The sequence below is a fragment of the Lithobates pipiens genome, unplaced genomic scaffold (genome assembly GCF_037356315.1).
Source record: "Lithobates pipiens isolate NorthernLeopardFrog02 unplaced genomic scaffold, aLitPip1_a1.2 Scaffold_13, whole genome shotgun sequence".
In the NCBI taxonomy this organism is placed as follows: domain Eukaryota; kingdom Metazoa; phylum Chordata; class Amphibia; order Anura; family Ranidae; genus Lithobates; species Lithobates pipiens.
In genome coordinates, this window is record NW_027507718.1 from 400,271,763 (window position 1) to 400,415,941 (window position 144,179).

Here is a 144,179-nt window from a genome sequence, read left to right on the forward strand (position 1 = left end):
AAAGCACCCTGATATCTATATCTAATGCCTAACCTGGCCCCAACATTTGACCCTAATTTTCATCTATACTGTAACACTAACCCAACACTATAATAAACTGATAAAATGCAATCTGACTGCTAACCTCTCACCCTATTTTTAAAATGAAAGTGCTACTAAACCCACAACAGTAAAATCAGTCTGTATATACAGTATAGCATGCTTGTTATACTGACCTAACCTAAGGGGTTTATCCTACACATTGCGTAAAAAGGCTGTTTGATACTGTCTTCTGTAAACCTCCCCTTCTTTTACTGTCTCCAATCCATCTGCTGATAGAACAGAGCCCTTGTACACACGGTCAGACATTCTGGCAACCAAATCTCCAGGTAGGCGGGGCCCGCGAAGGAGATGTCGCTGGCCCCGCCGTCTGGTATGGACTTAAAGGGGAACCCCAACGCCGAAAAAAATTGGCGTGGGGTCCCCCCCCAAGTCCACAACAGACCCTTGTCCGAGCACGCTACCCGGCCGGCCAGGAAAGGGGGGGCGAGCGAGCGCCCCCCCCCTCCTGAGCCGTACCAGGCCGCGTGCCCTCAACATGGGAGGTGCCTTGGGGAAGGGGGGGCCGCGCGGCCCCCCCACCCAAAAGCACCTTGTCCCCATGTTGATGAGGACAAGGACCTCTTCCCGACAACCCTGGCCGTTGGTTGCCGGGGTCTGCGGGCGGGGGGCTTATCGGAATCTGGGAGCCTCCTTTAATAAGGGGGCCCCCAGATACCGGCCCCCACCCTATGTGAATGAGTATGGGGTACAATGTACCCCTACCCATTCACCTGTAAAATAAAAGTACAAAAAAAAAACAACACACGAGATAAAATACTTTATTGCACAGCTCCGGGGGTCTTCCGTCTTCGGGGGTCTTCTCGCCGGACTCCTCCGCTATCTTCTTGTAGCTCTTTTGCTAGCGGAGGAGTCCGGCTTTCTTCCTCGCCGCCGGACTCTTCTTCTGACTTCGGGGATTTTGTCCCCCTCTTCGGTTCTTCTGCCGGGCCACCGTGCCTTCTTATAGCTCTTTTACAGGCGGTGGCCCGGTCTTCTGTCGCCGCCGCCGCCTTCCGTTCTTCTGTTCTTCTCTTCTTCTTCTTCTTCTTCAGATGTTGCCTTGCCGAGTCCTCCGCTCACAATGACAGGGAACGGGCACGCGGCGACTTATATAGGGACAAGGGGCGGGATCTTCGGTGGATGTCACATGGGTTCATGTCACATGAAGAGCCGGACCTCTAACTTTTTCGAAAACCAATCAATAAATGCTTATTGTGATATTTTTTTGCCAAAAATATGTAGAAGAATACATATCGGCCTAAACTGAGGGAAAACGTTTTTTTATATATTTTTGGGGGATATTTATTATAGCAAAAAATAAAAAATAATGTGTTTTTTTAAAAATTGTCGCTCTTTTTTTGTTTATAGCACAAAAAATAAAAAACGCAGAGGTTATCAAATACCACCAAAATAAATATCTATTTGTGGAGAAAAATGGACGCCAATTTTTGTTTGGAAGCCACGTTGCACGACCACGCAATTGTTAGTTAAAGTGATGCAGTGCTGAATCGCAAACAGTGCTCTGGTCTTTAGCCAGCCAAATCCTCCGGGGCTGAAGTGGTTACATTTTTTTTTTTTTTACTTTATTGTTAATTTTACTTTTAGTTTGACACTTTTTATTTATTTATTTTTTTAATCACTTTTATTCCTATTACAAGGAATGTAAACATCCCTTGTAATAGAATTATGGCAGGATCGGTCCCCTTTACAGTGAGGTATGGGGTCAATAAGACCCCACATCTCACCTCTAGGCTGGGAAGCCTGAAATTAAAAAAAGACAATTTTGGCTTCCCAGTCGAAGCGGCGCCATTAACATTAACATTGCGCCCAGCCTTCAAACGATCTTAGAGACTCTGGCGACCATCTCGTCCACCAGAAATCTGTATAGTAAACATCTGGGGCCAGCGGATCCTGTCTCCAACTCACCGGTGGAAGCGGTGAGCTGTTAGAAGCACCGGAGGGCAGCAGGAGGGGTGGACGTCCTCTGTTGCCGGCCGAAAATAACGATCATGCGGAACAGCCGATATGATCATTCTTATGGTGTAGGGAATCGCTGGCTGAAAAAGCAGATATCTGAATAATGCCGGTAGCTGTAGGCATCATTCAGATAAACCCGCACAAATTCAAGGACATAATATGATGGCCGTTGGGTGGGACATTTTTAAAAAATACCATAAAAAAATATTATTGGTATATAAAATTCTGTATGCCCAATTACTGTATATGCTTGCTTTTTACTCAGTTCTTCCTAAAAAAGAACCTGCATTCATCAAATTTTATGATTGAAATATGCTTTAGATTGCTAATATTATTTTTGATATATGGGAACGATCTATTCAAAACAGTGGCCTTTTCATAAATGCATATCTTACATTGATCATTAGTTTGAGGCCTTTACACATAATACAAATAATTAAAACTAGGAAAAAGTCAAAGTTAACTCTCAGCATGAGCTAAAAGCCATGCTGTTCCAAATTTACAACTGTACTTGTGAGTCAAGAAGCAGAGTCAAAGAACTACATGTTGCTCTGCTGCTCTCCCACTGTCTATTTTAAATAATAGCAGGGAATTATGAAAGGCAGATTTCTGCACATACATTTTTAATATGACTGATATAAGAAAATACATTGTAGGAACAATAAAGACATATGTATGTTTAATAAATCATAAGAATGCGAATAACTTGCTTTTTACCATACCAGATATGACTTTGTACCTACTATTCACAACAAAGAGACAGTGGGGGTTATTTATGAAAGGTAAATCCACTTTGCACTGCAAGTACACGTGGAAGTGCAGTCACCCTAAAGCTAAGGGGTAGATCTGAAATGAGTGGAAGCTCTGCTGATTTTCTCATCCAATCATGTGCAAGCTAAAATGCTGTTTTTTATTTTCCTTGCATATCCCCCTCGGATCTACAGTGCACTGCAAGTACACTTGAAAGTGCACTGAAAGTCAAAGTGGATTTGCCTTTAGTAAATAAACCCGAATGATATTTGGGTTTCTAAATATATTATGGTCAATAAAAAACATTTGTATCTACCTACATCTAAAATAACAGTGAGCCTTTTTTATTTATGTGTATTTTAAGACTCACCTCGTTCCAAAACCTTAGATGCAAGAAAGCCCACGTTACAGCATCTCATTCCAGGTCCAGCTGTGCAGCAGGTGTCGTGATTGATGATGGATCTACATCAGGGGACATTGTTTTTTTATTTTTAATGAAGGAATTGTCAAACTGTGTGTGTGGTTTTTTTTTTTTTTACTTCTTTTTGGACAAATTTTTTGGTGAATGAGTAAGGGTACAATGTACCCCATGCTCATTCACATAGGAGATTGCCAGGATCAAGGGGGCTTCCAGATTGAGATACGCCCCCTGCCTGCAGACCTACACAACCACTGCCCAGAGTTGTGGGAAAGCAACATAGGGCCAAAGCGCCCATCCCATATTGAGGGCACGTGGCCTGTTATAGTTAAGGAGTGGGGCGTTTGTTCAACCCCCCCCCTTTCCTGGCCTGCCAGGCTGCGTGCCCATCACTATGCACTGTCACTCTTCTAATGACAGTGGCTGGGAAGAGGTTAACATCTAGAGTTATCAAGGGGTTAAATGTGTGCCTAATTATGTGTAATATGTGTAATGTGTGCTGCTTTTACTATGAGATCTCTCAGTTTTTCATCTCTGCTTTGCAAGGATAAAAAACTGACAGATCGGTCCCTCTGTACAGAGCTCTGTGTTTACCAACACAGACTTCTGGGCAGTGATTGCACACAATCAGTAGGTCCCTGTCATGAATCTTTGGCCGGGACTTGCTAACAGGCTCCCGCTGTGTACAATCACAGCAGGTGCCAGGCAGGGGTGTGCATGCGTGTGCCCTAAACCCAGAATTAGGCAAGAATGTATGGATGTATTACTGCCTATAGCGGCCACTCGCCCGCAGTACATTGTGGGCCAGCAGATGTGAAGTGGTAAATAAAGTGGTGATAACCAGGTCATGGAAAGGGGTGAGTTGGTTACAGACAGAGTGGGCATTGCAAAGGGAGGGGAAAGGGAGTCTGGTCTTGGGAAGAAGAGGAATGGGAACTAAATTGTGTGAATTGCAGCTGCTGCCAGAAGGTGCAGGGGGATGGGTGCATTGGGTACAGTAGAATGATGGACACCTGACCTTTAAGGATTTATCTCCAGAGGTTAGGTGAGCTTTTTTTATTGTTAACCCCCCTGGTGGTATTCCCGAGTCTGGCTCGGGGTGAAAATTCAGAACCATTAGCGGTAACCCTGAGCCAGATTCGGGATCCAGGATGAGTATGCTTACCCTATCCCCTGGATCCAGTGATGTCCCCCCGCTGTGTGAGTGGCTCGTCCTCCGCTCAATCTATCATGGAGCCGAGCTCCATTCCCTGCGAGCGTTGCGACGCACGGGGGGGGGGGGGAAACGGCACCAAATTCAAAAAGTGAAACACACACATTACATACAGTATAATGTAATATTACAGATTGCATTGCTGTATGTACCGTATTTATCGGCGTATACCACGCACTTTTCCCCTTAAAATCAGGGGAAAATCATGGGTGCGTGTTATACGCCGATTCCCCGCAGTTCTGAGCCTCTGGGTGGCTTTCAGCCGCCTTCGGCTCTTCTGGGCGGCTGTCTGCGATTCTCGGCGGCTTTTGGCTGCCTTCGGCTCTTCTCGGTGGCTTTTGCCTGCCTTCCGCTCTTCTCGGCGGCTTCCGGCCACCTTCGGCCGTTCTCTGCAGTTTCTGCCCGCCTTCGGCCATTCTCGGCAGTTTCCGGTCGCCTTCCCGAGAAAGGCCGAAGGCGAGCGAAAGCTGCCGAGAATGGCCGAAGGCGAGCGAAAGCTGCCGAGAAGAGCCGAAGGCCGCCGAGAACTACCGCATGCTGCCGAGATACACAGGACATCCGGCTCTGTATCTTGGCGGCGGCATTTTTTAAAAAACACTGACACTGACAAGGCTGCAATGGTGGACAAGGCTGCATATGACACTGAAAAGGCTGCAATGGTGGACAAGGCTGCATATGACTCTGGTTTGGACAGATATAAGAGAGTTATTCCTAAGAATTACAGGACTACAATATAAATAAATCATACCGCCAGGGAGGTTAAGCTTGCATAATTGGGACCCTTGGACCCTTCTTGTTTTTCATTTATTTGCCTTCTTCAATGTTTCTGCTTGTATTTAAGTTCATTATTGGGTAACTATACACAGAACATTAGGCTGTATTCTATTATAGCTCAGATTGATCCCACCAAAATTCAAAAGGTATAACTTTCTGCTTCAACCAAAAAATGTTGCCTTAAGCATCAAGCACATTAGGTGTTCTGCTCTGGCATTGAGCCACCCCACTGCCAGCAGTCTGACCCTGGGTGCATACTGATCGAAGCTGAAGTACTACTGAGTAGGAATGAGCCAACGGTTTGGCTTGAGCATGAGTTCGGGGGCCAAACATTTGCCTGTTCCGCCGTTTGCTGAACACTGGAATGCTGCACAGTGCATTCTACTCGCTGATTTGGCAAAGCTTTGCTCAATCAGAGCACAGTATAAGCTGGTTGTTATGGTGGGGAGCCGGGGAGCCGGCCACGGCGTCTTTAAAAACCAATGAGTTATCAGCTGTCAATGAGTTTCCCCGCTGACAGCTGAATAAAAAAAAGCCCCGCTTAAAAAAAACTTTAAAAAACCCAGTGTGACATCATGTGATGTCATAAGGGGGCAGTAAAACAGGGTGATGTAACCGGGTGGCCCCGCCCCTTGCATATACAAGAACTGTCAAAGCACAGAGCAGGCAGATGGCAGGAGGCTTCCCATGACACAAGCCTTTTTTATTTTTTCTATTTTTCTGGTCCTGCTGTCGCCATCATTGACAATGGATTTACATGAAGGGACACAATTTTTTTATTTTATTTTTAAAGACAACACTTAAAGACCAAGCTTCTTTCTGAGATGTGTTGTTACTTAGAACCCCCAAACATTATACATTTTTTTCTAACACCCTAGAGAATAAAATGGCGGTCTTTACAATGCTTTCTGTCACACCATATTTGCGCAGCGGTCTTACAAGCGCACTTTTTTTGGAAACAATACACTTTTTTGAATTAAAAAATAAGACAACAGTAAAGTTAGCCCAATTTTTTTATATTGTCAAAGATAATGTCACATCGAGTAAATTGATACCCAACATGTCACGCTTCAAAATTGCGCCCGCTTGTGGAATGGTGACTTTTGGAACTTTTACCCTTAAAAATCTCCATAGGCGATGTTTAAAAAATTCTGTGGCGCATTTATAAAAACAATGTTTTCTTATTTATTTTACCTTTTTTTTACATTTTTACACAATTTTTTTTTTTAAATGGTGTCACTTTTGTGTAATAGAAAAAAGTATGACAGGACCACTTAAATATGAGATCTGGGGTCAAAAAGACCTCAGATCTCATATTTACATTAAAATGCAGTAAACAAAAAAAAAATTGTCATTTAAAAAAAAAAGGCCCTTTAAGAGCTATGGGCGGAAGTGACGCTGCGGTGAGATGGGGGGCCTCTTCCACCGCCAATAAACGTGATCTTGTGGTGAATCCACTACAGAGACCCCTTTTATCTTGTAGTGGACCGCCCGCTGAAGAAGAGGATACTGGGGTTATGGCAGCTCAATGGTGCCATAACAACGATATCCTCCTTCAAAGTCATCACATAAAATGACAGTGGGCGGTCCAGAAGTGGTTAATAAAGGACTTGTCAAAAACTGTTTCCTGTGGTTCTTACTTTTGACACTTTGTTGGTGAATGGGTAGGGGTACAATGTACCCGATACCCATTCACATGGGGGGGCGGGATCTGGGGGCCCCTTTGTTATGGAGGGCTTCCAGATTGTGATAAGCCCCCCACCCGCAGATCCCAACAACCACAGCCCAGGCCCTTATCCCCATCAACAAGGTGCCCCCTGCCCCAAAGCACCCACCCCCCATGTTGAGGGCATGTGGCCTGGTATGGTTCAGGAGGGGATTTGCTCACCCGTCCTCTCCCTTTTTCTGACCTGCTGGGCTGCATGATTGGATAAGGGTCTGGTATGGAATTTGGAAAGGACCCTCCGCCATATTTTTATTTTGGTGTGAGGTTCCCCTTAAAATCCATACCAGACCTGAAGGGCCTGGTATGGGCTGGCGGGGACCCCATGCTGTATTTTTCTTTATTTTTATAATAGCCGAGTGCCCGCAATTGTAACCGTGAGTCATTTTAAATGGGATTTGACTCATTTTTTTTTTTTTTTTTTTTTAGAAATGTCATTTTTGCTGTAGTATGTGTTATGCATGCTACAGATGCGCCACTTTACAGGCATATTTTTATTGTTGCACTTTAACCACTTCAGTTCCGGACCAATAAACACCTTAAGGACCAGAGGTCTTTTTGCAATTTCGCACTGCGCTGCTTTAACTGGTAATTGCGCGGTCATGCAATATTGCACCCAAACGAAATTTGCGTCCTTTTCTTCCCACAAATAGAGCTTTCTTTTGATGGTATTTGATTGCCTCTGCGATTTTTTTTTTTTGCGATATAAATGAAAAAAGAGCGAAAATTTTGAAAAAAAAAGATATTTTCTTCTTTTTGTTATAAGAAAAATCGAATAAACTAAATTTTAGTCATACATTGAGGGCAAAATTTATTCAGCCACATGTCTTTAGTAAAAAAAATGTCAATAAGCGTATATTTTTTGGTTTGCGCAAAAGTTATAGCGTCTACAAACTAGAGTACATTTTCTGAAATTTACACAGCTTTTAATTTATGACTGCCGATCTCATTTCTTGAGGTGCTAAAATGGCAGGGCAGTACAAATCCCCCCCAAATGACCCCATTTTGGAAAGTAGACACCCCAAGGAAATTGCTGATGGGTATGTTGAGCCCATTGAATATTTATTTTTTTTGTCCTAAGGGATTGAATAATGACAAAAAAAAAATAAAAAATTTTTTTTACAAAAAGTTGTCACTAAATGATATATTGCTCACACATGCCATGGTTATATGTGAAATGACACCCCAAAATACATTCTGCTGCTTCTCCCGAGTACGGGGATACCACATGTGTGGGACTTTTTGGGAGTCTAGTCGCGCACGGCACCCCGAAAACCAATCACCACCTTCAGGATTTCTAAGGGTGCAAATTTTTGATTTAACTCCTCACTACCTATCACAGTTTCGAAGGCCATAAAATGCCAAAATAGCACAAAACCCCCCCAAATGACCCCATTTTGGAAAGTAGACACCCCAAGCTATTTACTGAGAGGCATGTTGAGTCCATGGAATATTTTATATTTTGCCAAAAGTTGCGGGAATATTACAAACTTTTTTTTTTTTGCACAAAGTTGTCACTAAATGATATATTGCTCACACATGCTATGGGCAGAAGTCAAATTACACCCCAAAATAAATTCTGCTGCTTCTCCCGAGTACGGGGATACCACATGTGGGGGACTTTTTGGGAGCCTAGTTAACTAGCTACCTAGCGACACTAGCGACACTGATGCAGCGTTCAGAAAAATTATCGCTTAGTGACACTGGCAAAAGGGGGTGAAAGGGTTAACTAGCGGAAATCAGGGGGTTAAAACCATTATTGGGGGGGGGCGCATGCGCGAAGCTCGACATGGCAGACGTCCTTCCATAGAGCTCCGCACTCCCCGCTGCCTTAACGGATCATTTACATCACCCTGAATCGCAATTCTACCCTGCTATCCACGGGATCGCCTGAATAAAGCTCCGCTGTACCTCACGGTATGGTACTCACGGGTCCCAAGGGCAAGAACAAGCCAAAACCCATCAAAGAAGCTCTGGCCCGGGCCTCCTCCAAAATGGCGGCGAAGGCCCTGGCAAAACAGCACGTTGCTTCTCCGGCCTCGGACAGCGATGAGGAAGAAGACATGGACGCTAACGCTTGCGGCTCCCCTCCTCTACCCTCCACAGGTATGTCGCAAACTGCCTTTCTAAGCCACATGGAGTCTATGCTCCAGAAAGCACTAAAAACTACTTCTGAACAGATCACTGATACGCTTTCACGAGAAATTCGTGAAATAGGTCAGCGTACTGCTGACCTGGAAACGAGGGTGGATGATGTGGAACTCACCCTACGAGAACACTCTCAGGATCTCTCCATGCTCAGGGAAGAGAATCTCACCCTTTTATCCCGCTTAGAAGACGCTGAAAATAGATCTCGCAGATCCAATCTACGTCTACGTGGCATCCCCGAATCTATTGAAGACATTCAGTCGTTCACCACTGCTCTGTTCCAGGAACTATCACCCTCTCTCTCTATAGAACGTCTTGAGTTCGATCGGATCCACCGAGCTCTCACACGCCGCCAGCCAGACGGTCCCCCCAGGGATATCATCATAAAGCTGCACTTTTTCCGAACGAAAGAGCAATTGATCAACGCAGCCCGCAAGAAGGAAGACCTCACCTTCCAAACCCACAAATATCAACTATTCTCTGATCTGGCTCCCTTGACCATCGCAAAACGGCGTGCCATGAAACCCCAGCTCCAGATCCTATTGCAACATCAAATCAAATACACCTGGAGATTCCCCTTCGCCCTGCAATTTACCCACCTGGGTCAGCAACACTCGTGCTCATCCCCGGAATCCTTACAGCGGCTCCTGGAATCCCTTCGCCTGACCCCGTCGGCCCAACACCAAGAGACTGAGCTGCCCTGTACGCCAGCCCGAACGGCTGCCCACCCGTACTCGGCTACGCCTAAACGCAACGTCTCCATTCCACCTTCCGTTCGTAAGGGGACTCCGCAACGACGATATGATGACACCGTCGTCAGTCCGAAGGTCCGCACTCCGCGCTGATTAGTCTGCACTTGTCTTCTTTGTCTTCCTCCCGGTGCTCCCTGAGTGCCCCCACCGTGTCCCTATACTACGGGACTCTGTAGATACCTAGCTACGAAGATTTTTTCTCTTCGACTTCCTCAAGCTTCTTGTTACACTACATGCCCTTGCATTTTCGCTGCTTTTTTGCTAAAATTTATTGTTGTTTTTACTTTTTGCTTCCCTCCCTGCCTCTCATTTTTGATTCCCTTTTTTCATTTTTAAAAAAAAAAACATTTTTCTGTATGTTTAAAATTTTTGCTTCAAACTTTTTATTTTATACTTTTTGCTATCCCCTCTATGCATTGACAATGCCGTGCTGGTTTCAAATAATCCCTATTGTTTTGTGAACAACCAGCTCATATTTAAATATCTCCTGAAAAGCTTGTGCTCCGCACGGCACAGTTGATAGGGGCTAGTTTTATATTTGTGTTATTTTATTGGTTTTCCTTTATTACCTAATTGCCAGCTAATTCCGTTCTGGCCAATACCGTATACCCCTTCATCGGGGTTTCCTGGGCTGCTGCACTCCCCTCCCCCCCTTTTTTTCCCCTCCCCCTATTCCCTCCTTCTTGGCCCTTGTCCTCTATCTATCTTTCTTTTCCTCCCTGTTCTTGCTTGCCTTTTCCCTCTTCTTCTCTCTCACCTTCTACCAGCTATGTCTTCGCCACAGCCCCCCCTCCTTTCTACCCTCCCCCTTGCCCCCTTCCCCTTCCACCCTTCCTGTTACCCTTGCTTCAGCCCAGGGGTTAAAAATGTTAAGCCCATTCTAAGGGGCTCTATACTGACTCAAAACTGTTTAAGTTTACATACTTTGCTTACTTACCCTGGTGTTTTCAGGATTAATGTTTTGTTTTTCATGTTCGATCCTACAGCAGCGGGGAGTAGTCACTGCTCCCCCGCCTTACGGTGCTCTTTCTCTTGGGCCGCTCCTAGTTGCCCGCAGAGCAAGTGCGCTATTTAGTTGGGCACCATCAACTGTACACTACACTTCTCAAACTCAAGGATGTGCCCCACGCTGGTTTTACCATTCTCTCTTTCCCTCTGTCTTACTTTCTTTTCCTATCCCTTCTTTCCCTCCCTCTCCCCACTCCTCTTTTCTGCTCAGGTGGCCCCAATACCCTTATATCTATTTTTTATTGACCCCCCAAGTACACTCAGATGGCCCCCCTGAATATTCTCTCCCTTAATGTTAAGGGACTCAACTCCCCGCAAAAGAGGGTTAAAGCCTTTCGCACTTTCGCTTCCCTGAAGGCGGATGTGGTCGCCCTTCAGGAGACCCATTTCTCTGCCCATAACACCCCTAAATTTTTTGGCTCTCGCTACCATTTAGTCTACACTGCTTCCGCTGAATCTAAGCACAGGGGTGTCCTCCTGGCCTTCCACCATTCCTTACTCTTTACGGTTATTAAAGAAATTAAGGACCCTGCTGGCCGTTATCTTATCTTAACGGGTTTGCTTCAAGAAATGGAGACCACCTTCGTCTCCTACTATGCCCCTAATGTTAATCCAGTCCCGTTTTTTTCTCATCTTCTGAGGGTGGTTAAATCACATGTTAAGGGTACCCTAATCTTGTGCGGTGACTCTAATCTGATACTTCAACCGCACCGTGACAGATCACCCTACTCCCCGGGTCACTTCTCCCCTTCTTCACAATTATGTAACCTCCTACAGCAACATTCCTTGCTGGATACTTGGAGAGAGTGCAATCCGTTAAAGAGAAACTATACTTTTTACTCCCATCCACACAACTCTTTCTCCAGAATTGACCATATCTTTGTCCCAATCGCCTCCTCTCCCCTCTTGATGCATTCCGTTATACACCCCATTACGTGGTCGGACCACTGCGCTGTGATTACCACGCTTTCTTCACTAATACCCCGTCCTGACACTAAAACCTGGTGCATGAATGAAGCCCTCCTAACGAATCAGTCCTATTGCCTAGACATCCAAACGGCACTTAATGACTATCTTTCACATAACTTGATACCTGGTGTTTCATCGACCCTCTTGTGGGAGGCCCACAAGCCGGTGGTTAGGGGTACTTGTATTTCTGTTGCTACCCACATTAAAAGGGAGAAGAGGGCCAGGCTCCGACAGCTCGAGTCTGACTTTCAACTCCAGTTCTTACAATTTCAGGCTTCCCCCTCTAACACCAATAAGCAATTATTAGACAAAACCAGACTGGAACTTGACCTTCTTTTGGCCGAATCTGCGGAAAAATCCATCCGCCGGTCTGGCCACAAGATTTACACCAAGGCCAACAAGCCAGATACCTTTTTGGCACTCCGCCTTAGAAGACCAGACCATATCTACACTCCGGTTAAACTTCGACTGGCTAATAGTAACCATACCAGTAACCCTGTTAAAGTCCTTTCTGAATTTCGTAAGCACTTAGCCGATTTATATAAAGAACAGGGATCCTTCCCCTCCCGGGAGGCGGAAACACTATTTCGGGATTTATCTATACCTACGTTACCGGATGCCAGTCGAGAGTCTATCGACGAACCAATTTCGGTCGATGAAGTGCTCGGCGCCATTAAAACGCTCAAACCTCACAAACGCCCTGGTCCAGACGGTCTTCCCGGCTTATACTATAAAAAATTTGCAACCACCCTGGCCCCACTCCTTGCCAATTCTTTTAATGCCTTGTTAAATCAACAATCCCTTGGTCGTGATTCTTTGACAGCCATCATAGCTATGATCCCCAAACCCAACACCGACCACACAATATGTTCCAACTATAGGCCCATTTCCCTTTTAAATGTAGATGTAAAAATTCTAGCTAAAATCCTTGCTCTGCGACTAAACCCGATAATAGGCCGTATGATCCACAAAGACCAGGTAGGCTTCATTCCTAGACGTCAAGCCAGCGACAACATACGTCGAATTATTCTTTTACAGCACATAGCCAAGACCCGCAAAATCCCCATGCATCTCCTATCGCTCGATATTAAGAAAGCCTTCGACACAGTCTCCTGGCCCTATCTTCACTATATTTTAGGACGTTGGGGCTTTGGCCCCAATTTTCTATCTTGGATTAAATCACTGTACACACATCCACAAGCCTTTATAAAATACTCAGGTTTTAGCTCAGATCACTTCCCTATCGGTAGGGGGACGAGGCAAGGTTGCCCCTTATCCCCTTTATTATTTGCCCTAGTAATCGAACCCCTTGCCGCCCTCATTAGATCGAACCCCAACATCCATGGTCTTGATATAGCCTCCACATCCCATAAATTGTGTCTCTTTGCCGATGACGCCTTACTATTCATCACCTCCCCGCACATTTCCCTGCCCAATTTACTTCAGCTCCTCTCCCAATTTGCCAAGATATCAGGTTTGGAAGTTAATCAAGCGAAATCCAAAGCCCTAAACATATCCCTTCCCACGGCTGACCTTCATCTTATACAGGCGAACTTCCCTTTCCAATGGTCCACCGCCTCAATCCCTTACTTAGGAATTAAATTAACCAGTGACCCCACCCAATTGTTCCATTCTAACTACACCCCAATGCTGAAATACCTGTCCTCCCTACTCACTACTTGGCTGCCTCTCCACGTGTCCTGGCTTGGTCGCATAGCAGCGGTAAAAATGTCCCTATTGCCTAAGTTGCTTTACTTGTACAGGGTCCTCCCGGTCACCGTCCCGACCTACTTCCACAGAGTGATTCAGAGCAGGGTTTATAAATATATATGGGGTTCTAAAATCCCACGCATTTCCCGAACTACCCTGCTCCGTAGCAAACTCAATGGGGGTCTAGGAGTCCCTAACTTTCATCAATACTACCATGCTGCCCAACTTGCTCAACTCACTCTCTATCACGCTAGGACTGAAATCCCCTTGTGGGTCGTCCTTGAGGCTATAGATGCCCATCCAGTTTCTATTTCTAATCTCCTGTGGCTCCCTGCTCATACTCGGGGTCCTTTATCTAACCCTCTGACCCAACACTCCCTCAAGATCTGGGATAAGCTGAATAAACCGTTTCAATTAACCTCCCCACATTCACCTTTGCTTTCCTTATTTGGCCAACCGCTCTTTTACCCCGCCTTTGCCCAACCTATCTCTTTCCAGACGTGGTCTCGAGCTGGTTTGGAACGTATTCGCGATTTCTTCTCCAATGGCACTCTCAAACCCTTCTCAGTCCTTCAATCACAGTTGCGCATCCCCCCACGTGAACACTTTCGCTATATTCAAATCACCCATTTTATTCGTACCCTCCTAGGCTCTCGCAGAGCCTCGAATAGGTTATCTGTGTTTGAGGATATATGTGACTCTGATCCACACGCCCCAGGTATCATCTCCACTCTTTACGCTCATCTTACATCCCTCCCGTCATCCCTTCCTTCGTATGCTTCGGCCTGGTCTACAGACTTATCCCTCAATTTGGATGCAGGCGATTGGGCGGAGATATGGGCAACCACTAAAATATCATCACAGAATGTGATCGCGCTGGAGGCCAGCTATAAGGTGCTAATGAGATGGTACCTTGTACCGTCCAGGATCGCTAGATATACCCCAGCCCACTCTCCGAACTGTTTTCCTGGTTGTGATTCTAGGGGTACACACCTCCACACATGGTGGACGTGTCCAGTAGTAGCACACTTTTGGGTACTCATATTTCAAATGGCCTCTCTCCTGTTCAACACCACCTTCATTCCTGACCCGGCCATTGCCCTGCTTAACCTCCCTCCCCCCAATTTGTCTAGGGCGCAATTGCGTCTTCTCACTCAACTTACCACAGCTGCCAAACAGACCATAGCGAAGGCCTGGAGGACGCCACTGTTACATATTGCGGAAGTTAAATGTAGGATAACCCAAGCCATGATCCATAGTAAAATTGAAGCTACAATCTTGGACAAAATTCCCCAACACCTTAAAATTTGGCGCCCCTGGGCAGATCATTACCTCCCCCACGATTTTGATAAACACCTTTTGGAACCTTGATCCTGTGATATTCGGCCTTGTTAAGATTTAGGTCTTTTTTTTTTTTTTTTTTTTTTTTTTTTTTTTTTTTTTTAGGATCAGGAGTTTGTGATGTTCTCAGCTTCCTAAGCACCCGTGGACCACCTGGCCGGAACCAACTCTCCTTTTCTTTTCACCCACCTTCTTTCGTTACCCTCTCCTTCACTCCACTCTCCCCATTCTCTCTCTGCACTTTTTCCCCCTTTTTCCTTATCTCTTTTCTATCTCTTACTCCTCTTGTCTTATCCCTTAAAATCTGTTGATGATGTAGCTTTTTTATCCCTTTACTTCTCCGTTACTGTTGCCCAGCTTGCTCGGGCAGAGCCTCTCTTCTCTTTGGCTGGTCTAACAATTTCTGAACATGCAATCTGGTGTCAAGACCATGCTCGTTGTTTTGTTATACCTTTTTATTTCTCTTGTTATACGATTCTAATGTATGCCAATATCCAAATCACTCTGTAAGCACTAATGCACATTTTCTCTATTCTCCTTTATCTTCCTTTGTAATAGCTCTGCTACCACTGTTAGTTCCTTGCATACGATTGTAACAGTACCAAAACTGTCTGTATCTTTTTAGCTTGTTGTCAATAAAATTATTTGAACGTAAAACCATTATTGGGTAGTATATCGGGGTACCTAGCGCTATAAAAACCTGGCGGTGAACCTAAAAAAATAACTAGCTACCTAGCGACTGTAGCGACACTAATGCAGCGATCAGAAAAACGATCGCTTAGTGACACTGGCAAAAGGGGGTGAAAGGGTTAACTAGCGGCAATCAGGGGGTTAAAAACATTATTGGGTAGTATATCGGGGTACCTAGCGATATAAAAACCTGGCGGTGAACCTAAAAAAATAACTAGCTACCTAGCGACACATGCAGCGATCAGAAAAATGATCGCTTAGTGACACTGGCAAAAGGGGGTGAAAGGGTTAACTAGCGGCAATCAGGGGGTTAAAAACATTATTGGGTAGTATATCGGGGTACCTAGCGCTATAAAAACCTGGCGGTGAACCTAAAAAAATAACTAGCTACCTAGCGACTGTAGCGACACTAATGCAGCGATCAGAAAAACGATCGCTTAGTGACACTGGCAAAAGGGGGTGAAAGGGTTAACTAGCGGCAATCAGGGGGTTAAAAACATTATTGGGTAGTATATCGGGGTACCTAGCGATATAAAAACCTGGCGGTGAACCTAAAAAAATAACTAGCTACCTAGCGACACTAGCGACACATGCAGCGATCAGAAAAATGATCGCTTAGTGACACTGGCAAAAGGGGGTGAAAGGGTTAACTCTAGGGGCAATCAGGGGGTTAAATCTTTATTGGGGGGTGATAGGGGGCTACCCTGGACCTAACACTAACTGTCCTGACAGTTTTTACTGTCACAACTGACACTGAATGCATTGATCAGTAAAGAAATGATCAATGCAATCAGTGACACTGTGACTGGGGGGGGAGGGGGGGGCGGGGGGGGGATCGGGGGGCGATCGGGGGGGGGATCGGGGGGGGTTTGTGTGCCTGTGTGTACCTACATGTCAGTGTAGTGTTCGTGCAGACTTACTTTTACTCTTCTCCTCGTAGTCCGGTCAAAAAGACCGCCCCGAGGAGAATGACATCACTTCCTCCTTCCTGTGTAAACAATACACAGGGGAGGAAGCTTCTCATTGGCCAGGAGCGATCCAGAGGGGGTGGCCGAAAACGAACGGCCATCCCCTCATCACGGAGCGCTCCTGGACCGAATCGGACCGCCGTATCCAGCGGGAGGGGGTCCGATGGGACCCCCCACCCGCTGGAAGGCAATCACGTAGATGTACGTGATTCTGCCTGCCTGTGCCATTGTGCTGACGTACAATGGCAATACGGCGGTCCTGAAGTGGTTAAGCATAATTAAAATGACTGCTTGTGAAAAAACAGTTGTTTAAAAAAAGAAAATACATTTATTGATGCATGTCCCCCAGGGCAGTACCCAGACCTCTTTTATGGCCAATTACTTGAATATATGCCTTCAAAATGGGCACTCTTGCTTTTTTCCTATTCGGCTCCCATAGACTTCAATGAGGTTCGCCGTTCAGGTTAGAACATTTCCCCTGTTTGGGAGTTCTGCTGCAAACCCAACAGGGGGTGTTTGACCCGACCCTACGGCTGAGTTTATTGCCCAATCCCTGCCCAGGTGCAGCAGCTGACAACCTCTCACAGAGTTTGACAGGCTGCCAGAAGTAGAACTAAATGGCACACACTGACTGACAGAGCAAAGGGGTGGGTGAGGGGGGGGGGGGGGTTAAGTGATTGTCAGAGTAAAGGGGCATACTGACCACCAGAGTATGGGGGTCACAATGACTACCAGAGTGTGGGGGACACACTGACCCCACCTAAATAAGGGGAGCATGCTTACTATCATCAGGGACACACCAATTGAGATAAGGAGGCACATTTGCCAGCAGCGTAAGGGGGGCACACTGATCACCAGAAAAGAGGGTCACACTTGCTGCCAGAGTAAGGGGGTCACACTTGCTGCCAGAGTAAGGGAGTCACACTTGCTGCCAGAGTAAGGGGGTCACACTTGCTGCCAGAGTAAGGGGGCACACTGACTGCCTGAGTATAGGGGACATGCTGACCACTAGGCTAAGTGAGGTACACTGACCACCAAAGTAATGGGGCACACCAACCACCAGGATAAATGGGCACATTGACTGTCAGTGTAAGGGTGTAAAGGGGGCATACTGACCCCCAGCGTAAGAGTGCACACTGACCAGCAGAATATAGGGGGCACACTGACCACCAGGGTAAGGGGAGCACACTGTTCAGCAGGGTTGGGGGGCATAGTGACTGCCAGAATAAGGGGGGGGGGCACTGACCAGGAAGGAAGTTGCACTAAATTCCAGAGTAAGGGGGTACAATAAATGCCAGAGTAAGGGGGGAAATTGGATGCCAGAATTAGGGGGCACACTGACCAATTGATTAAGTGGGCACATTAATAAACAGGTTAAAGGGGCACATTGACCAGCAGGGTAAGATGGACCCAATGCCCACCAGAGTAAAGGGACACATTGACCACCACAGTAAAAGGTATACACTGACTACGCAGCGTACTGGGGCACCTTGACTACCAGAGTACGGGCAGGCACTAACCAACACATTAAAAGGGGGCACACTGACTAGCAGAATAGGGTTGGACATTGACCAGCAGTGTAAGGGGGCACATTGACCAAAAGTATAAAGGGGCTCACTAACCATCAGTGTAAGGGGACATGCTGACTTCTCACTACCAATATTAAGGGAAGCACTGGGCTCTGATCACCACTGTGAGGGGGAATGCTGATCCCCAATGTAAGGAGGATACTGATCACCAGTGTAAGGGACATGCTGACCACCAGTGTAAAGGGCATGCTGACCAACTGCTGTGTAAAGGGGCACGCTGACCACCAGTGTCAGGGGCATGTGGACCATCAGTGTACAGGGGGCATGCTGAGTGAAAGTATTGCATTGACCACCAACATTAGAGGACAATCAACCCCCGACCACTGCACTCTGCAAGATATGCTGTGCAATTGCATGGTCTTAACCTTTGCACACCAAATGCTGCATCATGTGTAGTGTTGTACATTACATAATCTTGACTGTTGCACTGTATACGCTACATAATCCTATTCTATCTACATTATCCTAAATATTGAAATCGTAGTGTCTATGGGTATAAACATTTATTTTTACTTTAGGAAAAGGGAAGTTTTTTGAAAGACCATTGGTCTAGAGGACTGCAGGAGGCGTGACAGCCAAGGTGCAGAGGAAGTGCCTGAATAACACTGGATGTCAACCAGCTGGATAGCTATGCAGAGCCCATAGAGCGAATAAAATATTTGTGAGGTGACAGGGAAGATCACAAGCAGAGGATCAGAAAGACAGTGGTTGTGATGTCACCAGGGGGGGCATCAAGTTTATACTTAAAAGTCATATGGTGAAGCAAGAGTTGAGCTTTAGGTACATTTAAATGGTGAGTCAAGAAAAAGTTTTATGTTAAAACATCAGTAACAACTCACTTTACATTTATTTACTTCCACAAATGGATACATTAACCTGTATAACAAAAAAGGAAAAAGTATATATTGACACAAGTTCTCCAGTACTTTCAAATCATTGCACTAAAATTATTATATAAATGTGTTTGTAATTAGTTAATTCACAACTCAAAAAGATCAAGGTACTAGAACAACAGATATGACCAAGCAACTAACTGTGGTTTTAAATAAAAATTTGTAAAGATTCCTGTAAGCGTTAAAAGCAAAATAAGACTGCCACATACCACAGCATGTGCTGTAGCTGCACAACAAGTTCTCTTAGGAGTCCAATACTTAAAAAGGGTTGTAAGGTTGTTTCAGCTTTACCAGTCAGGGTAATACGTTTTCAATGCCACAGTGGACATCAAAAGCCTAAAGATGCTACATGATGGCATAAAAGTAGGGGAGAAAATAGAGGCAGTGGAAGAGTGTTCTGTCAGTTATAGTAATTGAATTTCTGATTCTGAGTCTGAAGCTTTCTCAAAACAGTAAAAAAAAAAAAAAATGTTTTATTATGAATTGAAACAATAAGTGTTCAAAGCCCAATGCAGAGGGCAAAGAAGAGAAAGGATTTATTTATTTTTGTTCTGAGGGAATCTAATGTTGTATTTAGTAGTTTAAATGTATACTACTTCTATGTCCAACCAAACCTATATTTATTTTAAAAGACATTGAAGGACATTGAAGAAACAAAAACACATACACTATTTGGGTCATTCTAGTTTACCTGGTGTATGTAAACACTCCTCGACCCAATGATTGGGACAGGGCCCATAATCATTTGAAAGGTATTGCATACTGGCCAACACTTTTACCCTCACCTATGGCCCACACATTTCCTCGCCTTCCCCCTCCAGGTGTGCCCACCCAGGTCACACCTTTTTCTGAGTGGATCCATTTGTAATTATGTGGCAATTGCCCACTCACAGTTACCATTCCCTCAGAAAAAAATTACCTATTTGGCATTATTGAACATTTCTTTGCTCTGGTGTGATCTTCCTCTTACCTCAGAAACAAGGAGGGTATCTGTATACTTTCTGTTATGATCCTTATTAATTATGCAAACCCATTGCTGTAGCTTTTGAAAATTTGTATTTTTTTTCAGCATTGATCAAATAAGTGATGTTCATACTATATAATGGGGTTATAAAAATATTACAAGTGGAGATGTGGTGAAATTTCTGATGAACCAAGATTTTATCTAGTTTGCTGCAGTGCACATGCCTACAAGTACTATCATGTTCTTTTAAATTTTGCTACTTGCTACTGGCGATTAGTTGAACATACCTGGGTTTGGTTCATGGAAGGTATGATGAACATTACTAAAGTTTGAGTGCCAAATTCAAACCCCATTGAAGTCAATGGGTGTTAAATGTTAAAAAAACATTGATGGCCCTTTTCTATGCTAATAGGTATAGGATTGTCAAACAAATAGCATGGAGGACCGGGGCACTATCCTAGGAAACACATACCAAAGGGAAAACAAAGTAAAAAAAAGTAGGTTTGATGGGGAGCAGAAACGTTAATAATGCCAAAAATTAAACCTTAAAAGTGCAAAATTCCTTTAAACAAGATGGCTTAGAAATTACCTTAACTGGTTCCCGACCAACTCACGTAGATATACTGCAGCAGAATGGCTCTCCTGGGAGAAACCCCGTATGGGTATGACCTTCCCCTTTTCGGCCAACATAGGGCAGCGTGCATGCCCACTGCAAAAGTGGGACCTGATGCACGTGGCCGGCAGATGCGATTGTGGCCACGCATGGTCCCCTCCACGAGCGTCAGCACAGGGATTTGTGTGTGTAAACACACAAATCTCTGTGCTATCAGAGGAGAGTAGACATGTCATTTGTTCCTAGTAAGTACATAGTCCTAGCCCCATACAGTTATAACACACTGAGGGAACACACATTTAACCCCTTGTGTGCCCCCCCTAGAGTTAACCCCTTCCCTACCAGTGACATTTACACAGCAATCAGTGCATCTTTATAGCACTATTCGCTGTATAAGTGTCAATGGTCCCAAAAATGTGTAAAAAGTTTCCAATCTGTCCGTTGCAATGTCACAATACTGCTAAAAATCGCAGATCACCGCCATTACTAGTAAAAAATAAAAAAATAAAAATGCCATAAATCTTTCCCATAGTTTGTAGACGCTATAATATTTTGCGCAAACCAATCAAATCAATATACGCTTATTGCAATTTTTTTTTACTACAAATATGTAGAACAATACATATTGGCCTAAACTGATGAAGATTTTTTTTTTTTTTTTTATTGGGGGATATTTATTATAGCAAAATGTAAAAAATATTTTTTTTTCCAAAATTGTCAGTTTTTTTTGTTTATAGCGCAAAAAAAACCCTCAGAGATGATCAAATACCAAGCTCTATTTGTGGGAAAAAATGCAAATTTTGTTTGGTTATAGCATTGCATGACCACGCAATTTTTAGTTAAAGCAACAGACTAGTTAGCCTAACATCAATAGTATGCAAGCTCATTGAGGGGATGATAAGGGACTATATACAAGATTTTCGTAACGAGAACGGTATCATTAGCAGTAATCAGCATGGATTCATGAAGAAATATGGTCCGTTGGCATGGACCATAGGGTGAGTACATGAATTGAAAACTGGTTACAAGGGTGAGTTTAGAGGGTGGTGATAAATGGGGAGTACTCGGAATGGTCAGGGGTGGGTAGTGGGGTCCCCCAGGGTTTTGTGCTGGGACCAATCCTATTTATTTTGTTCATAAATGACCTTGAGGATGGGGTAAATAGTTCAATCCCTGTATTTGCGGACAATACTAAGCTAAGTAGGGCAATAACTTAAAAAAATGTTTCCAGAGTGCAGTTCCTCTTTAAATATACAGTTAAAAGCATTTTGTTATATCTGTTTAATGTTCAAAAAAATACCTGTTATTGTTACTAGAAATCTAGGTGCCTGTGCTCCCTACTTTGCCACTTACATTAATCCTAGATATCACTATGTACACCAAAACACCTCCCCATCTATGGTATGAAAAAAAGGAGAGGCAAAGGTGTTCTATATTTCTGTCCTAGACAACATTGCTCTTCTATAGATACAGCATGATGATTGTCACACTAAGTTGGTAAGTATGTTACTGGCAGTAGGGGGGATTAAAAAAAGAAGACAAATGTTGCCACCAAATCTAAAGACTGGTAAACAGCAATGTTGGGTATATATTCTTTTTTCTTCTAAATGTCAGTCAAATAACTAAACAACTAGATGAAATACCTACACTGGAACTTTTACCTATCAAATGATTTGCAATTTTGTCTTGTCAGACAGCATCACCAAATTGGTAGTCTGATTTTTTTTTTTACCTATTGGAGTTAAACATTACATTGTGATCACATCACATGGTTCTCTTTTGCCTTGACTATTGCAACGCCTAGACTAACTGGCCTACCTTTACATAAACTTCAGGGCCGCCATCAGGGGGGTACAGCCGTCACACCTGGAATTATTACAGAAACAATCTCACAACACGTGCTCTCTGTGGTATTGAGCTCAGATATCAAGCTCTTTACTGCCACCTCTGGCTACTATGTGCATGTGCTCCCTCATATACTGGGCTTTTCTGTGTCAGCAATATGTGTGGGGCTGATTATTTATATATATACCGGTGGCGGTGCACTTATTAAGCTCTCCAGCCTCCCACCTCTATGGTTCATGGATATATTCATGCATTGCATTGCATGAAGCTATCCATGCCCGCTGTAGCCACCTCCTATTCAGGCATCCAGGCCCTTTTCGGGCACCTAAATTACAGGGTCGGGCGTGTATTTTTGAAGTACCTGATTAGAGCCATAGGCTCTAATAGGCTTCAAAAATAGGTGAAGAGCATAGGTGAAGAGCATTGCAGTTCACTTGTTATGTTGTGTTAGAACAGCTAATGAATATTTGCTTTTCTAACACTGAACCACCTCTCCGCCATTATTAAAGTTTCTGCTTCCCATCAAACCTACTTTTTTTTCCCTTTGGTATATGTTTCCTAGGATAGTGCTCAGCCCTCCGTGCCATTTGTTTTACATTCCTTTACCTATTAGCCTAGAAAAAGGGCATAAATGTTTTTTTTTAACATTTAACAACCATTGACTTCAATGGGGTTTGAATTTGCAACCCAAACTTTTTTTTTTTTCTATTTTCTTCTTAGCCCCCCCCCCCCCCCCCCTTATCCTAGACTATTTTTTTAAATCACACTCTCTTCCTTGTTTAATTTATTTCTATGGGGCCTTCCTTGTTACTCCCCTATTTTTTTCCTTTCCCCTCATTCCCATGCTCTACATATGGTATCCCAGCCTCATCAACCAGGGTTTCCACATTTTTTCAAATTCCTTAAAATGTCCTCTCTTAGTATAAACAACTTTTTCCCTCCATACAGTTTCTGTAACTATCCTGGCCCAGTCTCTTACAGAGGGGGGTTTCTCTGATTGCCATCTCTGGGCTATTAATTTTCTTGCCTGGAAAAGACTACTTTGGTTATACTAGCCGCTCCACCTATTTCCTCCCCCAGACCTAAAATATAAAGTCTAGGGTCCATTTCCAACCTTATGTCATATGTCATATTTATGGTGTCAAGGATCTCTGACCAATATCAGAACAGTTTCGGGCACTTCCATATCATATGTAACAAGTCCCCGGTATCCCGACATCTAGGGCACTTAGCATCTACTCTCCACCCAAACTCGTACAGTCTCTTAGGTGTATAATATGTTCTATGAATCAACATCAAATATGAGACTTTCTGTGAGGGTGAAACCGATACCAAGTGTCCTCTCTCTAATATCCTCTTCCACTGCTCATCCAATATTGTCCCTAGATCCTCCTCCCATTTTCCCATACTTTTAAGCCGTCCGCACCCTCAATGCTTCCTCCACATATATGTGGACAAATTTCTGATATAAATCCCCCAGTTCTACCCATCTTTCTATTCTTTGCTAGATATGGGAATTAGTCCAAACCGGACTGTGCTTCTCAAATTGAACATTTAAAGCTTGTCTGATTTGCAAGTATTTATAAAATGAATGTTTGGGTATGTCATATTCCTCTCTCAATGCTGTAAATGTTTTTAACATACTTCCCTTGTACAGCTGGACCAACCTATCTATCCCCTTTGTTTCCCATTCTTTAATCTTCCCTATCGTCTCCCTGTCCCGCAGGTTCCTGTTGTTTCAAAGGGGGGTATTTTCTGTCAGACCACCTTGTCCCCTTAGTGACTTTACTGCCTTCCATGCCTTTAAGGCTACCTTTACCGTGGGGGTTCTATTAACGAAAGAATTTGCCTCCAATACCTCCACTACACCTCCTCCTAAGTCTTTACTCCTAAGTGCTGCAATTGAGCTGCTAGGAAAAAACTTGTGGGTGCGGCACCGACAAACCCCCCTCCCTTGTTGATAACTTTAGGGTTTGGAAACCTATCCTGGACTGGCGTCCTTTCCATAAGAGTTCTCTAAACAATGTATCAATTTTTTTAAAACCATTTCTTTTGTAACCATATCGGTGAGTTATGCAATAAGTATAGTATTTGTGGCATCCACAAAATTTTAATCAAATTGCATCTCCTTGCAACCGATAATGGGAGACGCTGCCAGATTACAATTTTACTTTTAAATTTAGCTAAAAGGGGCCTATATTGTTATTTATATATTTATTTGTATCCCTTGCTATGTGCATATTGGTATTTCATTATCTCAACTGCTTCCAGCTGGGGAATTTCTGATAATGTTTGATTCCCAATGGGATCCACTGGCATAAGTGCCGATTTCTCCCAGTTTATGACCAATTCCGAGAGTCTTCCGAATTCTATAAAGGTACTCATCGCCTGCCTAAAGGATTGCTCTGTATCCCCTAGGAAGAGGAGGACGTCATCTGCATATAATGTGATTCTCTCCTCGCCAGACCACCCAAACTTTAGTAATGTTCATCATGTTCAACTCATCCTCAGTAGCAAGTAGCAAAGTTTTAAAAATATGAAAGTACTTGTAGGCAAGTGCATTGCAGCAAACTAAATACAAAGCCAAACCAGTCTCCTTGCCTCTCCCAAGACCTCCTGCTTTCTATCTCCCTTGTTAGCTCCTCCCACACTAGCCTTCAGGAATTTTGCCGAGCCTCTCCCTTTCTCTGGAACTCCCTACCCTAATCTGTCTGACCATCTCCTACTCTGTCGATGTTTCCATCCAAAAAATCATCTCTTCAGAGAGGCTATCCTGGCTCTAATAAACTGTTCTTTTACTTTCTCCATCAGCTCATCCCCCTCACATATGTGACCTTTTGTATCCCTTTCCTATTCCTTTTAGATTGGAATCTCTTAGAAGCAGGGCCCTCTATTTCCATTTGTATTGAATTGTATTGTAACGGTACCGCCTCCACAATAATTTGTTGCCATTAGAGTATTTTCAATTACATGCATTATTTATTTATTGTGTACTGATTAATATGTCTCAATTACCAAGCATTTAAAGCTTAACTCCAGCTAAATAGAAAAAAATCTCTTACACTGGGGTTCCCCTCACACTACAAGGGTTAATTGCCCATTTTCATCCAAGGCCACATAAAAAAACTCTTTTATTTTATATAATTTATTCCTCAGTTTTATGGCAACCTGTGTTGTCCTCTTACCTTCAAGACTTTGGGTTATGGGCTGGCCCTTGGTCTTATCACTTTCAATGCAGAATGGTTGTTGTGCATTGTGCATTGCACATTATGACATCAAAGTGGCTTCAGTAAATTATTTTTCTTATGACTACTTTCATGGAGAGGAGAGAGCCTGTGGGAGCAATGGATAAAAACAAGTGTTTTTTTTTTTAAGGTACCCTAGGCAAAAAGCATTTAACCCATGTAGAGTAGGAGGGAGCCCCATTCCAAGAGAAGTTTTTTTTAATTCCTCTGAGTTTTGCTTTATTATACAGTTATTAAAATCACCATCTGCACCTTAGTTACATTAGTAAGCTTGGCACAGTAAAATATGATTTAAAAAAAATAAAAAAGTGACATCTATCTCCAGACATAACAAAGAAACAGGATTGCGTTAATCTATGCAGCTACTCTGCCTGCATGTGCATCTTCAACAGTATTTTATTATTGTCAAATACTCTACTGTGAGTAGGTGTTTTGTGCTAGTTTATTTTTAGACTTATCATTTCTGTAAGAAAACTACCTGTCTGCAGCAGCATTTCTCTTGGCTTGGAAAGATTTGGAATATTAAAAGTGTGCTATAATATGAATTGGACTGGAAAAGGAGCCTACATTATGCTTATACAAAAATCTATACGTAGATAACTGTTTTTTTTTTTTTTGCCTTATACACTATAATTACTTAAGCGTATTTCAACTTTTGTAGTCAATTTTAAGAACTACACTATGTTTGTTTTGTGTTCCCATTCATAAAGCAAGCCTATAAAAAATACATAAAAAAAAATCTTCCCTTTGGGATGCTTCTAAAGTCGAACTATAAAACAATAAATTTGCCTGACTATCCAGAACCAAATTAATTACAGGCTACTGTGTGGAAATTACAACTGATCAATAAATGCAAGAGCTGTGCATCAATCTGTCTGCAAACAGAACCCATGAAGCCCTAAACTATAAAGTTTATTCATACATATCTAAAAATAATGTATGTTGGCAAAAATTTAAAAATCATGAACCTGCAGGTGGAGGTAATATAAAATCTGGTAGGAGTATTCAAAATTAGTTTTCCATAGGGAGAAGCATTCCCTTACTTTTGCACAAAAACGGATCATAATAATAAGTGCTTCCCACAGCACACTATTTTTAAGTTATACCCTGCATATCCCGATAATATAAAGCACATCAAAAAGTGAGCAATCTAATCTTAAAACTCAACATGTTTCACCCATAAGAGGGCTTCATCATGAGTGATAAAAGTGTAATTTTAAATAAAAGCGTGCTCAAACACAGAACAATATGTGCAATGAAGGTGGCCGCCATCTATAACTCTTTACAGTATATATTTTAGTTACCACTAGGGGGCAGACAGTAAGACAGTTCAGACAGGAGCTTTATCATGTGAGCATCATAAGAGCCCCCCTCCCTGTGGTAAATTGGCAAATTACTGTCATACATGTTTAGATTCATGTCGCCAATATTCTTTGCATGTTATTACCAACTTTTAACTTTTTCAAGTGTATAACTTTATTTATTAGGGAATCATTAGGCCTTAATGAAGGTTTTACATTTCTGACATTTATTCAGATTCAGAACACTTTATTGATCCCAAAGGGAAATTATTGCAACACATGCCGCACTCAACAAAGACAACAAAAGATCACAATAACTAACATAACAAGACACAAACATTACATAATTTCCAATAACAGCCATTAGCACCAAATAAAACAAATTAAAACTACACTCTAATAAACACCCATACAATTAAAATACAACATAGAAAAATAACACCAAATAATTAACATAATACCACATACTATAAAAACTACATAAAAATCCTGATCATAAACCTTATTTTGATCTTCACCTCCAGCCCCCACAGGGAATAATTACATAACTTGATGGCCACAGGCAAAAATTATTTCCTGTATTGCTCTGTGGTGCATCATGGTTGTAGCAATCGGTCACTGATGGTACTCCGCAGACTGACCAGCCATTGTGGAGTGGGAGAAGTTTTCCAAGATTGAATGTACCTTCAACAACATTCTCCTCTCAAACACTGTTGTTAAAATGGAAGTAAACCCTTCCAAACAACTTTGACCTACAGGTAAGCCTAGATTAAGGCTTACCTGTAGGTCCAAGTAATATCTCCTAAACCTATATGGTTTAGGAGATATTTGCCCGAAAATGGGCACCGCTGTCTACGGCGCATGCGCCGTAGACAGCGGCGCGCATGCGCACTAAATGCGGCAAGTCCAAGAATGGATTTGCCAAATTTGTCGACTCCCGTGCGCATGCGCGGGAGTGACGTCATCGCGGCATCGCCGTATGACAGCGGCGGAGCTGCGAGGCGCGACTCCCGTGCGCATGCGCGGGAGTGACGTCATCGCGGCTTCGCCGCTGTCATTGGTCGGAGCTGCGAGACGCCACCAGCAAGATGGACGCGGCGGACTACAGGGATCAGCGGCGACTTCGCTGGCTCCTGTGTCAGGTAAGTGACACATAATGAGCTACTATGCGATGCATAGTAGTCCATTATGCTTTACCTTTGCAGGGAAAAAAAGAGGAAGTAAACCCATCAGGGTTTACTTCCTCTTTAAAGACTCCAGCTCCAATCCAACAACATCACTGGCCTTGTGAATCAGTTTGTTGAATCTTTTGGTGTCAGCCACCCTAAGCCTGCTTCCCCAGCACGCCCCTGCATACAGGAGAGCACTGGCCACCAAAGACTCATAAAACATTTTAAGCATCATTTGACAGATGTTAAAAGCTGTGTTCTTGCTCCAGTCCAGATTATTATCCAGTACAGATTATGTGCCCCCCCCCCCCCCCAGATACTTGTAACTCTACTACACCCACATCCACTTCCCAGATGGATATGGGGGTCACTGGTGCCTTTTTCCTTCTCAAGTCCACAACCAGCTCCTTTTGTCTTTGTCACATTTAGATACAGATAAACATCCTCACAGCATGTGACAAAGTTCTCTGCCACCATCCTATACTCAGTCTCCTCACCATCCCTGATATATCCCACTACCGCATAGTCATCAGAAAACTTCTGAAGATGGCAAGACTCTGTCTAAAATCAGTGGTATAGACAGTAAAAAGAAAGGGAGAGAGAACTGTCCCCTGTAGAACTCCCTGTCCGACACACAGTCTTGCAGTCTTCCTGTCAGGTAGTCTACAATCCATGATATGAGGGAAACATCAGCCTGTATCTCTACTAGCTTCTTGACCAAGAGATACAGCCTGATAGTATCAAAAGCACTGGAGAAGTAAAACGACATGACCCTCACAGTGCTTGCAGACTTACCAAGGTGTGCATTCAGGTAATTTAGAATGAAGATGATGGCAACCTCAACTCCCATTCTCAGCTGGAAGACAACCTGCAAAAGGTCTAAATATTTACTAACCTTTGGTCGTAACTGATGTAAAACAAGTCTCTCCGAGGTCTTCATAATGTGGGAGGTGAAAGCCACAGGTCAGTAATCCTTGGAACCACAAGTACCTTATATCTTTGGCACAGGGACAAGACAGGATGTCTCCCATAACCTAGGAACTTTTTGTAGACTCAGACTCAGGTAAAAGACTCATTGAAGGACACTACCCAGCCAGTCTGCACATGCCCTGAGTACCCTGAGGCTAATTCCATCTGGGACTGCTGATTTTCCTGCCTTAAGTCTCCTCCACTGTCTACTCACCTGATAAGCTGTAAAAGACATTGATGCACTTTCCCGTAAAGGAGGAGTAGATTTGTTCTTAACAACTAGTAAAAGTATCCAATAGGGGGAATCAGAAAACACACTAAAGGAGGAAGGACATCTAGTATGGTGAGTGGAAGATACTTTCCTCAACTCTACACTCCTACAACTTTGTTAAATCTCAAGGAATCAAACCTATTAATAATGGTTCAGTTAATTTGCCCTCCGCATATCTCCACTAGTCCCTCCACCAACTGGCTTAAGACCTGTAATGGTTCTTATGCCACTCCAGACCTCTCACTTTGTTTTGCTGGAGTTTACAGTCCAGCTTTCCCCTATATTTCTCCTTGACCTTGACTAATCATTATCCTCAGGTTCCTCTGAATCATTTTTAACTCCTCCTTATTACCCACTCTAAAAGCCATCTTCTTGAAGTTAAGATTATCCCTCATATCCCTAGTTACCCACAATTTATTATTCAAATAACAAAGAACATTTTTTGTTGAAACAACAGACTCTACACAGAAATGAATATAATGTGTTATGCACTCAGTAAGCCCATCAATGCCTCTCCCATGTGGCTCACAGAGTGCATTTCCTCAAATCAACCCCACTATAGTTCAAAGCACTCCTCAGACTATCGCTTCACAGATCTGGTAGTCACAGGTTGTCTCTTACCCTTGGGCACCTAACAAGGATTGAGGTAGATTAAATTATGATCTGATCTGCCCAAAGGTTGAAGAGGAGAAGGGCTGCATTCATTCTCCACACTGGCATACAGCAGATCCAGGGTCCTATTCTTTCTAGTTGGGCAGCTAACAAACTGTTTAACGTTAGTCAACATTTTCTCCATGGTGACATGATTAAAATCACCTGAGATTATGATAAGGGCACTGGGATTCTTTATTTTAAGTTTTGCAATAACACTGTGGATGGCATCAGAATATACACCACCATGACAATAACAGGTGGAATCTCCCTAGGCAAGTAATAAGGTTGAAGCCCTACAACCAATAATTCTATATCTAGGCAAAAAACACTTTCCTTAATAGTTATGTGCCCAGGGTTGCACCATCTATTGTTTACAAAAATAGCAAGCCCCCTCCCTTCCTCTTACCACTCCTTATCAAATGATAAAGTTGATTACGCTTGCTGTAGTCTGATGTTTCTCTCTGTATGCATCTGTGTTAGTGATTCACTAAAAAATAAAGCTATATACTTTAAGTGGTTAAAAGTTGGTAATAATGTGCAAAGAAATTTGGCGGCATGAATCTAAATATGCATTATACAATTGATACAATTGATAGTAATTTGCTAATTGACCACATGGGGGGACTCTCTTAGCTTAATTGAGCTCCTGCCTGAACTGTCTTACTGTTTTCCCCCTACTGGTGACTAAAATAAATAAATAAATAAGAATTAAAGATGGCGGCAACCTTCATTGCACATATTTGTGTCTGAGCACACTTTTATTTAAAATTACACTTTTTTTTACTCCTGATGAAGCCCCTTTATGGGTGAAACATGTTGGGGTTGGGATGCTCACTTTTTGATGTGCTTTATATTATCAGGGGATGCAGAGTAAAATGTAAATATATATGCCATTATTATGACCAGTTTTTGGACATAAGTAAGGGAATGTTTCGCCTTTTGGAAAACTGTGGAAGAAACAGAAGAAGCAGCACAAGGTTCCAATCGGTTGATATGCTGACAAAAAGTATGCTGATGGGAGGAGAAAGCAGAGTGGCAGAGGGATGAGCTCATCACTGTGCTGCTTCTCCTTTCACTGTCCAGTCACAGGCAAGGGCAGATCACCAACAGCCTGGGCTCAGAGGAGGTGGGTTTAATGAGGATGCATGTCAGACTGGGGACATCTTGGGGCAGAAATAGTAATACTGTGGGGTAAAGCTTTTGAATAAATGTAAATATTTTGGCAAAACCGTTTTTTAAATTGTACCCACTAATGGGCTATTCATTTTATCCTGTTATTTTTGGCTAAGGTTCTGGTTTAATTTGCATCTTTTATATCTGCATAAAAGTAATATTCAATTTTTGTGTCATAATGATGAAACCTTATGGGTTCACTCATGAATCCAGTATTAATACCAGTTAGATATGCAGATAAAAGACTAACAGATCTACACCACGTTCTTTTTAAAACGTGTGGAGAAGATAAAATAAAGCCTGTTTCAGTAGCTCAGTTATGGCTCACGCATTAACTATTTATTATGTAATTTCTTATCGCTGACTTGCATTAGCCAGGAAAAAGACTGACAGCTAAATCACTGGCAGTCACTATTAGATGACAAAGAGCAGTGCCTTTTTAAGCTCTGTCACACAGATGAAGATTGGTAGTCAGAGGAAAAATGGCAGCTCTCAAAAATAAGTACTGAATTACTATTTTATCTATAATATTTATAAGTTAACAGAGAATCCACTTTTATTAATATTGCTACCTTGTAAGCATGCCAGTCATGATAATGCTGTAACTATGACAACCAAAACAATCACATTTATTGCTCATGCAAGTTTCTCATTGCTATTCCCATCCACTTTTCTGTTATTAGAACACTGGGATTGGTCATGTTACTGCAGCTGACTGGCCCCCTGGAAATATAAATTAAGTGAAATACATGTATCAGTTTCAACAGAACAGAGGCAAGCAAAGCCCTGCAATAAAGTTTGCTAAAAAAAAAAAAATCCTGGCAATGTACATTACTGACCTGGATGGTTATGTAAAAGTGTTGTAGATCTAAAACTTGAATTGGAACTAAACCCTCATATGCTTTAAAGCCAAGGAAGCTGCCATCTTACCCTCTTTGTAATCTGTAATTGCAATGGTGCTGCACACATGAGAACAAGCAATTTTGAGAGTTATTGTTCATAGCAGGCCTTGAATGTAACTGTTTTGGAAAACAGTTAATTTGGAACTAAACGCCTTTAACCTTTTATAGCCAAGGAATCTGCCATCTTGGCCTCTGTTTGAACTGCAGTTACCATAGTGCTGCACATAGGTCACTTATGGTACCAGCCATTTGATAGCTTGACAGTTTGGTTAAGAGCACACACAACTGTGACAGAATATAACTGTTTTAGGAAACAACTAAATCAATGGGTTTAGTTATGCTTTAACCTTTTCGCTGCCAGAGACATTTTTGCACACATGTTTAAAAAAAAAATTTGGCCTGAAGATTACACAAAACCCCCAAACATTATACACCCTACAGAATAAAAAAGTTCCAATACCGCAAAGGTCTAGGGAATGCAAAATGTCAGTAGAAAATACACTAAAGTAAATTTTAGGGCAAACAAACGCAATAAATGACCCAAATGTACAACCTTAATCACTTGCTGACCAGGCCATAGCTGAAAGATGGCTACAGCGCAGTCGACTTATTCTGGGAGGGCGTCCATGGACATCCTCCCAGAATTGCACCCTCTGGGGCTCGTACCTGGGAATGTTTGTGACCGTTGAGTCCTCCGGACCCGGCGCATCACAGAACGGGGTAAAGGGCCAATGACAGCAGCCCTTTACCATGTGATCATTCCGTCCAATGAGCATGTTCAGTGCAGCCCCTCCCCTCTCCTCACACCGATTGGTACAGTGTGCGAGGAGAGGGGGGAGCCGGGTGCAACAGCATTGTGGGCTGTCTCTGGAGTGCCTACAGTGCTGATCTGTGCCCATCCATCCCTGGTTCATCCATGCTCCATCTGTGCCCATCCATCCCTGGCTCATCCATGCTCCATCTGTGCCCATCCATCCCTGGCTCATCCATGCTCCATCCATCCATCCCTGGCTCATCCATGCTCCATCTGTGCCCATCCATGCTCCATCTGTCCCTGGCTCATCCATGCTCCATCTGTGCCCATCCATGCTCCACGCATCACTGGCTTATCCATGCTCCATCCATCCCTGGCTCATTCATGCTCCATCCATCCCTGGCTCATCCTTGCTCCATCCATCCCTGGCTCATCTATCTATGCTCCATAAATCCCTGATGCAGAAGAGGTAGTCAAACATTTAATGTGTACTTTATGTCCCTAGAATGCCTGATGCTGCTCCCTGCATATTGGGTCACTGTATGTGGCCAGGCTGTGTAAACGTCTCCATCCATCCCTGGCTCATCAATACTCCATCCATCCCTGGCTCATCCATGCTCCATCCATCCCTGGCTCATCCATGCTACATCCATCCGTGGCTCATCCATGCTCCATCCGTACTCATCCGTGCTCATCCATGCTCCATTCGTGTTCCATCCATGCTCATCCATGCTCCATCCATGCTCATCTATGCTCCATCCGTGCTTATCCATGCTCCATTCATGCACATTCATGCTTCATCCATGCTCCATCCATGCCCCAGCCATGGCTTATCCATGCTCCATCCGTACTCTTCCATGGCTCATTCATGGCCATATACACCTCATCCATGGCCATCCATGGCACATTCATGCCCATCTACGGCTCATCCATGCCCATCCATGGCTCATTCATGGCTCATCCATGGCTCAATCATGCTCATCCATGTCACAGCAGTGCTCATCCATGCCACAGCAGTACTCATCCATGCCACAGCAGTGCTCATCAGTGCATATCCATGCTACATCAGTGCTCATCTGCGCCACATCCATGCTTCCTCAGTGCTCATTCATGCCACATCAGTGCTCATCAATGCCACATCAGTTCTCATCCATGCCACATCAGTACTCATCGGTGCCACATTCATGCCGCATCAGTACTCATCCATGCCACATTCATGCCACATCAGTACTCATCCATGCCACATTCATGCCACATCAGTACTCATCCATGCTGCATCCTTTCCACTACAGTGCCACTACAGTGCCCATCAGTTTCCCATAAAAGTGTAATAGGTAGTCAAATTAGATTTGAAATGTATGTCCTTGATGGTGCATCATACATCATACCCAGGAGGAGTAGTAGAATATATTTTGGGGGGTAATTTTTGCTATGTACAGTGGGGATCGTAAGTTTGGGCATCCTGCAGACTTTATAGCATGCACTGCCCCCTTTGCAAAGCTGAGACCTGCCACTGTCATGGATTGTTCTCAATCATTGTCTGGGAAGACCAGGTGATGTCAATCTCAAAGGTTTTAAATGGCCAGACTCATCTGACCTTGTCTAGAAAGCTGAAACTGAAAATAGTTGATACTCACAAAGCTGGAGAAGGCTATAAGAAGATAGCAAAGCGCTTTCAGATGTCAATATCCTCTGTTTGGAATGTAATTAAGAAATGGCAGTCATCAGGAACAGTGGAAGTTAAAGCAAGATCTGGAAGACCAAGAAAAATATCAGACAGAATAGCTCGCAGGATTGTGAGAAAAGCAATTCAAAACCCACGTTTGACTGCCCGATCCCTCCAGAAAGATCTGGCAGACACTGGAGTTGTGGTACACTATTCCACTATAAAGAGATACTTGTACAAATATGGTCTTCATAGAAGAGTCATCAGAAGAAAACCTATACTACGTCCTCACCACAAAAATCAGCGTTTGAACTTTGCAAATGAACATATAGACAAGCCTGAGGCATTTGGGAAACAAGTTTGTGGACCGATGAGGTTAAAATAGAACTTTTTGGCCGGAATGAGCAAAGGTACGTTTGGAGAAGAAAGGGCACAGAATTTAATGAAAAGAACCTCTGTCCAACTGTTAAGCATGGGGGTGGATCAATCATGCTCTGGGGTTGTATTGCAGCCAGTGACACAGGGAACATTTCACGAGTAGAAGGAAAAATGGATTCAATAAAATTTCAGCAAATTTTGGATAGTAACTTGATGCCATCTGTGAAAAAGCTGAAGTTAAAGAGAGGATGGCTTCTACAAATGGATAATGATCCTAAACACACCTCAAAATCCATGGGGGATTACATCAAGAGGCGTAAACAAAGGTTTTGCCATGGCCTTCACAATCTCCTGACCTCAACATTATTGAAAATCTATGGATAGACCTTAAAAGAGCAGTGCGTGACAGACAGCCCAGAAATCTCAAAGAACTGGAACACTTTTGTAAGGAAGAATGGGCAAAGATACCTCAAACAAGAATTGAAAGACTCTTGGCTGGCTACAGAAAGTGTTTACAAGCTGTGATACTTGCCAAAGGGGGCAGTACAAGATAATAACTCTGCAGGGTGCCCAAACTTTTGCAGACACCATTTTTTTGTTTTCTGTCATTTCGAAAGTATAAATGATGGAAATAAAATCTAATTTTTTTTTTTACATATTATAAGAATGTCTAATCTGTAATGTGATGCCATTTGGAGATTTGTCCATCTTTCCTTGGCTTCATTATGCACATTAATACACATTTTTACCTGGGGTGCCCAAACTTTCGATTCCCCACTGTACATGTTATGTGTTAGAAATATCTAATAAATTGCCAACTTTGTGTAAAAATAAAAATGTGTTTTCATTTTCTTTCCATGTTTTCCAAATCTTGTGGAAAAAAAATGACATGTTCAAAAGACTCATTGTGCCTCATAGAATATACGTTGGGGTGTTTACTTTCCAAAATCATTTTGTGGACGTTTCCATTGTCCTGGTGCTCCAGGGCCTTCAAAATTGTAAGAAGGGGTAGTCAAAAAATGAAATATGTCATTTATGTCCCTAGAATAGCTGATGCTGCTCCCTGCATATTGGGTCACTGTATGTGGCCAGGATGTGTAAAAGTCTCCATCCTTCCCTGGCTCATCCATGCTCCATCTGTGCCCACCCATGCTCCATCCATCGATGGCTCATCCTAGCTCCATCCATCCCTGGCTCATCTATGCTCCATACATCCCTGGCACAGAAGAGGTATGCAAAAAATTAACCACTTGCTTACTGGGCACTTAAACCCCCCTCAGTCCCAGACCAATTTTCAGCTTTCAGTGCTCTCACATTTTGAATGACTCAGTCATGCAACACTGTAACCAAATGATTTTTTTGTCCTTTTCTTCATACCAATAGAGCTTTCTTTTGGTGGTATTTGATCACCTCTCGGTTTTTTATTTTCTGCGCTATAAATGAAAAAAGACCGAAGATTTAAAAAAAAAAAGGAATTTTTCTTCGTTTCTGTGACAAAATTTAGCAAATTAGCAATTTTTCTTCATAAATTTTGGCCACAATTTATACTACTACACATCTTTGGTAAAAATAACCCAAATTGTAGCATATTATATGATCTGTGTGAAATTTATAAAGTCTACAAGCTATGGTGCAAATCATAAAGATTTGCAAAAAAGATCACATCTGATGTACTAAGGCCTATCTCCATTCTTGAGACCCTAACAAGCCAGGAAAGTACAAATGCCCCCCAAATGACCCCTTTTTGGAAAGTAGACATTCCAATGTATTTAGTAAGAGGCATGGTGAGTTATTTTAAGTTGTCATTTTTTCCCACAATTCTTTGCAAAATTACGATTTTTTTTTTCACAAAATTTTCATTGTAATAGCTTATTTCTCCCACACGGAATGTGCATACCACAAATAACACCCCAAAATACATACTCCTACTGCTCCTGAGTATAACAATACCACATGTGTGAGACTTTTACACAGCCTGACCACATACAGAGGCCTAATTTTGAAGTAGCACCTTCAGGCATTCTAGGAGCATAAATTACACATTTCATTTCTCAACCACCTATTACAGTTTTGAAGGCCCTGGAACACCAGGGCAATGGAAACATCCAGAAAATGACCCCATTTTGGAAAGCTAACACCCCAACATATAATCTATGAGGCATAATGAGTCTTTTCAATGGTTCATTTTTTTCCAGAAGTTTTCGGAAAATGTGGAAAAAAATGAAAACGCATTTTTTTTTACACAAAGTTGTCCGTTTATAAGATATTTCCAACACATAGCATTTACATAGCAAAAATAGCACCCCAAAATACATTCTCCTACTCCTCCTGAGTATAACGATACCACATGTGTGAGACTTTTATACAGCCTGACCACATACAGAGGCCTAATTTTGAAGTAGCACCTTCAGGCATTCTAGGAGCATAAATTACACATTTCATTTCTCAACCACCTATTACAGTTTTGAAGGCCCTGGAAAACCAGGGCAATGGAAACATCCAGAAAATGACCCCATTTTGGAAAGCTAACACCCCAACGTATAATCTATGAGGCATAATGAGTCTTTTCAATGGTTCATTTTTTTCCAAAAGTTTTCGGAAAATGTGGAAAAAAATGAAAACGCATTTTTTTTTACACAAAGTTGTCCGTTTATAAGATATTTCCAACACATAGCATTTACATAGCAAAAATAGCACCCCAAAATACATTCTCCTACTCCTCCTGAGTATAACGATACCACATGTGTGAGACTTTTACACAGCCTGACCACATACAGAGGCCTAATTTTGAAGTAGCACCTTCAGGCATTCTAGGAGCATAAATTACACATTTCATTTCTCAACCACCTATTACAGTTTTGAAGGCCCTGAAACACCAGGGCAATGGAAACATCCAGAAAATGACCCCATTTTGGAAAGCTAACACCCCAACGTATAATCTATGAGGCATAATGAGTCTTTTCAATGGTTCATTTTTTTCCAGAAGTTTTCGGAAAATGTGGAAAAAAATGAAAGCGCATTTTTTTTTACACAAAGTTGTCCGTTTATAAGATATTTCCAACACATAGCATTTACATAGCAAAAATAGCACCCCAAAATACATTCTCCTACTCCTCCTGAGTATAACGATACCACATGTGTGAGACTTTTACACAGCCTGACCACATACAGAGGCCTAATTTTGAAGTAGCACCTTCAGGCATTCTAGGAGCATAAATTACACATTTCATTTCTCAACCACCTATTACAGTTTTGAAGGCCCTGAAACACCAGGGCAATGGAAACATCCAGAAAATGACCCCATTTTGGAAAGCTAACACCCCAACGTATAATCTATGAGGCATAATGAGTCTTTTCACTGGTTAATTTTTTTCCAGAAGTTTTTGGAAAATGTGGAAAAAAATGAAAACGCATTTCTTTTTACACAAAGTTGTCCGTTTATAAGATATTTCCAACACATAGCATTTACATAGCAAAAATAACACCCCAAAATACATTCTACTACTCCTCCTGAGTATGGCAATACCACATGTGTGAGACGTTTACACAGCCTGGCCACATACAGAGGCGCAACATGCAAGAAACACCGTCGGCGTTCCAGGGACACATAGCCTGCACATACCAAGAATTACACCCCCAAATACATTATGCTGAGCAAAGGGTAAAGAAAAGATTACCTGTGGTTTTAGAAGCGCAGTTGTCCACAGGAGGATATCACTGGTCCAGGCAGCAGGCAGGGACTTGGTCAGCAACAGCGAACACAGTTTTTCAGGCAGCAGGCAGGGATACTGTCCATATTACAGTCCAGGGTCAGTGCAGAGATGTCAGCAGTGCCAAAAATATTGGTCCTGGTAGTAGGCAGGTCCTTGTGGTGTGGTCAGTGCGGCATGACGGCAGTAAGTCCTACAGGCAGCAGACAGAAGTAGAGCCTCGTTCAGGACAGAATGGGGATAGGGGTAGAGGCTTCTCCCTCCCAAATCTCTTTGAAGCCTCCGAGTCTCCAGACCCTAATCTAGGAACAAGAAAACAAAGAAAATAGTTTTCTTCTTCCAGAAAAACTATACTGGAGCCCCTCACATATGTGAGACCCCATGTTGAATCCCACTAGTCCAGTTGCAGAATACAAGATCAGTCCAAGAGGCAGGCAAATATCGTGGTCAAACAGTCCAAGGTCAGTTCCAGATCAGGCAGAGATATGTACAGAATCGTTAGACAGAAGCATGGTCGAATAACAGTCCAGGGTTAGTTCCAGATCAGGCAGAGATATGTACAGAATCGTTAGGCAGAAGCATGGTCGAATAACAGTCCAGGGTCAGTTCCAGATCAGGCAGCGGTATGTACAGAATCGGCAGGCATAAGAGTGGTCAAATAACAAGCCAGGGTCAGTTACAGAGCAGGCAGTGGCATAAGGGGTGTGAAGGTGTATGAAGGCAGGAACTGAGGATTATGTTTACCATACTTCACTAAAAATTTACTGAAGTATGGTAACGCCGAAAACAGTCGCCTATGCAGAGGCCTGGTTGGGAAGGACATTGTGCACAATAATAAGATGTGTCTCTTCTGACTCCTGCTCTGGTACACACCTTACATCTTTTTTGACGTCTTTGGCCTGTTGGTTTGGGAGGGATTTTATCGGGAAATTGGCGCTCGGAGAGTCGACTAATAACATATGATCGGATATTTTCTGGTGGGCCGTTTGGGAAAATAAGGGCAGTGAAAACTTCCTCCTGGTAGCCAAAGAAACGTTTGGGGTTTTGGGTGGAGTTGCGGTAAATGACATAGGAATTGTAAATGGCCAATTGAAAAAAATAAATTGCTACTTTTTTGTACCAATGGTATGTCCGTCTTGTGACAAGATATGGTTCCATCATTTGGTCGTTGAAGTCTACTCCCCCCATGAACAAATTGTATTCGGAAATGCATTTGGGTTTCTTTACGGGGCCATTCCTTCTGGGGATTTCCACGAAGGTATCATTGTGGATAGAAGACAACATATACACATCCCTTCTGTCCCTCCACTTCACTGCCAGAACCTCCCTGTTTCTCAGACTTGCGGTTTCTCCTTTCCGCAGCTTCTTATTCACAAGACTTTGAGGAAAGCCCTTCCGATTCCTTTTTACGGTGCCACATGCTGGCGTCTTCTTCCGGTGAAGGTTGTGGAACAGGGGCAGAGATGTGTAGAAGTTATCTACATACAGGTGGTAGCCTTTATCCAATAGTGGGTATATGAGGTCCCAAACAATTTTTCCGCTGGATCCCAAATAGTCCGGACAATTAGGGGGCTGCAGCTGGGTGTCCTTCCCTTCGTACACTATGAATGAATATGTGTACCCTGTAGCTCGGTCGCATAATTTGTAGACCTTCACCCCATAGCGGGCCCTTTTGCTGGGCATAAATTGCTTCATTCTAAGCCTGCCGCTAAATTTAATAAGGGACTCATCCACACATATGTGTTGGTCCGGGGTAAACAATTTGGGGAATGTTTCTGAAAAATAATTAAGTATTGGTCGAATTTTGTAAAGCCGGTCATAATTTGGATCATTTCGTGGAAGGCACTGGGAATTGTCGCTGAAATGTAAGAACCTCAGGATCATCCGATACCTGGTTCTGGGCATTACCGCGGAGAAGAGCGGTGAGTGGTAGAGGGGGTGGGTTGACCAGTAGGTACGCAATTGTTTTTTTTGTTGAGTCCCATATTAAATGTGAGGCCTAAAAAAACCTTGAACTCCTCCACCGTTAGGTCTCTCCATTCGTAGGGACGGGCATAATAAGAGGTCGAATTTTGCAAAATAAATTGTTGTGCATACAGGTTGCACTGGGCCACAATTGACGACAACATATCCTCTGTAAAAATTAAATTAAAAAAATCTATTGTGGTAAAATTCTCCGTGTCCACCTGGACTCCTGGCTGGGCAGTGAAAAGGGGAACATTGGCCTCTCCTGAATTAGGAGGAAGTCACAAGGGGTTCTGAAGGGCATAGGGAAGGCCGGCATGGCTCCTAACCCTTTGGGGCTGAGATGGCACCCCACTGGTACTTGGCCTTTTTTTGCCGGGGCACTGCGGTGCTGGTGGACGGCACTTTGGTGCTGGTGGACGGCACTGCCTCACTATAACGCCTTCGTTTGATGGGCCGGATATCTTCCTCCTCGGATTCAGTCAGTGTTTCACTGCTGAGGACTGGCTCATAATTTATGTCGGCTTCAGAATCCGAATCTGAAAAGGAATCTGAAGAGGAGAGCTCCCCGTTGCTCTATTCGGCCGTGGAAATAATTTGGTACGCCTCCTCAGCGGAAAAGACTTGTTTAGCCATGGGCACTGATGAGGTGGCACAGATGTGCACTGATGAGGTGGCACAGATGTGTACTGTTGAAGCAGCACAGAGGTGGCACAGATGGGCACTGATGAGTCGGCACAGATGTGCACTGATGAGTCGGCACAGATGTGCACTGATTATACAGATGGGCGCTTTTGAGGTGGCACAGATGGGCGCTTTTGAGGTGGCACAGATGGGCGCTTTTGAGGTGGCACAGATGGGTGCTTTTGAGGTGGCACAAATGGGCACTGATGGGTCGGCACAGATGTGCACTGATTTATTGCACAGATGTGCAGATTTATTGCACAAATGTGCACTGATGAGGCGGCAGATGGGCACAGATGGGCACTGCTGAGTCGGCACAGATGGGCACTGCTGAGTCGGCAGATGGGCACTGATGGGTCGGCACAGATGTGCACTGATTTATTGCACAGATGTGCAGATTTATTGCAGATGTGCACTGATGAGGCAGCAGATGGGCACAGATGGGCACTGCTGAGGTGGCACAGATGGGCACTGCTGAGGCGGCACAGATGGGCACCGATTGGTACAGATGGGCACTGATTGGCACTGGCGGGCACTGGCGGTGCACAGATGGGCACTGGCGGGCACTGGTGGGCACTGGCGGTGCACAGATGGGGCACTGGCGGTGCACAGGTGGGCACAGGTGGCCACAGGTAGGCACAGGTGGGCACAGGTGGGGTAGAGATGGGCACTGGCGGGGTAGATCTGGGCACTGGCGGGGTAGATCTGGGCACTGGCGGGGTAGATCTGGGCACAGGCAGGGTAAATATGGGCACAGATGGCACAAAAGACTTTTTTTTTCACACTCACAGTATCTCTCTCCTCACACGCTATCGCTGTGTGAGGAGACAGATTCGGCAATGGGTGATGATCTCATTTGTTTACATTTGAGATCATCACCCATTGGAGGCGGCGATCGCGCTGTAAACGGCCGCTGTGATTGGCCGTTTACAGCGATCTGTGATTGGCTGTGTCCAGGGGACACGGCCAACACAGATTTTCCCCGATGCGCACTCCCGGGAGCGCGCGGGGAGCCCTTAAAGGGGACAATGTCAATAGACGTAGTCCCGGAATTTGAGATCCACGATCTAGCCGTCATTTGACTATAGCGCGGATCTCAAGTGGTTAAATGTGTAATTTATGTCCCTAGAATGCCTGATGCTGCTCCCTGCATATTGGGTCACTGTATGTGGCCAAGCTGTGTAAAAGTCTCACACATGTGGTATCGCCATACTCAGGAGGAGAAACAGAATGTATGTTGGGGTGTAATTTGTGGTATTTATATGCTGTGTGAGAAATAACCTGTTAATATAACAATTCTGCGCAAAATAAAAGAAAAAAAAATCTTCATTTTGCAGAGAATTGTGGGACAAAATTACAACTTCAAAAAACTCACCATGCCTCTTACTAAATACTTTGGATTACCTACTTTCCAAAAAGGGGCAATTTGGGGGTTATCTTGTGCTGCCCTGGCTCTCAAGAAATGAGATAGGCCATCAGTACATCAGGCGAGATTAATTTTAATCTGGTGATTGGCACCATAGCTTGTAGACTCTATAACTTTCACAAAGACCAAATAATATACACTGGTTTATGTTGTTTTGTTATTATACATGATTTATCTAGCGCCACTGATGGGTCGGCACAGATGTGCACTGATTTATTGCACAGATGTGCAGATTTATTGCACAAATGTGCACTGATGAGGCGGCAGATGGGCACAGATGGGCACTGCTGAGTCGGCACAGATGGGCACTGCTGAGTCGGCAGATGGGCACTGATGGGTCGGCACAGATGTGCACTGATTTATTGCACAGATGTGCAGATTTATTGCAGATGTGCACTGATGAGGCAGCAGATGGGCACAGATGGGCACTGCTGAGGTGGCACAGATGGGCACTGCTGAGGCGGCACAGATGGGCACCGATTGGTACAGATGGGCACTGATTGGCACTGGCGGGCACTGGCGGTGCACAGATGGGCACTGGCGGGCACTGGTGGGCACTGGCGGTGCACAGATGGGGCACTGGCGGTGCACAGGTGGGCACAGGTGGCCACAGGTAGGCACAGGTGGGCACAGGTGGGGTAGAGATGGGCACTGGCGGGGTAGATCTGGGCACTGGCGGGGTAGATCTGGGCACTGGCGGGGTAGATCTGGGCACAGGCAGGGTAAATATGGGCACAGATGGCACAAAAGACTTTTTTTTTCACACTCACAGTATCTCTCTCCTCACACGCTATCGCTGTGTGAGGAGACAGATTCGGCAATGGGTGATGATCTCATTTGTTTACATTTGAGATCATCACCCATTGGAGGCGGCGATCGCGCTGTAAACGGCCGCTGTGATTGGCCGTTTACAGCGATCTGTGATTGGCTGTGTCCAGGGGACACGGCCAACACAGATTTTCCCCGATGCGCACTCCCGGGAGCGCGCGGGGAGCCCTTAAAGGGGACAATGTCAATAGACGTAGTCCCGGAATTTGAGATCCACGATCTAGCCGTCATTTGACTATAGCGCGGATCTCAAGTGGTTAAATGTGTAATTTATGTCCCTAGAATGCCTGATGTTGCTCCCTGCATATTGGGTCACTGTATGTGGCCAAGCTGTGTAAAAGTCTCACACATGTGGTATCGCCATACTCAGGAGGAGAAACAGAATGTATGTTGGGGTGTAATTTGTGGTATTTATATGCTGTGTGAGAAATAACCTGTTAATATAACAATTCTGCGCAAAATAAAAGAAAAAAAAATCTTCATTTTGCAGAGAATTGTGGGACAAAATTACAACTTCAAAAAACTCACCATGCCTCTTACTAAATACTTTGGATTACCTACTTTCCAAAAAGGGGCAATTTGGGGGTTATCTTGTGCTGCCCTGGCTCTCAAGAAATGAGATAGGCCATCAGTACATCAGGCGAGATTAATTTTAATCTGGTGATTGGCACCATAGCTTGTAGACTCTATAACTTTCACAAAGACCAAATAATATACACTGGTTTATGTTGTTTTGTTATTATACATGATTTATCTAGCGCCAGCAGTTTACGCAGTTCTTTACAATGTAGAGGGGGGACAGCACAATTACAGTACAGTTCAATACAGAAGGAACAGAAGGGCCCTGCTCGTAGAGCTTACATTCTAAAGAGAGGGGGTGGTGGTACAAAATGTAATAGATGCGGGGAATGATTTGATGGGGGGGCTCAGGGACAGTTTTTAGGTGGGTGTGGGATAGGCTTCCCTGAATAAGTGAGTTTTCAGGGATCTCCTAAAGGTGGACAGGTTAGAGGCTGATCGGACATACCGTGGCAGGGAGTTCCAGAGAATGGAAGAGGCTCTGCAGAAATCCTGAAGGCGAGCATGGGAGGAGGTAACAAGGGAGCTAGAGTGCAAGAGGTCCTGGGAGGAGCAAAGGGGACTATTTGGGTGATATCTGCAGATGAGGTTGGTGATACAGCTGGGGGCGATGTTGTGGATGGCCTTGTATGTTATGGTTAGCATTTTTAATTTTATACAGTGGAGTCGGGGAAGCCAGTGAAGGGATTGGCAGAGAAGAGCAGCAGTCAAGATCTGCAGGGAAGATCTATGCATTTACCAGAGGGTTTGAAGAGTCAGGTGGGAAATCGCAGACAGGTAGTGCGACATTTTGTGTTGCAGGGGAGATCTATGCAGTTACCAGAGGGTATGAAGAGTCAGGTCAGAAATTGCAGACTGGTACAGTGACTTTTTCACACGTATACGCCCCCAACACATGCGTTTACATTTGTATGTGCGTATATGTGGAGATGGGGGGGCCTCAAAATTTTTTGGGGGGGATGTGCTTGGGTGTAACTAAAACATTTTTGTTAACATTTTTTTCATTACATAGGGGAGAAAAAGTCCCCTATGTGATGTTTTTTAGGTGACAAGTTCTATTTAATGAGATATGCATGGTCTAAAAGACTCTGCATTTCTCCTTTGGGCTCCAAAGAATGTTTTATAATGTAGATCACATTGCAAAACATCTTTTCCTGGCTAAGCTAGCTGCTGAAACTGAGAGCTTGACCCAGAAGTAATGTCAGAGACGTTGCTTTTTGGGTCACAACAAGAAGGGGAGAAGAGCAGACGTGTATCTGCTCTTCTCCTTTCTCTCCAACCATGGGCAACCGCCATCTCGCTCCCAGGCCCACAGATGGGCAAGTGGCACCCGGAAAGCATGGCAGGGTGCCGTTACCGGGGGTGTGTGTGAGCAATTACAGTCCTCTGTATTAATAAGGAGGCCATCAGATACTGCCTTCCCCTATGCAAATGAGTAAGGGGTCATCTAGGATGTCCCCAAGAAATAGACACCCAAACTTTTGACAAGTTCTTTATTAAAAAAAAATTAACTCCCCAAAATGCCCTCATTATAAATACATCTTCAATCACGTTGGCTGCTGCCCACTCTGACAAAACAATGGCTCTGCATACATGACCAAACCCAAAGGTACAACTAGTCATAGTAACCTAGTTAGTATGGTTGAATAAAGACACCAGTCCATCCAGTACAACCTGAGTGTCTACAATTGTCCCTATCCCGGTACATTGCACACTCACATTGGTCCTTACCTTCAAGGAGCCCACAATCCAAGCTCCCCATTCATATACTAGGGCCAGTTTTGAACAGAAGCCAATTAACCTACCAGCATGTTTTTGGAGTGTGGGTGGAAACCGGAGTACCTGGAGGAAACCCACGCAGGCACAGGGAGAACATGCAAACTTCGGGCAGGTAGTGTCGTGGTTGGGATTTGTAACACGTGTTCCAGGGTGACAATGCACGAGAGTAATTGGGAGACAGGAGCAAAGCATTGTAACTTTATAACATGAAGTGCCTGACCAAGCCCCTTTAACAGAAGGATCACCTGGTAATATTTTATTAAAAACTAAAGATAAAAAAAAAACACTTTTCAAATCCTATTAGCATTTTTTTTTCTGTAGATTTTTATTAGAAATTTTCAAAAAACATTATGCATTAAAGTAGAAATAGGGATACAGTGGTGTGAAAAAGTGTTTGCCCCCTTCCTCATTTCCTGTTCCTTTGCATGTTTGTCACACTTAAGTGTTTCGGAACATCAAACCAATTTAAACAATAGTCAAGGACAACACAAGTAAACACAAAATGCAATTTGTAAATGAAGGTGTTTATTATTAAAGGTGAAAAAAAATCCAAACCATCATGGCCCTGTGTGAAAAAGTGATTGCCCCCCTTGTTAAAACATACTATAACTGTGGTTGTCCACACCTGAGTTCAATTTCTCTAGCCACACCCAGGCCTGATAATTGCCACACCTGTTCACAATCAAGGCATCACTTAAATAGGAGCTGCTTGACACAGTAAGGTCCACCAGAAGATCCTTAAAAGCTACACATCATGCCGAGACCCAAAGAAATTCAGGAACAATTGAGAAAGAAAGTAATTGAGATCTATCAGTCTGGAAAGGGTTATAAAGCCATTTCCAAAGCTTTGGGAATCCAGCGAACCACAGTGAGAGCCATTATCCACAAATGGCGAAGACATGGAACAGTGGTGAACCTTCCCAGGAGTGGCCGGCCGCCCAAAATTACCCCAAGAGCGCAGCAACGACTCATCCAAGAGGTCACAAAACACCCCACAACAACGTCCAAGGAACTGCAGGCCTCACTTGCCTCAGTTAAGGTCAGCGTTCATGCCTCCACCATCAGGAAAAGACTGGGCAAAAATGGCCTGCATGGCAGAGTTCCAAGGAGAAAACCACTGCTGAGCAAAAAGAACATCAAAGCTCGTCTCAATTTCTCCACAACACATCTTGATGATCCCCAAGACTTTTGGGACAACATTCTGTGGACCGATGAGACAAAAGTGGAACTCTTTGGAAGGTGTGTGTCCAAGTATATCTGGCGTAGAAGGAACACTGCATTTCATAAAAAGAACATTATACCAACAGTAAAATATGGTGGTGGTAGTGTGATGGTCTGGGGCTGTTTTGCTGCTTCAGGACCTGGAAGACTTGCCGTGATAAAAGGAACTATGAATTCTGCTGTCTACCAAGAGATCCTGAAGGAGAATGTCCGACCATCTGTTCGTGTACTCAAGCTGAAACGAACTTGGGTTCTGCAGCAGGACAATGATCCTAAACACACCAGCAAGTCCACCACCGAATGGCTAAAGAAAAACAAAATGAAGACTTTGGAGTGGCCTAGCCAAAGTCCTGACCTGAATCCTATTGAGATGTTGTGGTATGACCTTAAAAAGGCCGTTCATGCTCGAAAACCCTCTAATGTAACTGAATTAGGACAATTCTGCAAAGATGAGTGGGCCAAAATTCCTCCAGGACGCTGTGAAAGCCTCATTGCACGTTATCGCAAACGCTTGGTTGCAGTTGTTGCTGCTAAGGGTGGCCCAACCAGTTATTAGGTTTAGGGGGCAATCACTTTTTCACACAGGGCCATGATGGTTTGGATTTTTTTTCACCTTTAATAATAAACACCTTCATTTACAAATTGCATTTTGTGTTTACTTGTGTTGTCCTTGACTATTGTTTAAATTGGTTTGATGTTCCGAAACACTTAAGTGTGACAAACATGCAAAGGAACAGGAAATGAGGAAGGGGGCAAACACTTTTTCACACCACTGTATATACAACAGTCTTATAGTATAACTATTAATAGTAATAGTAAAACGTTCTACATTTAGTGTATATGAGAATTTAGTTGTTCAACCTACATACTTTAACGTCTCTACTTTTTGTGATCTTGGAAAATTCAGAGGTCCATGCCTGTACAAACTGCAGCCTTAAGGCCTGCCTGTCCACCATATCAAACTTGAAGCAAAGTTTGAAACAAAACAGTTACCCATGCCGTGGATTTTCACCAGCAAAACAAAACAAAAACAAAAAACATAAAATGCCAAACCACCTGGCTCCCCCTTGAACAGCACCATTGCTCTTTTAACTGGACCCTCAGACCATCTTACCCAACTCTAATGGCTCACTCGACTCTCTCAGCCTTTTAGCTGCAGCAGCCCACTGCACAGGCTGACTCCCTGGTCCTGTGACACCCCAGCCTCTCCCACTGCTCTGAAACCTCTAAATTCCCTCAGTCCCCTGGACTCACCCAGGTGTCCTGGCTCTCCCAGTCCCCCAGGCTCGCTTAGCTGTCTGGACTCTCTCAGTCCTGTGAGTAAGAGTGGAACACAAATACACCTGTCTCCTGGATGGAGCACACACCTGTCTCCTGAAGGGAGTCCTGAGATATGGCCAGGCCTCACTTTTTACAACTGCACACTCACAAGGCCTTCAAGTCCCCAACAAGACCTGGATACATGATTGAACGCTTTGTCCCACCCAAGACTCATTGAAGCCTTCGAACTCCAGACCTTGATCCAAGATTACAAAACTAAGAAAAAACTGAAAACACAGCCTGCTCCCCTCAGACACAACACTCCAGAGCCCCATACTCTGCATTAGTGCCAACCCTGTGTGTCTTTTCCCTACACTCACACAGTGGGCCTAGCAGTATCACACTATATATACTGTTTGTTTGTTTTTTCTTCTACACACTAAGGTTGACTATAATACTTGCATGAACATAAATACATAAATGTGTATTCTAAAAGGAAACAATATTAACTTTCTATAAATAAGTTTTTATTTGTGAGCTTCATATAGCTTGACATATAGTCCTGTTGTTCAAATATTTCAGTATTCAAGAGTGAAGTAAGGTTTTTAGAAATAGTCTCCTCGTTCTAATGAATTTGGTCCAATAAAAATGAGCTGATTTGTTTCTTATAGCTGGGCAAATTAATGTTTTAATTCATGTAAATATGTGTATGCAGCTTTGTTTATTCCAAGAAGAAGCAGACAATTCATGAACCCTGATTGACTGGATTCACTAGAATTGTCCAGATCTTCAGGTCTAGGGGTCACTGCCCTGTTAGATAAGCCTACAAAAAGATGATAAACCTCCTAAAACACTGAAATCCTATAATTTGCAACACACACTTCTTATAAAGCTGTTAAAATAATAATATTAACATTTAACTTTAACGGGATACACAAAACCAGAATGTCCTAATTTAAAGTAACTAGTTAAAAAAATGGATCTTATGCTTCTTTAGCAACTAGTCCGCCCCATTGATTGCCTGATATTTAATCCAGCCAAGTCATTTAAGGGCATGATACATTTCTAAATTCATGTAGAGAATAATTTGGCATTGAGTGCAGCTTGCAGTGTTAGCTGGCTGACAGCATCCATAGGAGCATAGCTAATGTATTCCACTGCAGCTGTGGCAGTCAAATGCTTTTTAAGAGTGTGGAGCCTTCTGCCTCTACATATACAGAGGCAAATGTTACTGGGACAGCTCGGATAATAGGAAGGGAAGCTGTGATATGAAATGTACACTATATCCACTGTCCCTGATTTCTAATACAGATTTTTAACCAGAGAAAAGAAAGACTCTAGATTTATGAATAATTTACTCCCAGCAGTAAAGTGTGCAAGGATGCTGGATGCTGTGCCATATGCAATCATTTTGTGCTTGATTATTTTTCTTTTTTTTTAAGCATAAATGCTCTTTAAGGAAAAAATACGACTAAACAAAAAAAAAAAAGTGCCCTAAGTTATGCCATACATTGTAAAATATAGTACTCTATTGAAGCACACACGGATTTATGCAATTTTTTTACATAATTTAATTAAGAGAATTTAAAGGTGAAAATTCAGATGGTTATTTTGACATTGACTGCTATTAATCAACGCATGACTGAGAAATGTGTAGATTCATATTTTAAGCTAGTGGAAGTTAAAAACAACTTATTTATAAAGCAATGAATGTTACATAGTAGTTACAGGTTAGTAGGTGAGGTTGAAAAAAGACACAAGTCCATCAAGTCCAATCTATGTTTGTGATTATATGTCAGTATTACATTGTATATCCCTGTATGGTGTGTTCGTTCAGGTGCTTATCTAATAGTTTTTTGAAGCTATCGATGCTCTCCTCTGAGATCAACGCCTGTGGAAGAGAATTCCACATCCTGGCCACTCTTACAGTAAAGAACCCTCTACCTAGTTTAAGGTTAAACCTCTTTTCTTCACACTTTAATGAGTGGCCACGTGTCTTGTTAAACTCCCTTCCACAAAAAAGTGTTCTACCTATTGTGGGGTCACTAGTATGGTATTTATGAATTTAAATCACATCCCCTCTCTAGTGTCTCTTCTCCAGAGAGAATAAGTTCAGTGCTCGCAACTTTTCCTCATAACTAATATCCTCCAGACCCTTTATTAGCTTAGTTGCCCTTCTTTGTACTCGCAACATTTCCAGTAAATCCTTCCTGAGGACTGGTGCCCAGAACTGGACAGCATACACTAGGTGCGGCTGGACCAGAATCTTGTAAAGCGAGAGAATTATCGTTTTATCTCTGGAATTAATCCCCTTTTTAATGCATGCCAATATTCTGTTTGCTTTGTTAGCAGCAGCTTGGCATTGCATGCCATTGCTGAACCTATCATCTACTAGGACCCCCAGTTCCTTTTCCATCCTAGATTCCCCCAGAGGTTCTCCCCCCAGTGTATCGGTTGCATTCATATTTTTGCCACCCAAATGCATTGTTTTACTTTTTTCTACATTAAACCTAATTTGACATGTATTTGCCCACCCCATTAATTTGTTCAGATCTTTTTGCAAGGTTTCCACATCCTGCGGAATAGTTATTACCCTGCTTAGCTTAGTATCGTCCACAAATACAGAGATTGAACTGTTTACCCCATCCTCCAGGTCATTTGTGAACAAAATAAATAGGCCTGGTCCCAGCACAGAACCCTGGGGGACCCCACTACCCACCTCTGTCCTTTCCAAGTACTCTCCATTTATCACCCCCTTCTGAACTCGCCCTTGTAGCCAGTTTTCCATCCATGTACTTACGCTATGGTCCATGCCAACGGACCTTATTTTGTACAGTAAACATTTATGGGGAACTGTGTCAAATGCTTTAGCAAAATCTAGATACACTAAATCTACGGGCCTTCCTTTATCTATATGGCAACCCACCTCCTGATAGAAGGTTAATAGATTGGTTTGGCAAGAACGATTCTTCATGAATCCATACTGATTACTGCTAATGATATGGTTCTCATTACTAAAATCTTGTATATAGTCCCTTATCATCCCCTCCAAGAGCTTACATACTATTGATGTTAGGTTAACTAGTCTGTACTTCCCAGGGATGTATTTTGAGCCCTTTTTAAATATTGGTGCTACATTGGCTTTTCTCCAATCAGCTGGTATCATTCCAGTCAGTAGACTGTCAGTAAAAATTAGGAACAATGGTCTGGCAATTACTTGACTGAGTTCCCTTGGATGCAAGCCATCTGGTTCGGGTGATTTATTAATGTTAAGTTTGCCAAGTCGGATTTTAATTCTGTCCTCTGATAACCATGGAGGTGCTTCCTGTGATGTGTCATGAGGATAAACACTGCAGTTTTGGTTACTGAAGCCCCCCGATTCCCTCGTGAATTCAGCAAATGTTAACTGAAAATTGATCTGTTTGAATGTGTTGTAATATACACTGAATGATTCACCACCAGTGAATATTGGTTGAGTGTTACTTTCTCTGTTATACGAATATGCTATTATTGTAAATTATATTGTATGAGCCCTCAATCTGCACACAGGTATGGAAGAGAAAGAGTTAAGCGAAATGCACACATGGAGTCAGCACTAGGTGCACGGCTGGGCTCCATACCTACCCGGGAGGTATCGGTGATACACTAGACAGGTGGAGAGGGCAAAAGCTCTGCGTTTCCCTCCTAATTGCACAAGTAACTCTGGTGATGTATACTTCATTAAGAGAGTTTATATAACTTTAGTTGTCTGTTACAGTAAATGTACCATATGTGTAAGGCCGCGTACACACGCGGGGACTGTTCGCCCAACTTTGTCCGCTGAACAGTGTTTCGGCGGACAGTCCGCTCGTGTGTGGGCTTTCAGCGGACAGTTTCAGCGAACAGTCCGCTGAACAAGGTTTTTCGGAATTTCCGTAAAACTGTCCGCTGAAACTTTGTTTCAGCGAACAGTCCCCTCGTGTGTAGGCTTGTTCGTCAAACTAAGTTCCGCGCATGCTCAGAAAGGATTTACACGCCGAAAGTTATAATGCAGTGTATAGGACGTCGTATTTCTCGTCCCGTCGTACGTGCCGTTCACGTCATCGCGCACGGTTTCAGCAAACTGTTTGACGGACAAAGTTGGGCGAACAGTCCCCGCGTGTGTACGCGGCCTGAGATGGTGACCTTAACCTAAGTGCCCAACATAGCCCAGAATAACTCACCTTGGGGTAGGCCTCTCATGTGACTCTTGCTTGGCACCCAATGAGGTGGGAAACATGGTAAAGATGAAGTTGTCATCATTGGAAAGGTGTGGAATTGTTTTTTACTTACTTTTAAATTTGTAATGTAATAAAGTTTACTTTTTACTTATAGACTGGTTTCATTATAATTACATGGCTGGTTGTATGCCACATGGTCCTATATACAGTATAGTGGCTGCTTTTTTGGGTTGTCTTTGCCCTGACTTTATTTGCATAATATTTCTTGGTCACCAGGACCATGTTTATTAATGTGAAGTCAGCACACATCCTATTAAAAATAACCTTATTGATGGAGTTATTTTGATAGGATGTGACCAGACCATCACCCTACTACCCCTGCTCACTCTCATAAGGATCAAACAGAATTGTGCTTTTAAGGGCTCATTCAGCTTGGAAAGTAAGCCCATCCTGCATGCAGAGCCACTGACAGATGCATGTGCATCCACCTCAGAGCTGTGTCCTGGTAGCCCATGGAAATGGATGCACATGCAGCAGCAGCATAGACACAATCACATGTCAAAGTGGCTTAACAACATTTACCCTAAAATGGGCAAAAAATGGCCATAAGCTATTTTATTCCTGTGGGTTTTTCTCCAACATTTATGAACCTAGGGCTTGTTGGCAAGAGTCATGTCATGTCTATGAGTACCTAGGAGGGATTAAACAACAATAATCTTTTGTTTACAGCATTTTAATTTAGTATTTTCAGAAAAGTACTTAGAAACGGTTGTTAATATTTACAATCGACCATACTTTTAGGAAGATTATTTCTTGCCTGTTCTCTCTTTTTTTTTAAATTAAATATGGTTTAATATCTATATTTTTGTTCCCTTCTGTTTAATAGTTAATAGTTCCCCTAAAAGCAGACTGAGGTGTAGGGAGAGGAATTTCTGAATGATTGAATAATCTATTATCAAGAGGTTTGACTTATGATGCTCAGACACACTTGAATTCAGTCATTTTATTTTCCAATTTTTTTAAGTGAAACTAAGAATAACTGAGGCATATATTTTTAGGATTAAACAGAAAAAGAAGTGATCAGAGAGGTCATACACTTTCAATTTGTTTTCAGTGGAGATAAAGCATATGTTTTATAATCAAACTTTTTATGGGAAACGCTTTATGATATTTTTTTTATTACATTTAAAAAGCCATCAGTAATATTTTTTCATACTACCAATATTTTATGTTAAACATGTTGTGTTTATTATGCTTTACTTGTATGTGCTGCAATCAAGCATTGGCATAGTTCAGTAGGGTGGTAGGGGTGTGGGGGTAGGGAGGAATCAGGGAAGTAAAAATATATGCAGAATAAACCTCATATTTAATAATTTCAGTTTGGTTTAAACACACAAAATGCAAATGAAAATGTTCCTTACACTTGTGCTGATAAGGTGGAAATTGAAAACGTCCAATGACTAATCCTTTTGAAGATCAACTCACCACCACAATCAACCCTCAAGATTAATGGATGGCCTGAAAGTGCTTTCGTATAATCCACTCCAGCCTGCCATCCTTATATATGAATCCAGATCACAGGCAGATACATCAAGATGGAAATCCCATATGCATGGGAAAAGAGACCAACAATAGTGAAGTATTTCTTAATATTTTTTTTTTTTATTAAAAACTAAAAAGTTACCCTCACATAGGAACAAAAAGTGTTAGCAGGTCATAAATTCCACAGATCACACTTTCCAGTACAACAGGAAAAAAATGTTGCTCAGTCCACAGAGTGTTATATACATTTCTTAATGGATAGCATTACTAATAAAGTGCAAAAAAAAAAAACACTGCTTGCCTGCTGAGAGTCATTCCTTATATCTGGAAAGCTTATTTACTAAGGGGTTTTCAGACTTGTAAAGGTCAGATTTTCTGGTAAGAGGCCAATTCTTTTGACTTGGAGTGGAGCACATTTGGGTGATCACTCATAGCACTGGTATAGTAGTGAGTGAACATGTGCAACATCCTTTTCGTCAATTAACTGGTTTCTGGGACTATTAATATTTAATTTGATTATAGAATGTTGTACTTTATTACCTGCATGATAGCATGGACTAACATGGTTGTCAAATATATGAATTATACTTGCTTAATTAGTTTGAAGCACTTTTGCACTTTATTAATCATTCTATGCACTAAGAGATTAATATAACACTTATTTGTGGACAGCACAACATTTATTTTACTGTTGTATTTGTTGATATTGGTATGTGCAATATTGTGAGTGCAGCTGTTATCATTATTGATTCATTTTCACACTAAGCTCAGGACTTTTCTTAGATTATTTGCACACTCTCCAGTAGCTCAAAAGTGTCCAGGTGTGATGATGACACTGGGGAATCTCCCTACACATATGAATTTTATTTGACTGACTTCCTCAGGGGCTGTTTCCTCTGGGCCAGGTCCTGATCAAGTAATTTAAAGGTGCTCCTTAGATATTGATTATTGCACTTGTATCTCTCAGATTAATGGGTTTTGTTTTTATCTATCATTGAGAAGCTTAGACCATTTATCCTACAATTTGTTTAATTTGATATCATCTAAAAGTAACTAAGTATTTTTATGCTTAAAATATTTTTGTTTGTTTTAAGGGATTGCAATTTGTAAATACGATGCTGCAGTTCTTTGGTTCTTTCCTTTTTAAGGTGAGAACCATATGAGATTAGATGCCTACAGACCAAAGCCATATGACCTACTACCAGTGTGACATCACATATATTCTCTGTGTATCTTTTTGAAAAATAGTGATAAATAGTGGTCTGGATAGCAATGGAGGTGACAAGATCACAAAGAATGTTATTAAAATTCCAGGTCCATTTCTTTTTTAGAGGGTTGTGAGATAGGTCTAATAAAGACTCTTAGGCATTGCCTGAGATTGTTAGGCATATTGGTCAGGGGTATAAGGAAAACTGATCCCCCAGCAAGAGGTCAATTCTCAAATACATGTTGTGTGTTTTATCATAGTGACTTTAGTCTTTCACTTGAGCATCCATTGCTCTGTAACAGTCTACGAAATTAAGCCTCTGGAGTGTTGTACAGAAAAGTTAAATGTAGAAAAGAAAAGGTTGGATTTGCTCATAGAGGTGTCTAGAACATCATCGAGGCTCACATTAAAATCATCTCTTAGGAGAAGAAAACCCTGCTTGAATATAATTAGTTATTCCATGATAGTATTAATAAACTATATTTGATGAGGTGTGGGAGTGTACATGGTTACAAATGTGTATCGTTAACCACTAATAAACATACTATATCTACCCTGGTGTCAGAAATCAGAGCCACTGAAGAGAATGGGCAGCTGGGGTGCATTGTACTGGAAACCGCTTTAGTTCTTGAGATTTCCGTGCCTTTATGTAGCTTTGGATACATTCTTATGCAGCTTTGGTGTACTGAATTTGAGTTTGCCATAAGTAGCAAATTTTGACCCTTCCAAGTAGCGTTCTTTTTCTAGATGTTCCTACTGGACAGTAAGGCATCCATTCATAATGATGAGTCAGTTGGAATGCATGAGACATAGGGAACTAAGGGGGATTTTTAAAAACATTTTGTCATTGGGAAAAGGATGCAAGCTACCAGCTGTAGGTAGTCAGGCACCTATCTTCAGCAGCTTTCCAAGCCTTCAAATCATGAACATATTCTAGGCTGCAAGACAAAGCTCTGCCACTTCTAGACATTGTCATAAATTGCTGCAAGCCTTAAGCTGGCCATACATTATACAATTTTTGAATTCAATTTCCTTTAGATTTACGTTCACCTATGTAGTGCAAGGACCTGTCTGACTGCATACAAATTGAAAAGGTTTAGGTTTGATTTCATATCATATGGTTTTGTTAAATCTAAAGGAAAATTGTACAATGTATGGCCAGTCTTACCCCCACACATTCCTATTGTCACAAGTTGGATAGCCTCATTAGCCAATAAGAATGTGCAGTAGGTGTTGAGGCTTTGCCTACTCTTGGCATTTTGAATTCACTAGTTAATTATCAATAAAGCATTTATATTTTAGCAACATTACAAATGTAATTTTGCTTTCCATTATGATGGCAAAACTGTTCATTGAAACCATTACTTATTTCAATGAATGAGCTCATCACTTTAAAGTATAAAGAAAAGTGATTGTAATAATCAAAACTACTTCAAAAGAAAAGCAATACCGAGAGGATCCCAGTAACACTGTAAACTTGTTCCCTGTAGAGATGAATGATACTTGCAAAGATATAAAAATATTGTGAGGAATAAGATTGGTCTAATGGGCTTAAATAATGCACGGTATGCCCTAAAAATATAAATGAAGAGTGATTAAAATATGTACAGTAATTCAGCTCTTTTGATATATCACATAGTCGCATAAACAGCAACTCTTTCTGTTCAACAAAATACTACTTTAGTGTAGAAGCCTTTATATATTGTCAATCTTTTCAACAATCAAAAAGCTTACATATGCAAAATAGGGGTATAATTGTGAGTACAGACGGTATGCCAAAGCAGCAATTCCTATTAAATGAGTACAATAGTAGCTATTTAGATGTCAATATAAAATACAAAATATTTTAAAAAACAATTCAGAAGCATTTCAGATTTATTTAGAGACTCCCTTTGGGTATAACTTTTCACAGCATTTAAGGATCACATGTGGGCTGAAAACAAATACTCAATTTATTACATGCATTACAGCATGCTCAGTCAACCGTCAACGACAACCTACTCCTGGGGTTACACAGCCCTTGCAGATGTCATCCAGTATAAGTCAACCATATATGTTAGTACAGGAAATAAAAGCAAAGCTCATTCTTTTAGGAAATATAACACAGTCCATGTTTTATAAGGTTTACGCCGCCTGGTTAATGGTCACATTGGGGCCCATGTATAAAAATTGGAGGAAAGGGGAAGAGTTGCTAAGCCTAAAGAGACTCTATTGCTAAACAAAACTTGAAGTACCTTAAACAACATAGTAAATCCACTGAGTGACAGACAGTTACTTTTAGTTCTGGAGCTTGATTCTATCTACCTTCTCACTTATATTGGCCCATTATTATTATGGGCTGCCACTGGTCAATAGAAATGAGCAGAAGGCATGATGATCATGCAGGTGGAAGAGGAAGGCAAGGTTAAATCAGGAAGAATAACTGTCTAACAGCAAGCCCTACACATTTTCTGCTATTGCTTGTGATCAGGGGCCTGGCTTACTGACTTCCGGGATTCCTTGACTTGGGGATTAAATCCCACTCACTTACCTTATAGGCACTGAAATTCCTATTTGATAGAACTGTCAGGATCTTAGCTCTCAGACAAACATACAGAGGTGGGTTTTTTTTTTGTTTGTTTTTTAGCTAATTATTATTATTATTTTTTTTCCGTGAAAGAATTTTATTGAAAAGCTAATTATAATTTATAGTTAGGCAATATACAGCATGTACCTACCTTTAGATAGAAAATGTATAAAAATAAATAAAAAATGGCCTAAAGGTTCACTTTGCTTATAGATTTAGTTCTAGCCTGGACAATGAAAAATACCAATTATAACGTATATTTTCAGTATCAAAAATATTGGAAAAGCTTATACACACTTATCTGCTGAATGACCAAATATCCAAATGTGGATGTGTCTATGCTACAAACAGGCAACCCCAGCATAACCCAAAAAGATGGAAATGGCAAAAAGGATGAGAAATCTAAAACAACAAATTGTTCTTCCCTCCAGAACAACATTTCTGGGATGGTATCTAGTATCAGTATGGCTACCCAGAGTCTAACAAATGTAATGGTAAAAATCATATATTGGATCGTGGCTTGGCACCGACGGGAGATGGCTGTCTGATCCTCTGGCTCTGTCCATCGGAGGTCCCGCCGTCTGATTACAGGAGCAGCCAACAGCGCAAACATGGTGAAGCAGAAGGGGAAGTCACCGCAGTCGCGGTCCCGCTCCCTGAGGGGCATAGATCCGCCACACGAGCGCAGCATACCGGAGATATTCCGGACCCGATCACGCGAGGCCGCGGCTTCATCTCAGGCCTACACGGGACACCACTCCTCCAGCCTCAGCCCCTCTAACAGGAGAGGCTCTCAGCATGCAGAGAGCCCCACCGCTGCTCGCCCACTAAATATGCAGGATCTCAGGGCGGTGGCAGCTGATATTAAAGAATCCCTTACAGCTGTCATATCTGACCTCAGGAGGGACATTCAATCGCTGCATGTGAGGATAGGGGATCTGGAAGATACGACAGCCTGCCATGACACCGCTATGCATCACCTACAACAGATATCCCAAACCCACAACAGCCAGCCCAGAGACTTACACAGACACATGGAAGATCTAGACAACCGCGGACGCCGCCATAATCTCCGGGTAAGAGGCATTCCCGAATCCGTAGATCAGGCCCACCTAGCGCAAGCAACAGTCCAGATCTTCAGTGACCTGCTGGGAAGACCCCCTGAATCTCCCATCAAATGTGAACAGCTACACAGGGCGCTCAAACCTAGAGGCAGGGACACAGACCCCCCCCCCCCCCCGAGATGTGATCTGCTGCCTGGTAAGCTTCAGGCTGAAAGAAGACATATTGAGAAGGGCCAGAGATCGCCGTAACCTGAACTACCAGGGGGCAGAGATCAAAATATTCCAGGATTTATCCTCTATAACCCTGCAAAACAGGAGGGAGCTGTGTCCACTCCTGGATGTCCTACGCCATAAAGGGATCCAATATCGCTGGAAGTTCCCCTTTTGCCTATCTGCTTCAACGGCAGGACGTACGGCTAACCTGAGAGTTCCGGAAGACGTCAGGGGATTCTGTAGCACACTACAAATTCCACTTGTCGAGCTTCCAGACTGGTACAAAGCCTACCGTACTCCGCAGCTACCAAGAACCAGCTCTATGGATGCCATACCGGTCAGGGATGACTTCCACATCCAGAGGTGCAGGTCGATGTCCCCAAGGCCACCGACTCAGAGGGATCAAAGAGATAGAGACCGCGAGAGCCCCACAGCTTCCCCAGCTCACAGGAGAGCACGGCCAGATAGGCCCTAAGGAATCTGATTTCAGTCACCAGCGCCATCTTTATCCAGAGCCACAGTCTCTTTCAGACATTCCCTGTCCTCCTTTCCTGCTCAGGCTATCCGGGATCTTAGTATAGACGAACCTCCATCTCAAGGTCATCCTACGTAGGTTTACCCAATGTGCTGCATGGACTTACATACCCATATGCGCAGAAAGCTCTCCCACCTCCCAACTTAGAAGGCCACCAGGAGGATCACAACCAGGCTCCCGATGCTTTGATCCGATGGAGCAGTTGCCCACCCAGAAGGGGGGAAAGGGGAGAGAAAAGGGGAAAGAAAAGGGAAAAGAACTTCTTCTCCACGATTTCATGCAAGTTTAGACTATGCTCGCTTTCAGGAGCCCGATTGTTGATGGACAGCCTAAGTCGACCCTCATTCAACCCATGACTGCATCGCTTTGGCTCCATCTCGCAATTTAAGACTTCCTCCCCCCTCTATCCCTTTATTCTTTGTCACCTATCTTTCCTCTCCTTTCTTTTCTAGGTCTCCTTTCCTAGACCATCCGAACCAGTTCGCCCTCATGAGACTTACAACAGAAGGAGATAGAGGCAAAGACCACAATCTGAGAATATAAAATATGTTGTCTTTGCTTATACTGATCCATATGATACCATGCTTTGTGTCTAACCCGTTCTTTACAACAGGCTCCCCCCTACTAATGACACTTACTGGAAGGACTCGCTTGACATAGCAGAGATCCACCTCCTCAATCACCATACGACCTTACAAAACACCACAGTTATGTCCCCCAGAGGTGTTGACTCCCTGATATGCACCCAGACGCTATTACCCTAACCAATTTCTGGGCACACATTGCCGAGAAACCCCTTATCCATGACACCCAGATAGTTGGGGACTGTTCAATCTACATACTAAAGGATGACGCTCCAATTAGAATACGACCAATGCTGAGGAACGGGACTGCTATAGACAAGGCACCAGACTAACTCCCCCATCAGCTTTCCTAAGAATACGTGGAAACTACAAGGCATTATAGCCCTTCACACCCTAACCCCTGAGATAGTCCTGCTTAGCTTGAGCACCATAGACGGGTCAGGGCTGACCGTTTGCTACACCATGCCTCTCATTCCTTTCCGATCGTATGGGATGACCTACGAATTTACCCCATAAAAGGCAAAACACGCCACCCCAAAAGACCCGACATTCGGGGCAGCAACAGTATTTTAGTCTACCAAAGTTATACAGTTCCTATGGTTCCCAAAGGGCAACGTTCATAGCGACGCAATACCTACCTGTGCCCTGCTGAGGTTATGAGGTTATACTCCCTCTGTTCTGTTCTTAACTTTATATATAACCTGTTATATGCTTAAGTCGCTTATACTCTAAGGACATCGTTCTGAGATCTGTGAATTCTTGTACCTAATTTTTTTCTTCTCCTCCCAAAAAACAGGCACCTGCTTCAAAACCTAAAGAATTTAACATTGCCCTCCCATGGACCAGACGTACCATAGATCGACACTCGGACGCCTTTCACCCCCCCACACAACGGGATAGTGACTACCGCCGTTGACCCATACCGGACAGCACCATCTGTAATAGGGTAAGGTAGCTGGACTACATATACCCCAGGTTCACTCCTTACCTCACAAACTAATCTCACTTCACCCACCACTACTCCCTTCTTTCCACCCCCACTCCCTGCAGAACTCCTACCCCTCCCCTCACACGCCCTTTCTCTCCGATCCCGGGTCTCAACTTCTTGGTCGCCACCGTACCACCCCCTCAGACTGAAGAATACTCAGGGGCTCAGTGCCACCTCGGACACTCTCTATTAACACTAACCTTTCAGAGGGTTGGGGTGCTGAGTGCTTAATCTAACATCTGTACGGAGCCCAAGTACCATGGCTACCCCACACCACAATCTACGACAGGCCAAACTCAAAGTAGTCTCACAAAATGTTAAGGGCCTAAACATCCCCGAAAAACATAGTCAAGTTTTAGATATGATGGCCATTATTAAAAGCGGATATTGTTTTCCTGCAAGAGACCCACTTTCACACGAAACACATACCGAAACTCTCAAACAGCCTATACCCGACATCTTTCCATGCATCCAACACTTTGGCTAAAATGAAAGAAGTCTCAATCCTGCTATCAAAAAATGTCCACTGGCGCACGATAGACACCCTTATAGACCCAGACGGGCGCTTCATATTTCTGAAAGGAACCATTTACAACCAGACGGTCACTTTGGCCAATGTATACGGCCCTAATACTGCCCAGGTCAGTTTTATTCGGTCTATTGCTTCTGTCTTGGCTGGCTTCCAATCTGGAATCCTAATCCTTGGAGGTGATTTTAATGTGCCTCTACAACCCCTTCTAGACTCATCATGCGGGACCACAACCCTGCCATATAGAGCGTTAAGGCAAATTAAAATGCAATTGCAAGACCTTCTCGTGCACAACACGTGGCGAACCTTACACCCAACCGAGAAGGACTACACCTTCTTTTCTGTACCCCATAATAAGTACTCTAGAATAGATTACTTGTTTCTCTCACAGAAAGATCTTTCCCTTGTAACATCAGCCACAATCGAACCCTTACTTATCTCAGATCATCACCCAATAACCCTCTCCTTAACCCTCCCAGAAAAAAAACTCAGCCACCAAAATATGGAGACTAGACCCCTCGCTCCTCACATCAGAAAGAAACATCTCATACATTAGCGCGAGCTTAGCAAATATTTCCAAGAAAATGACAATCCGGAGACAACCCCCATTAACCTGTGGGAAGCACACAAGTGTGTCATCCGTGGTAAATTCCTAAACTTTAAAGCCAACCGGAAAAAAGAACATCAGGCTGTACTCTTGGAACTAACCAACAAAATAAGGAAACTAGAAATGACCCACAAACAGTCACATGCCCAAAACACTTACCTGGAACTTACGCAAGCTAGCAAATTACTTCTAGATATTCTCAACCGCAAGACCCAACACAAATTCACACTGACCCAAAAACTTTTCTACGAACAGGGGAACAAATGTGGGAAGTTATTAGCAAGAGCAATCCAAGCTAAAAAAAGTCAGCACCAACGTGCACATCATAAAAGATTTCAAGGGTAAATCATACTCGGCCACAGCTGACATAGCAGCACAGTTTGAGCAGTATTTTAAAGAGCTATATAACTTACCCCAACAGCCTGAACCCCCCCCCCCCCCTAGGTCAAACAAGAAGACAGACACTCATCACAGACTTTCTAAAAAAATACAGACCCAAACCCATCCCCAGAGAAGAAGCCTGCGAACTAGACAACCCCTTATCCGAAGACGAACTGAAGAAGGCCATCAAACAACTAAAGCCAGGCAAGAGCCCAGGCCCGGATGGCTTCTCGGCACCATATTTTAAAACTTTTGTAGATCTCCTAACAGCCCCATTCCTTAAGGCATTCAACTCCCTTACCCCAAACTTCTACACCCTTCCACAGATTATTAGAAGCGCATATTATGGTTATACCGAAAGAAAATAAAGATACCACGTCAGTCGCCAACTATAGACCAATCTCCCTACTTAATGTAGATCTTAAAATATTCGCCAAAATTTTAGCAAACCGCCTATTGCCCTTCTTACCCTCAACTATAACGAAAGACCAAGTTGGTTTTGTCCCTGCCAGGGAGGCCAGGGACAACACCATCAAAGCTATTAACCTACACAATTTGTTAACCGCCCAAAACCGACAGGGTTTCTTCTTGTCCCTGGATGCGGAGAAGGCATTTGACAGCTTGGCCTGGGACTATCTAGCTGCGGTCTTATGCCACCTGGGTCTACAGAATTGAATGTATAACTTTATTATGTCCCTATATGCCGTGCCAACGGCAAGAGTCCGGGTCAACGGCCACCTGTCAGATGCCTTCTCCATCCAAAACGGAATGAGACAGGGATGCCCCCTGTCTCCACTCCTCTTCATTTTGACCTTAGAACCCTTCCTCCAATGCCTCCACTCCAACGATAATATAAAAGGGATCCCAGTAGCAGGAAGCACATACAAGCTTGCGCCTTTTGCCAACGATATTCTACTCTTCCTGACCGAACCATTGACATCAATTCCCAACCTACTTAAAGATTTCGACCTATTCCGCCGTATATCTAACTTAAAGATTCATTTCTCTAAATCCCACGCCCTCAATATTTCCCTACCCGAAGATCTAGTCACCCAATGCCAGAACAATTTCCCCTTCGTATGGAAAAAAGATGCTATCACATACCTGGGTACCCAACTAACCACACACTTGGCAGATTTATATGCAAAAAATTTTGCTCCACTGGTCCATTCTATCTCCGAAGATCCATGCAGATGGGACAGATCCCATTTCTCTTGGTTTGGCCGTGCGGCAATTCTTAAAAGAACGTCCTCCCACGTATCTTATATCTATTACAAGCACTCCCCATTAAACTCCCAAAAACATTCTTCCAGACAGTTAAACATTTATCCTTAAAGTTCTTATGGAAACAAAAATGACAGAGGGTAAGCTTCTCTCAACTCTCCAGACCCAAAGCTAAAGGAGGAATCGGCCTACCAGATATCCAGAACTATTCCAGAGCTTGCCACCTTGGAAGGATAGTAGACTGGTCACTACACAAAGGGAGTAAGGACTGGGTAACCTTGGAGGAATCCTTTTCGGACCTACCTCTCAAATCCACGCCGTGGATACTGTTAGGTGTGACCTCAACAAGTCACCTATTTGTCAGGTTATGTTACCGTTTCCCAATTTTTAGTTAGAGTTCTTATCTAAGCAAAGAGACACGGAGGTATTCAGTATTTCTGCTCAGAAGTCCGTCGTAACTCTGACTCTGAGCTCTTTATTACTTCTCTTTTATAGACAGAAAAGAGCAAACATCAGCAATGTAAAAAAACAACATTTTTGCAAAGAAAAAGCAATTCTCCGGGTGTTATCAGCTGATAAGACAATCTTCTGGGCGTAGACTGCTTTTTAGGGCTGATGCGGCCTCTTCTTGATGAGTACGCGACTAAAGATGACGAGTCCTTATTTTACTGAGAAGTATAGAGAAAGACATGTATTTAGTAAGACATACTGTCAACCATTTTGTTTAGACACCCCTTAATCCTTACATTTCCCCCTTTGACATCACCCCTCCCTCTTGCCCTGGGTCCACCTGAACAAGTTCTAGTCGGCCTATATCCAGAGTACTCTCCCTGACCGCGAGTTGTCAGAGGGGTATACACCCATCCCCCTGGACAGTACCAACATCTAAAATTCAGGAAGAGTGGCTTTTCTGCAAGATGGGTGATGTCAAGAAACTAAATCCACCTATCTTCACAAAAGTTCCATCTTTTCCGCATCATTTACCTTGGCTTTCTTGCAAAAGCACATGAGCAGTTTAAAGCATGCATAAAAGAAAAATACGAATAAGAGCACCACTATAATCGTCATTGCTGCCTTCTTAACCCAAGAGAATAACCCTGAGAAACTAAAAGTTCCACCAAACGGATCCCAGTCGCGACCAATATTTCGGGCCTTCTCTTGTAAATTCTTTACTTCCGTACGGTGTTGTGCAATGATGTCATAATAGTCAGGTACCTCAATGCTGGTGTTATGTATCCAAGTACAGCACTCATAGTCCTCAGTAGTTTCACAGAGTCCTGTCAGTGCTGCACTCATACTTTCAATTGCTAATTCATGTAATTCTAATTGTTGTCTGATGGCTCTGGTCTCCAGATTTAACTTAGTAATGTCATCAGAGTTTTTCTCCAAAACATCATTAATAATTCCTGTATAGTTATTTAGTCTTTTCATTAAGTCTATACCCCATCCTGTCCAGGACGGGAACCAAGCCCATGCCATGTCCTTCTTCAGGAATATTTCTCTTTTACTACGATACCTGAGGGGATATCTAGGGTGCATGCTAGCTTCTAATAGGTGATCACCTCGTTCATCACCTACTACTCCCATTACTGGTACTAAACTTGCGAGGTAGCACCATCCCTGAGCTCTTCTAGGTATCCAAGTATAACATTTATCCTCACAACAGATGTATATATTGTTTCCTAGAGCTACTGATCTTGAACTGATATCATTTCTATAACGAGAGGTGTATCCATAGAGAGATAAGTTGGATACTAACCACCTAACATTATTATCCACAATGTTAGTGAGGAAGTCAGATAATGTCTGGTGTGTGCTGGAATTACTGGGATAGAAGCTTCCATTTAATACGACAATGGACAAATTAAACTTGCTGTCTTGGCATTCTCCATTTCCTCCCGTTGTGTTCCCTAAGTTGAAACACCAGGCAGGGGGAAAGGCGAGGCCATTTGACTTAAACATTACTGTCTCGCTGGTATTTGTTCTAATTATGTTAATGCTACTGTTAGCAAGATCAGTATAGTTTATAGGAACTGCCATCAGTGGTATACTTGCTGTGCTGGGGTGTAATTTGCTACAAATCCAACATTTCTCATATCCTGACTTCTGGGCATAAGCATATTTAAACTTCAGTAATAACATTTTTTTTAGAAAATCCTTCATCCTTGTGAATTTCATTCTGTGAGGTAACCAAACTATTAGCCAGAATTACTGAAACAATAAAAAGATACATGTTGTCATTTGCCAACTGGCTCCTTTTTACAGTGAGAAGCGTGGATCCAGGTAGGTTTCCCTTCCAATTTCACTGAGGTTGCTGTAATCAATAGCACCTGGAAAGGACCTTCAAACCTTGGTTCCAGTGTCTTCCTGGTATGTTTCTTTACATACACATAGTCTCCTGGTTGTAGATCGTGAGTACCTGTGACAGAATTAGGGTCTGGAAGAGAAGAATACACACTCTTGTGGATTTTAGTCAGACGCTGTTGCAACTGTATTACATACGTAGTTAAACTATCACATTGTAATTGCATACTTTGAGGAAAATATAAACCTAATCTAGGTGCACTTCCAAACAGTATTTCATATGGGGATAACCCTGTTTTTCCTGTTGGAGTATACCTTATGGAGAACAAAGCTAAAGGCAGACATTCTGGCCAAGGTTTATTTAACTCTTGCATAGCTTTTTGTATTTTCAGCTTGATTGTACCATTTACTCTTTCTACTGATCCTGAACTCTGTGGGTGGTAAGGAGTATGAAAACTTTGTTGAACCCCTAACATTGCCATCACATTTTGCATTATTTCTCCCGTGAAATGTGTCCCCCTATCTGATTCTATTGTTTCTGGGAGACCAAACCTAGGTATCAGCTCAGTAATCAGTTTCTTGGCGGTGGCTTTTGCCGTAGCTGATTTCACAGGATAACTTTCGGGCCAGCCTGAAAATAGGCAGATGCACACGAGAACAAATTCAAAGGGGCCGCTCTTAGGCATTTGTATGTAGTCAATCTGCAGTCTCTGAAAGGGATATTGGGCCCGGACCTGATGTTTACGTGGGGTTTTCACTCTCTGTCCTGGGTTATTAATCAGACAGATTTGGCATGCAGCACAGTAGTTCCTTGCAGTACTACTGAATCCAGGGGCTAGCCATCCTTGGCTTACAATCCTATACATAGAATTGGAGCTGACATGAGTGGGTAAGTGGACAGCCGCTGCCATTGCGGGGTATAGAGAAGCGGGTAGACATATTTTGTCTCCTTCTCTCCATACATTGTCAAGGCCTGGTGCAGCTCCCTCCTTAACCCAACGGTCCTTCTCAATAGCCCCTGCTTGTTCCTGTAGTTCGATTAGCTGCTGCCATGTGGTTTCGGGCATACTCACCTGTACCGTGGCTAAGGTCTCAGGGCTTACTTCCCCTAGAGCTGCCTTCTTTGCAGTTAAATCTGCAAATGTGTTTCCTTTTGCCTCAGTTGTTTTTGCGCTCGTGTGTGCCGCTATCTTCATGATGGCTACTCTTTTAACCTTTTGAAGATTGTTCAGGACTCTTTTGATTCCTTCACCATGTTTAACAGGTGTGCCTGCTGCTGTAAGGTAACCTCTAGCTTTCCATATGTGGCCATAATCATGTGCCACACCGTAGGCGTATGCGGAATCAGTGTAAATGTTCCCTTCTTGTCCCTCTAAGTGTTCTAGGGCTTTCTCTAGAGCGGTTAGTTCCGCTTCTTGTGCCGACATGTGTGCTGGTAGTGACTTTGCCTCAATTACCTGTGTGTCCGTTACCACAGCATAACCTGTGTGATATTTACCTTTGTCATCGGCAAATCTACTACCATCTATGTACAGTGTGTGTTCTGCATTTGCAATGGGTATGTCTGTGACATGTGGGAACCCCGTGGTTTCTTGTTCCATAAGTTGAAAACAATCGTGTTCATCAGATGTTATGTCCTGAAACGAAAGTGTGTCAGAATCCTGAGTATCTTGTGCTGTGTCTACACCATTATCATCATTACTCCCCCCTGTCAAATCTGTCTGTAATGGTAAAAGCTGTGCTAAGTTAAAAGAAGTGCATCGCTGAAAGGTAACATTGGGGGGTAGGAGCAAGGTGCATTGTAGACGCAGCTGCCTTGCCATTGATATGTGTTTTGGCTGGACCTGTGACAAGATGGCGTGTATGTCATGTGTGGTATGTACCACTACAGGATTGTCTAAGACAATTTCTGAGGATTTGTCAATGATAATTGACACTGCTGCAACTGCTCGTACACAGGACGGTGATCCTCTAGAGACAGGATCGAGAGCCGCTGAGAAGTATGCTACCGGCCTTTGTTTGATGTGTTGTTGTGTCAACACCCCTGTTGCGTGTCCCGTGATTTCAGCAATGTACAAATGAAATGTTTTGGTATAATCAGGGATCCCGATCGCAGGTGCCGAAATTAGTAACCTTTTTAAGGTGCTAAAAGATTCATGACCTGCTTCTGTGAGTACATAGGGTACTATTTTCAAGCAATCATATAATGGCTGCATCAGAGAACTGGCATGTGGTATCCATTGTCTACAATATGACACCATTCCCAGAAACATACGAAGTTGCTTAAAGTTGCGTGGGACATTCATTTGTCTTATGGCCTGGACTCGGTCTTCAGTGAGGTGTCGAGTACCCTGGGATATACAGTGGCCCAAAAAGACAACCTTTTTCTGACATACCTGTAACTTAGTTCTATTCACCTTGCACCCTTTTTCAGCCAGGAATTGTAACAATGATAGAGTGGCTTTTAAACAAGTATCGTTATCCGGACAACATAACAATAGGTCATCTACATATTGCAACAATACACAAGTGTCAGGCGGTAGCCATTCCCTATTTTTACTTTTAAAGGTTTAGTCAGTCAGTGGGGCATCGGACAAAAGACCGTCATAACCACTTATGGGTATGGTGTCACGGGACGTCATGTGTGGAGGGACTACTGAATCAGACAACAGACTGCGTGACGCTCCTGTGTCAACCAAACAAGGAATATGTTTACCTTCCACCTTCATCAACATGTGGAGCATTTTGTTCTCTGATTCAGCTAGGACTGGGGCAAGTCATGCGGTCGGATCGTCCCTATCATTGGTACGCCTCTGTCTGTAGTCCCTCGTGTCTCTGTCCGTGTTTCCTTCCTGTTCGTCTTTTATCCTTTTCCTACAGTCTCTTTTTATATGTCCCACCTTGTTGCAGTAATAACAGGTAAGAGGTTTACGGGAGGAATTCCCTCCTTCATTGACCCGGGCAACAGTGTTAACTCCCGGTGTCCTTCTGGGTTTAGTTTCTGCTAAATCAGCCTCTATGCCTTGTGCTTTCTGCAACAATGTTCCTCTGTCCCGTATGGCTCTCCATTCGGGAGTACATGCCTTCAGTTTGTCACCTATTTGGGGTACTAGTCCTTCCATAAACTGTCGATTGAAAGCCCTAATGGTGACGGGTAAGGCTAAATCTAGACCTTCGTCAGCCATCATGCTTTCCATGTTGAGGTAAAATTCTGTAACAGTCTGACCTGGGGCCTGTTTTATGGGCGCTGTCGAACCCCTTTCCTGCTGTTTCCCTTGGCAAAATTCTCGTAACTGAGCAATAAACAGGGGTCTAGAGTCTATATGACGGGGGTGTATTCCTGGTGGATCTGCCGCTGGATCCCCTTGTGGTCTATGTGGAGCAATTTCATTCATAAATTGATTAAACATCGTTAGTGTCATTTTATGTCTACACAAATCTTCCCCATCTTGCCAAGTTGCTTCATGTGTGTCTAGTAATTGTGTCACGAATCTACAGAATGCGGCAGATTTTGCTACGGGATCAGGAGCATTCTGTATTAATGCCATAAGAGTGTCAGCCGACCAAGGTGTCCATGTCCTCAGAACGACTTGTCGGGTCACTGTAGGTGGCTGTCCTGCTTGACCCGCATTTGGATTATTTACTTGTATTACCCTAGTCCGACTATGGACTGGAGCTACGGGCTCTGGTCTTTGAGCGCCGCAATGCACACATTCCTGTGCCCAGTCTGGGTTCTGGGTACCGCATACTCGGCATACCCACCCTCTTCCTCTTAAGGAAGGATAAAGTTTTGGTCTTTCATTACCTGGTGTGGTGGTGTTATAAGGAGGTGGAGTATCTCCCGTATTTACCCTATCGCCGGGAGCAGAAGGAAGACTTTTGTGTCGGACCTTCATATCCCATCCACCCTTTTCCTGACAATACTCCCATCCCTCCTCTTTGGCCCTGTTGGAAACCTTAATTAAACATTGTATTTGTGATACCCATCTGTTCTGCAGTATCTCTCCCTGTCTGTCTTTCTTTATTTCTTCCCAACCTTCTACACTTAATCCATTTTCTCCATCCATTCCAAATTTCTTGAGAACCCTATTTGTGCCCTGTGCCTTATCCTTCCCATACAACATTGTAATTATGTCTTTAACAGCATAACATTTCTGAGATTCCTCCTGGGGTTTACCATGTGTCTGGCCCATTTTGACAGTCCTGCCTAGGTGGCGTTTGGATCACTTACTAAGTGTCTCGTTGCCTTCTCCTCCTAGGGTGCCAAAATACTAAAAACCTCTCCTAGATGAGATTTCTGAAATCGAATTACCTTATATGCTAGCCAACTGACAAATATTATGACCAGACTGACGGCTACAACATATACAAGCATTCCCTTTTGGTGGCCAAACACATATGACTAGATCTCCGGGACTTTGTGGAGACCTTTATTCCCTTCCCATTACCATAGAATCTCTCAGCAATCGTTTCTTATTCCTGCTTTATTGAGGCAGTCAGGACTTATACTTTCAACCCGTTTTTAGGCTCATGAATCAAAAAGCGTATATCAAACTTAAGTGTCGGACCCCCAAAGTACTCTTACGAGTTAAGGGCGCATTCCGTTACCCATTGGGATGATATATGTTTCAATTCACACCATACAAACAGGGCTTATCTCAGTCACAACAGACAGATGACAAGTAGACAGACAAGAAACAACGGTAACATAAGCCAAAATATTAAGTTCAAGACCCGCTTACTACAGAGGTTGGTGTTTACCTGAAGAACAATTCAGACAGATCAGGTGGGCACAAATCTAAGAAGCACAGAGTTTATAAGAAAATAAAGCTTTTCTTACCTGCGCAGGATTTGTCTGTGGTTCTTGATGTGCCCGGCCTTTTTGTTCCGTCCTTATGTTCGTTCGCCTCTTGTAGTTTCTTTCTGCAGGTCCCCGTTCGCGGCGCCAGAAATGTTAGGTGTGACCTCAACAAGTCACCTATTTGTCAGGTTATGTTACCGTTTCCCAATTTTTAGTTAGAGTTCTTATCTAAGCAAAGAGACACGGAGGTATTCAGTATTTCTGCTCAGAAGTCCGTCGTAACTCTGACTCTCTCTGACTCTGAGCTCTTTATTACTTCTCTTTTATAGACAGAAAAGAGCAAACATCAGCAATGTAAAAAAAAAACATTTTTGCAAAGAAAAAGCAATTCTCCGGGTGTTATCAGCTGATAAGACAATCTTCTGGGCGTAGACTGCTTTTTAGGGCTGATGCGGCCTCTTCTTGATGAGTACGTGACTAAAGATGACGAGTCCTTATTTTACTGAGAAGTATAGAGAAAGACATGTATTTAGTAAGACATACTGTCAACCATTTTGTTTAGACACCCCTTAATCCTTACAATACCCTTCTCCCATATCCTTAAGGCTCTGAAGGAACACCCCCTCATAGGAGCAACCTTAGGATGCTTTAGGGAGGTATGCAGGGGATCTCGGATTTCCTCTAACCCGGGTCCCCTCACACCTATCCGCCTCAATCCAGCTTTTTCTCCTGGAATGTCCAGTAACTTTCTAGTGAATACATGGCCACATGATACAGTCTTAGCCCGACACTTCTTCCACGGTGGAAAACTCCTGGACCGTAACACACTTCCAAACCTCCCGAATAGCCCTTCCTACCCATACTGGACTTACTTCCAGATCCGGCATTTCCTCAATACAAACAACCAGGATTCGCGTCTGTCGCGAGATCTAACCCCATTTGAAAACCTATGCTCCCAAGCCACGACACAACAACACATGATCTCTAACATTCATTCAATGCTTTTCGCATCAGTTTCTCCTAAAGACGGGAAGGCATGTCAGTCGTGGGAAAAAGACTTACAACTAGATTTACCTGAAGAAGATTGGGAACGAATTTTCACAATAGCTCATAAAGGCTTACTTAATGTCACAATACAAGAAAATAACTACAAAACACTCACCAGATGGTATCGCACACCCGAGCTCTTGAACAAATTCAAACCTTACACATCAGACAAATGTTGGAGATGCTCAAAAGAAAAAAGGTACACTCCTGCACATATATTGGTCTTGCCCATTACTTCAGACTTTATGGTCACATGTATGTGACATAACCTCTCAAGTAACCACATACCCTATAGAATACACTCCAGCTCGGCTTATTCTTCACCACTCTTCTATTTCAATCCAATCTTACAAGAGGTCTCTAGGGGTCCATATGATCAACGCAGCTAAATTGTGCATTTCAACCCACTGGGGCACCCCACACACTCCAACTGCGTCTGAATGGCTTACACGCGTGGGAAGAATAGCCGAAATGGAAGAATTGATCCACATTGTCTGAGACTCCCCATCAACATTTACACAGACGTGGGCTTGCTGGACCCATTTTCGTACTTCAGGCAGATACTCCTCCATAATAAACCCAAATCGTCCTCACTGCTCCAATAGTTAAACAAGACTATCTCAATCAGTCCTCCCTTGATAGACAATTTAATTTCTGATGTCTGGAGCCCCTGGCTCACCCTATACAGGGTCCCAGGGGGAGCCCCCGCAGGCCAGGGGCCCTTACATGGAACCTTCCCCTCACCAAACACACGGTGGAGGCCGGAAAGGCGACACCCCTAGATAACCCTCACCCCCTCCCCCTGCTCCCCACCTGTCCCTTCCCCTAGTAACTTCCCTCCCTGTTACCCCTCTCACCCCCTCCTCCTATTGATGACTGACTTACTCTATCCCATGACTACCCTAGCCCAGACAACTGACCACTCTCCTTACTCCTTTCATCTTCTAAGACAGATGAAACCGCTTTTCCATCCAGAGTCAGACAACCGGGACACAGACACCAAGGTTCACATTCTGACATATGCATATATGACCAATGCCCTGATTAACTCAAACCCCACATCGTGGGAGACAGGGCCTGGTAGACCCCCTGTCCTACTCGGTTGTAATTACCAGTAAATAGTGGAGACATATAAAGTTGTTGAAATATCAATAAGCCCTGTTAATTACTATTCACTTGGTCAGACTAAACTTGTAAATGTTTGCGATGTACGCACAATGTCTGTCATTTATATAGCAATTCTGTATTTGCATTTTATTCTTAATAAAAACTTTCATGGAAAAAAAAAATCATATATTATACAGGTGAAAATGCATGTCTATTTGGTACATGTTCTACATATATTCTAAAATGGAATCCATGTTGGATATGTTGAATCCCTGTACAATTAGGAGAACTGGACCCCAGTCTCTCCGTGTTGCAACATCATTCACTTAAGACATTTTGACAATATCAAGTATTAACAGATCTACACAGTGGGGGTTGGGTTGGTTTACTTAAACAGTAGTGCATTTTAACTTTTAACCATTTAAGCCCCGGACCAATTTGCAGCCAACGGACCAGGCCCCTTTTTTGTGATTCGGCACTGCGTCGCTTTAACTGACAATTGTGCGGTCATGCGACGTGGCTCCCAAACAAAATTGGCGACCTTTTTTATCCCACAAATAGAGCTTTCTTTTGATGATAATTGATCACCTCTGCGGTTTCTATTTTTTGTGCTATAAACAAAAATAGAGTTACAATTTTGAAAAAAATGCAATAATGTTTACTTTTTGCTATAATAAATATATAATAATATATAAATATATAAATAAAAAAAAAATTTTTCCTCAGTTTAGGCCGATACGTATTCTTCTATGTATTTTTGGTAAAAAAAATCCCAATTAGCCATTATTGATTGCTTGCGCAAACGTTATAGTGTTTACAAAATAGGGGATAGTTTTTATAGCATTTTTATTAATATATATTTTTTTTTACTAGTAATGGCGGCGACCAGCGATTTTTATTGTGACTGTGACATTATGGCGGACACATCGGACATTTTTTACATAATTTTGGGACCATTGTCATTTATACAGCAATCAGTGCTATTTAAATGTACTGATTTCTGTGTAAATGACACTGGCAGTGAAGGAGTTAACCACTAGGGGGCAGTGTAGGTGTTATGCATGACGTTATGTGTTTTTTTTATTGTAGGGGGTGTGGCCTGGCATGTGGCATCACTGATCGTCCTTCCCTATAAAAGGAAACAGACGATCGGTGACAGCCACACTAGGAAGCACAGGGAGAGGTTTGTTTACACAGACCTCTCCTTGTTCTTCAGCTCTGTGACCCGATCGCAGGACACCAGCGGCGATCGGGTCCGCTGGTCCCACGGTCACGGAGCTCAGGACCGGGTCGGGAGTGCGCCGGCGGCAGCACGCTCCCGACTCATGGCTGGACACTTAAAGAATCATGTACCGGTACATGATTATGCCCAGCCGTGCCATTCTGCCAATGTATATCGGCGTGAGGTGGTCCTTAAAGCGGGGTTCCACCCTAAAGTGGAACCTCCCCTAATCGGAACCCTCCCCCCCTCCGGTGTCACAATTGGCACCTTACAGGGGGGAGGGGGGTGGAGATACCTGTCAAAGACAGGTATTTACACCCACTTCCGGGCATAGACTCCCGTGGGAGTCTATGTCATATCCTGTCCTGCCGCGCTGTCTGCTGGGACACACAGGGGTCCCAGTGACAGCGCGGAGAATTTCTATTGCGCTGCGCGACTTGCGCATGCGCAGTAGGGAACTGGGAAGTGAAGCCGATTCGCTTCACTTCCTGATTCCCTCACCTAGAATGGTGACGGTAGCAGCCGAGAGCCGAGCGATCGATCGGCCTCGGCTGCCGGCATCGCTGGAACCCGGGACAGGTGAGTGTCCATTTATTAAAAGTCAGCAGCTGTAGTATTTATAGCTGCTGGCTTTTAATATTTTTTTTTTAGGTGCAATCCCTCTTTAAGCAGTTAAAGTAATTTTCCTGACGCCTTCATGGCAGCACACACTGGGTTGTGACTCCGCCCCCACAACCTGACAGGATTGGTTAACTATAAATTTGAAGGGGAAACCCCCTGCTGCATTCTCTTTTTTATCCTCACCTGACAGGTTGGATCGTTCGAGTTTCTAGATACCTACAGATGAATAAGCCTCTTACCGCCTCACCCCAGCAGGTTCAAGCCTCTCCTGTTTGGAAGTCCCTCCTGTACAGTCTCTAAATGAGCTTTATGGAGGGAATCCCCGTTCTGGTGGTCTCAGGGGACGTCGCACGGAGTTTTTTATAAGCTTTAAATAAGCTTTTATTGTGCAGTGGACTCTCCTTTATGTATCCTATCCTTTCCTTATTTTAATGGTACCTTTTTTTTCCTGGAGGAGTTGCTGGGTCTTGCTGTCCTCCAGACAGCTGTCATGGCCGCCGCTAGTGTCCTCATCGCTCTGCGCATGTCTATTTGCAGCTGGATCTTTTTTTCTCCCTGAAGTGAGGGTTTTTTCCCTCTTCCAAGATGGCGCCGGTATCCTCGAGTCGTTCTGCGCATGCGCGGAGCGTCATTCGGCGCCGCTATGGCGCCGTTTTTAAAATTACAGCTGTATGCTTCTGCATGCTGCTGTTTACCAAACACTGCCCTGTATCTCTATTGCTCGGCTGGATAAGGTAAGAATATTCTTTTTATCTACTATATCTGCATAGTCTTTGTGTTTGTTCTGCAGGCCTCTTGTTCAGATACTAGTTCTTAAAGGGGCAGGTTTAAAAAAAAAAAAAAAAGTTTTTTCTTTAAAAAAAAAAAAAAGAAAAGTGTGTGTTTTTTAATATTTATCTGTTATCGGTATTGCAAGGAAAATTCTTTTTTTCCCTTCAGTCTACTCTGTCTACCTTTTTTCATGGAGTCCACTGCCCACGCAGACCATCGACAACTAGAAAGGTAAGGGGCTCTACTCGTCGTAGGTGAGTATTGAAGAAGGGGAGAAAAAAGAGTGCCGACTGCTAAAGATGCTGCTTTTTTGGCAGCCCTACCAGATCAAGAGGAGCAAGTTCCATGCATGGAAGAGGCTCAAGTCGCACTTCCAGTAGGAGATCGCACAGAAGTCGCTCCAGGTCCTCATCTCGTCAGAGACATGGTCGCTCCCACCACGGTCGCCCTCGGCATAGCCGCTCGGACCACAGGTCTCCTTCCTCTCATCACAGCCATCACGCCAGACCCGCAGCTAACGCCTGCTGGATATGTGGCGCACCGGCCCTTCCGGAGAAGCTTGCCTGCCGCTCTTGCTTCAATGAAGCAACTAAGGAGAAGGAAGCAGACGCTAGAATTGCGACTGACCTTATTAGGGAATCAGTACGTGAATCTATTTTGGCGACAGCAGGAGGTGGCAGGTCCTAGCACATCCACTGCAAACCCATATCACTCCCAGGCTTCGGAATCATCTTCAGATAATGACGGCCAGGAGATGTCTGCAGGATTTGATTTTTCTTTGGTAGAGCCATTTGCAAGATCAGTCAAAGAGGCTATCGGCTGGGAGGATATTATTTCTGAGCCTCAGAAAACCCGCAAATATTTTCCCAATTTAAAAAGACGACCAGAGTCCTTCCCATTTATTGAGGAACTCGGGGATCTTATTAAAGACGAGTGGGAATCAGACAAACGACCAAGCATCGCTAACAGATTAGCAAAAATGTATCCTCTGGACGAATCAAAGGTTAAACCTTTAGTTAATGCTCCCATAGTGGATTCCTCCCTGATGCGTCTGGCCCGTCATGTCACTTTACCCATCGAAGATGCGGTCCCTTTTAAAGACGTACTGGACCGTAAGATGGACTTGGAATTAAAGAAAGCGTATTCCATGGGGCCGGCTATTACCACGGCAGCGGTGGCTAGAGCAATTTCTGGATGGGCTACTAAATTGGAGAAGGATCTTCTAGAAGGTGCAGAAATGGAGAAATTAGTCTCTTCTTTGCAAGAGATTAGATTGGCAGGTGACTTTGTAGCAGAGGCCTCAGTGGACATCATAAGGTCCTCGGCCAGAACAATGTTGGCATCAGTGACAGCAAGGAGGGCCTTATGGCTGAAGCCATGGATGGCCGATACAGCCTCCAAAATTAATTGGTGCAAGATCCCTTATGATGGTTCTAATCTCTTTGGGGCCAAACTGGACTCGGCTATTTCCAAAGTCACAGGAGGGAAGTCTGGGCTGATTCCCTCTGATAGAAGACCCAAGGCTCAGAAAGGGCCTTCTTTTAGGCGAAACCTTCCGGATAAGTATAGGGAGTCCAGATCCTACCGTCCCGGCAGAGAATTCAGGAGGGATTGGAAGAATACTAAGCCTTCCTTTCTGAGAATGCAGAGGACCATGGCTACACCCGCAGGGGAGCATCCAAAGTCCTTTTGAAAGTTTGCCCGCTCACCCAGCCCAGGTGGGCGCCAGGCTAAGAGGGTTTCTTCAGATCTGGACAAGACATATACAGGACATTTGGGCACTGTCCACAATCAAGTATGGGCACAAATGGGGGTTCATGAACGGGTTTCCAGGAAACCACTTTCAGCCTACCAGACTGCCTTCCACACTATTCAGGAAGAATCTCCTCATAGAATATGTAGCAGATTTAAAACAGAAGGGGGCTATTGTGGAGGTTCCATCGACTCAAAGAGGGAGAGGCTTCTACTCTCCGTTATTTTTGGTGAAAAAAAGGACAGGAGATTTTCATCCAGTACTGGATCTCAAGAGGCTCAACAGGAACATCAAAATAGAAGCCTTCAAGATGGAGAGTCTCCAGTCCATACTCTTAGCAATAAGTCTGGGCGATTGGATGCTGTCCGTAGATTTGTCGGACGCCTATCTTCACATCCCAATACATCCGACCTTTCAGAAATTTCTTCGGTTCACCATCAATCATTCCCATTTCCAGTTTCGGTGCCTTCCATTCGGCATTTCGTCAGCTCCCAGGACTTTTACCAAAATTCTCCTACCATTAGTAGCATTCCTCAGGGGGAAAAGGTCTTTGAATTCACCATTATTTAGACGACATCCTACTGTTAGCAAAAAGTCGAGAGTTATTGTTTCAGCATCGGGAAATTCTTCTTTCAACTCTCCACAACTTCGGATGGATCGTCAATTTGAAAAAAAGCAGTTTACAACCCACTCAGAAGATGGTGTTTCTAGGAGCACATCTGGACACCGAACTGAACAGAGTTCAGCTCCCACAGGCAAAGATTCAGCTCCTAATTCAAAAGATGCGAAGACTGCTGTCAGCAAGTCATCTGTCAGCCAGGGTCTGTCTAAGCATGCTGGGATCCATGTCAGCCACCATACCCATGGTGCAATGGTCCCAATGGCACATGAGGACTCTGCAAAACTCCTTTCTCAAGCAGTGGAATGGAGTGTCCATGCATCAGACCATTGTCATCTCCAAGTCGGTGAAACGATCAGTATGGTGGTGGACACACCAGAACAATTTAGAGAAATACAAGCCAATAGTCCCTCCAGACCCAGAAGTGGTGACTTCGGATGCTTGCCAGAGCGGCTGGGGAGGACACTACCAGGATCTAGCAGTCCAAGGCCAGTGGCAGTTCCAAGCCCTAGGAGTAGTTTCCAATATTTTGGAGCTCAGGGCGGCCTTTCATGCCCTAACGGCATGCACGTCTCTGCTCTCGGGGAAGAGTGTGCTTATCAGGATGGACAACAAGGTGGCAGTATCTTATGTGCAGAGACAGGGAGGTACAAGAAGTGTTACCTTGATGGAGGAAGTTCGTCCCATTTTAGAATGGGCCCAAGTTCACCTAACGGACTTAAGAGCAGTATATGTCCCAGCAACGCAGAATGCATTGGCCGACTATCTGAGCCGGAAGCCGTTGTCCAACAACGAGTGGTCTTTGAGTCCTCAAATTTTTTCTCTCCTGACGGAAACCTGGGGGACACCGGAGATAGATCTAGCGGCCACTCCTTTAAACACCAAATGTCACAGGTTCCTGTCGAGGAATCCGTTTCCATCAGCCGAGGGAATAGACTGTCTGATACATCCATGGAGTTTCAAGTTGGGATACATATTCCCGCCTACTCCTCTAATTGCGAGGTTCCTGTCCAGACTTCGGAGGTCCTCAGTAACGGTAATTGCAGTAATCCCATTCTGGCCGAGGAGGCCGTGGTTTACAACCCTTCTACAGCTCAGTGTCCAGCCACCAATTGTTCTGCCACTAGAACCAAACCTTCTCTCACAGGGACAGTTCCTTCATCCTGCTCCCGAGAGGTTACATCTGATGGCCTGGAAGTTGAAAGGTCTAGGCTGAGGGCGCAAGGCTGTTCCCAGGAGGTCATTTCTACCTTAATGCAGGCTCGGAAAGTTTCCACGAATTCCATCTATGCTAGGATTTGGGAAAAGTTCTGCCTTATGGCCCGAGAAAGAAATTGGAATCCTCTTGCTCCGGGACCACCTCAAATTCTGGAGTTCCTTCAGTCGGGAATTAACAAAGGCCTCAGTTCAAGCACCCTCAAGGTGCAGGTTTCGGCTCTCTCTGCTAAAACAGGCACAAAATGGGCTTTTCATCCCCTGGTCATCCAATTTCTTAAGGCTAGTCTGAAGATAAAGCCTCCTAGGAAGCCTATGTTTCCATCATGGGATCTGTCGGTAGTTCTTCATGCTTTTTCTAATCCACCGTTTATTCCTGTGGAATCTATTTCACTATGGGACTTGACTTTGAAGCTTGCTTTTCTAATTGCCATAACATCAGCCAAGAGAGTGTCAGAAATTCAAGCCCTGGTTATTTCAGAGCCTTATCTGGTTTTCTTTCCAGACAGGGTAGTTCTTAGACCCTCAGATCATTTCATACCCAAAGTGGCTTCTTCCTTTCACTATAACCAAGATATTGTCCTTCCATCCTTCACTGATGATCAGGGAGATCCTCATCCGCTGGACATTAAATCCACCATCACCAACTACTTGTCAGCTACTATCTCCTGTAGGAAGACAGACTCTCTCTTGATTATTCCTCATGGAACTAGACGCGGACTGCCAGCTTCCTCACGCACTATTGCGTCCTGGTTGGTAAGAGCCATTAAAAAGGCATATTCCACGCAACATTTGGCGATTCCAGAAGACATCAGGGCTCATTCTACTAGGGCAGTGGCTACTTCTTGGGCGGCATATTGCAGAGTTTCTCCTGAGACGATTTGTAGGGCAGCAACATGGTCTTCTGAGCATACTTTCATTTCTCACTATAAAGTGAACTCTGCCCATTTGTCCTTGGCAGATTTTGGTAGATCTGTTATTAGAGCCAACTCTTCGGCATTGTAGGAATTAAATATTTTTTGCATTTACCCACCCGTCTGGCGAGTTATTTCCCAGTGTGTGCTGCCATGAAGGCGTCAGGAAAACGGAAAATTGTATACTCACCTTTCCGTAATTTTCCTTTCCTGACGCATCTTCATGGCACCACACAATTCCCTCCCGTTTGTTTAGTTTATGATGATATTTACAGAGAATGCAGCAGGGGGTTTCCCCTTCAAATTTATAGTTAACCAATCCTGTCAGGTTGTGGGGGCGGAGTCACAACCCAGTGTGTGGTGCCATGAAGATGCGTCAGGAAAGGAAAATTACGGAAAGGTGAGTATTCAATTTTCCGTTTTTTACTCATCTTAAGGAAAAGGAGGTGACGTTCTGCTGACTTTAATCATTCAATCGTGTAAAAAAATCTTGTTGTTTTTTTTTTGTTTGTTTTTAGATTTTCTTGGCATATAATTAATTATTATTAGTGAACATGATCTACTACTTTAGTAAATGATGGTCAAAATCGTATTTACTTTATTTAGGTTATCTATGCAATTACACAGGAAGGGTAGATTTGACTGCAGAAGAGTAAACCTAAAGCTAGTTTTTTTTACAAAGAAAGGGAGACCATAAACATGCAAAGCATGAACAATTAAAGGACATATTCTAAACCAGTGGTTGGATCAGTCAGAATTTAAAAAGTCGTTTCCTAGGAAGTACGTAAGGAATTATGTACTTTAATACCCATATCTATCTCCAAATAAATACTTAAATTTTGTATTTAAATGTATGATTTAAAAGAAACATTGGCAATAAAAGGAATAAGGTACTGTTGCATTTATTTTATTTGCTTTGGTTTTTAAAGTAGTTAACACAGAGCCTACTGGGACACCTTCTTCACTCCCACAACTTTACTTCAACAATAGTACACATATTTTGGATGCTAAATCTTTGATGTCACTTATTTTTTTATCCAACTTTACCCACCTTTTTTGCAGAATAGTACATTATAACATAGAATGTTTTTCTGCGCTAAAATCCCTGTTTCCTGCACAGCTGGAGGTTCTTCAACCATCTCGCTTTCTATTACAAACGAGCCATCAAAGGCCACTGAAATACAGTTATTAAAGGGAAAAGCTCGGCATGGAGTCAGCAGGTCACATTTGCCTCTTTGTGACACAAGTGACACCTTTTTATATGTAGACCCTCTTGTGTTATGAACTACAAAAAAAATCCCAAACTGATCTGCGCTATCCCAAAAGTGACTTCTGTAGTGTTCTTTTCATAGCACTGTTATACAATATGATACATAATACTGTACAAGCTGTTCACAATTAAGCAAAAAATACACCTACATTTGAAATACAGCAGTTTTAAATAAACATAATTTGTAGATTGGTTTCATTTTGGAAATATTAATATAAATATATGAATTTAATATGGTAAAAGAAGCTGATAATGATCCAGCATATAGTCATTATAATAATAGAGCAAACAGGAAACAGCATACCAGAGCAAACAGCATACAGGACGTGCTGTAAGATATTACAGAGTATAGGGAGCCAGGTCTGCCATCAGACCACGCCCCCTTTATTGATAGTATGCTAAATTTGATGAATAAAGAGTGATTAATTAAGAGTGTCATGAACAAATTTGGTTAGCCCTACTGTTAATTTAAAGTGTACAAAGTGAAATTAGATGCAATTAAAATGTGACACCTACAAATATACATATCTATTTATTTATTTATTTTTTTAAACAAACATTGAAGTTTTTAGAATTAAAATATCTTTGAAGTTTTCTATTTGAATGACTGTTATTTCTGTAAATTACATTGATTGATCAGTGCACACTTGTATATCAATTGTTCAGACCAGGAAATGCTATACACTTCTTATAGTACCACAAAAAGTTACTAGATTCTGACTAATGGTAAAACATAGTAGAAAGCCTTTACTTTATAAAAAAGCAAAGCTGCAATGAGAGAGAGAAAGAGAAACATAGTGCATCTTGCATTTTGTTTTAAAGCAATTTGACATGCCTATAACCCTTTGTTATTTATAACACAATACTGGCCTTGTAGCACAACTGGTTTTGAAATAAAAATGCTTAAATTTGTCTTACAGATAAAGCGTTGTTCAGTGACAACACTAATCCTGGTACTGTAAGTGCAGTACAAGTTCATGTTCACAATGGATACTATTGTTACTACTATCTTTAAATTAAGGAGTAAATCATAGATATTTATAAATGATAACTTCTGCATAAACGTCTTCTTTTTTTTTTATCACTTTTTATTTGTTTTCTTTAACCACTTCAATACCATGCACTTAAACACCTTCCTGCCCAGACCAATTTTGAGCTTTCAGCGCTGTTGCATTTTGAATGACAATTGCGCGGTCATGCTACACTGTACCCAAATGAAATTTTTATCATTTTTTTCCCACAAATAGAGCTTTCTTTTGGTGGTATTTGATCACCTCTACTTTTTTGTTTCAGTTTCAAAACTTTGTAAATAAGTACGTTTTCTCCTTCACTGATGGGCACTGATGGGGCTACACTGATGGGCACTGATAAGGCGGCACTGATGGGCACCAATGATGTGGCACCAGTGAAGTGGCACTGATGAGGTGGCATTGATGGACACTGATAGGCGGCACTGACAGGCGGCACTGATGGGCGACACAGATGGACGACACGGATGGACACTGATAGGAGGCACAAATTGGCACTGATAGCTGGCACGGATTGGCATGGATGGGCGGCACAGATGGGCATGGATAGGTGGCACAGATGGGCATGGATAGGCGGCACAGATGGGCATGGGTGGGCACTGATAGGCGGCACATGTGGGCACTGATGGGCAGCACAGGTGGGCACTGATATGTGGCACAGGTGGGCACTCATAGGCAGCATTGGTGTTATACTGTACTAATGGATGCCAATCAGTGCCAAACAATAATGCATGCCAATCAGTGATGCCCATTATGGGCACTGATTGGCATCCATTGTGCTGACTGGCATCCCTGGTGGTCTAGGGAGGATTACCTTTTGCTTAGCATCCCTGGTGGTCTGGTGGCGTCCCTGGTGGTCCAGTGTGGGCATCCTCGGGGGGCTGTGCTGATAATCGATCAGCACAGACCCCCCCGTCAGAGGAGCAGCTGATCAGCTCTCCTCTACTTGCGTCTGACAGACGCGAGTGAGGAAAAGCCGATCACCGGCTCTTCCTATTTACACTGTGATCAGCCGTGATTGGACACGGCTGATCACGTGGTAAAGAGTCTCCGTCGGAGACTCTTTACCGAGATCGTAGTTGCCAGGTGTCAGACTGACACCCCGCAACAACGATCCCCGGGGGCGCACAGCGGCTCATAATCCTGATCACATCATATGACGTCCGATCAGGATTATGAAACCACTTTGCCACCGTCAATTTGTAATAGGGCGGGCGGCAAGTGGTTAATCATATCCATTAATACAATATACATTCTTTCCATTTTCTTTTTCTTTATCCCTTTACCCATGTACATCCCAGAATAAAAATAAATAAATAAAAAAATAACAAAAATTACAAATAAACACATTTTAATTGTAATAATCCTCTCTTCCCCTTTCCCCCCCTCCCCCCGCTCCCTATTTAATCTCTATTGAGTAACATTTCCAACCTTCCCAAATATCATTAAATTCATCTTGTTTATTTCTAATCATATGTAACCATTTTTCAGCTTCCATTATTCTATCTACTTCCTTTTTCCTTTCTAATACTGTGGGGCATTTGGTCTGCTTCCAAAACCTAGGTATCAGTGCCTTCGCTGCGTTCAATAGATGTGGTGTGATGCTTCTTTTATATACTTTACTTGCTAATGGCATCCCGTGAAACAGAAAGTGATCAATCGAGAATTCTATAGGCTTCAAAGTCAACCTCCTGATCCACGGGGCCACTGCCTCCCAAAATGTTTTAATCTTGGGGCACGTCCACCAAATATGGAGATATGTGCTTTTCTGCACACATCCCCTCCAACATCTTGCATCCACTTTTGGGAACATCTGTATTAAACGTGCTGGGGTACGATACCATCTAATTAAAAATTTGTATGCCATCTCCTGAATTTGGGAGCTAATAGAGGAGCCATATGTTACTTTTATCATCCTTTGTATTTGTGCAGTCGTAAACTTCTGCCCAATTTCTCTCTCCCATTCTCTTATATAATAAGGTATTGCCATGTTCATCGTCTTAAATATCAATTTATACATCCTAGATAGTACATGTTTAGCCTCAGGATTATTTATACACCATGATTCAAACATGGTAATCGAGTCCAGCGACCTCATCATATTTTTCCTTTTATTAAAAAAATCTGTTATTTGGAGATACCTCCAAGTTGCCATTGGAATTTCCCCCCATGTTGATACCAATTCTCTTATGGGTACCACCACACCCTTTGGGACAATTCTAGCACATGTAGCCCCTCTCTCTCTATTCCAACTCCCTAAATTCCTCCCATCCTCCCCTGGACAGAACCAAGGGTATCCTTCTATTGGTGTTAGAGGGGATATCATAGGGGCAAATTTGCCCTGCATATTCAAATTATCCCATATTGATAATGTTGACTTAGTTAACGGTGATATTCACTCCGATAACCCTCTATTCGCAGTTAGTATCCACGGGGCCCCCTCTAACTTCCTACCTGCTATTGTTTTTTCCAAATTCACCCATAATCTATTTGAGGAGTCATGAGGCCAATTCATTATTCTCACTAGAGCTACCGCTTTATAATAAATATTTATATCTGGTAATCCAACTCCAGTTTTGATCTCCTTAGTGTGTCATGTGACACTCTAGGGTGTTTATCCCTCCACACAAAATTTGAAAGGGCCTTTCTCACTTGCCTAAAAAAAGACTGTGGGAGTCTCACAGGTACTGTTGATAATACATAAATAACTCTTGGCAACACATTCATTTTAATAACATTCACTCTTCCAAACCACGTCAGAGAAATGCCCTTCCAGCTTTGTAAGTCTAGTGAGTCCTTGGGATTGGAGAGATAGAACAGAAGGTCATCCGCATATGCGGAGACCTTGTGCTCTACTGCCCCAATCCGAATCCCCGTGACTCCCCCATTCCTCCTAATCACACATAAAAAGGGTTCCAGAACTAGAGCAAACAACATAGGCGAAAGGGGACACCCTTGTCTGGTCCCGTTCTTTATGTTAACATACTCTGACAGCCCCCCATTCACTTTGATCCTTGCTTTGGGGCTATTATATAATGCCATCACCCATCCCATCATGCTTTCTTCCAGTCCCACCTCCCTCAGGACCTCGGACATAAAGATCCACTTAACTCGATCAAATGCCTTCTCGGCGTCCATCGACAATACTACCCTCAGTATTTTATCCATTTTGGGCCCAGTGCAAAATGTGTAAGGCTCTGATGGTATTGTCTCTGGTTTCACGACCTTTTATAAATCCTGTCTGGTCCAAATGGACTATTTTTGCTACCTGTCCTTGCATTCGAAGGGCCAGTATTTTAGATAGGATCTTCGTGTCTGAGTTCAACAGGGAGATGGGCCTGTAGTTCGCACAATATTGTGGGTCCCCCCCCCTTTGGCAATACTGTTATATATGCCAATAACGTCTCAGGTGGTAAAGGGTTTGATATTTTAATCAAATTAAAGTTATTACATAGGGGGCGGCTTAAGATTGGCAGAAATCTTTTATAATACACATTTGTGAAGCCATCCGGTCCTGGACTCTTACCTAATGCTAAATTCATTATCACCCTATTTATCTCTTCTTCTGTAATTATTTGTTCCATTTCCTCAAGTGCTTGTTTCGGGATAGTAGGCAGTTCTGCTGCTCTTAAATATTCTCTAATTTTTTTTTTTCCTTTCCTCTAATCCCCCTTCCCCGTTCCTCACTGGGCTCGGTTCTATATTATACAACGACTTATAATACTTTTGGAATTCTGCTGTGATTTTCTGGGTATCTATTATTTGTTTCTTATTCACTACCAAGTTATGGACATGCTTTAATTCTTGTTGTCTCTTTAACTGTCTGGCTAGTAACTTTCCTACTTTACTCCCTTGCTCGTAGAAACGGTGTGTGGAATACCTTTGCTTATTTTTCACTTTTAGATCTAGGCATTGGACTAATTTCAATCCTAATTCCTCCAATCTATTCGCCTCTACGAGTTGTAGGTTATTTTTATGTTTAATTTCTAGTTTGTGTATTTCCTCTAAGAGCTTCTCTATTTCCTTTTGCCATTCCTTTTTGATATGTGAACCCTGCGCAATCAATTCCCCCCTCATTACTGCCTTATGGGCCTCCCACACCACCTGGTCGGACATATCACCTGGAACATTGTCTTCAAAATAATCAACTAACCTATTATATAATTTTTCAAAAACTCTTTTACCATCCAATATATTTTCATTTAAACGCCACGTTTTCCCTTTACTCCCTACCATTCTCATCCTCATACTTAATTCTATTGGAGCGTGATCTGAGATTGTGGTTAGTCTAATTTTAGAGGATTGAACCCTATGTAGATCAAACTGATCTATCATAAATAGGTCTATCCGTGAGTATGTATTATGTGTCTTAGAATAATAACTAAAATCTTTCTCTCGTGCATGTAGTGTCCACCAACTATCTACCAAATGTAACATTCTTAGACTCTTTTTTAAGTGTCTCTGTGCTCTAAATGATAATGGTGTTTTGCCAGATGATGTGTCCATCTCAGGATCTAATGTGAGGTTAAAATCTCCTCCTAATATTAATATCCCCTCCCTAAACTTTCCTAATTTTTTCAATGTTTTTGATATAAAGTCCACCGTGCGATTTATTAGGGGCGGAAATTGACGCAAATGTACAGCACTGCCCATGAATTTTCCCCTTCACAAACAGATAACATCCCTCTGGATCTGCTTCTACTTCCGTACAGGAAAAGGGGCATTGCTTATGGAACGACTATTGAGACTCCTCTTGCTCCCTTAATAGGGGAAGTCGCATGGTGCCACTGACTAAACAATGAAAATAGCAATCGTGGGGTTGCCCCTGTCGCGAAGTGCGTCTCCTGAAGGAACACATTCTCTGTTCCACAGTTCGCACCAGAGCCCCCCATACTCCGGCTCTCACCTACCCCTCCCCCCAATCCTCCCCCACTCCCTAATTTATCCTCTGCCAGCGTCCATTTCCATCTTTTATCATATCTTCCTCCCTCCTCCTCTCCTGGGTACTTGATTCCATTGCTCCGGGCACTGCATGGGGGATTTAATACTATTCAATCTCCAATCTACAAAGTCCACTGCTGGTAGGCCTAATATCTCCGTAAAGTTCTTAAAAATCATCTTTCATCCTGAGGACTGCTGTCTTTCTGTTTCACGAGGCCGTTATCCGAAAAGGAAAGCCCCACCTATATTTCACCTCTGCGGTTCGCATCACCTCCAATAGAGGCTGGACAGTCCTACGTTGCATTAGTGTGCAGTATGATAGGTCTGGAAATAGGGATATCTGGCAATCTTCAAACTCTATATTAGAATTGTTACGGGCTACTTTCATAATTGCTTCTTTCATAGTGTACTTATGCAATTTGCATATAATGTCTCGGGGTCTATCCGTACTCTGGGAGGGTTGAGACAGGGACCGATGTATCCTGTCTATTTCCACCTTTTCTGTTGTCAAAGGCCCCAGCATCTGGTTAAACAATTCTGTCACTGTCTGTAATAAGTCCACACCCCCTTTGGCCTCAGCCAGGCCTCTTATACAGATGTTTTGCCTTCGATCCCTATTTTCTTGATCGTCCAATTGGTCTAATAGTGAATTTATTACTCCTTCATGGTGTTTTACCATCTCTTGTGTGTCCGCCACTGCCAGTTTATTGGTCTGTCTCCACCTCTTCCACTCTATGTCCCAGGGCTACTATATCCTCTCTGTCCATCCATCATTTGTTTACATGATAGCTCTACTGCTGCAATTAATGATTGTATATCTGTTTTTGTAGGGAGAGCTCTCAATAGTTCCCTTAATTCTTTATCCATTGTCACCCCTATTACCTCTGATTGGGACACTATTTGCTCTAATGAGGGACTCTGTGCCAGTAATGTGGGTTGTAATATGGATTGTGGTGTTTGTTTTCTTATATCCCTTCCTGGGGATCCTTCTGGGGACTTATCGGGGCTCAAACTACCTGCTCCCCCCCCTCGGGGGTTCTCCCTTCACAGTCCACCCCTCGTTTATTTTTTTTAAGGGGTCTACCTTTCTCACCCCTTTAGTCCCTTCTCCCGGGATATCCTGTGTCCCATACTGACCCTGGGCTTCTTTAATAGACTCAGTCTCTATACCTTGATAGGTTACTTTACAGACCCCGGTTGCATTTGTGTGCTTCTCCCTCCCAGCCAAGCCATCTTGGTCCTCCATCCCCAGCACTCCAATCAGACTATCTCCAGCCAGTGTTAGACTTGTTAAGCTTCTCCTTTCAAATTCCAGGGGGGGGGGGGGTTTGACCCTTCATTAGCATTTATTTTTCATACCTGAAACTTCCTTGGCTGACCTTGTATTTTGGAGATCCAGTGCCTTTCACGTCTGGCTCTAGTCCTTTCTGAGAAAAGGGGGGGGGGGTCAAGGTGCGCTATGGACGTAAAATGTGATTAAGCCCAATATGTGAGGCCTTAAAAACAAATAACAATTGACGTGGGAATGAGGGGCTGCCACTACCTAAAATATCCAACCCAGAGGTTGAAAAACATAGACAAATATAAAAAAGGGTAGTTATGGCGCTCTCCTGTTTTTATATCTACTAGGTGTCTGCAATAGCCTCACCTTATTGTTAAATTATCCCATAGTAGCTGACATGTGAAAAAAATGAAAATAAAATTGAATGAAAATAAAAATCCTTATGTGCAGTTTACAACCAACAGTATAGACCGTGCTTGAAAATATGTAACAAAAATGCTATTTGGATTAAATTACTATATACTGATGCACAATTGCAATATACATCCTATAGAAGTGCTTTTGTGCGTTTTTTTCCTAATGTGCGTTTTTACCAATCACTTGATAAGTAAAGTGCTAAGTGCCTAAAATAGTGCCACAGATTCAATAGGTGCAATAAAGTGCTACATGCTATTATAAATACATAAGGACAGTGCTTTGTATTCGATAAATAAAAAGTCGCTACCAGAAAAAAATACAAAAAATAAAATGAAAAATCGCTATAGGAAAAAATTACAAAATTGCAGATACAAGTTGATACAAATGTCCAGCAGCAGAAAAATGATATCAGAAAGTCCTATCTGGGACAAAAGGTGACAGTGTGCTTCAGTGCTTGGTGACTTCCTGGATTGCAACCGGTGGGATTCCCATGCATAAAGGCAATAATCCGCACTCACCAGCTCCCCTGCCCCTTGAGGGGTTAATGCGCCTCCACAGTGTAAGCCCCTGTGTCGCTATATGGAGCTGCTTCAATTGCCTTCCAGTGATGTCCCTCATTAAAAACAAAATGATGCAAACATAGTGTGATCCCGTTTAAAACAACATTTTATTAGATGTAAAGAGATTTACTCACAAACCGAAGGGTAAAAACAATGCTTCAGTATATTTCCTGCTCACAGCTTTTGAATTCACCGCCACCGCTGCCGTAATGAGAGAATGTACACCTTAGGCCACACCCTACGCGTTTCGTCATTAGCGCTCCAGACGACGTCTAATGACGAAACGCGTAGGGCGTGGCCTAAGGTGTACACTCTCTCATTACGGCAGCGGTGGCGGTGAATTCAAAAGCTGTGAGTAGGAAATATACTGAAGCATTGTTTTTACCCTTCGGTTTGTGAGTAAATCTCTTTACATCTAATAAAATGTTGTTTTAAACGGGATCACACTATGTTTGCATCATTTTGTTTTTAATGAGGGACATCACTGGAAGGCAATTGAAGCAGCTCCATATAGCGACACAGGGGCTTACACTGTGGAGGCGCATTAACCCCTCAAGGGGCAGGGGAGCTGGTGAGTGCGGATTATTGCCTTTATGCATGGGAATCCCACCGGTTGCAATCCAGGAAGTCACCAAGCACTGAAGCACACTGTCACCTTTTGTCCCAGATAGGACTTTCTGATATCATTTTTCTGCTGCTGGACATTTGTATCAACTTGTATCTGCAATTTTGTAATTTTTTCCTATAGCGATTTTTCATTTTATTTTTTGTAATTTTTTCTGGTAGCGACTTTTTATTTATCGAATACAAAGCACTGTACTTATGTATTTATAATAGCACGTAGCACTTTATTGCACCTATTGAATCTGTGGCACTATTTTAGGCACTTAGCACTTTACTTATCAAGTGATTGGTAAAAACGCACATTAGGAAAAAAACGCACAAAAGCACTTCTGTAGGATGTATATTGCAATTGTGCATCAGTATATAGTAATTTAATCCAAATAGCAGTTTTGTTACATATTTTCAAGCACGGTCTATACTGTTGGTTGTAAACTGCACATAAGGATTTTTATTTTCATTCTATTTTATTTTCATTTTTTTCACATGTCAGCTACTAGGGGATAATTTAACAATAAGGTGAGGCTATTGCAGACACCTAGTAGATATAAAAACAGGAGAGCGCCATAACTACCCTTTTTTATATTTGTCTAGTCCTTTCCGGGCTGCTTTTCCTTGCTCCGTGCTCTGAGGGGACAAGTATGCTCTCAGGCCGCATGTCTGCTGTCCCGTCTGAGGTTTCCCCTTACCGCCAGATTGCGGGGCGGTACGGCGGCGTGTTGCCATGTCCCGCTTCAGTCTCGTGGGCGTAAGGAGCCTGGATTCAGGAAGTGGGAGGGCCGTCTCACATCTCACGTCTCACTTCAGCTCTGCACCGATTGGCTCAGCTTCCCCAGAGCCTGGAGGTTCACCGCACGCTCACGCAGCGCGTCTCTTCTCCACCCCACGCCCCCCCTAAACATCTTCTTATTGTCTTCAGCACTAAAAAAAGACAATTAAAAATAGTAAGAACAAAGGATTTAGTCTTTTTTTTTAAAGACAAGAAAAAATGTTGGGCTTATGTTGGTTCATTTGACCATAATCATAAAATAACTGGAATATAACAATGAAAAGCATCCGGGGGGGGGTGTCTGCACATACCCTCCAAAGTCTTGGTCACTTCAGTGCCATAGTCCAATCATGTTCTCTGTTCAGTACTACTTCATTTGGAGCCCATTGACACCTTTGTGTGGTTTAACATGTGCACTAATGCTGCATACACATGACCGGACTTTCCGGCAGACTAGGTCCGATGGAATCATTCCGTCGGATAGTCTGATCGTGTGTGGGATAGTCTGATAGTTTTTCTTTAAAAAAATCTGACGGCCCTAGAAATAGAACATGTTTCAAATCTGTCCAACAGACTTAATTCCTATCAGGAAAACCGTTTGTCTGTATGCTGGTCCAATGGACCAAATACGACACAAGGGCAGCTATTGGCTACTGGCTATTGAACTTCCTTTTCTAGTCCCGTCGCATGTCATCGCATTCAAAACGAATGGACTTCAAACTGACTTTAGTCTGTTCGTGTGTGGGCAAGTCCGTTTGTTCGGAAGTCCATCAGGAAGACTGTTGGATCTTTTCTGCCAGAAAGTCCGGTCGTGTGAACGCAGCATAACAATACATTTTGAATGGGCTCTCAATGTGTTTCAGAGCAGGATATAATGCACCGACACTAATAATGACCCGGGTGCAGTTATGTCTACTGTATAGCTGCTAGATTCCTTTCAGAATGAATGGCAATTTACATCTGTATGATACAGCATATTGCAGTACCACGTGTTAAAATGCAAGTTTTATTGCACATTACAGCAACAGAAAGGCGTAAGCCCAGCCTTAATATCCACCAGCACCACTCTATTGTTCTAGAACTGTGATATGTAGTTTGATTGGTCAACAGGAAGATGTGGGAGGTTTGAAAAGTTTAAGAATTCACCTATTAGCACATTCCAGGTTTTAAGACAATCCAGGCACATTTAGAAACATCTGCATTTATGTGTGCAGACCTCTAGATGCCTGTATTTTATTTTTACTTTAGTACATTTTTAATATGACAGGTGATCATACATTAATATGAAAGGCATCCATGAGGTGGCAATTTTGCTTTACCCTCTGTCAGGAACCATAAATCAGATTCAGACAGAAAGTTCAATAAAAAATCACACCTTAAATGAAATGGCAAATATAACACAGTTCAGGAAAGTATTAAAAAAAACAGAATGCAGGGTTTGGATGCCAGAGCAGGTAATCAGATGAGCCGGGGTCAGGAAACCAGAAGTCAGCATAGTCAGGAGCAAAAATTAGGAAAAGGAATTGGAACACAAGTAGGCCAAGTCATACACAGGAAGCACTTAGAGATCAAGGGCAAGGAGGAAATTAACTAAGCTGCTTAAATAGCAAAAAGGAGCTAGCTGTAGGCTGGACTAATGAGGCAGATTAATGGTAACCAGGTGAGTCACTGTGGTAACAATGAGTGGCTGGTAATTAACCAACAGCTAAGCAGCTTCTGAGCACTGAAAGAAAAGAGCTGCTCAATAAGTAGCAGCGACTCAGCCCTAACAGTACCCCCTCCTCAATGACCCCTCCCCCTCAGGGCGGCACCAGGCTTGAGGGGAAACATATATGGAAAGCATGGAGGAGGGCAGCAGGATGTATATTTGAGGATGAGACCCAAAAGTGTTCCTCCAGACCCTAATCCCTCCAGTGAACTAGAAATTTTTTGCGCCCACGAAAAATCTATGGAAGTCAGTGATAGATTGTATTATCTCATATTCTTCATGGTTGTTAACCTGAAGCGGGCGAAGTTGGGGTGCCAAGGTGGTATAATGGTTACATACCAAAGGTTTTAATCAGGAAACATGGAATACATTTTAAATACGCATGTTGGATGTAAGATCTTATGCATAGGTCACTGGGTTAAAAACTTACAGAGTATGCAGAAAGGCCCAATATACCGAGGTGCCAGTTTTAATGAGGGAACACAGAGTCAGAGGTTACAGTAAGTGATGCCAGTTCTTTGGATGTAGGCAACTTCTTTATCAGAATGCAATGTGCCATTTTTTAAAACCAGTGAACAACCATGAGAATAACTATGTTGCCCTGGGAGTTAGGTAAATTCACAATAAAATAAACAGACAAGTGGGACCAAGGCCTCTCCACTGGGTATGGGTTGTAGGAAGGTGTTGAGTTGTTTCATTCTGGGCACACAGAGGACAAGTGGCTACAAAGGTGGTTACATCAACGCAGAGACTAGACCACCAGAATTGTTGAGACATAGACTGTATGAGTTGATACTTCCCTGGATGCCCAGCTGTTTTAGGAGAACGGTAGATCTGGAGCGAAGCAGCGTGGAGATTCTCAGGGACAAAGCAGCGGCCATGAGGTTTTCCAGGAGGGAATTCTCATCCAAAGGTGAAATGAGACTCATGTGAATAGTGGCCAAAATGCGGATCGGAGGTATCAGAAGAGTGCGAACAGACTCCATTTTGTAAGAAGAGGAAAACTGCCACAATAATTAATCTCCCCTTATATTCTTTGTACTGGGTAAGAATGAGACAATGTAATTGAAGCTTGACAGAAAAAGGGCCCGTTGAACCCTAGGTGATAAGCTTTTAGCCTCATAATAAAATTTGAGATTTTTATGATCAGTCAAATTGAGAACCAGCACAGAAGTACCCTCAAAGAGATGGCTTGCAACACTGATTGTACTGGAGCAGCCATAAGAGGAGTATCCAGATGAGCAGTTTGAATCTGGAGCAATTGTAACACTATGGCAACCTAATACATGCGGTGGTCCTGCTCATCCAATCTGGATCTGTGCATTTAGAAGTGCAGCCAGATTTTATTTTACAACAATCAACTGAGTAAGGCAAAACTAAGAGTAAGACTAAGACTGCAAGGAATGCAGGGTGTCGTGACGAGGCCTTGCAGCTTTCACATGTGATTGTAAAAGTGTGCTAACTAAACCCCTGCTTTTAACAGATGGTTAGACAGGTTAATTTGGTTGGTCAGCAGACTGGTTGGTGAGTTGAGCTATGGAATTGTCTTTGTTTTATATGTATATGCCCTCCATGGGCTCCTCACTGTGGAGGCCAGTTATAGGTGTGGGCAGAGGCCAGTTTTGTATTACTGTTTGTATATAGGGTCCGGCGACACACTGAGCACCTTCACTGCCATTGTGCTCTTGCTGGGTGTCCTGTGTGCTCCTGTTACTTTAAGGGGGCTTGGGCAGTCTCCAGGCTCACCTGTCCCACATCTATCCATTCCATGCATATGCTTCTAGCAGACTGGTTGGTGAGTTGAGCTATGGAATTGTCTTTGTTTTATAAGTAATTCAAAACTAGCTCCTGAGGGAGTCTATTTCACATTTTTAGAGCTATTCTTGTGAATAGGGATGAGCTTCGTGTTCGAGTCGAATATACGTTCGACTCGAACATTGGCTGTTCGCCCATTCAGCAAATACCGAACGTTATGGGCCGTTTGCGCCAAATTCGTGTGGCGCTCACGGCCCACAATGCACTGCGCCATCGCAGTGCATTGCTGGCTCATGATTGGCCAAGCATGCACTGTGACCCCGCATGCTTGGCCAATCACAGCGCTGGCAGCGAGGATAGCCATGATTGGCCACAGGCAGGATGCCTGTGGCCAATCATAGCTCAGGCTGTGTAGTACACGCCCCACACTATATAAGGCCGCCAGCGTGGCGGCCTTGTGTAGTGTGTTGGCGTCTGTAGGAGTTAGTGGGTGTGCTGTGTACCTTCAACACAGTATACACCGTTCGTTATTGGCCGATTTTTGCGTTCTTGCTCTTCTGTAGTGCAGTATACACCATTATATCCACCTATAAAGCTAGCTATCTTGCTCTTTTTAAATAGAGCTTACAGTCAGTTGTAGGAGATTGTGCGTGCTGTCTGCGTGCCCTGACCATAGAATACACCGTTGTATCCACCTATATAGCTAGCTATCTTGCTCTTTTTAAATAGAGCTTGCAGTCAGTTGTAGGAGATTGTGCGTGCTGTCTGCGTGCCCTGACCGCAGAATACACCGTTATATCCACCTATAAAGCTAGCTATCTTGCTCTTTTTAAATAGATCTTGCAGTCAGCTGTAGGAGATTGTGTGTGTGCTGTCTGCGTGCCCTGACCACAGAATACACCGCTATATCCACCTATATAGCTAGCTATATTGCTCTTTTTAAATAGAGCTTGCAGTCAGCAATAGGAGATTGTGCGTGCTGTCTGCGTGCCCTGACTGCAGAATACACCGTTATATACACCTATATAGCTAGCTATCTTGCTCTTTTTAAATAGAGCTTGCAGTCAGCTGTAGGAGATTGTGCGTGCTGTCTGCGTGCCCTGACCGCAGAATACACCGTTATATCCACCGATATAGCTAGCTATCTTGCTCTTTTTAAATAGAGCTTGCAGTCAGTTGTAGGAGATTGTGCGTGCTGTCTGCGTGCCCTGACCGCAGAATACACCGTTATATCCACCTATATAGCTAGCTATCTTGCTCTTTTTAAATAGAGCTTGCAGTCAGTTGTAGGAGATTGTGCGTGCTGTCTGCGTGCCCTGACCTCAGTATACACAGTTATATCCACCTACATAGCTCTTCTCTAATTGAGCCATCTGCCATCTGCAGCAGTGGGTGTTGTGTGTGCCTCCAGCACAATATACACTACCCAAATGCTGGTTTTCCCATCTCCCTTCAGGCCATTACCATGTCTGGAAGGCCAGCGCGGAGAGACAGACAGGTGCGAGCCGATAAAAGATGGCAAGCAGGCTCTGTGTCTAGAGACAACAGTGCTGGTCGTGGACGTGGTGCATCGTCATCATCAGCACGTGGCCATGGGACACGCTTGTCCTTCTTTTCGGCAGTTGGACATGTTGAGCCACAACATGCCGACGACTTGGTAGAGTGGATGACCAAGCCCTCTTCATCCTCCTTATCCTCTCTCACCCAGGCTCAGGGTACTAACAAAGCAGCTGCCAACGCATCGTCTTCCCTCCTCTCAATGTCATCATCAGTGACTCCTTCCCTAGACCCACCACGTCCTCCTGAGGAGTCTCCTGAACTCTTTGAGCACAGTGTTGGGTACATGCTCCAGGAGGATGCCCAGTGTTTTGTAGGCTCTGATGATGATACTCAGCTAGAGGAAGGCAGTAGCGTGAGCGCAGAGAGAGGGGATGCTCAAGAAGGACAGCAATCTGGCAGTCATGTTCCACAAGCTGCAGCATACTGCCAGGTTTGCTCCAGCGATGAAGAGGGAGGGGATGATGAGGGCACTGACTCCACGTGGGTGCCTGGTAGGAGAGAGGAGGAGGAGGAGACACATGTCCAACGAGGCAGGATGCCCTCCGGGGGCCAGCTTAGGGGCAGCACACCGACTGAATCACACCGCAGAGCTCCGCCTGTGCAGGGTGCTGCCTCTGTGCGTTATTCTAAAAGTTCTTTGGTGTGGGCCTTTTTTGAGACGAGTGCATCAGATCGCACCGCTGCTATTTGCAACATATGTCTCAAGCGTATCTCGCGTGGCCAAAACATCAGCCGCTTGGGCACCCCATGCTTGACCAGACATATGTTGACCTGCCATGCAGCTCGTTGGAAAGCATACCTCAAAGACCCACACCAAAGAACAAAGCGGACCTCTCCTTGCTCCTCATCAGCTGGGATCTCCAATCCCACTAGACCTTCAGTCCTCTCTGAAACCTGCTCTGAGAGGAATGAAGGTGTAGAATTAGGTGTGTCACAGCCAAGTGCTTCCGGGCACTCTGCTAGCAGTACACCCACGTCCGATTATAGCAGGCAAATGTCCCTGCCTCAGCTGCTGGACCACCGAAAGAAGTTCACTCCCAGCCATCCACATGCCCAGCCGTTGAATGCTAGCTTGGCTAAATTGCTAGCACTTCAACTACTGCCTTTTCAGTTGGTAGACTCGACCCCCTTCCGTGAGTTTGTACAATGTGCGGTTCCTCAGTGGCAGGTCCCCAAACGCCACTTTTTCTCACGGAAGGCGATTCCGGCTCTCTACCGGCATGTGGAAGGCAATGTCCTTGCCTCGCTGGACAGGGCAGTTAGCGGTAAGGTGCATATTACCGCTGACTCATGGTCCAGCAGGCATGGACAGGGACATTACCAGTCTTTCACAGCCCATTTGGTCACTCTTCTGGCAGCTGGGAAGGATGCAGGACAAGGTGCAGTAGTGTTGGAGGTTGTTCTGCCACCACACCTCCAAAATGCTACTATTGGTTGTGACACGCCTCTCTCCTCCACCCCCTCCTCTTCCTCCATGGCCTCTTCCAGTACTCTGTCCTCAGAACCAGCGGTGCTCCATAGGCATTCCAGGGGCTACGCAAGTACGCAGGCAAAACGATGCCATGCCGTGCTTGCGCTGGTTTGTTTGGGGGACAGGAGCCACACTGGGGCAGATGTTTTGTCAGCTCTGCAGGGGCAGGCCGAGAGGTGGTTGACGCCACGCCAGTTTATGCCAGGAATGGTGGTTTGCGACAATGGCACCAACCTCCTCTCCGCCCTCCAACAGGGACAACTGACCCATGTGCCCTGTGTGGCTCATGTCCTTAACCTGGTGGTGCAGCGGTTCTTGGGCAGGTACCCGGGCTTACAGGATGTCCTGAAGCAGGCCAGGAAAGTCTGTGTGCATTTCCGCCGATCATTTAATGCCTGTGCTCGGCTGGCTGAGCTCCAAAAGGAGTTGAACCTGCCCAAGAACCGTCTTATATGTGACATGCCCACCAGGTGGAACTCAACGTTGGCCATGCTGCCGCGGCTGCACAAGCAGCAGAGGGCCATCAATGAGTACCTGTGCGGCACCAGGACAGGGTCAGGGGAGCTCGATTTTTTCTCACCACACCAGTGGGGCATGATCAGGGATGCATGCACTGTCCTGTCACCGTTTGAGGAGGCCACAAGGATGGTGAGCAGTGACAGTGCATGCATCAGTGACACTGTACCTCTTGTCCACCTCTTGGAGCATACGCTGCGTGGAATAATGGACAGGGCACTTGAGGCAGAACAGAGGCAGGAAGAGGAGGACTTCCTTGCCTCTCAAGGCCCCAGACAGTGTTCCTGCTGTGCCACCCATTACACAGGAAGAGGATGAGGAGGAGGAGGTGGAGGATGATTGTGTCAGCATGGAGGTGGAGGCTGGCACTCAGCAGCAGCAGTCTTGTAGGAATGATTTATAGTCCCAAGAAACCCGTGGACTTGTACATGGCTGGGAGGAGGTAGCTGTGGATCATGTTGTCCTTAGTGACCCAGAGGACTCCGGATCGAATGCCTCAGCTAACCTACGCTGCATGGCCTCCCTGATCCTGCAAAGCCTGCGGAAGGATCCTTGTATTCTTCGGATCAAGGAGAGGGACCATTACTGGCTGGCCACTCTCCTTGATCCACGGTACAAGGGTAAGGTTGCCGACCTTATCTTGCCGTCGCAGAGGAAGCAAAGGATGAGACATCTCTGGGAGGCCTTGCAGAAAGGTCTGTGCAAAGCGTTCCCAGAGACTGGGAGGTTATAAACTCCTGGTCCTGGACAACGTGTTGCTGAGGCATCGGTCAGAAGGAGCGGTGGAGAAGGTGACCATCTGTCCGATGCGTTCAGACAATGTTTTAGTCCGCAGCCCCAAAGTATGATCGGTTCCAGCAACCATCGCCAGCGTCTGATTTACATGGTCCTGGAATACCTAGGGGCAAGGTCAGACTTGGACACCTTCCCCACCGAAAATCCTCTGGCTTACTGGGTCTTGAGGATGGATCACTGGCCAGAACTTGCACAGTATGCAATTGAGCTACTGGCCTGTCCTGCATCCAGCGTTCTTTCGGAACGCACCTTCAGTGCTGCTGGTGGCTTTGTTACCGATCACAGGGTGCACCTGTCCACCGACTCAGTTGATCGACTGACCTTCATCAAGATGAATCAGTCTTGGATCACCCACAGCTACCAAGCACCTGAAGCTGATGTAACCGGATAATTTTTTTGGAAATATCACATCCCTTCAAGACTGCCTATGCTGATGCTGAGTGACTGTCCTGTTATGTTGATTGTCTATCCTCTTCCTCCTCCGCTGATATGTTGGAAGAACATTTTTGGTTCTGGGTGATGCCACCAGTCCAATTTTTCAGCCCCTGTTTAACAGGGGTGTTTAATTACAATTTTTGATGCAATGCTTTGCATCAGGGCTCATTCCTGCACCACAACTAGAGTATATGGGAGAGGTTGCAGTGTCGTGGCACCAGCACCAGTGCCTAAGACCCAATTTTTCAGCCCCAGTTTAACAGGGGCGTTTAATTACAATTTTTGATGCAATGCTTTGCAGCCGGTCTCATTCCTGCACTACAACTAGAGTATATGGGAGAGGTTGCAGTGTCGTGGCACCAGCACCAGTGCCTAAGGCCCAATTTTTCAGCCCCTGTTTAACAGGGGCATGTAATTACAATTCTTGATATAATATTTCACAGCAGGGCCCGTTCCTGTGCCCACCAAGAGTAACTGTGAGGACTTATAGTGTTGTGGCACCAGCACCACAACCACCAAAGGCCCAATTTTTCTACCACTGTTCAACAATGGCATGTAATTACAATTCTTGATATAATCGTTCATAGCAGGGCACTCCAGTGCCCACCAAGAGTCACTTTGAGGGCTTACAATGTTGTGGCAACACCAACACCTTGTTCTGCCATTTTTGCAGAGCATATAGGGCAGGCCCCTACTTTCAAACATCCAACTTACAAACGTCTCCTACTTGCAAACGGAAGAAGACAACAGGAAGTGAAATTAAAAAAGACGGATGGCAAAACAAATTATACAGGGATGATAACCCTCCCCTGTGTTTTCCAAAAAGCTTAAAAATAGATTTTTTGACTGGAGCTACACTTTAAAAATGTACCAGTTGAAAATTACAAACAGATTCTACTTAACACAACAAACCTACACAGTCCCTGTCTTGTTTGCACCGCCTGTATACTGCTGTTCTGAGTATATAGGGCCTGGGGGCCACACATATTTCCTTTTTTTAATATGGGTACGGGGTTCCCCTTAATATCCGTACAAGACCCAAAGGGGCTGGTAATGGGCAGGGGGGGCTACCCATGCCATTTTTCTCAATGATTTTCATCCATATTGCCGGAACCAGATATAACATTAAAACCGCAAGCAGTTTTAAATGACGTTATTTCCGTTAAATGTCATTTTGTGCAGGGACTGTTCTAAACACAGGAAACACATGGCACATCACAGGCATACTATAGACACCCCGCAGGCACGATATTTAAAGGAATATTTCACTTTTTTTTTCACTTTAATCGTCATTAAAATCAGTGCTCCCGCCAAAACGGCCATTTTTAAAAACATTTTAGGCATTGACCCATGTCCCCTGGGGCAGGAGCCAGGTCCCCAAACCCTTTTTCGGACAGTATCTTGCATATTAGCCATTAAAATTAGCACTTTTAATTTCGAACATTCGAGTCCCATAGACTTCAATAGGGTTCTAAAGTTTGTACGAATTTTGGGTCCGTTTGAAAGTTCTGGTGCGAACTGAACCGGGGGGGTGTTCGGCTCATCCCTACTTGTGAATAATCTTTTCTACATGTGGAGGTTAAACATCTTTTCGTACAGCTGTAAAGACCGCCCCTTGTCCTTTGTAATGTGAATAACTTTGTACCAAGTTCACTATACTATATGGACCATTTATGTATTTATATATTGAAATCATAACCTACCTTAAACACTTCATCTCAAGGAGAATAAATTCAGTTCAGCTAAATCTTTCTTCATAACTGAGCTCTTCTGTGCCTCTTATCAGTTTGGTTGCCCTTCTCTGCGCTCTCTCCAGTTTCCCAAAACCTTTTTTTCAGTAAATTGGGCATAATACTGAATGAAATATTCCAGATGAGGTCCTACTAAATATTTGTACAAGGGCAAAATTATGGCCCCTTCTCTTTGAAGTTTATACTTCTTTTAATATGTATTTTGCTTGCTTTAGAAACTGCAGCTTGGCATTGTATGCTATTATTAAATCTATGATCTACCAGAACACCCAGATCCTTCTCCACCATTGACTTCACTAGTTGTATTCCCCCTAGAATGTACACAAGTGACAGTATACAAGTTTTAACATTAACCTTTTCAGGCCAAATTACATACATGTATGTTCTTGGGAGCAAGTGGTTATACCAGGATCATGGCTATAGCCATAATTCTTGTATCAAATTTTACAGTTAGCCACTGGCTTTCAGGTAAAAGTGATCCAAGCAGCTCTACAGCTACCAGCCACCCTTACACCATGATCGCCACCATGGTTCCTGACTCCATTTCAGAAAACAGGAGAAGGAGGAAAATCCATTCCACCCCTTTCTGTGTGATGAATGATGACAGATGACAAATTATGTATTTTCTGGTTTTGGTTCTTTGTTTACTGGCCCTTACCGGCCAGTGAGGTTACCAATCAAACTGATCTGTATTTGATCATCTGCCTTGGATGGTAGAGAAGCGATCAGAGGTCTAATAGACTCCAGATCTCTCAATGAAGAGTACCTATCATTGAACAAACTATCATAAGGGATGTTGTTCATCCCTTGTGATAGCAATCACTTTAAAGGAATTAAAAAAAAATTAAGAAAACATTTCAAAGCAATTAAAATATATATATAATAGAAACATATTTTAAGTGCCCTCAGCCCCCTGTGTTCACGCACAAATGCAAAATGTACATATATAGTACCTCACAAAAGTGAAAATCCCCCTCCCATTTTTGAAAATATTTTAATATATCTTTTCATGTGACACAACTGAAGAAATTACACTTTGCTACAGCTTGTATAAATTTGTGTAAAATTTCTGTCCCCTCAAAATAAATCAACACACAGCCATTAATGTTTAAACTTCTGGAACAAAAGTGAGTAAACCCCTAGGTGAAAATCCAAATTGGGCCCAAGGTGTCAATATTTTATGTGGCCACCATTATTTTCTAGCACTGCCTTAACCCTCTTGGGCATGGAGTTCACCAGAGATTCACAGTTTGCCACTGGAGTCCTCTTCCACTCCTCCATGACAACATCATAGAGCTGGTAGATGTTAGAGACCTTGTGCTCCTCCACCCTCCGTTTGAAGATGCTGCACAAGATGCTCAATAGGGTTTAGGTCTAGAGACATGCTTGGCCAGTCCATTACTTTTACCCTCAGCTTCTTTAGCAAGGCAGTGGTCATCTTGGAGGTATGTTTGAGGTTGTTATCATGTTGGAATATTGCCCTGCAGCCCAGTCTCTGAAGGGACAGAATCATGTTCTGCTTGAGTATGTCACAGTACATGTTGGCATTCATGGTTCCCTCAATGAACTGTAGCCCCCCAGTGTTGGAAACACTCATGCAGCCCCAGACCATGACACTCCCACCACCATGCTTGACTGTAGGCAAGACACACTTGTCTTTGTACTCTTCACCTGGTTGCTGCCACACATGCTTGACACCATCTGAACCAAATAAGTTTATCTTGGTCTCATCAGACCACAGGACATGGTTCCAGTAGTCCATGTCAATAGTCTGCTTGTCTTCAGCAAACTATTGCCAAGTTTTCTTGTGCATCATCTTTAGACAGCCATGCAGACCAATTTGATGCAGTGTGCGGCGTATGGTCTGAGCACTGACAGGCTGACCCCCCACCCCTTAAGCTTCTGCAGCAATGCTGGCAGCACTCATATGTCTATTTCCCAAAGACAACCTCTGGATATGATGGTGAGCGCGTGCACTCAACTCCTTTGGTCCACTATGGGGAGGCCTGTTCTGAGTGGAACCTGTCCTGTTAAACTGCTGTATGGTCTAGGCCACTGTGCTGCAGCTCAGTTTCAGGGTCTTGCCAATCTTCTTGTAGCCTAGGCCATCTTTATGTAGAGCAACAATTCTTTTTTTCAGATCCTCAGAGAGTTCTTTGCCTTGAGGTGCCATGTTGAACTTCTAGTGACCAGTATGAGAGAGTGAGAGTGATAACATCAAATTTAACACCTTCTCCCCATTCATACCTGAGACCTTGTAACACTAACGAGTCACATGACACTGAGAAGGGAAAATGGCTAAATTAGACCCAAGTTGGAAATTTTCACTTGTGTACTCACCTTTGTTGCCAGCGGTTTAGACATTAATGGCTGTGTGTTCAGTTATTTTAAGGGGACAGGAAATGTACATTGTTATACAAGCTGTACACTGACTATTTTACATTGTAGCAAAGTGTAATTTCTTTAGTGTTGTCACATGAAAAGATAAAAAAAATATTTACAAAAATGTGAAGGTTGTACTCACTTTTGTGAGATACTGTATATGGTGGCTGTGAGTATTGTCATGAAGTGATAGAATGTGACACCCAGGAGGTGGTTTACATATTGACCTGTAAACGCAGTGGAAAAAAACTAGTAGATTGTAGAGAAAAAAGGTTGTATTATCACATCTATGATATAAGCACATACATAGTAACATAACATAGTAACATAGTTGCTAAGCTTGAATAAAGACAGTATACATTCAGTTCAACCTGTGTAGGTGTGTGTGTGTGTGTAGAAAAATAATATCCTATATCCCCTTTAATTGTTTACATCCAAGAGTCTTTTAAAACTATCTATATTTTCTGCCAACACCACGGATCGTGCAAGAGAGTTCTACATTCTTACCACCCTGACAGTGAAAATCCCCCTATGCAGCTTAGTCCCCTTTCACACTGGGGATCTTTTCAGGCATTTTAGTGCTAAAAATCACGCCTGTAAAGCGCCTGAAAAAGCGCCTCTGAAGCCCCCCCAGTGTGAAAGCCCAAGTGCTTTCACACTGGGTTGGTGCGCTTGCAGGACAGGAAAAAAAGTCCTGCAAGCAGCATCTTTGGGGCTGTGCGGGAGAGGTGTATACACTGCTCCACCACCGCTCCTGCCCATACTTATGCTTGGATTACCATTGAGATATTTGTACATTACAATCATATACCCTCTCAAGCGTCTATTCTCCAGGGAGAATAAATGTAGAGCTTGTAGTCATTCCTCATAAGTGAGGTCTTCCAGTCCCTGGACATGTTCCAGATCCAGCACATCCCTTCGGAGGACTGGTGACCAGAACTAGACAAGAAGATCCTTACACTAACCTTGAGTTAGCCAGTACTCCTCCAGCACTCCAGAGACATTTTATTCTCAGCTCTGTACCAGGGTCAGTGGTTGTACCTGTTTATGCAGTTAGTCCGATACTATGTACACAGATGCCATCCACCCCCCACCCACAGACCTTGTCAAACTTGGCCGAAGCTCCCCTGCTCAGATAAGTAGCTTTGTAAAATGGTACTGCTTTGTTGACCAGAGATTTCCAGGCCTCCAAAAGTTGGGGTAGACAAACTCCTCCATGATAGGATCATTTTTTTTGTCGCATAGAACAACAATCTAGCTGGAGTAAGGTATATTCTATGTAAGAATTTATAATGTATTAAATGATCTGGTAGAGACTAGGTATTGAAATGCAGTCCCCCACAAGTCATCCCAGTCATCTCTGTCCAGCCCTGGGGCCACCGCCTCCCAAGCACATCTGCAGGGGTCCATCAATAGGACCGTTTCTTGGAAGAGGTCCTTGTATAAACTAGAGACTGGTTTTGCTACAGAGTCACTGCGCGTCAGTAGTTCTAGGTCGCTAGGTTCAAGGTCCAGAGTTGAGAATAGAAGGCATGTCTCAGTTGCATGTATCTAAAGTGTGAGTGGGGTAGGGCGTAACGTTCCTCTCATCCATTGATAACATGAGGATGCCGTTTAGTACAATATGATGTAAAGTTTTAACCCCATTGTTAGTCCAAATTACAGGGTCCAGGTATTCATAAACGTGCATCAAATTGGAATTTCTCCACAGTGGTAGATTGGGGGAAAACATGTTCAAACCAGATTTTTTTGATATATTGATTTATAAAGTGACTTTGGGATCCACATTGGAGAATTTCTGAGGACATATAGTAGTAAGAGCAGGATTTTCAAATGTATTAGGTTTCTCTTCCCAATGAGGGACAAGGGAAGGTTTTTCAAGGCGTGGAACTTTTTAGATAGAATACCAAGTAAAGGTGGGACATTAAGATTAGTGAAGTCAGTCACAGAGTTTGTGATTAACCACTTCAATACTCAGCCATAGTCAAATTACAGCCACAGATGGGATCTCCCATCCTGGGTGGCCATCATATGACGTCCTTGGCTTTCTGCCGCTACTGCGGGCCCCCGGGTACTACCAGAGTACCCGCCACCAGAGTACCCACCACCAGAGTACCCGCCACCTCACCACCTGCCACCAGAGAACCTGCCACCAGAGTACCTGCCACCTCACCATCTGCCGCCGGAGTACCAGCCACCAGAGTACCCGCCACCTCACCACCTGCCACCAGAGTACTACCAAAGTACCAGCCACAAGAGTACCCGCCACCTCACCACCTGCCACCAGAGTAGCTCTACCAGAGTACCTGCCACCTCACCACCTGCTACCAGAGTACCTGCCAACAGAGTACCACCAGAGTACCCGCAACCTCACCAACTGCCACCAGAGTACCTGCCAACAGAGGACCACCAGAGTACCTGCCACCTCACCACCCGCCACCTCACCACCTGCCACCAGAGTACCTGCCACCAGAGTACCTACAGCCACTATGTCCAGAAAGGTGTACACCCCAGAAGAGGCATATCTAATACTCAGCCTGACCGATGAGAGCAACGGGGAGCTCTCACAGCTCTGGTTCCGATTCTGTTTCGGAATATGAGCCCCCTGAAGGCAGCACATCAGGATCCGAATTGGAGGAGGAAGCAGTCCATCCTAAAAGAAGATGGTCTCAGCATCAGGCAGCTACCAGCAGTGCCAAAAGCGGTAGACCCCAGGAGGAGAGGCCCGGTACAAGCATTGCTAGACCCCAGGAGGAAAGGCCCAGTGCACGCCAAAGAATTAGGGGCCAAACCCAGCTTCCAGAAGGCTTGGCAAACCCATTGTGGCTGCCTTCTACCACAGGGTCAGCCACAATCCCCCCTTTTACAGCACAGCCAGGTGTGCAGGTCAACACTGCAGGTTTTTCCCAAATGGATTTTTTTTATTTATTTTTCCCCGACTAATTGGTTCAAGGCATCTTGAACCAAACCAACCTTTTTTCACAACAATTTATAGCAAACAACCCCAGCTCCAGCTATGCCCGCCCTTTTGAATGGCGACATCTAACAGCGGCAGAGCTTAAATTGTTTTGAGGCCTAATGCTAAACATGGGGCTTGCAAAAAAAATGAAACTCATAAGTATTGGTCGACCAAACCCATCCATCATATGCCAGTTTTCTCCTAATTCATGTCCAGGTCTCGATACAAACTTATAATGCGCTTCCTGCATTTTAGTGACAACTCACAGTGCCCCCCCAAACTTTGACAAACTGTATAAAATTCGCCCCCTAATTAATTATTTTTCCAAGCAGTTTTCCGAACTTTATGTCCCTGGCAAAAATATATGTGTGGACGAATCCCTGGTGCATTTCACAGGCCGGCTGGGAATCAATCAATATATCCCCAGTAAGAGAGCGAGGTATGGCTTGAAGCTGAACAAGCTCTGCGAAAGCGCCACCGGTTATGTGTACTCCTTCCGCGTGTACAAAGGCAAAGATTCCCAGCTCCAGCCCCCTGAGTGTCCATCCTACATGGGTGTCATAAGATGCGCACGGGTAAGGCGCTCTCGCGCACAGTTGTGCGCAATAGGAATGCGCTAAAGCGCACAAGCACACACACACATGGTGTGAACCCTCGCTGACCTATAAAGGAAGTGAGGTCATCCAAACACACTGCTGGTTCGTCTTCAGCTTCCTGTGATACACACGTCTGCTCTTGTGATCTGTATTACCGTTGTGACCCGGATTGCCTCATTGACCTCGCTGATCTTCTCCTGACCTGGCCTCTGGCTTGACCTTGGACTCCCGCTTTCTGAACGTGTTTGACCCTCAGCCTGCATCTGGACTTACCTGCTATCTCCTTTTTTTTTTTTATAATTCTTTATTTTTCAAATTTATCCAACAATCTCGATTTTTTTTTTTACAAAATTCCATCAATTTAACATTATCTCCAATGAAAATCCTCTTTTATTCCCCCCTCTCCCTCCCTCCCCCCTCCCTCTCTCACTCGATCCTTCCATTATTGGGATTCGCTAACATTCAAGTAACTTCCGATAATTGTCAGATTTTCTAAATTGTAACCAATGCCTCCACTTATTCAGGTAACTCTCCTCTGCATTTTCTGATTTAGAGATCGTGGCTTCAATATTTCTTATCTTTTCCAGTCTCTCTACCCATTCCTTCATTGTGGGGGGATCCTGAATTTTCCATCTCCGTGGGATCAAGGCTTTAGCAGAGTTCAACAAACAAGGGATCAAGGACTGTCCATACTCTTCCTCTCTGTCTTCTGTACTATGAAATAAACACACCCATGGATCGCTCCTAATCCTTTCACCTGTTATACTAAAGCTTGCTTCTATTATTTTCCCCTAGTATGCTTGTATTTTAGGACACTCCCACCATAAGTGAGCAAAGGATCCCACCGCCGAACATCCTCTCCAACACTTAAAGGGGTTTTCCTTACTGATCTTATTTCCTTGCTGTGGGATTATATACCACCTAATCAGGAGTTTATAAGACATCTCCCTTGTTTGTGAGTCTATCGCTACCGAATACGTACGTCTCAATATCTTATTTCTCTGTTCATCACTACTTAGAGAGCCTATTTCTCTTTCCCATTTCCCCAAATACTCAGGATATTTATATTCCGCTTATTCTATCAGAATTTTATATATTTTTGCTATCCTTTTTTCAAGGCTTTGCCGGTTCGCTAATAATTTTTCTAAAGGCCTCAGCTTTTCCTTTCCCCTCAGTGGATGTGGCAAGGACTGGGTAAAGTAGAATAGTTGGGAGTGTCTCCATTTATCTAAAGGCTTATGTCCCCATTTCCCAATAATTTCTTCATATGTGCATAATCTATCACCTACCATAACCTTGTGTAATCTAATACTGTTTTTCCTAACCCACCTACTAAAGTATATATACTCCTCATGCCCTGGTCTAAAAAACATATTATCCAACAGCGGAATTAATGGTGAATTATGTATCCAACCGTGTCTCTTATTTATTGTGTCCCAAACCCGCAGTGCGTTTTTCGTCAATGTACTTGTATTTACTGCTAACTCTCTATATTTTGCTGGTATCCATATTAATTCTCCTACATTCTTTGTGCTTAAATTAATTTCTAGTTCTGCCCAGTCCTCGCCTTTTTCATTATAGATCCAATCCGTAACACGTGATATCATAATAGCCTCATAATACTTTTTAAAATCGGGTAGAGCCAACCCCCCTCTCTCTTTACGTCTAGTCAGGATATGAAATGCTACCCTCGCTACCTTACCCCTCCATATAAATCTTCTGATCATAGTTTTAAGTTTATTTAGATACGCTGGGGGTAATAAAATAGGAATCATTTGGCAAGTGTATGTAAATATCGGTAAGATGAACATCTTTATTACGTTTATTCTTCCCATCCACGAAAGGGCTCTATATTGGATCTTGCTCAATTGCTGCTTAATTTTGTTAAGGAGATGGATATAGTTAGCCTCAAACAAACCTCCCATTTTTGCTGTCAAATTGATTCCAAGGTACCCTAATTCTTTCGGGCACCATCTGAACGGCAGCTTCACCTGCAACGCATTCTGTTCAGCTGTCGATAGATTCAAGTTTAATATCTCAGACTTCGACATGTTCACTTTAAAATTCGAGACCTTCCCGAATTTCAGAAGTTCTTTCATAACTCCCGGGATAGAAATCCTCGGGTTAGCCATGTAAAGTAAAAGGTCGTCAGCAAAACCTGCCGTCTTATACTCCTTGCCCATTACCTTTATTCCCTGGATGCCTTGATTTTTCCTAATGGCTGCCAGAAGGGGTTCTAGTACCATTATAAAAAGAAACGGGGAGAGGGGGCAACCCTGACGCGTCCCATTGAACAACTTAAGGGGGTGGGACAGGGACGCATTAAATCTTATTCTGGCTTTGGGATGGTCATACAGAGCTTCTATCCATCTTCTCATCCTTTCACCTATTCCATAATGTCTTAGTGCTTCAAACAGGAACCCCCAACTGACCCTGTCGAATGCTTTTTCAGCATCAATCGACACGAGTACAGTGGGGGCTCCCTGTCTGATTGCTTCCTGCATTAACATAATGGTTTTCAAAACATTATCTCTCCCTTCTCTCCCTTGAACAAAGCCCACCTGGTCTTTCTGAATCCAATCCGGCACATAGTGCCTCAATTGCTCCGCAATAATTTTTGAAAACAGTTTAATATCTGAATTCAAAAGAGATATTGGCCTATAGCTTTCAACTGCCATAGGATCTTTTGCCTCCTTCAGGATTAGTGCTATATGTGCCAACATTGTTTCGTCTCTAAACTTACCCCCCCCCCCCTCCCCCACTTCATTGAAGTACTCACACAATTTTGGCACAAGTTGTTTTTGAAATTTCTTGTAATATAAGATCGGAAACCCATCAGGGCCAGGACATCCTCCCACTGCTGTATTTTTAATTGCTCTTTCCACTTCCTCAATCGAAATTGGGGATTCTAATGAAACCATTTCCTCTTGCGTAAGTTTATGTAAGTCTAACCCCCTCAGATAATCGCCTATTTCCTCTCGGGTCATGCCCTCCCTCCTGTGCCCAATATTATAGAGGGCACTATAATATGTATGAAACGTGTCCACTATCTTTTCCGGGATAATTTGTACTTCTCCCTTTTTATCTCTCACCTTTGGGATAAAAATTCTATTTTTTTTTCCTTCACCTTCCTGGCCAACCATTTCCTGATTTATTTCCCCAAAGATATCTTTCCTTATCTAGCATATGATAAGCAGCCTTCCTCTCTTGCTCCAAACACTCTTCCAACTCACTCTTCATCCTTATCAACTCCTGACTCTCCGGGCTTCCCTCCATCCTCCTACTCTGTTCCCCTCTCTGTATTTCCTCATATAATAGCCGCTTCCTTCTTTCCCTCTCTTTCTTCTTCCCAGCTCCAATCCCAATTAATATACCTCTCATTACAACTTTATGTGACTCCCAAAGTATTGGGATGGAGACTCCAGGGGTATCATTCAATCTAAAAAATTGTTCCATTTCCTGTTCAATCTTATTTATTGATTCCTTATCTTGTAACAGTAGTTCATTAAGCCTCCAACTTGTCCCCGGCTCACGCACTCCCCTCATCTCTAACTGAATTTTTACTGGCGCATGGTCTGAGACCGTTATTGATTTTATTTCAGCTTTCCACAATGCTGATAAAAGCTGGTACTCTAGAAAAATGTAATCGATTCTGGAAAAAGAGCCGTGTACTGGGGAGAAGCAGGTATAGTCCTTGTCCCTTGGATGTAGTGCCCGCCAAGCATCTTGTAATTGAAAACTCGCTAAAGCTTTTAGCAACTTAGCAATCATTAGATGGTCTACTTCCTCCTTCCATGGCGTTCTCCTTCTTCGTGTCCATGTTCCAATTGAGGTCTCCTGCTAAGATCAGATTCCCTTCCTTGAAATCTTCTATCTTTTTTAATACCTTCCTTAAAAATGTATCAGCATTCTTATTCGGAGCATATACATTTACAATTGTACATTTCATATTTAGTAAAGTCCCTTTTATACACAAATATCTCCCCTCTGGGTCCACTAGACGCTTTTCTAATTCAAATCTCATTGCTTTACCAAAGCCAATTGCCACTCCTCTGGAATAAGGGGAAGGAGAATCCCCATATATCCACACCGGGAAGTCCACTGTGTTTAACTTAATACCTGAAATGTGTGTTATATGTGTTTCCTGGAGGCATACTATATTTGCTTCCATATATCTTAATTCATCATTAATCCTATATCTTTTCCTTTTTGGTATTTAGACCCCTAACATTGTAAGTAACAACATTCATTACTTCCATGCTTTGTTTCCAAATATTGATTTATTTCCTCTTTCTGATGCATCCAGTGTATCCAGCTAAATCTACTCCTACTGACTCTATAGAAGGATCGAGTGAGAGCCCCAAAAAGCAATCCCCTCCCCCTCACACCCCCCCCTGTCTTATAACGGAACGTCTCAAAAGATTGGGTAAGACAACCCTTTTCCCGTTATTTCTATGGTTCTGGGTGACCTCCAAGCCTGGTCGTCCCACCTCCATAGTATCCCTAGGGCTCGCTCAAACCCACAACCATAGGAGACCCCGCCTCACTCGCCTCCCCATTCCCCCCTCCCCCCCAGCTTCCCCTGCTACTGCTAAGTCCGAATAGATCTGCAGTTCTGCGCCCCCGTAGGACAGCCCTGGATTCGTTCTAATCTTTCCCATCACCTGAATCTTTTCCTCAACATAGTGAAACCTCACTATTACATCTCGCGGGGATTCTGACCTCATTCCTGAGGATCGTGTTATCCTATGTATTCTATTTATTCTTAGTGGTTCTGAGATTTCCCTATCTAACAGTGGATTGAATATTTGTTGAGCTACTTCTTTAAGTGTTAAGTTATTATGAGACTCAGGAAGACCTTTTATCCATAAGTTCTTTTTCCTACTGCGATTTTCCTGGTCTTCTAACTTGTGCATTAATGCCCTATTTCCCTTCCGTAGTGCTGTGACCTGCTCTAGTATTTCTTCTATTTTCTGCTCGTGGGTCTCTACTCTATTTTCTATCTCCTCTACTCTCCCCAGTACTTGCCCGATATCTACCCTTATTGTGGCAATTTTTACCTTGAGGGAGGTTTCCATTTTTGCAAACATCTCCCCGAGCATCTCTTTTAGATGTGAGGTTTGTTCTAAGGGTGAAGGCTGACCATAACCTCCCGGGGGTATCCCTCCTTCCTCCACATCTCGCCCCCCTCTCCTCCTGCACCTCCTCCTGTCTTCCCCCAACCCCCTGTGTGGCCACTCCGTTCTTCTGGGTCTCAGATAGCTTTGCGGGGATATTCCTCTCTATTCTGCTTTCACCCCCCCTCTGCCTGCTAGATCCCACCCACACAGGTTTCTCCACCCTAGGGCTCCCAATCTCCTCTTCTCTAATAGTGGAATTTGCCGCCATATACCTTTGGATCCCTACCGGGCTTGAAACTGGGGTAATCGATTTTGTTTTACTCGATTTCCCCTTCATGATGCACAAAGGCGGGGGGAATTCCCCACAGCCAACAAAACGGCACTAGTATATTCAGCTGACTAATAGGCCCTCCAGCACCCTTACCCCCTACGTTTTCTCTAAATCCCTCAGGGATTTATTTCATATCCCAGCCCACTATCTACGTCTTTAGTCTGTCCCCACCTTGCTTCACACTACATTAATTACTAAGGCACCGTATAACCCAGAATAATATCAAACAGAAGTCCGGATAAAGTACATAAATGAGCTTCTTCCTTCCACCTGCTCCGGCAAAAAAGTCCATTTAACTAATTTTTACTAATCACCGTAGGAGATTTTACTTTCGGGATACCACGTCATAGATAGTCTCCAATATTACCAGTCCACCAATTAAGCAGATTCACATCAGGCAATACCAGTCACCATTGTTCTCCTTCAAACCTCTATTATTTCATCTCAGGGCAAGCATAAAACGATGTTCACTGTAGGTACTTTGGTTATTTCTCCCACATTAGTCTATGGGACAGTTCCTTTTTTTTTTTTTTTCGCTGTTTACTTTAAGAAGGCTCAAAAACACATATGCAGTGGTGGAACTTCAGCAATACAGGAACTTCAGCAATACAGTAACACCTTGGCTCTTAAATAGTTCTTCAATATAATTTCCGTATAGGATACAGGTACCCCTCTTCCGGTATACCTATGGGGGGGTTACTGTCGGGTCCTTACATTTCCTGGGACACTCTCCCTGGTTCAGTCATGCAGAGTCTGTCCCGGCGTTCCGCCGTCAGCATTGTTCTTCCAGAGGCTCCTGTCTTTAATCTCTGCGCTGCTTGGGAAGTACGAGCAGGAAAACGAGGGTCTGCGGGGATGTGGATCAATCAGCCAGCATGTACCGGGTGTGTGGCAGGCGGAGAGCGGCGATATCACTCTTCATCCCGGTATATCCCGGGCGCCTGAGTCAGCTGTCCGGTCCGCTCAGCTTCTCCATTGATACAGTACCCCCTCCGGCGTCCGAGTCAGCTGGCTGGTCCGTGGGGCTCGTGCGTCCGAGCAGTACGCCGTGCTCAGTACGGCGGGAGGCGGAGGGGAGGCTAGGGAGAGCAGGGAGAACGCGGAGGATCGAGCTCCGAGGCCACACCCCCTACATCATGACGCTGTCACGCCCCCCTGTAGTGCATCTTGAATGTACCACCTTACCTGCTATCTCCTGTGTTCGACCCCTGGCTTGTCTTTGGATTACCGTTTTGTCTCAGCGTTCCTGGTACTTGTTATCTTCTGATCTGGACTGTGTTTGACCCCTGGCCTGCCTCCTGGATTCTGCCTTTGCTTTACGGACTTACTACTATTGCTTCTGGACCTTCCCATGGGACATCACCTTTTCAGCTCCGCTCAAGCTACCTGCTTCTTTCCTCCCCAACTCCATCCCAGCATCTACTGTTCCTGTGGTCCAAGATTGTATAAGCGCCATCCAATCTAATTTCAAAAGGATCCAGGAGACTATGCAGAAGGCCCAGGATGATTACAAGAAATACCATGATAGGGGAAGAAAGGAGAACCCTACCTTTAAAATTGGTGAAAAAGTCTGGCTATCTGCCGCTAAACGTCCTTGTCCCACACGCAAGCTGGGTCCCAGATTCATAGGACCATTCAAAATCAAGAGAGTAATAAATCCTGTAGCCTTTGAACTAGCTCTCCCTGGATCTTACAGGATTCACCCTGTTTTCCATGCCTCCCTTTTGAAGCCATTGGTCCCTAGTCCTTTTCCTGGAAGAGAAGTACCTCCTCCTCCATCCATCAAGATCGATGGAGAAGATGAGTTCAAAGTGGAAGCTTTACTAGGATGCAGGAAAGTTGGTAGGCAAATACAATACCTGGTAAAATGGAAGGGGTACCCTTCAGAAGATAACTCCTGGGAACCATCCAAGAATCTTCATGCTCCCAGATTAATGAAGACATTCCATAAGCAACATCCGGAATCGATGGTTAGCTTGGGCGTCCGGAGGCCACCCCTCGGGGGGGGGCACTGTCAGAAGATGCGCATGGGTAAGGCGCTCTGGCGCACAGGTGTGTGCAATAGGAATGCGCTAAAGCGCACGAGCACACACACACAGGGTGTGACCCCTCGCTGACCTATAAAGGAAGTGAGGTCATCCAAACACCCTACTGGTTCGTCTTCAGCTTCCTGTGATTCCCACGTCTGCTCTTGTGATCTGTATTACCTGTTGTGACCGGGTTGCCTTATCGACCTCGCTGATCTTCTCCTGACCCGACCTCTGGCTTGACCTTGGACTCCCGCTTTCTGAACGTGTTTTACCCTCAGCCTGCATCTGGACTTACCTGCTATCTCCTGTGTTCGACCCCTGGCTTGTCTTTGGATTACCATTTTGTCTCAGCGTTCCTGGTACTTGTTGTCTTCTGATCTGGACTGTGTTTGACCCCTGGCCTGCCTCCTGGATTCTGCCTTTGCCTTACAGACTTACTACTATTGCTTCTGGACCTTCCCACGGGACATCACCTTTTCAGCTCTGCTCAAGCTACCTGCTGATCTACTAGCAAGTGACTGTCCTACTGGTAGCTTGTGCCTCTTGGTGCAACCACCCTCTGTGCCACCTTCAGGGGTGGTCTGTGCCGAGTCGCAACAGCGAGCACTCTCGGCATCTTGGCCTTGGTAAGTACATTTATATGATAATGGGAATAAGTGGAAAGATAGTTTGGGAGTTGGCATTCCCACTCCTCAAAAAGGGTTATCATATATATATATGGATAACTATTACACTAGTTTGCCCCTTCTCCGCCACCTGTACCTAAAAAAAACTTTGGCCTGTGGTACAACAAGGAAAAACCGAAAAGGCTTCCCACAGCGTCTTGTCGCCACAACCATTATAGGGGGGAATTGACAAGGAATGAGGAAGTGTTGGCTGTGAAGTGGAGGGATAGGAAAGATGTGTACATGATGTCCACCATCCACGATGACATCTCGGTGGAACTTCACAGAAGACGCAGTCCCGTTCGCAAGCCTTCCTGTATCAGCGAGTATAGTAAATTCATGGGGGGGTGGATTTAAATGACCAGATGTTGCAGCCCTATCTTTCAACAAGAAAATACCTTTTTTGGTACAAAAAAATCGCAATTTACTTTTTTAATTTGGCCAAAAAATCTACCAAAAGTCAACAGAAACACCCACCACCTTCATAAAGTATATTGAAGACATTGTCACTTCCCTGATCTACCAACAAGATTCCCCCCTGAAAGCATTTGCTCAGATTCTGGCAGCAGACTACATGAGCGTCATTTTCCAGACCACATTCCACCATCAGAATCTGGAAGACGATGCCCAAAAAAATGTCGGGTGTGCACCAAAAGAGGAATTAGGAAAGACACCAGCTTCCATTGTCCCGACTATCCCTCCCAACCTGGCCTTTGCATCGGACAATGCTTCAGACGATATCACACTCTGGAAAACTATTAGCCTCTATTTTTAATACTGCCATTTCCCCGTTTTCAATTTCCGGCATGGATATTTCCCTGCCTCAACCAACCCTACCATTGTCTTCCATGTGAACTGACCCTGGCCTGTTTCTCGATTATGCCTCTGCCTACCGTCTGCATTGTTTAACCGCCATGTTTCTGCCTTTCAAGTGAACTGACCCTGGACTGTATCGACTATGCCTCTGCCTACCATCTATTTCTGCCTTTTACCTGCACTGACCTCGGCCTGTTGACCATGTTTTTGCCTGCCCCTTGGATTGATCTTTTACCCTGCTACACAGGGGTCTCACATGTGAGGGGCTCCAGAATAGTGTTCAGAGTCTGGTTGTCCGGAGGCTTCAAAGCGATTTGGGTGGCCTCTACCCCTGTCTCCATTCTTTCCTCACCGATGCCCTAAGCTTGATGGTCCTGCCTTCTCCCTGGACAAATACTCTGGCTGTGCTGACCATACCTCTGCCTGCTGCATGTACTATGGACAGTATTCCTGCCTGCTGCATGGAAGATCCTTTGATCCTTTTGCTTCTGCTGACCACATCCCTGCCTGCTATCTGGACCAATGCATTGGCTGTGCTGACAACATCTCTACCTGTACTGACTATTCCTGCCTGCTGCCTGATTTTCTGTCGCTGTCCATGTTCCTGCCTGCTGCCTGGACCGATGCTCTCCTCTGTGGACCACTGCACTACTAAACCTCAGGTGATCTTTTCTTTGCCCTTTGCTCAGCAGAATGTATTTTGGTTTGTAATTGGTATGTACAGTACATGCTATGTGTTAGAAATATATAGGGCCTTTAACAATGTGATTGTGATTGTCGTTAGCAGGAATTTATGTGTGTAATTTATGCTCCTAGAACACCTGATGGTGCTACTTGGATGTTGGGCCTCTGTATGTGGCCAGGCTGTGTAAAAGTCTCACACATGTGGTATCGCCATACTCAGGAGGAGTAGCAGAATGCATTTTGGGGTGTCAGTTTTGCTATGTACATGATATGTGTTGGAAATATCTTATAAATGGACAATTTTGTATAAAAAAAATGCATTTTCATTTTTTTCCACACTTTCCAAAAACCTTGGGAAAAAAATTAACCATTCAAAAGACTCATTGTGCCACATAGATTATATATTGGGGTGTTAGCTTTCCAAAATGGGGTCATTTTGTGGGCGTTTCCATTGACCTGGTGCTCCAGGGCCTTCAAAAGTGTGATAGGTTGTCATCAAATGAGATGTGTAATTTATGCTCGTAGAATGCCTACTTTGGATATTAGACCTCTGTATGTGGCCAGGCTGTGTAAAAGTCTCACACATGTAGTATCACTATACTCAGGAGGAGTAGCAGAATGTATTTTGGGGTGTCATTACAAGTATGGAAATGCAGTGTGTGAGAGAAATAACTTGTTATTATGACAATTTTGTGCAAAAAAAAATTATAATTTTCCCAAGAATTGTGGGAAAAAATTACAACTTCACAAAACTCACCACACCTCTTACTAAATACCTTGGAATGTCTGCTTTCCAAAAAGGGGTAATTTGGGGGGTATTTGTACTTTCCTGGCTTGTTAGGGTCTCAAGAAATGAGATAGGCCTTCAGTGTATCAGGTGTGATCAGATGTGATCATTTTTCAATGATTTGCACCACAGCTTTTAGACACTATAACTTTCACAGAGACCAAATAATATACACTTATTTGGGTTATTTTTACTAAAGATATGTAGCAGTATACATTTTGGCCCAAATTTAGGAAGAAAAATGTTTTATTTGCAAAATTTTACAATAGAAACTAAAAAAACATGTTTTTTTTTTCAAAAATGTCTCTTTTTTTTGCTTATATTGCAAAAAATAAAAAACCCAGCTGTGATTAAATACCACCAAAAGAAAGCTCTGTTTGTGGGAAAAATGGTAAGGAAGGGTGTATAAAAGCCCTGTAAGTGGTTAAGAGCCCCAGATACCTAATCTGCATCACCCACTGTAGAGGATTATTGGGATCTGCCTGGCTGGGTACTGGATGGGACCGTAAGGGAAGTATTTTAGGTCCAATTAACCATAAGGTCAGAGACCACCATTAATTCACTCAGGAGTGACAGTGCTGCCTGTACAGAGGGTCCAGTGTCCTTAATAAACAATACTAGGAGGGCTGCAACCATATGGTCATACAGCAGTGCTATCAATTTAAGGAAGGTGGGGCCATACACCATGCAGTACAAAACCTGAGTCATGTACCCCCCAATCAATGGAATCAAAGGCCTTTTCCAGGTAAAAAAAACACCAGGCCCCCCCAGACGACCCCCAAGCTTCCAACTGAGTATGCGTATACACCCTCTGGAGATTAATATTTGTCACCCTCTTGGGCATGAACCCAGTCTGATCTGATGATATTAAGTGGTGTATGATTTTCATTACCCTATTAGCAAGCATTTTGGTAAGAATCTTGAGGTCCATATTGAGCAAAACTATAGACCTATACATTGAGCAAGAGAGAGGGTCTTTGTCGGGTTTAGGTAGTAACACCACATGAGCCTCGTAAAAAAAGGAAATAGGTAATGTACCTGTTTCTAAACAGTCCTCATAGAGATATAAGAGTCTTGGGGATAAGAGCTCCACATATTATTTTTACCATTCTGCGGGAATCCCATCATGGCCTGGCGATTTGCCATTAGGAAAGGAGGCATCAGCAGTCACCAATTCTTTGTCATTAAAAGGTACTTCTAGGCTGGCTGCCACCTCAGCCGTCAATACCGGGATATGGAGGGAGTCCAGCAGATCCACCAAAGCCTGATGGTCATACGATGGGACAGGAGAGTATAATTATGAGTAGTATGAAACAAATACCTGCTTGATGCTCTCCCCATCTCTCACAAGAGTGCCCTCTGGTGAGTGAACAGAAGGAATCGCCATATGTGCCCGAGCATCAGCAGTTGGGTAAGTTAGTAGCTTCCCATTTTGTCATCATTTTCAAACAATTCTTCAGCTCTGGTTTTAAAATTGCATTGGGTAAGACTTTGGAAGTGTATCAATAGTGCCCTTCTGGCCATCTGCAACTCAGCCAGGGAGGAAGGGGAGGGTATATCAGCATGGGTCTTTGCACATTGTATTTCATGAACTTGAAGCTCTTCAGGTGTGGAGTTTTTATCAGCCCCAGCAGCCTTGATGGCCAATACATACATCCCCTGGGTAGATGCCTTAAATACATCCCACACTCCTGGCCTGTCCACATGTCCTCATTATGATCCCAGTATTCTTTTAAATGTGGTGAGACCAAGGCCTCCATTGAGGACTCTGCCACCCAAACAGACCTCAACCTCCACACCTCACTACGCCTGCCCAAGATAGGATTCAGCATAACCTGTAGAGGGGTATGATCGGAAAATCCCCTGGCCAGGTAGGAAACCTCTGTAACCTGGGGCAGCAAAGCTGGGTTGGCAAAGGCCAGGTCAATACGGGGGGAGGAATTTATGATGTTGGAAATATACAAGTAACCTCTCTAAAAAACAAAAAAAAGCAGAATAGTCAGAAAAATTAACAGTGTAATAACCCAACGTCCAGGCGACCAGAACGAAAACAGGAAAAAAAACGCTGGAGAAACTTTAGTCCCAAAAACCTAGAAAATATTAGTGGACTGTTCCAGGAGTCCATCCACTCAGTAAGGGGTCGTGAAGACTTACAGGTATAGCAAAGCGTCCAATAATAGTGCCTTAGGTTCCCGCAATTAATAGATAGATAGTCCCGAACTCTTCAACACCATCCACTTGCTAGAGAAAGCATCTGCCATAGAGCAACAGTTTACTGCTGGACAATTGCAGCAGCATAGACAACAACTCCCAGCACACAGTATTAGGTGAGGGAATCCAACCAGTCGACCACATCTACAGGGGATTCAAAGAATTTTGTGGATCCATTGTGGATAACTTTTAGGTGGCTGGGATATAGCATGTTGTAGACTAGGCCCTTCTGCCTCAGGCGCCTGCGAATATCCATAAAGGAACGCAAATTTTTTGTAGATCCGGAGAGAAGTCAGGGTATAGATGTATGACAGCATTCTCATATTTCAACTCAGGATATTTATGGGCCTCTGCTAAGATCAGATTCCTATCCCTGAAGTAAAGCAGGCAAACCAGGAAAGCTCTTGGCCACATGCCAGCAGGCCTCCGCCCAGTGGGCACCCCGTGGGCAGGCTCCACAATGTACACTGGAGACAGGTGTTGTAGGCCCAGGAGCTGTTTGAAAAAAGCCTCAGCAAACACCACAGGATTGGGGCCCTCCTCTTCCTCTGGAAGCTCAACCACACAGACATTTTTGCACCTGAGTCTGTTCTCAGCATCTTCTGAACGTGCCATAAGGAGCTTGACTTGCTGCTGAAGTTCAGCCACAGACTGCATAGTGGAGGCAGAGGTGTCCTCCACCTCAAATGCGCTGTTCAGCTTCATTTGAGCTGGCCTCTGAAGTTGTCCATGTCCTGCCTAATCAACCCGCATTCTATGGACAGGGTGTCTATCTTCCCCTCCACAGAGGACTTACTTCCTGCAATAGCTGCCAGGTTCACAGCGGTGGATTGCTCATCCTGGAACTCTGCATCAGCCCGATGAACAGTAGAGGAGCCCCCCCCCCATGTTTGGTGTCACAAGCGCCACCATGGAGGAGTCTGTCTGTGTCTCCACTGAGACTGGAGTGAAGGTGCTGACAGGCAAGATGGCCACCACACGAGTACTCGGCGGGACAGTCCAGGAGCTCTGCAAGGGTGCTTTTTTAGCAAATTTACATTTAAACCTAGGCTTTAAATAAAGGGCACCTGTGCCTAAATGATAGACATTAACAATTAATAAAAAAACTACTGTATATAGGAACCCTGTCACATACTGAAATATTTTACACCTGGGAAACTAGTACTTCTGGGTTTTCAGATCAACACTCTTGAAGTGCTGCTTTCGTACTGAACTACCTGAAGTTGTTTTTCAAAAGTTTATTCTAAGGCATTGCATGAAAAATTCTACTCGGTTGATTTTAATTATATCTTTGCCATGGTACATAGATGTGTGATATAGAAATGTATATATTAATCATTCTAAAAAGGCCAAAATACAGAAACAGAAATGGACCATTTCAAATTATTTAACTGCAATGCTAAACTTACTTGTCAACTTCATAACAGCTTGTTGATTGCAACTTCATTACCTATTCCATCTTGAGATTTTGAGAACTGACCACAAAATTGTAGTGAGAGTTTGGATTTGCAAATCTAGTCTGAAATTTGATGATTATTAAGGCTCCATGCACACTGAAGCTCAAAAAAGCTTTTTCTGGACGCAAGATTGCTGGCAGAAAACGCTGGTTGAAAAACGTGCTTTTAACAGCGTTTTGTACTAGCGTTTATGAGCGTTAGTTAACGCGTGTTTATGAGCGTTTATGCACGTTTATCAGCGTTTGTAATTTTTTGGCAGTGAAAAACGGCACTTTGAATGCAAATTTCTGGCATTCAGAAAAAAGCCCATAAACTCCACTGCACATTAAAGCTAAAAAACATCCATGTGTGCACATAGACTAACATAGAGTGGAGTTTATGGGCTTTTAAAAAAAACCGCCCAAACTCCAATAAACTGCAGTGTATGAGCTCCAGTGTGCATGGAGTCTAAGTATGTCCTTTGACAAGTACAGTAAAGAGCAATGAGTTCTAAATCTATTCTGATATCTATCAGGTTTTTTTTTTTATATAAATTTGGTACTTTGCCTTGTGTCTCTTAGCATTAGGACTTCCTCTTGGTCCACTGCAATCACTGTGGTTGCCATCACCACACTTCAGAATTTATATGAGGTTGTATGAGGAGATATGTTTAACACTAGGAGCTGTTATTTAATATCTTCCTCAACAGTTGATAACAATAAGTGCCAATGGAATAAAAGTAAAGCACCACTCAACATCAAAGTTTTTTTTTTTTTTTTTAATAAGCACATCCAATAGTAATATTTAAGTCATAAACTTGATTTAGTGTAGGTGTTTTTAAATTGTGTCATTTTATAAACAATGTTTTTAAATGTTTGGGCGTTATCAACATTTCTCAAAGCATTGGTATGCACTCTATGCTGTATAGAGGTATTTTATAAAAGGAAATTCACTGGAGAATTGAAAACCGCCTGACTCATTTTTCTGTTCACTGTTCATCCGTCAGGAATTTTTGCTGGAGAGTGAATTTCTTAGTTTTCTTTAAGTACAGTACTGTCAGGAGCACAGTCAAGGAAGATGGCATGAAGAATGCTAAGAGGTTATATTATGTAACGGAAAAAACAACTACTGTATTACACTTAAAATGTTTCTAAAACTTCCTGAGAAAATTGAGTAATATAAAAAAAATGACAAAATCAAATTAAAAAATTGCAAAAATTACATTGTACAAACAAAAAAAGCACATTAAACCTTTTCATTATAAAAAACTAAAATATGAAAAATTCAGTAACCTACAGTATTCAAACAAGAATCATCTTTCTTTTTTTCCATAACTCTAAAGTGGTGAAAGGCGAAGTCTGATAACTTGCTGAGGAGCAATGTATTCTAGAAGTCTAAAAATGCAGTCTAAAAATGTATGGAAAAAAATGCAATATGTATCTATATAACAGTAAAATTGTACATTCTAAATGCACACAGTAATTGCGTTGCTATGCAGAAGTGAGGGGAGATATGTTCAATTATTTATGAAGCATTAGTTCGGTAACACATTTTGGGTCACAAACTTATCACCATTATTTGCTATTGAATACATAGGGTGGGACTACATCTATTGCCCTCAGGTGCACCTCCCAGACCTCTCCTGATCAAATTGCTACATTTTTGGGATAAAGAGACAATTCTTCGTGCAGCCAGGGAGAAAGCAGAGTGCACTTACAATGGCAACTCTATCGCCATTTTTCCTGATTTTTTTTTCACTGCCACACTCTATCTCTGTTAAGCATCTGAAAACAGAACCTAATGGGTGCTTTGTAATTTTTGTATTTGAATTCTGGGGAAAGTCCTATACACTGGTTACCTTTTATATATTCCTCCCCCTTTTACAAAAGCTTTGAACAAATTATGGGGTTGGTTTTGGAGATTGCTAAAGAGCCTTTATATTGGCAGGTGATTTTAACGCTGTTCTGAGCAATGCTTTGGACAAATTTGGTAGTTCAACCTAGGTGCCCACCCCTCTTCACTCCTGTCTTGATAAATTTGAACTTGTGGATGTTTGGAGCTGGAAATATTATGAGGAGCTTTAGGAATATTCCTGTCAATCTGATACTCACAATACTTTATCTTGTATTGATCTCTGTTTAACATCCTAGGAACTGCTGGGAAGTGTTACTGATGTTAAATACCTTCCCAGAGCAATATCCAATCATTCTCCATTGTTATTGGTTCTTATTCTGGGCACCATTTGCAATTTTAAATTGTGGCGGGTAAACTCTGCTTGTTTGCTTTCTCCTCCCCCCATTGCCACATTTGGCACCTTTCTGGGGAATGGGGAGCAGATACCTGTCAATACCAGGTACCCGCTCCCACTTTCGGGTAAGATTGCTGCAATTGTTGTGTGGCAATCTACGAAATTTCAGGCCCCTCCTCCTTCCCCCCGTTGCCTTCTTGAAGACATACAGGTCCCAGAGAACAGAAGGGCCATTCAGAAAGTGCAGTGCAACTCGCTCATGCGCAGTAGGAAACAGGCTGTGAAGCAGCAAGGCTTCACTTCCCATTGTTGTTAGTAAAGATGTCTTGGAGTCGATGGACAGGTTGGCTTAGGGTGCCTACATCTTGGGCTCCCTGGACAGGTAAGTGTCCTTATATTAAATGTCAGCAACTACAGTATTTGTAGATGCTGACTTTAAATTTTTTTTTCCCCAGGCTGGAACTCCTCTTTAAGTCATTTATGGCTTTCTGATCTTTCAGCTGCGGATAGGTGGCCGTCTGAGATGAACTCTTTATTGGCTACTAACGATGAGCCGAACACCCCGCAGTTCAGTTCGCACCAGAACCTGTGAACAGACCTAAACTTCGTGTGAACTTGAAAAAAGTGCTAATTTTAAAGGCTTATATGCAAGTTATTGTCATAAAAAGTGTTTGGGGACCCGGGTCCTGCCCCGGGGGGACATGTATCAATGCAAAAAAAGTTTTAGAAACGTCAGTTTTTTCGGGAGCAGTGATTTTAATAATGCTTAAAGTGAAACAATAAAAGTTTAATATTCCTTTAAATTTCATACCTGGGGGGTGTTTATAGTATGCCTGTAAAGGGGTGCATGTTTCCTGTGCTTAGAACTGTCCCTGCACAAAATGTCATTTCTGCAGGAAAAAAAGTAATTTAAAAGCACTTGCGGCTATAATGAATTGTCGGCTCCCCGTAATACCGAGAACAGTCATTGAAAGTCACTGATAAAAAAAAAAAAGCGTGAGGTCCCCCCAGATTCAATTACCAGGCCCTTCAGGTCTGGTATCGATATTAAGGGGAACCCTGCGTAAAAAAAAAAAAAAATGCCGGTAGTTGTGGGGGTCTGCGGGTGGGGGGCTTATCAGAATCTGGAAGCCCCCTTTAACAAGGGGACCCCCAGATCCTGGCCCCCCCTGTTTGAAATGGTAAGGGGGTACAAAAGTTTAAAAATTGTTAAAGAACACACACACACCATTGGGAAAAGTCCTTTATTAAAAAAAAAAAGATTCCAGCAGTGGTACTCCACTCTTGCTATCCAGCGATGGGTGATCTGATCCAGCGATGGGTGATCTCTCCCTCCAGTGCAGCGCATCCATCCTGTCTCCACTGGAGACACTGCGGGAATCCCGGCAGCCTGACGTGTCTTAGCTGAGGAGGACGCTACCACCCGTCACCTGACCCCGCCCCCTCTGACGCAAGGGGAAACCCAGGCTTCCCCAGTGATGTACGGGTGACCCCGCCCACCTCTGATGTAATGCAGGTTTCCATTACATCACCCTCTTGTCCCCCCTCTTTTCCTGCGGCCTGCCAGGTTGCGTGCTCGGATAAAGGGTCTGGTATGGATTTTTGGGGGGAACTCCACGCCATTTTTTTTTAACATTTGGCATGGAGTTCCCCTTAAAATCCATACCAGACCCGAAGGGCCTGGTAATTGAATTTGGGGGGACCCCGCGCTTTTTTTTTTATCAATGACTTTCAATGACTGTTCTCTGTAGTGTTCGAGCCGACAATTTATTATAGCCGCAAGTACTTTTAAATGACTTTTTTTCCTGCAAAAATTACACTTTGAGCAGGGACAGTTCTAAGCATGGGAAACATGCGCCCCTTTACAGGCATACTATAGACACCCCCAGGAACGAAATTTAAAGGAATATTACACTTTTATTGTTTCACAAGCATTATTAAAATCACTGCTCCCAAAAAACTGACGTTTTTAAAACTTTTTTTTTCCATTGATACATGTCCCCTGGGGCAGGACCCAGGTCCCCAAACACTTTTTATGACAATAACTTGCATATAAGCCTTTAAAATTAGCACTTTAGATTTCTCCCATAGACTTTTACAGGGTGTTCCATGGCTTTTTGAATTTGCAGCGAACACCCCAAATTGTTCGCTGTTCAGCAAACAGGCGAACAGGCAATGTTCGACTCGAACTCAAAGCTCATCCCTATTGGCTACTAAATACACATAGTGCACTGATCTCCACCACTTGGGATGCCTTTAAAACAAGTATTTAGGGTACTTTTTCCTTGGCTATAAATGTGGCCCATAAGGCCTCTAGATCCCAACAAACAGATGCATAAACCAATCTATGTATTACAGAACGCCAATAATAATGTTTTCACTTCTGAGGAAACAATTTTCAGTAGGACTGGCTAAGATTAGTAGAAGTATCAAACCTTATGCAAATATTAAGAAGCACAAATACATCATGTATGTGTTTACATGCTTGCCTGAGATAGGCCTTAACCAGAAATTTTCAAAACTGTTTAAATAAATGTCACTAAAATGCTCTACATCCTAGGCTGTACTGTAATTTAGCATTCACGTGCATCCCGGAATAATTTGCATCCCTTTGGCCACTTTGAAAAAGCTTAATTTAGTTTGTGATGCAAGCAATGATATGTAAATACCTCCTGTTTTAAGAAGGCTCTGCTGAAGAATATCCAGCTCAATTCAGCATGACCTGTCTAGATATACTAGGGTTGATATACTAGAGAGAAATAGTCTATTCACTTTGCAAGTACCACTTTGCAAGGGAATTTTTCCCAGAGCTTATTGAATACTGAATAGCTTAACTTCCATCAGTCAATAACGTGCAAGCCTAAACATGTATCTTTTTCCCTTGCATGTGATTGGGTATTCTTTGCAAAGTGAACTTTCAGCACATTCACCAAGCTCTGGGGATAACTCCCATTGCAAAGTGAACAACACGTGTGTCTTCAGTAAATCAACCTCACTGTCTAAAAATGAATAGTTATGCTTAGATTTAATTTATTGATACTCTACGGTGATAACTATGTTAATATTTTCAGAAATTATGCTGAGATCATATAATAAATAGTTTTTACTCTGTAGTGAATTTGCCAGCAGTAGCTCTCCATGTTTATACACAGTTTCATCATTAGAAGGATTGCCTGCCACTTTTTTTTTTTTATGAAAATCTTTAAAAGCATAGTGTGTTCCACAGATACTGATGGCCACCAGGCTCTTGGCCCAGGTAAGCTGGCAAGGTGGGTTATGTACCTTTCCCTATAAAAGAAAGGTAGGTGATCACCCCTTCATCATGAACTGGTTAGAGGGGTCATTTGGGACCCTTACAAGTTCCCTTTGTATTTGATTAGCGATAAGCTGAATATACCTGGGTTCTGTTTGGAGCAGGTTTGGTGAGCAAGACTAAATTTCTGATGGGCTTAGGTTGCATGGTATTCTCCCTGAGGAAGCATGCAGCCCATGGGACACCCCTAATGTAGTGCAAGGGCCTGCCTGATTGGATATAGAGTGATTGAATAGATGGTGTGTCCTCCTTTTATATCGTTTTGGTAAATCTAAAGGAGATTGTACATCCAGATTGTACAGTGTATGGCCACATTTATATATTGTATTTATTGGCATATAACACACACTTATTTCCCCTTAAAATCGGGGGAATGGGTGCCTGTTATACGCCGATCCCCCATGGATTGTGAGCTTCTTGGTGGCTTTCGGATGCTTTTGGGCATTCTTGGCGGCTTTCGGCTGCTTTTCACCACTCTCTGTGGCTTTTGGCTGTTCAGGTCAGCTTTCGGAAAGCCAAAAGCCGCCGAGAACAGCCAAGTGCAGCCGAAAGCTGCTGAGAACGGCCGAGTGCAGCTGAGGGCAACTGAAAGCCGCCAATAATGGCCAAAAGCCACAGAGAATGGGCGAGAGCTACCGAGCGCCACCGAGATACACAGGACATCCGCTCTGTATCTTGGCTGCACCATTTTTAAATGGCAAAGCTGCAATGCAAGCTTGCAATGACACTGACAAGGCTGCAATGCAAGGCTGCAAATGACACTGACAAGGCTGCAAATGCCACTGACAAGGCTGCAATGACAAGGGTGCAAATGACACTGACAAGGCTGCATTGATGGGCATTTAAAGCGGGATTCCACCCTAAAGTGGAACCTCCGCTGATCGGAACCCCCCCCCCCCTCCGGTGTCACAATTGACACCTTTCAGGGGGGAGGGGGGTGGAGATACCTGTCAAAGACAGGTATTTTCACCCACTTCCGGGCATAGACTCCCATGGGAGTCTACGCCATTTCCTGCCCTGCCGCGCTGTCTGCTGGGACACACACGAGTCCCAGTGACAGCGCGGAGATTTCCTATTGCGCGGCGTGGCTCGCGCATGCGCAGTAGGGAACCGGGAAGTGAAGCCGATTCGCTTCACTTCCTGATTCCCTCACCTAGAATGGCGGCGGCAGCAGCTGAGGCCCTAGCGGTCGATCGGCCTCGGCTGCCGGCATCGCTGGAACCCGGGACAGGTGAATGTCCATTTATTAAAAGTCAGCAGCTGTAGTATTTATAGCTGCTGGCTTTTAATATTTTTTTTTTTGGCGGAATCCCTCTTTAAATGTAAGTTTTTTCCTTAAACTTCCCTCCTAAAAGTTTCTTCCTTAAAATTCCCTTCTGGGGTGCGTGTTATACGGCGATAAATACCATACCTAAAATTACATAGCTGCTCTTTCAGTGGTATTAATAGTTAATAGTACAAAAAAACACAAAATCAAACACACATTTTGCCGCATGGAAAAACAGGTGACAAATGCCGTACAAAAATTTACAACTCGCATCACTCCAAAATGTCTCATGAGATACTTTTCCACATGTAGCGCAGCCCATTGCAATCAATCGATGTGTCACTGGAAAAAAGAGACAAAAAACATGCACTTCCACTACTCTAGGTGTGAATGGGGCCTGAAAGTGAAATTGGGGCATTTACACAAGAACAATAAGTGCATTTAATAACACATCTTCAGGTGTTTTCCAGTAATACTGCATCGATCACGATGCCCTATGCCCGCCAACCCTCCGAAAGAAAGAACCCACTGATACACCTCTATTCCTGTCTCTTCACTCCCATCAAATGACAGGTCGGATGGATAATGGATGTTATAAAAACATATATGGAATATATTATATTTTGATAATGATGTCAAGGCATGCCAGTGATGCATCATGATTGGCATGGATGTACAATGCTAAACAGCATGATTAATGGGGGATTTACATTGAGGGGCTTTTTTATTATCAAAGGGCTTGTAAAAACTGCATTTGGCTTCCCTGGCAAGGTACTTTAACTTTCCCCCCTGATGTTGATGCCACATGGACTAGTATAGTTCAGGGTGGGGGAACGCTCATCTCCCATTTTGCTGGTCTGCCAGGCTGCATATTTTAATAAGGGTCTGTTTTAGATTTTTGGGGTAGGAAATGATTCCTTATAAGTGTTGCTCTATCAATGGCAAACTGCAAGAATGTATTGTTTATAACTCTTGAATTTGAGGCACATGTAGCATGTTGCATGAGAAAAGTAGCTTTTAACCAGTTGACCACTGGGCACTCAAATCCCCTTCCTAACCAGACCAATTTTCAGCTTCCGGTGCTCTCACACTTTGAATGACAATTACTCAGTCATGCAACACTGTATCCAAATGAAAATTTTGCCCACATAAATAGAGCTTTCTTTTGGTGGTATTTAATCATCGCTGGGTTTTTTATTTTTATTTATTAATCAAAAAAGACTGAAAATTCTGTAAAAAAAAAAAAAATGATTTGTTTTAAAATGTATTGCAGAGTATTGGCAGAGTATTGCACAGTGTTGCAGAGTATTGGCAAAGTTTTGCACAGTGTTCCAGAGTATTAGCAGAGTATTGCATAGTATGGGCTGGGTACTGCAGAGTATTGTCACAGAGCAGTGCTGTGGGCACTACACATCCAGCCCACAGCGCTGCTGCCATCTCTACCCCTCTCCCCTCTCACTGTACCGACTGGTACAGAGAGGGGCGGGAGGAACCGGTGTCATGATGTGACACCGGTTTGTTTACAAGTGATCATCGCCCATTTACCATGATCCGTGATGCTCCAGGGGGGTCACGGATGTTCTTGGTTGCGCGCCCCAGAGGGAGCAAGATTCTGAGAGGACATCCCACGGACGTCAACCCAGAATAAGCCGGCCCTGCTGTAGCCGTCTTTTGGCTATGGCCAGGTTGGCATGTGGTTAATATGTAATCCATGTACACATGTGCATGGAAGCTAAATGGCCTGCAATAAAAGTGTGGTTTTATGTGCGAAAAGCTAGATGCTTCAATTTTTATTTAGTTTGAACTCAACAATAATTTACTTACACATTGTTATCATCTTTTAGGGCCCAAACACAGTAACAAATGTTCAATGTGAGCTTGTTGTCAGAAATTCTGACCGTGTGTAGGCTCCATCAAACATTTTGTGTCGGAATTTTTTCCGACAACAAAAATTTGAGAGCTGGATCTCAAATTTTTTGTCAACAAAATCCGTTGTCGTAACTTCCGAGCGTGTGTAGACAATTCCGACACACAACATTCCACACATGCTCTGAATCAAGTACGAGGCGGAAGTGATTGGTCTGGTAAAACTAGCATTCGGAATGGAGTACATTCGTCACGTTGCAAATTTTTAAATCTTTTAATGCAGCACATTTTCTTTATAATGCTAGAATAATGAAGTTGTTTTTCTGCTGATATTCACACAGAGTTATGACAAACTGATTTCTTTATTATTTCTCATGATCTCCTGAATAATCTTTATTTTTTTTTTACAGATCTTCAGAATAATGTTTATAGATATTTTTTAGTGATCTACTTTTTTTTATCAAGATCTTATGATTTTTATTGTATTTATTTTTTTCTAGTGATCTCCATAATATTTTTTTTTTTGGTTTTGTGTTTCACAACACCATTATTATCTTGTATTTTTTAACCTCAAAGAGATTGGTTGGTCTCCCTTGTTAGTTTGACATTGCATTTTTAAAATGTACCTGCCTACTCACAAAAAACTGTCCTTTTTGAATTAAAACACATAGCCAAGTATTTGTGATTAAAAAAAATAGACATTTATTTGGGGTCATAACAAAAAATAAAGTGGAAGGCAACGCTGGATAAACTGGTGAAGTTGACGAAGCCTTTGTACCCCAGGGCACACATCAAAGAAAGCTCTGACTCCTCCATGTTCCTTCCCTTCCTGGTACTTTTTGTTGGAAGGCGGAGGGGAGGAACCTGGGATTCGGTCAAGCTACTGAGCATGGCCATCTCCTGGCTGTCACTTACAATATACAGGTAAAGGCGCAACTATCAGAGCAATAAAACAAATGAAAAAAAAAAAAAACCTTTGTTTACAAAACAAAAATAATATAATAATCGTCACACTATATTAAATGCTTTAAAAATAATTAGGAATAATTTGGGATAATAATAATTAGGAATAGATTAATAATAGGGCATGAAACAACTATATTGCTAAAGTCCAATATAGAGATGAGTTTAGATGGATGATTCCACAAGCAGGGCTGCTTCCAAGGAGGAACTGAAACCGAGTTCCAAATTTCTACAATAAAAACAAAGAGAGGAGCACATTTCTTATATAGGCAACTCACATTTTGTATCCATTTTGCCCTAGCCACTCCCCCTTCCTGTCATTGATTTAGTGCTCCCCATCCTATCCATTTTTAGCCTTGATGAAGGAGCGAGGCCGCTACGTCATCGCAACACGTACACTCAGGAAACGCGTCGCTTACCAGTGACGGCATCTCCTCGTGCCCGTCCACAAAAGCGCTCCAAGACTCGTTCTGAAAGAACACTGTTTTCACCACAGCCAGCCCCTCTACATCCAGCAGTGTGTTTTGATTACATGGCCAGGCGTCCCCTGTGAGCGGAATGAGTGTATGACAGATCTGAGGAATTTTTCAATGGATATCAACGTTATGCTTTTAACTTACTACAAAATTTTTGTTGCCTATACAAGAAATGTGCTAATAAAAACTGTGCTTTACATCTACACCCAGAAGCGCTCCTCTCTTTGTTTTTTTTGGCTGCCACTTACCCCCGCCTCCTCCTGGCTGAGAATTTCCACGGCCTCCTCCTGGCTGAGACTTTCCATGACCTCCTCCTGGCTGAGACTTTCCATGGCCTCCTCCTGGCTGAGACTTTCCTGTGTATGAAAATGGGACATGGTTTTAGTTTTTTGGTCATCAATTACACACAAAGTTTAGCTAATGACTGCTGCAAATTGAATGTTAACAAATAGAAAAGACTATCATTCTGACCCCAGAATTTTTCATTCTTGTCCCAATCATTTTTGGCTACTATTGTCTATTAATATGTAAACCACTTTGTTAAATCAGAAATTAGTGATCAATAATAGCATCTAGTTAACATCATTCATTTTTTGACCAGAGGTATTTTGAACAATGCTATACCTGGCTCAAGCTGGGCTCCTCCACATCTTCCTGGGTAGAAGGCTCAGGTTGGACTTCGGAAGCCTCATCTGATGTGGAAGGAACAGTGGAAGGAAGGGTTGAGAGTGATGGCATGATTTCACTCTGGTCTGACAAAAACTGCAGTCTGTCAAAGTACCCGAGCCTGTTGACCTAAATGTCATCTGCTGCTGGAATCCTGGACCTTTTTGAGCTCCCTATTATATGTGCTCCTCAGGCCACCAATTTTGCACTTCAAATAGCGGATGCTTGCCGTGGGAATCACTGGCTTCACCAATTCCAGCAATTGATCCAGTGCTGCCTTCCTCTTTATTTTATTATTCTAAAAAGGATGTTTCCCCTGCCACAGACAGGGCAGCTCCCTGTATTTATCAATGAAGCTAGGGAGGAAGTCGTGATCGTTGAATCTATCCATTTTATCTGCAAGACACAACACAAGACAAACCCTAATGTCAGGCTAAATTCTCCTAATCTTGTTCCAATATAGGCCTCAATCTAGAAACAGTATAGGACACTGATGCCCCAAGTTAAATTTGTACCTTCGTTAGCACGAACAGCGATTATGCTACTCCGTCCTCCACTCACAGATCGTATGTACGATGCACGCATGTTACACTTTATATACACCTTGCATGCGTGAAACTCTGCCCACCCCTGACCTTCTTTTTAGTATATTCCCCGCCCCATTCTCTTTTGGCGCAGTGGGAGAGCACATGGCGGAGAAAGAGCAAGTGCATATAGACAGCAGCAACGAGAAGACAACGAAAGCCCAGAGCCACAAATGTCCTGATCCCGGAGGAGATTTAAGCCATCAAATATGTCCTTTGGTGAGATGGTAGAGATGGTGGACATCTTGAAGAGGGCCGACTATGATGGGAAGCATGGACTTTACCCAAACACAAATGTCAGAAAGGCCAAGATCATGGCAAAAGTTGTGAAAAGTCTGCAGAAGAATTTTGGGGTACGACGATCCAAGGATCAACTGAGGAAACGATAATCAGACCTCAAATTGATGGAGCATGATCAGTACAGAAGAATCAAGAGAGTGCTGCAAAAAAGTAAGTATTTTATAATGTGTTCCTATTGTTATTATTTTTGTGCTGGTACGTGTGTTTTCCTTTACTGTTGTACAGCTTAAAATGGCAAGTTTCAGGTTCGTGGGCACAGTATTCATTTGTAGTAAACATCGTTCGTTAAATCTTCTGTAGTACACATCGTTCGTTTGCTCATTAATACAATGTTTTTGACAGATGCAGGTTAACTACATTTGTTCATGCCTATTTGTATTACAAGAAGTTTGTTGTCTAGATGGGTTTGTAACTAGAATGAAATGAAAACTTGATTCAGTGTAAGGAAAGGACACTCAGCAGCTGTTTACACATCTGAACGCAGGAGCACTAGTGTGGGACACCAAACAAACTTTTTAAGGTGTCCCACACAGGTGCTAAAAGTGGATACTAGGGGTGCCTCCATGTGGGAAACTTGCACAAAACAGGTAAGTATTCCAGCTTTAGAAAGGGAAAAAAAACATGTCTTCAGCTTGGAACTCTGTCAAAACAGCCAATTGTACAACACTTCAAGCAATGTTTCATATTCATATTTCTGCCCACAAATATCTGTGTGCTAAGTATACCTTTTTTTTTTTATTCAAAAAGGGGACAAAAGACTTGGGACATCTGAGGACACCAGGAAACCCCAACCTCCTAAAGAAGGGGAACTCAGCACACCCCAATCTGAGGATGTGGAGGAAGGAGAGTTTTATGAAGTAGGCGAAATAGTTCAGGTAATACAGTGTAGATGGATGCCTGTATATTTATTATACATGGTGTGTTTTTTATTTTAGGTGATGTGGATGTTGTGGAAGAAGAATCTAATTTCACAAGTGCAAGTGCACATGTCCTCATCAGGGAGATCATGGTGTGCAATCATGAATTACAGAAAATCAAGGAATACATCAATGATGTTGAAAAAAGACTGAAAAACATCATTGATGTTTTAGGCAGAATCTAAAACACCTCAAAATGATAAAATTTTGTTGCGCTATTTTTTTTTTTCTAACAATTTAAAAATATTTTGAAAGCCAAATTTTGAAGATGCATACAGTGTGTCAACATGTGCTATCTGCCATCATGGGATATCAATGTACGCGTTTTGTAGGTGCAGCGCCTTCCTCGCAACTAATGTAGATGAGAGGAAGGGGTTGCACCCCAGAAATATGTCCATTGATCCCCCATGATGGGAGCTAGCACATGTTGACATTAGGCATGGGATCAGGAGGCAAAATTTGCCTTTAACAGGGGTGACATCACCCCATCTGATGAAGGCAAGATCAACACAGTTTGGACATACTAATGCCTGATATTGCCTTTACTTTGTCAAAGTTGAACTTTGTAAGTTCCTGAGTTGTGTATGTTTTATGGTTTTAAACATGCCCGTTTAACCCAAAAAAGGCTATTTTTTGTCAAACATAAAAATGTTATACAAAAATATATGTGGCTTCTTCTTTCAATGCTCAATACCAGTTTTTGGAGTAAGTTGGTGTTTACAGTGACAATGGGGGTTATTTACTAAAGGCAAATTCACTTTGCACTACAAGTGCACTCTCAGTGCAGTTTCTGTGCACATTCAAGTGCACTTGTAGTGCACTTGTAAAGCAAAGTTAATTTACCTTTAGTAAATAACCCCCACAGTTCTCTAAAATTTACCTCAATCAGGCCATTTTCAAGACTCAAAACAATTAATTAATGGTGCTGAAAAGGGTGTGTTTTTTATCATTAATGCATTACATACATTAACAACAAAAACAAGGTATGTGTGTAGCAGACCCACAACATAATAGTTAGCAGAAGAAGAGATTGCCACCTCATGTATCAAATAAATTACGTTTGCCCTATTGAAGAAAATGGGCAAAAATAAAAGCCCATTGGAGAACCTAGGAGACAGCTAAAAGAAACACAAGCAGTAAATCAAATTAAATGTTATTTCAGTGTAAAATAAAAATGTATTTAAAAAATGTTTCTCAAACATTTGCTGGAATATCAATGGCCCCCCTACCCGCAAAGTATTCCAGATATTCTTCAAGCGCTTTGGGGGGGCAGACCAGGATGGCCAGCTTCAAGTGCCATCAGGGTTGACTGATCTGGCAGTCCAGCCTCAGGTCTAACTGAGGCCACATAGTTTGAAGCATTTCTCCTTAGAAAGTTGTGCATAATGCAGCATGCAAATACTATATGGTTTCCTTTTATATTTTGCCATGTGAATTGGCATCAGGAATAGGCAGAACTGGCTGGTCGTTATGCCAAAAGCATTCTCCACCACTCTTCTGGCTCTGGCCAGCCAGTAGTTAAAAACCCTCTGGTCCGGGGTGATGGTCCTCATGGGGAATGGCCGCATCAGGTGTTCACCAAGCCCAAATCATCAGCGACAAAGACAAATGGTAGACCAGCCATGTTGTCTTCTGCAGATGGAAATCCCAAGCCACCACTCTGGAGCTATCAGTAGAACTTGGTCTGGGCGATGACTCCACCATCCACCATTCTTCCCCATGTCCACATGCAGAAATGTGTATGTCGCCGACACCACCGACAACATCATTATACTATCAAACCCCTTATAGTTGTAATAGTATGACCCCAAGTGTGGTGGTGGCACGATGTGGATGTGTTTCCCATCAATTGTCCCTCCGCAGTTGGGAAAGTCCCACCGCTGGGCAAATTGGGAAGCCACAGTCTGCCATTCCTGTGGCATTGAAGGAAACTATGGAGTCAAACAAGAAAACAAAAAATGAGTACTTTTGCACATAACATTGCAAGCAGATTAGACAAAAACATTCTTGGCCAATATCAGTATAACATTTATTTTAAGGAGTACTTAAAGACAAAAATATAAGGTCCACTTATCAGATTTCTCACACCTTCTGATAGCCCATTATAAAATTTTTTTAGGGGGGCGTGTTTTGGACAGGTAACCCTCTCCACTTCATTGAGAGCTGAATGCATACATAATGTGTATTACTTTGGCCAGCCCCTCCTTACTTACACTATAGGCAGCCCACTGGACAGGTAAGAAGTGTTATAATACAAAAATATAAATACACACTGTACAAATTGAAGCACAATTTTACATTCTGCAATTACCTATCAAGATAATAGTAGAATAAAACTTTAAACAGTAGCATTTGAAAGTATTCAGGCAGGCCTTTGCACTACATTCTTTGGTGAATTCATCCATAACTCTGACCACAAAAGAGGTAGGCATAGCGTGTATGGGTTTGGCAAAGTCAGCAGATAGAGGATTGGTATGGGTTGACTTAGCGGTTGGGGAGGGTTCCAAATGAGTTTTGAGTTGATGTGTATGGGCCCAGGATAGCATGCAGGGGAGGTTAATGAAGGCAAATATGCATGAAGGACCAAAAAAGGAGCATTAAAAGCTTCCAGCATGCATGAGGACAAAGAGGACATTCACAGCATATTACATTCATGGTAATTAGGGAATGATGAAAGAAATACAATACATTAGGAAATATTACATACATAGAATGTGATGTTAAAGGAGAAAACTTACCTTAATATAGTCCTTCTGCAGGACCTGTATGATGGCAGAACAGGTCTCTGGAATAATGATCCCCAGAGCCTGGGGGGAGATGCCTGTCGAGTACTTGATGTCCTGCAGACTTCTCCCCATCACCAAGTACTGCAAGATGGTGACTAGCCTTTGTTTCAGAGTGATGTCTTGCCGCATGCAGGTGTCCTGCTTTGTAATATAAAGGGACAGCAAAGCCATAAGACAGTGAAAAACGGGGTCCGTCACCCAGAGATAATTTCTGAAATCATCAGGATTATTCTCATGGATCTCCCTCAATAAAGGCATATGAGAGAATTGGTCACGCCAGAGCAACCAATTCTTTGCCCATGAAATCCTCCTCCCCCTGTTCATGGACTGGGCTTGGGTCGAAGTAAGAACCCCAACACCAGTCCCCCGCAAAGATGAGTATGTACCCGCAACAATGAGTATGTACCCGCAACATGGCTAGAAAACATCCAGCTGGTCAGAACGAACTAACAAAACACACTGAAAATCAGAAAGGCCTGAGAAGAGCGACCTGAAAATCAGAAACAAACAGACAAGATTGCACTAAAAAACAGAAGCTAACTATAAAAGAACGCACTGAAAAACAGATATGAACTGACTACATGCACTGAAAAACAGATATGAACCCACAAACACAAACTGAAAAGCAGTAATGAACTGAAAAGTACAAGACTGAAAAGTGCGAATTGTCTCTCACCAAACTTCTATTAACACGAGATTAGCAGAAGGAGTCCAAAGGGTGGCGCACTGGCTATTGAACTTCCTTTTTCTAGTCTCATTGTACGTGTTGTACGTGAGCGCGTTCTTGCTGATTGGAATTTCATACAACATTTGTGCGACTGTGTGTATGCAAGACAAGTTTTAGCCAACATCTATCGGAAATAAATCCACAGTTTGGTTGTCGGAAATTCCAATAGTTTGTACGCGGCATACATTTTCTTGAAATGATTTACTACTTTTTTCAAAAGTTAACATTTCCTATGATACTTATTATTAGTACCATGTTTCCCTGAAAATAAGGCTATGTCATATTAATTTTGGCAACAAAAGACAAAGTAGGGCTTTTTTTCAGGGTAAGGCTTACCATTTAATGTGCTGTCTTCTCTCCCCCTCTCCTTCCCTGCCTGTCAGGAATCACCAGTGTGAACATAGTAAAAATGTTTGTAAAATCTTAGAATCCTCTCTATTACAGTAGTATATACAGTAATGTAAACTGTGTGTGTTTCTGAAATCGAATTGTGCCAAATACCTTTGTTATATCGCCGCTCTGCACTTCCGTGACCCGCCTAAGCTCTCTTCCCCGCTCCGAGCACTGCTGGCAGTTAATTTAAGAGGAGTAGAGCAGCGGGAGGTCAGCTAAGTGTCGAGCTGTGGTATAACTAAGGTATTTGACACAATTAGATTAGAGAAAACACACACATTTTACATTATATACTACTGTAATAGAGAGGATTCTAGCATTTTACAAGCACTTTAAGATAGGGCTTATTTTTGGGGTAGGGCTTATATTGCAACCCTCCCCAAAAATCACAGTAGGTCTTATTTTCAGGGTAGTTCTTATTTTCAGGGAAACACTGTACTCGTAAAGTATTTGCAGAATTAGCTTGGGGATGTTGGGAGAAGTGAAAATAGTATTATATTCATAATTTCCATGAATAATGAACTGTGCAAAAGCACAGGAGATGATCTGGGGTGGCATGCACTCATCCTGGCTAGGGAGTTTTGGGTGGTAAATGGCTCCAGAAGAGGTTTGCCTTTGTCTACACCAATGTTTTTTTTATCTTGAAGGAAGCCCAAGGTGGCATGCTAAAAAAGAGAATGTTGGGAGGGGACACTTCAGCCTTTAACTATAACCAAACTATAAAGGTGTGTACAGGTGGAGAGGCTGTCTGTCCAGTTAACATCCAGGCCCAGCACAACCCAGAAGACCTGTGTTTTTAGTGCAGAGTTTGCTGGAAAAATAATAATGGATGTGACATCCCTGAAACTGATGTTTGCTTAATAACTACCTGTTATTTTTTTGAAGCTTAATCCCAACTAGTGGTAATGCTGTATTTGGCTGCAAACTTCAAATGCTTAAACTTTAATTTAAGTTCAAGACTGTTTACAACTTTTCCCAGCATGATGAGAACTCATTAATATGGCTTCAAAAAAAGATGTGCCCTTAAGAACAGTTTTTTTTAAGAACAGAACTTGTAATTTTCTGCTCATTAGCACAAATCAAATGTTTTGTTCATGTACAACATTGTTAGGCTTTGCTAGCACCCAATGAACACAACAATTTATTGTAGACTTCTGCTTATTCAAAACAGTTTTGTGCATTTCAGATTTATATAGAATTATATAAATATAAACCACGCTTACTGAATAACAGAGCTTTGATAGAGTAGGCTTGACTATTAATGTGTTAATTTTACCACTATCATAACCATAATATGGGTTCATTTTCAAGTCATAAGTCACAAATTAAAATCTACAAAACTTCAATGATTCCTATTCTAGTCAACAGCAAAATAGATACATAAAAATAAAAGTCCCTCTTCATTTTACAGGCATATCAATGTATGTAGTGAATAATTTAGCAAGCTTGGTATTGATTGATATCTCTTGGAGTGTTGTACAGTAGGTCAAGAGAACATCAACATATCATGGAAAATCAAGGTAAACATGTTCAACAGTGAACAGAAGATTAAATATTAGTTTACCGTTTTGTTTCCTTAATGTTAAAGTGGAGGGCCACCCTGAAAAAAAAAAATATTAAAAATTACAAAAAAATGAAAAAAACTTTTTTTTTTTACTTACCAGAAATGCCTGTTGCTAGGCACACAATCCTAATCTTCCTCTTCCTCCTCCGCGGAGATGTTCTTTCTTCTCTCCTCGTCATGTTGTCTTCTGGGTAATGGGTCGCGCTGTGTTCTGGGAACTGTGTGTTCCAGAACAAAGCGCATCCCATTCACAAAGCGCTGCGCAACTCGCGCATGTGCAGTAGGAAACGGGCAGTGAAGCCGTAAGGCTCCACTGCCTGTTTCCCTTAGAAGGAATGGCGGCGCCGGGACCCGAGAGCCGACATCGCGGGCGCCCTGGACAGGTAACTGTGCTTATTAAGTCAGCAGCTGCAGTGTTTGTAGCTGCTGACTTTCAATTTTCTTTTTTTTTTAAACGGCCCTCCTCTTTAAATTGTATGATTTTATAGGCCTACATTTTGAACAAAACAAACTTTTTGTTTTCAAGCTGAAGTATTTGTATACTACGAACCTTGGAATAGTTAACAAGATTGTGACATTACCAGTAAGAGGTTACCCTTAGTAAACTAAAACAACATTTTGCTAAATAAGTATATAGGCCTGTACCTTTAGACATGCAAACATATTCCATGATTTTGGTCATTGGGTGTACAATTAAACTAGAGTAGATGGGTAATTTATTCAGCCTTTCCAAGCCAAGACAACACTGCAACCGCTTATAATAAATATACACTTTCAGAAAAGTATTGCTTTTTGTGGTGACGATCATGTATGCATATGCCTGGTATTCTGAATCAGATTGTTGTGAAGCGATTTATACCTTGTGAGACCTCTATGCCTAGCCTGTATAAGCCCTTGTACACACGGTCGGACATTCTGCCAACCAAATCCGTTGGATTTTGTCAGACGGATTTTGTCCTATGGATTTAGTCCGAAACTGTTGCATACACACGGTTGGACCAAGTTGTCGGGATTTGCGGTTGCCAAGAACGCGGTGATGTAAGCCGTGTATGGCGGGACTAGAAAAGGGAAGTTCAGCACCACGTCCGGCACCCTTTGGGCTCCTTCTGCTGATCTCGTGTTAGCAGAAATTTGGTGAGAGACGATTCGTGCTTTTCAGATTTGTGATTCAAATCGCTACTGCTCTTCGGTTTGTGCTTGTCTTTGCGTATCTGATAATTAGTGCGTGCAGTCATTAAGTATTTGTTTCTCATTGTGGACTTTATCTTGGTATAGTATGCTTTGAAAGGCATTTTTTATTGTCTGCTTGCTTCTGCTATTCAGGTCATTCTTTCAGGTCTTGCTGTTTATCATCGGTGCTTTCTGTTGTCCGTTCTGACCAGCCGACCATTTTGAAACCATGTTTCGTCTACGTACTCGTCGTAGAGTTTGTGCTGTGCAGGGGCTTCGTGTTGGGGTTCTTACTTTGACACAAGCCCGGTCCATCAACAGGGAGGGGAGGCATTTGTGGACCAAGAATTGGTTGCGCCAGCTTGACCAGTTCTCGCACATGCCTTTGCTCCGTGAGATCCGCGAGAATAATCCTGATGATTTCAGGAATTATCTCCGGATGACGGACCCCGGTTTTCACCGTCTGCTGGCTTTGCTTACCCCTTATATCACCAGGCAGGATACCTGCATGTGGCAAGCCATCACTCCGGAGCAGAGGCTCATCACCACGTTGCGCTACTTGGCGACAGGGAGAAGCCTTCAGGACCTCAAGTTCTCTACAGGCATCTCCCCCCATCATTATTCCAGAGACCTGTTCTGCCATCATTCAGGTCCTGCAGAAGGACTATATAAAGCTAAGTTTTCTCCTTAAACATCATATTCTATGTATTTCATGCTTGCTAATGTCTTGCATTTCTTTCCTTATTCCCTAATTACCATCATTGCAATATGCTCTAATTCATATGCTCTGCCCCTTTGTCCTCAGGCATATTTGCCTCACTAACTTCCCCACCATGCTCTTCTTGGCCCATAAAACTATATATATATACACACTATACCTACCTTTTTGATGATCACATTTATGGATGAATTCACCTAAGCATGTAGTGCAGGGGCCTGCCTCAATACTTTCAAATGCTATTTTTTTTTTAACCTATTAATTATCTTGATATGTAATAGCAGAATGTCAAAATGTGCTTCCATTTTGTTTTCTTTTTGGTATTATGACACTTATTACCTGTCCGGTGGGCTGCCAATAGTGTAACTAAGGAGGGGCTTCCCAAAGTATCCCACATTATTTAGGCATTCAGCTCTCAATCAAGTGGAGAGGGTTACCTGTCCTAAACATCCCCCCTCATTTTTTAGCAAGGGCCCATCAGATGGGGGGGGGGGTGGGGGGGTGATGACTCTCATAAGGGGACCTTATACTTTAGGCTTTAAATACTCACTTCCCAAAATGTTATACTCATTTTGTCCAAAAATGTTGTTGTCTAATCTGCTTGCAATGTTGATTTGTCAAATTACTAATTTTTGTACTTGTATCACTACACAGTGCCCTTCAATGCCGCAGGAATGGCAGACTGTGGCCTCCCACTTTGCCAGTTTTTTTCAAGTTGTGCCTTTTTCACCAACAGTGCAAACCCAAGTTCAGAGCAAGATGAGGGGACAGTCTCTTCTTCAGATAATCTTATTATGTTGTGGGTCTGCTACACACACACCTTGTTTTTGTAACTAATGTATCTAGTGCATTACTCACCAAAATCATGCTCATTTTCTGCACCATGGCAGGAAAATTGCACGATTGTCCAAATTTACACCTCACTGTGGGTGTTTTTTACTAAAGGCACATCCACTATGCACTACAAGTGCACTGCAAAAGTACACCTGAAACTGCACTTGGAGTGCAAAGTGGAGTTGCCTTTAGTAAATCACACTCCTTCTCAGCACAAACTAAAATTGTACTACAAATACATTTTTGGCGCAATGAAAAAGTAAGCCACACATTGTTGATAATTAAACTTTTTAATACAAGCACATTCACATGTGCGTTTCGAAAAGGTTTTTACAACAAACCAAGAAATTGTGTGTATCAAAAACAGAGTTTAATCCAAATTTGGTTTACTTGGTGTTTTTGTGTAAACAGGCATGTATCAAACCGTAAAATACAGAACACAGGAAAAGTGAAGACAATATCAAACATGAGTATGTACAAACTGGGCTGATATTGCCTTCATCACATGGGGTTTCACCCCTGAAAAATCCAAATTTGGAAGATGCACACAGTGTGTCAACATGTGCTATCTCCCATCATGGGGGATCAATGTACATGCTTTGGGGCTGCAACCCCTTCATCTCAGACACTTTACACAAAACACGTACATTGATCCCCCATGATGGGAGATAGCGCATGTTTACACACTCTGTGCATCTTCCAAATTTGTAATTTCGAGAAATACAAAATTTTTTGTTTAAAATATCAAAATAAAACCCTATCTAGTTTTGTGTGTTTCACACTCTCACCAAAACATCAATGATGTTCTTCATTTTATTTTTATCATCATTGATGTTTTGCTGTATATTTTCCAAATCCCGATTGCACCCCATTATCTCCTCAATCAGGATCTGGGCACTTTCACTGGTAAAACGGGAATCTTCTTCCACATCACCTACAAAACAAAGCAAAAAAACACACCATGTAATAAAAATATGGTGACATACATTGATGAGCTTACCGGAAGCTGTGTTCTCCGACACTCACCTGTTGTGGTGACAATTTGCCCAACCTGAACGATCTCTCCTTCCTCCTCCTCCTCCTCCTGCTCCTCTGTTTCTGCTTTTGGAAGTTGCCCTTCTTTGGGAGGGGTGTGGTCCCTGGTGTCCTCATACTTGCTGAGTCTTCTCTCCCCTATGAGAATGTAAACAAAGAATAATTAGCACACAGAGGGCAGAAATAGGAATCTGAAACATTGCTTGGAAGTGTTGTACAATTGTGTTTTTTGGCCGAGTTCCAAGGTGAGAACATTATTGGGGACACTTTGTTAAGCTGGAATACTTCCCTGCAGAACGATGTTTCTTACGAACGAATGAAACCATGAACTTGAAAGTGGCCATTTTAAAATTCACAACATGAAATCAAAGCACATGGAGCAGTATGCAATCAAGAATAATCCTATGAACACACAACTACTTACCGTATATACTCGAGTATAGGCCGACCCGAATATAAGCCGAGGCCCCCAATTTACCCCCAAAAAACTGGAAAACTTATTGACTCGTGTATAAGCCGAGGGTGAGACATGGCTGTCCATCCCTGTGTGTCCGTCCATCCCTGTGTGTGTGTCCGTCCATCCATCCCTGTGTGTGTGTCCATCCATCCATCCATCCATCCATCCCTGTGTGTGTATCCATCCATCCATCCATCCCTGTGTGTGTGTGTGTGTGTGTGTGTGTGTATTCATCCATCCATCCATCCCTGTGTGTGTGTGTGTGTGTGTGTGTGTATCCATCCATCCATCCATCCATCCCTGTGTGTGTGTGTGTGTGTGTGTGTGTGTGTGTGTGTGTGTGTGTGTCCGTGCAGCCTTGTGTGTGTGTCCAGCCTACCTGTGTCCCAAGCCTCCGTCCCGAGCCGCCGTCGTCCCGAGCCTCCTCTGTCCCGTGCCTCCTCTGTCCCGTGCCTCCTCTGTCCCGTGCCTCCTCTGTCCCGTGCCTCCTCCGTTCCGTGCCTCCTCCGTCCCGTGTCGTGCCGATGGATCGCCGCTCCAGGATCGCCGCTCTTCTCGGCGGCCATTCTACAATTCAAAAGCCGCGCCTCCGTCCTCCGCCTGTGATAGGCGGAACACTCAATTTC